The sequence below is a fragment of the Telopea speciosissima genome, chromosome 11, assembly GCF_018873765.1.
Source record: "Telopea speciosissima isolate NSW1024214 ecotype Mountain lineage chromosome 11, Tspe_v1, whole genome shotgun sequence".
Lineage (NCBI taxonomy): Eukaryota > Viridiplantae > Streptophyta > Magnoliopsida > Proteales > Proteaceae > Telopea > Telopea speciosissima.
Genome location: NC_057926.1, coordinates 5,770,982 through 5,915,160, shown reverse-complemented (window position 1 = coordinate 5,915,160; position 144,179 = coordinate 5,770,982). Strand labels below are relative to the sequence as shown.

General features: G+C 38.6%; 4 protein-coding genes, 1 long non-coding RNA gene, 6 other non-coding genes and 1 pseudogene across 12 annotated transcripts; 5 read left to right on the top strand and 7 right to left on the bottom strand.

Moving 5' to 3' along the window:
- Positions 1–44,109: 44,109 nt before the first annotated feature.
- LOC122646459 (40S ribosomal protein S3-3) lies at positions 44,110–51,242 on the bottom strand. Of its 2 annotated transcripts, XM_043840021.1 has the most exons (7): positions 51,197–51,242; positions 51,086–51,161; positions 50,851–50,998; positions 50,500–50,671; positions 44,933–44,987; positions 44,687–44,818; positions 44,110–44,477 (listed from the first exon to the last, which is right to left on the bottom strand). In XM_043840021.1, exons 2-7 carry the CDS (start codon positions 51,113–51,115, stop codon positions 44,310–44,312), a joined length of 705 nt encoding a protein of 234 aa, XP_043695956.1. In that variant the 5' UTR covers positions 51,116–51,161; positions 51,197–51,242; the 3' UTR covers positions 44,110–44,309. The 2 variants fall into 2 exon arrangements, with proteins under 2 accessions (XP_043695956.1, XP_043695955.1); XM_043840020.1 differs by lacking the exon at positions 51,197–51,242 and having other exon boundaries at positions 51,086–51,187.
- On the bottom strand, positions 45,522–45,680 carry LOC122646922. Its single transcript, XR_006330724.1, has one exon. It is a non-coding gene; the product is annotated as a small nucleolar RNA snoR143 (small nucleolar RNA).
- LOC122646923 lies at positions 47,004–47,157 on the bottom strand. The gene has a single exon (XR_006330725.1). It is a non-coding gene; the product is annotated as a small nucleolar RNA snoR143 (small nucleolar RNA).
- Positions 47,346–47,508, bottom strand: LOC122646917. The gene has a single exon (XR_006330720.1). It is a non-coding gene; the product is annotated as a small nucleolar RNA snoR143 (small nucleolar RNA).
- LOC122646921 lies at positions 47,704–47,863 on the bottom strand. Its single transcript, XR_006330723.1, has one exon. It is a non-coding gene; the product is annotated as a small nucleolar RNA snoR143 (small nucleolar RNA).
- On the bottom strand, positions 47,944–48,104 carry LOC122646918. Its single transcript, XR_006330721.1, has one exon. It is a non-coding gene; the product is annotated as a small nucleolar RNA snoR143 (small nucleolar RNA).
- LOC122646920 lies at positions 48,297–48,457 on the bottom strand. Its single transcript, XR_006330722.1, has one exon. It is a non-coding gene; the product is annotated as a small nucleolar RNA snoR143 (small nucleolar RNA).
- Positions 51,243–51,906: 664 nt separating the features above from the next.
- Positions 51,907–52,662, top strand: LOC122645559. Its single transcript, XR_006330479.1, has 3 exons — positions 51,907–52,035; positions 52,174–52,242; positions 52,603–52,662. It is a non-coding gene; the product is annotated as an uncharacterized LOC122645559 (long non-coding RNA).
- A 23,626-nt stretch (positions 52,663–76,288) lies between these two features.
- Positions 76,289–79,087, top strand: LOC122644709 (annotated as a pseudogene).
- Positions 79,088–86,034: 6,947 nt separating this feature from the next.
- LOC122646618 (proteasome subunit alpha type-5) lies at positions 86,035–106,656 on the top strand. Its single transcript, XM_043840204.1, has 9 exons — positions 86,035–86,204; positions 86,310–86,391; positions 86,476–86,556; positions 92,606–92,719; positions 92,798–92,899; positions 93,841–93,899; positions 101,786–101,888; positions 106,182–106,247; positions 106,349–106,656. The coding sequence occupies exons 1-9, from the start codon at positions 86,191–86,193 to the stop codon at positions 106,439–106,441; spliced, it is 714 nt and encodes a 237-aa protein (XP_043696139.1). The 5' UTR covers positions 86,035–86,190; the 3' UTR covers positions 106,442–106,656.
- Positions 106,657–121,558: 14,902 nt separating this feature from the next.
- LOC122645668 (wax ester synthase/diacylglycerol acyltransferase 11-like) lies at positions 121,559–129,404 on the top strand. Its single transcript, XM_043838984.1, has 4 exons — positions 121,559–122,399; positions 127,551–127,889; positions 128,821–128,958; positions 129,051–129,404. Exons 1-4 carry the CDS (start codon positions 121,614–121,616, stop codon positions 129,225–129,227), a joined length of 1,440 nt encoding a protein of 479 aa, XP_043694919.1. The 5' UTR covers positions 121,559–121,613; the 3' UTR covers positions 129,228–129,404.
- A 4,757-nt stretch (positions 129,405–134,161) lies between these two features.
- LOC122644568 (transcription factor DYT1) lies at positions 134,162–135,657 on the top strand. The gene is made up of 3 exons (XM_043837947.1): positions 134,162–134,616; positions 134,737–134,913; positions 135,586–135,657. The coding sequence occupies exons 1-3, from the start codon at positions 134,359–134,361 to the stop codon at positions 135,655–135,657; spliced, it is 507 nt and encodes a 168-aa protein (XP_043693882.1). The 5' UTR covers positions 134,162–134,358.
- Positions 135,658–144,179: the final 8,522 nt, after the last annotated feature.

The window sequence follows — 144,179 nt, the reverse complement described above, 5'->3', positions numbered from 1 at the left end:
TAACTGATGATGTGGACAGGTCTAATTTATCTAAAACCCCAAATTACCCTTAAGTTATTTTAATTCCAATTTTACCCCTCCAATCCCAAAATCCCTTTTTTTTAAAATCGTTTTTCCCTCAAAATAAAATCCCATTTTCTTCTTTTTTCTATTTTTCTTCTTCTTTGTTCACAGGTTTCTTCTTCGTTGCAGGGAGTGCTTCAGGTTTCTCCGACTTCTTCTTCTTCTTCGTTCACAAGTTTCTCTATCTGGGTTTCTTTTTGGAAGATCCGGATCTGGGTTTCCGTTTATCTTGGAACGAAACCCAACCAAAACCTAAAGAGCCATGGAGAGGAGAATGTGTGAAAAGCATCGTGTATGCGGGCCTCGACGCCATTGTCACCTGCTTCACCCTAATCTCTTTCATCGACGCCATTGTCACCTGTTTCGCCCTCATCTCTTCTATCCCACAACCATTGCACCCGAAAAATAAAAGACAAAAAAACAAACTTCAAAGAGGGCGTCTCTTTCTAGTTTCTACACCTCCACTTATTCTAGATCTTAGTTGGGAAGTTGGGACCTCAGCCTTCCTCAGCCCACGTTGATTCCATCCCAAACCCATATGCCTTCCATTTTTCTAATCCAATCTATTATTTAGATTTCTAGATTTTCAAACGGAAAAAAATTGCAAACTTATATTAAATAATACACAACTTCGTCACCCGAGCCAAGCACATCAGATTTCAACTAGCAACACCAGGCAGTTGCAGCACCTTCAAAGTTCAAACCTCCGACTTTTTCAGAGGAATCTCTCCTTCTTTCTCTCACTTCCTCTTGAAATTTGACAGATCCATCACGCCCAGTAGATTGGAAGGCCAAACAAAAGAAGAGAAACAAAACCAGGAATCCAAATCTTACGAAACGATTTGAGGGAAAGGATGTAATTAAAGAGACGAAAACCAAATTAATTAACCTCCTAGTTGTAGTCACCAACCATAAACAAAAGAAAAGCAAAAAAAAGATCGAATGGATTGGAGTTCGATCATTCAACAATCCGGCGAAAGAAAATTTTTTTTTTTTTTTTTGTTTGTAGAAGTAAAAGGGTAATATAGTCTTTTCATTAGCAAGGGAGAAAGACATATGCTTTCAATAGATACTAAAAAGGATAATTTTGTCTTTACACAGGTTTTTTTTAACACCGTACGGTTACGATTGATATAATCTTTATAAAGTAGGGGAGGGGGTAGATATTTTTCAAAACTTAGGTACTGGATTGATATTAGGCAAACTTAGAGGGGGGGATGATATATGTAGGAATTAGAACTCCCCGGCCATGATCTGAGTAAATGGCCTGTCCCTATTTTCAACTATTACAGCCCTCTGCCTTACTCCCACTAACCCGTAACTGGAAGAAATGAGAAAGAAAATTCAAAAGAGGAACTTTATTTGAAATCCAAGATTCTCACACTAGCTATTACTCCTCCTGTCTTCCCATCTAATCCATACCAAGCTTCTTTCTCATTTGAAGAGCGAAATCATAGATCTTGAGTGAATCGGGAAGGGGCTTAATTACCCACACAATGAACCAAGTTTCCGGTTGTAGTGGGTGAGAGACAACGAGGTCTATGCACACCATGACATTAAACTCATGAAAGATGCAGTTCGAGGAGAAGAAATTTGATAGTAATAGATCCACTGTGTTAATATTCCATGGTGCCTAGATTAATCAGATTCATCAAAAATTAAGGTGTAAAAGCATATTTTGTATATGGGGAAGGAAATCTTCTTAATTATCTGCAACATTAGGTTATTAAGCAAAAAGGGACATGAGGAAAATATGTCACTGCAGTTAGGGATGTAAATGGATCGAATTCGGTCGGATAGTGGCATTATCATATTCGTGTCCGATTATATTCGGACGGATTCGGATAATATCCTATCGATTTTTGGACGGATTCGGATAATTTTTTGATAATGATTTTTTGAATACAGGTTCTCCTAAATGGATATGAATACAGATCGAATACGATTTTTCGACTATCCGTTAACATATTTACCGTTTCTATGATGAGGGTTAGGGAGACTTGAGAGTTCTTTTTTTTTTTTTTTTTTGGTAAGAAGGGAGACTTGAGAGTTCAATAACTGCCCTTTCTTCTACTCTTTAGTCTTTTATTCTCTTACATTTTTACTTTTGATTTTTTAATAAATATGTAATTCCATGTATCACATTGCATAAAACAATATATATAAACCAATAGCAAATCTAGAAAAAGAATCACATTATCTTAACTTATAAATTTATAAAAATAAAATAACAAAATCCAATAAGGTAACTTAAAAGGATAGACAAACACAGAGTTATATTTCAGATATTTTATTACCGTCGGACTGCTAAACGAATCGGATAATAATCGGTCGGATAGGGGGATTATCATATTCGTATCCGATTAGTTTCGGACGGATTCGAATTCTCCTAAACGGATACGAATGCAGATCGAATACGGACTCGAGACCTTCCACTTGAGGGGGCGTATTGGCCAAATATTGGATTTTCTCCTAAACTTGGGAACCCAATATTTGGTTCTATCTTCCACCTCAGCTGATTAACAAGAATCCATTGTATCCATTATGTCTAATGTACATACCAAACATAGATCAAGTTATCTTTGTAAACCATTCATCTATATATTATGTAATCATCCATACAATCAATCAAGGAAAATTCATTCAATCAAATTATATTCTTTTAGGTGTTAGGCCTTGATTTATTCATATGTATCTTCTAGAGCCCTACACCACAAATATATAGACATATCTTATCTTGCTTGGTGTTAGATTTTCCCAAGAAAGTTTATATGTCTCTTTAATGGAAGGAAAACTCTTCAATTTGGAATTTGGAATAGGTGGACATTATGGTTTGGGAACCTTGACTTATATTTTGAAGCTTAGAAGAGGAATTTGAAGAGCTTTGGTTACAATCCATGCCTTCATCATGGCTTGACTTGTCCATAATTTTTTTTTTTTTTGATTTGTCATACTTGAGGTCTTATGTCTGGCTGAGTTGAAATATTTCAATTCATGTGCTAATAATGGGATTCTAGGTTCGAAAACAGCAAACTACAGAATCCACCCACAATGTAGAACCGTAGGGTATCTTTGAGCAGAACCAGAATTGGAAAGTAGTGTTTATATATGATGTTATCTCTCAAACCAGAACTTAGATGGCCGGGGTTGAAATCAAGGTTGAGTTTATGGGTGTTTTGCTTCCTCTCTTGGCTGCATTTTCCTTGGGTTGAAGATGCAGACTCCTAACGTAGAATGAGGAAGAACCTGTGAATCTATTTTTGGAATTCCTGTACAGGGAATCTCATAAGCAGAGAGTGAGTTTTTATATATTTCCAGTACTATACGTAAAGGATCAATTAGTTGATATGGGAAGCAAATTAATTATTTGCCAAAGGAATGAGGAGGCAAATTGGTAAAAGGTTTCTTAGTCTTCCGACATACAATCTATTCTTGTTCAACTTTAAGAGTCTCAATGGCAGAAGAGTTGGAAACTAAAGGTTGTAAGAGAACAAGAGAAGGGAGAAGGGAGAAGGGAATAGACTTCTCCCATATGTTGATTAATCACTTAGCCATTATAAGAGAAATTACATACTTAACCCCCATGCTAACATAAGATAGCGAAGGGAGGTATATATAAAGGTTAAAAACGTAAAAACACAATAATATATACAACATAATATCCCAGTAGTACCCAAAGTACTCTTATTACATGAAATCTAACAAGAAGAACAGAGAAAATGCAAAGGAATTTCTTATAGACAAAGGGTGAGAGAATTTATTTAATTGCCTAATTGTGGTGCTGGAATTCATCATATTAATGGCTGGCTACAATGGTTCTGAAGGATTGTTCCCTGAATTGTGCGCTGACTGGAAATTAAAGACCATATCCTTCCTTGCGCGCGGTTCAGTTTTCTTATGATGTTTTTGCTGAGGCTGTCGAGCCTTTCGATCTGGGAATCTTTCCATAAACAGAGGCCAAGTTTTGACAGTTAAAAATACCCACCATCCAGGGACCCTTCTGTGACCTTGATTATATAACTCCCAATCTAACCATCTGTTGGATGAGATATTTGGAGGGTTGTCTCCATTACTTGAGTCCTATATCTGTCCCAAATCTAGTGGTGATCTGACCTACGGTTGGGCTGTTTCTGGTGGTTACTAATTCTGAGGTACTGTTGCTATTTTTGCTCCTGTTGAACAGAAACCTTATTAGTGATAGAAATTTGTTTAAGGTGGGATAGAGTTGTTTTTATCTTCCTGTTTCTGAGTTTTTTTAAACGTTTATCTACTGATCTCTGTTTCTGGGCAGTACTTGCAGGTCAGAAGTGTACACTCAATCAAATCCAATTCAAATTGGCAAAATTTGAATTAAAAATGGTATTCGATCATGAAGAGGAATTCATGAAGAAGAACTATGATTCTTTGAATAGGAATCCAGTTGAGGAACACATATGATTGAACTTTTGCCATGAGACAACAACCATTGTAGGTCCAAGGTAATCATCAGACAGGTGTTGAAGGGCATTTTCTAGTGGGTCTTGGTTTGTTCTAAAGGCCCAAGGTATTGAATTGACCCATGGAAGTTGGAAGGAAGGAAGAGGATCTCTTGGGATTTGACTTTCAGATTCACTGTTGTTACAAGGAATGAAGATAAGAGCAGACAAAGAGACAGAGATCATAAAAAATAAGGGGAACCCAGTTGAGAGAGATGAGAGATGAGGAGAGACCCAAAATTTTAATTTTCATAGATCTCATGCCAGTGTGCAGAGTCTTAACCCAAAACAATTCAAAATTTACGGAACACCTGTTCTACAATCTGGCTATTTAAAATTCTTACAATCATAGAGTTTTGAAGGCCCAAAATGTTACTTTTCTCAAGATATAAATCATTATGTTCTTCCTGGATGTTGATCCTTCAAAAGTTCTGGAGTTCTTCTCCATCCATAAATCAAGGCAAGGGCAAAGATTCCACAAGTTTCTCCCGACACAAAGCTTCTCCATAAAAGGGATCAACTTCAGGTCTACGAGGGTTGCCCACATTTTGTTGAATCAGCACACCACCTTCCTCTAAATGACCCAAAACATAGCAAGCTGGACAACTGGAATTTGACAGTAGCCATAATGATGCCAAATCTTAACAGTCATGAATATTGACAACTTTAAGAATACTAAGATAGTTTCTTACATTTCATTGGGTCCTCCGACCAATGCAAGTATATCAAACTCTGGTGTTCCACCGGGCTGCCCCTGCAGCCCTTGCCATCCTCTTTAGGGCAGGTAGATGCTTTTCAAACTCTTCAAGAAAGTCTGTCATCTGTCGCAATTAGGAAATAAATTTATTCAAACAAGTAGATCGATGCTTTCAAATAAATGTTACAGGTAGATGCTTTCAAAAAAATATATGTTGGAATGTGAGTCTATTACCTCACTACCTGGATCCCTATTCTTTTCCACATCTATACGTTTTGTTATTTTTTTATCATCCCAACATGCCAAAATGCAACCGCCATCACTAAGAGGCGATGATACCTCGAGCCTGACTCTATCAAAATAAAATATCTGTGAAAAGAAATAAAGTAAGGACTTATGTTACACCTATTGACAAAATTACAAAATATTAAACCAAATAAATTAAAGGAAGGTCTTCCGTTGCACGTACCATCAAAAATACCAAGCACCCGCCCATCCCACTCCTCTTGCCCTTATTCTTCTTCGCCTCTTTGTTATATCTCTTCCCCTCGTCTACCAACCATTGTAAGACAAATTTAGCCCAATTATAGTGGCTAGCATTGGAAGCAACAGAAATGGCTGGTAGGAGGCAAACACTACACTCATCCTTTGTCGTAGGACAAAGGAAGGCAGCCAACAAGAAGAGCAAAAAGGTCTTCTTAAATGCTTCATCATCCTCTTCAGTAATAACAGCATTGGACAACAATTTCAAACTCTTCCTATAGAAGACTTTCTGAATATCATCAAACTCCTTGGGTGGGATACTAGTTGGCACATCATCTCCAACTGCAGAGATCCCAAGAACTCTCCCAACATCTTCAGCAGTAATAGGAATAGGAACAAATTCATCCATATAGATCACACAATTGTTGAGGTCAAACCTTTGGAGCAATCCTAAAACATAGTCCCTTCTTTGTAGAGTACACTTCAAAGATAGTAGCGAACCGAATCCCATTTGTTGGATGATGTTTATCTTGGAATCCGCAGAGCTGATTCTTTTCAATGTTTTGACCACCATGGCTGGGGAGCATTTTGTCCGGAAGGTTGGCTGTAATTATTTTTTTAGCAACACAAACAAACAAACAAACAAACAAATAAATCTTTTTTAAGAAAACAAAATAAATATACAAAACACATATATAATGTTAAATAGATATATATTATACCGGTGCTGTCTTCCGCCTTTTTGGCTCGGGTTGTTTTTCCATTTTCTGCTGTCTCCTTTCTTTGGCCCGTTGGTTGAAGGCGTCTTTTTCCTCTTTATTGAGGTCTTTCCACATTCGGGAGGCAGACTTGGAGGCCTAGCTAGGATTCAAACACATAAAATATAGATGATGAATTTAGAGATAATAATAATGTAAACTAAAAATAAATGAACCAAGTAAATTATAAGTCTGCATATTAATGTTTATACACACCTCTGTCATCTTGAACTTGGGATTCTCATTTCGAAGCCGATGTAGATATTCTAAACTGATCGAGGATCACAAATAATCAAATCATATTTAAGTAATAAAAATAAATACTCCACTTACTAGAATATCTTCCAGCCACTAATCTTTGTATTTGCATGTACTTCTCCTTCTGGTATGTGCACTTCCAGAGCTCCTAATTCGTCCTTGTCAATCCTAGAGCTGCTTGAGGGTTGTTGATTTGTAGAATAATAGTCACTATTGATTGGTATTGCTGACCAATCGTCGTTCATTTTTTTATTTGCACGTCCTCTGATCCTCACCATTGGTACATGCAGCAAATCACTACACGTACAACATCGATCACAAGCAATAGTCACTTCATCATGACATATCCATGAAAATAACAAGTGACCAAAATCAAACACTTCATCTACTACTACAATGCATTAATTATACTACCCAATTTCCACACACAAAAAAATAAATAAATAAATAAATAAATAAAAATATCAAAGATGTTCTATATATAACATATTGAATTACAAATATAAATGATTAAAAGTACTAGCACATATAGAAAACTGGACTCGCACCAATATATATTTAACTAGCACCGATGTGTAATGCACAGAGTGTAGGGCACAGTTTTTTCATACCAGGCATGTGCTATTAGTATTGTTGTGAAAGCAACAACTGTATGTATGAGGCTTAAATGGACTGCTTGCCAGAAGATTATGCCTCTCTGATTAAACAGAGGATAGGTAGAGGCAATAATAACATATTTTGGAGATGGTTGATGATGGGTATGTAGTAGTACGTGTCAGTTATGATGTAAAAGACTGGGCACCAATTACATGCAGAAGAAGAACTAACTAGCATATATACGGAAAAAGCTCCTGTCCTGCAGTGGCGGGAGCTGGAGCGTCCAGCCCAGCAAAACCACAGCAAAAACAAGGGTAGGGTAGTTATTTCACAGGTGGGTTCTACCTGGGCCCCACATGTGAAATGACCACCCCACCCCCTGTTTTTGTGAGGTTTTGCTGGGCTGGACGTTCCAGCTCCCGCCACTGCAGGACAGGAGCCAAATCCCATATATACTGGACTAGCTAGCTAGCACCATATATATACATACAAATAAGCCTTCTTCATCTTTAATTAATAAAATCAAACACTTCATCTACAATGTAATAAAACTTGTAACTGTTGTTGTTGTATCAGAGAACGCTAGCTAGCTGGTTGTGATTCCAATAGATGGAGGAGCACTTTGTGGAGGGCAGACAGACCTCTATATATGGATGAAAGTCCAATTAAGTGTTGTTGGTGAGGATTCTGTACTTGGAGAGGGGCATGCCTATCATCTACTCATCAAGTGATGGAGAAACGGTAGTCTGGAAAGGAAAGTATTAATGTGTTTCAAATTAACCATGTCAATTAACTCAAGCTTAATGCTCTGAGCGAGGTTATGTTATGTTTTACCTAATAGCATGTCGCTTATCATTATTAGCATTTGATTCTTTTCTTAACAAGTATATATATATATGGGTCAGTGATAGCATCTGATTTTTCCCTTCTTAATTATCTTTAATTAAAAAAAAAATAAAAAAAAAAAAGGAAATTTTAATCAAGGAAAGAAATAGTAGTGGAATATATTGTAGAAACTATGGGAAATAAGCTCAACTCAAGGGGACCAAGAGAATACAACCCATATATATATATATATAAGCCAATTTGAATGGGATTAGATGGAAGGAAAAATTTAAAGAAATATTAAACCAGCTAGCATTTTCAGTAACTTAGATATAGCAGATGGATATAGGTGAAAAACAAGAGAAACAAGGACCATCAATGACTTGCAGAACTCGCCACAATTTAGCAGTCATAAAGAAAAAATAAATGTGTAACAGAGCAGATCAGACCCCACGTACGTACAATATTAATTTTAAGTAGAGGATATATAGCAAAGAGTTGATCTAGATCGTGATTCTGACTGAGCTCACACTGCATGCGGCTTCTAGAATGGCTTCTTGAATAGCTTCTCTTCCTCTTCCTCTTCCTCTTCCTCTTCCTCTTCCTAGGTGATGCACGCACTACGGGAGACACTCTTCCTTGATCGAGCTCTTAGGAGGAGCAGGGGATACACTACGAGAGTAGCTTCTATTCTCCTAGAGCTCATGGGCCTTGCTGGTGAGGCACAGCGTCAGTAGCTTGGATTCAGATCCTCTACAACCAAGGGGGTGGCTGCCATCGCGCTGCCAAGGGCGGACAGCGCCCCCATGTGTATATAAATTCATTCAACGGTTGGTTTTTAAAATATTCAAATGAGTTTGGAACAAACCGTTTTTTTGGATTAAACCCAATCCAATCTAATTTCGATCCAACCCAAAACCGGTTTGCTTTTCTAATACTAAACCTCACCTGAGCATTTCATATAATATCGCAAAATCCGCAGTCTTCTTCTCCGTCGAGCTCTTCTTCTTCCGTCGCTCTCTGCCATCTCTTCCTACAAAGGGGCTTCTTCTTCGTCGGGCTCTGCAACCATCTTTTCCCATCTTGGTTGCTATTACGAAAACAAAATCAAAGCCACCAGAGAAGCATAGTTGCTTCAACTATACAAAACTCACAGAAACTTATACTTGACTGAATAAGTCCAAGGTGTAGGCCAAATCCATTTTTTGGTTCCAACTTTAGTTCAGAACCATTTGAAATGGTGAGAGCTCGACGGTGAATAGGACTGGGGATTTCGGAGCGGTCGCGATGGTTGCGTCGGAGGAAGAAGACTGGGATTTGTTAGGGTTTTAGTTCAAATCGATTTTGAATCTAACCATTTTAGGTTTTATGTCTGAAAACCAAACAGTTTTGGGTTGCAGAACGACGATGGAACGAGGTCTTTGAGTTACAGAGAGGGATTTGGGTTGCAAGTCGACGATGGATTTGAGTTGGAAAGAAGAGGAGAGGAAGAAAACGATGAGCTCGGTTTCAAAATGCATCACACGACTTAGGGTTTTGTTTTGGGTTCAAGATCGGTTCGGTCCGGTCCGGTCGATTTGGTTGAAGAGGAGAACCCAGGCTCCTAAAGGCACATTTGAACTTTTTTATTTATGACCGTTAGATAATGGAATCTCCACGTGTCACTCCCAGGGGGCATGGCAGTGCGATGGCAGCCACCCCGAAGCCGTAGAGGATCTGAATCCCAGTAGCTTGTCCTCTTCAGCCAGATTGGGTGACACACTACTTCGGGAATAGCTTCTCCTTCAGCTCCTCCTCCTCCCTGGTCCGGCGACTCCGGCCCCAGATAGATAGAGATATATATTGGAGCTGCCGAACAGGTTTCGGTTTCACACCTTGTAGTTGTAGTTGGTTAAGTCTCCTACTTCCCTGCATGCACATTGCACCACCTGGCCTGACAGGGATCCAAGGTCTGGGATTTAAAAAATTCAAAAAAATTCAAAATGGTTTTCAAAAAATCTGATGAGACCTTTGAACAAGGTTTAAACCCTTAAACCACCCAACCCGACTGGCTCGAACTCACTCAAACCAAATCCCAAACCTGTTCAGAGGTCGGGGAACACTTCGAACTAAACTACCGCTAAACTAGAGCAGTTCCACACTTCCACCCAAGAAGCAGCTAGTCCAGCAAATCTAAGAATAAACACATATGCTTAGGATATTTCGATTAGGAAACTTGAAATGTTTGATGGGACACACACGGTGAGGTGGAGTCGCAAATTTCAACTATTCAATGAGGATTGATTGATTCCCTTTGAGATGATTACCCTCTTCCCTCTTTGAGCCTTTGTTGATGATGGAAGTCTGGTTTTTGGTCGGCAATGGTCCAATCCAATGGCACAAGGTCTAGCTACGTACTCTTCATGTCAATCTGTCACGTAGGGGCCCAGCACAGGGTGCAGAGACTATATACTAAGCCCTGGTCAAGTCACACTAGCGCCACACTTTGGCCACACCAGCAAATGGAATTTAAGTAGCAGGATTGATGGCAATTGAAAAGGCCCAGGGCCACTGCAATTTGGATCCTCTATTGTCGAGCTGCCCGGCAAGACCGTGCTACTCAGATACGGTGTTGCATATAATGTTCGCCTTACTCTTGCCCAAACCCTTTGTCCGAGTGGGGGTAAGGCAGTCTTTGTACGCAGCATCGTGTCTGGGCAGCATGGTCTTGCCTGGCAGCTCGGCAATAGAGGATCTGGATCCGGAGTACTGGCAATTAATTAAGTGGCATATATGGAAAATTATCGCCCCCAGTACTACAAGGGATGCTATGCGCATCGTGCAGCACAACACCGCCCATGTGTGCATGGTGGGACCCGGCCACTGCGCACACATGGGGGGTGGCATATATGGAAAATTATCGCCCCCAGTACTACAAGGGATGCTGTGCGCATCGTGCAGCACAACACCGCCCATGTGTGCATGGTGGGACCCGGCCACTGCGCACACATGGGGGGTGTTGCACCGCACGATGCGCACAGCACCCCCGATAATACTGGGGGCGATAAAGGTCCGGCATATATGGGAGAATGGAAAGTGCATGGAAATGATTTGTTACTTCAATTTCATCGGCCTTTTAAGAACCACATGAATATCTTCTTCTTCTTCACTTGTGAATTTGTCGTTGAAAATTATCATTAATAAACCACTGAATCTGAAACTTTAATCCTTCCTTGGGACACCAATCTTAAACTAATCATGAGTCCTTAATTTGGCTTGAAACAACTGCCTAATGAATGAAAGAATGTTGAACAATTCAAAAAGCTATAACTTGCAAAAATAAAAAATGGTTGAACACTTGAAACCCACCCCAGGCACAGACACAGGCAGAGATAGATAGTGTGTTACGGGAGGGAAGGACCTAGCGAGATCTATATTGAGGAACATATATGAAAGGTTTAAACATACGTTCAAAAGAGGAGGAATATATGAATTTTTCTCCTCTCAGGTTCCCTGTCCGGTCAGGTTTGTAGGTTCCTTTCATAAGGAGGGCGGAAATAACAACCTCACCCCACCCGGACAGTGTGTTCGAGCAGGGGGTGAGATCGTGATTTCAAACCCCATATGAGAGGAACCTATGAACCTGACCGGGTAGGAACCTGAGAGGAGTTAGATTCGGAATATATAACGGAAATTAAACACAAATTTGACTCCATAGCTAGTGAAAGTCCGTTAGAGCTATTTATTTAATTATGAGAGGGTTAAATGAGTTCGATCTTGTCAAATTCCATGAATTCATAAACCCCTTCTAATTGCATTACGATTTTACTAATTTTTTTTATTGGGCAAGAGAATGAATGCTACATGGTCTTCATGCTGTCTCCAGAACGGTGGCCAATGAGTGTGCGCACAATTAAGCATCTCATGGGATGAGATTTCCACCTTTCCATGGGGTGGGGCAGTCATTTCGTGCACCCTTTCTCTAGACGTAGAGGTCATATCACATGGCCAGTTTTTTTTGGTTCTTACAGAGACTTTACCTAATCTTCCTAACTTTTATGTGTTCTTTACCTAGAAAAAACATTGAGTCTTAATAACCATAAAACAATAACAACAAAAAACTCAGTCTTATCCCAGCTTAATGGGGTTGGCTATACGGATCCAACAAAACAAAGTACGAAAAACTAAAGTCTAAACAAGAAAATAACAGTAACATGAGATGAAGAATGAAAAATAACAGAAAGATAAAAGTACATGAAAGTACATGAAAGTAAGAACAGCATTTCAAGGAATTGGCATCAAAACAAAAGATAAATTCACAGTTCTTTTGGTTTTTAGTCATGTTTTATCATGAAAAGATTCATAGAATTTTAGATTTAAAAAACACCCTAATATTAGAAAGTTGAAAATTCTTAAAAGATAAGGGTTATATCAAAACAAATGATTACTTTGCAACCTTTTTGGTTTGTAATGATGTTCTATTATGATAAGATTTATGGAAATGGATAAAAATTCCCAGCGCGAGTGGGAAAGTAAGATAAACGCACCGTTAAAATTCAACGGTTAAATCTTAACCATTGAGATTTAACCAATGAATCTTAACTGTTTACATTGTAACCTGCAACCGGCTCTCGCACATCTTCTTCTCCAGCTATCGACCTGCAACCCAAAACCCATCTACAAGAAACCTGCAACTCAAAAACCCAAATTCACGAGGACCGCAGCATTATTCTGAATCGAAGAACAAAAAACGTAAAACAAAATCCAAACAAAGAAAACAAGACAAGATGTTAACACTAATAAAAAACAATCAAGCGGAACATTCATGGAGATCAATGAGCATACACATAAATTATGGAGGTGCGAATGGCGTACCTGGATCCATGGCTGAAGCATAAAACTTGCTTTACGATCCCTGTCGCACACGAACGTTGGTCTGGTCTCCCCTCTTCCACTTGGCTTTAGATTTTCTCTAAGACGTCACTTAATGGGCCAGTGACAACTATTTATAGTGGTGAGGGTAGGGACCAACCCTGCATAGAAACTAGGGTTTTCTTCCCATTAAGGAAACAATACTTTAGGTCCACATATGGTAACTGGACTCATACCATTAAGGCAGCTCCCATCAACACAACTAAATCGATTTTAAGAAAATAAAGTGGGACTATGCCAGTCCACCTTATGGAAATCTTACAATCTCCCACTTGGACTGCATATGTCACAAATTTTGTTTTGAAACCCATTTTAAAATGACTCTCCGGTTTAGACAAACTGATTGTGGCCACAAAAGACAGTGTTGAATGGAGTACACCTTAAACCTGATGCCTTGGTCCGAATGAAACTACAAACACCCAACAGTGCAGATCATCACATCTAAAAAGACATGGGACCTAACACGTCAAAGTGCTTATTGCCTCACCGACTTGGGCTGTACAGTATGAGAGTGTGGTATGAAAAATACATGAGACCGTGATCAGCATGCCAATTTTCCAAATTGGTCCAGGCTCGGAAACCAAATGAGCCACATGAGACAAAACTGAAGGTCTCATCAACCGCAAGCGTCACTCAAAACGCTTATGCTTCGCCTAAGGAAGCTCATTGGGACTGAATCCGGATGTCCCAAAACACTAGCACCATTTCTCAATCCAAGTGAGACTTTTGCTAGTAACTGGATGTGCGTGTATTGACTGGAACCTCAAATACCGAAATGAGGTAAATACACCACATATAGCCTCAATTTATTCTGTAGGAGGCAGTTATTCAAGTGTATACACATAAACAAATGGCCATAAAACAATGCATGTATTCTCGAGAATAGTAATAATAAGATGGGATAACTGAAAATCAAAAGTAATTAAATACATAAGTAAAACTCCCACTAATAAAATGCATCAAAAGAGTAAACTAATCCCATTTTAGTAACATGCTCCTGGAAAACTTTTGGAGTCAAACCCTTAGTGAGAGGATCAACAATCATAATATTTGTAGTGATGTGCTCCACTGTGATCTGTGACTCTCGAATTTTCTCTCGACGAGAAAATACTTAATGTCAATGTGTTTGGAACCGAAGTGCTTCTCAGCTTATGAGCAAAACGACCAACATGAGTTGTCACAGAACATCCTTAATGGCTTAGATATAGAATCAATAATATATAGCCCTGAAATGAAATTCTTCAACCATAATGCTCAACAAAGGGCCTCATAACACGCCACATACTCGCCGCATAGTAGAGGATGCGATGAAGTGTCCGCTTGACACTCTTCCAAGATATAGCCCCACCAGTCATGAGGAAAACATATCCAGATGTAGACTTGAGATCATCTGGACATCCTGCAAAATCTGCATCAGTGTAACCAACCACATCAAGAGAATCAGATCTTCTATAAGTAAGCATGAAATCTTTGGTGCCCTGTAGATATCTCATGACTTTCTTGGCAGCTCCCCAATGCGCTTCACCAGGATTGCTCAAGTATCTACCAAGTACACTAATGACATAGGCAATGTCAGGCCGTGTACAAACTTGAGTATACATCAAACTACCAACAACAAATGCATAAGGAACATTCTTCATCTGATTACGTTCCAATTCAGTCTGTGGACACTGAGACTTAACAAATTTATCTCCCTTCACAATAGGTGCCTTACTGGGTGAACAAGCTAGTATGTTAAATCTTTTCAGTATCCTCTCAATGTAGCCTTTCTGAGACAAACCAAGAATGCCACGAGACCTGTTACGATGAATCTCAATACCTAAGACATAAGAGGCTTCACCAAGATCCTTCATATCAAAGTGACTAGATAACAACTGTTTTGTCTCATGCAAAAGACCAACATCATTACTGGCAAGGAGAATGTCATCAACATAAAGCACAAGGAAAATGTACTTACTCCCACTGATCTTCAGATAAATACACTGATCCACCAGATTTTCCTTAAAACCATAAGATGTAACAACTTTATCAAACTTGAGGTACCACTGTCTGGATGCCTGTTTCAAACCATAAATAGATTTCTTAAGCTTACATACAAGACGCTCACTCCCAGTCTGTTCGAAACCAGGAGGTTGCATCATGTACACATTTTCTTCTAGATTTTCGTTAAGGAAAGCCGTTTTGACATCCATCTGATGAAGCTCCAAATTAAAATGCGCTACTAAAGCCATAATGATTCTAAAAGAATCCTTGGTCGAGACCGGTGAAAAAGTTTCCTTATAATCTATGCCCTCTCTCTGATTGAATCCTTTTGCTACAAGTCTGGCTTTGTAACGTTTCAATCTTGCCTTTGGAGTCCCGCTTGGTCTTGAAAACCCATTTACAACCAATTGGTTTACTTTCTCCTGGCAATTTCACCAAATCCCAAACATCATTGATTGACATGGAATCCAATTCCTCCTGCATAGCAACCATCCATTTTGAAGAATTTGGACCACTAACAGCTTGGTCAAAAGTAATTGGATCAGTATCCATGCCAACATCATACTCATGCTCTTGCAAATAAACAACATAATCATCAAATATTGCAGACTTACGAGCTCTTTCAGATCTCCTTAAGGGAACATCAACTACAGGCTGGTCCTGAATGTCATCAACTACAGGTGGTACAGCTTCAACTACTACAGGCTCCATAGGTTCTTGAGTGGGAATATTATCTTGTACAGTCTGAGGCTGTACCACTGTAAGCGGATGTGTCAAGGGCACAGGCGCAAGGACACGCTCCTCCTCAAAAACCAAGTTACGTGGTTGAGCAGTCTGAATTTCCATATTATCTTCAAGAAAAATTGCCCGATCAGATTCCACAACTCTGGTAGAATGTGTAGGACAGTAAAATCTGTAACCCCTTGATCTTTCTGAATAACCAATAAAATGACCACTGATAGTTTTAGGATCAAGTTTCCTTATCTGATGATTAAAAGGTCTAACCTCTGCTGCACAACCCCAAACATGTAGGTGAGACAAATTTGGTTTCTTGCCAGTCCACAACTCATAGGGAGTTTTGAGAACAGACTTACTAGGCACTTTGTTCAAAATATATACTGCTGTTTTTAATGCATCACCCCACAAGAAATCCGGTAAAGATGAATTACTTATCATGCTTCTGACCATATCCATAAGGGTACGATTTCGCCTTTCAGCCATCCCATTCTGCTCAGGGGATCCTGGCATAGTGTATTGAGCGTCAAAACCACATTCTTGTAAGAATATGGCAAACGGTCCAGGGTTACGCCCAGTTTCATCATATTTGCCATAATATTCTCCACCACGATCAGACCTCACACTCTTTATCTTCTTTTCCCTTTTAAGTTCTACCGCAGACTTAAAAATTTTGAAAACATCCAAGGAATCTGATTTTTCTTGAATAAGGTAAATATAGCCAAAACGGGAAAAGTCATCGATAAAGGTAATAAAATATCTGTAGCCACCCATGGCAGCAAGAGTGAATGGACCACAGATGTCTGTATGAACCAACTCTAGTACCTCAGCTTTCCTGGTTGCACCCTTCCTTTTAGCTCTAGTGTGTTTCCCCTTAATGCAATCAACACAAGTTCCAAAATCTGAGAAATCCAACTGAGGAAGAGTACCATCCTTAATCAACCGTTCTATCCTCTGTTGGGAGATGTGTCCTAAACGTCTATGCCATAACATAGAACAATTCTCATCCAGCCTACCACGTTTAGAACTAGAAGCTATATTTGCAACAGCATAATTAACAAGATTGGGAGAGGTAGTGTCCAAATCAACTTCATAAAAGCCATCACACAATAATGCAGATCCAACTAAAAAGGAACCAGAATAGAGAGAAAGTTTTCCACTACCAATATTAAAAGTGTAACCACAATCATCAAGTTTAGAAACTGAAATCAACTTCCGCCTAAATGACGGTACATAAACCACATTGTTCAAATCCAAAACAAAACCAGTAGAAAAATATAATCTAACTACTCCTATGTATTCAACTTGGGCCTTCTCTCCATTCCCCATGTAGACCACCATCTCTCCTTCACTTGGTTTCCTCCTGCTTCTTAGTTCCTGCAAACAATTAGTGATGTGAATAGTTGCTCCAGTATCAATCCACCACGAATCAGGGGAAACACTTACTAAATTTGATTCAAGACACACTAGAGCTAAAGGTGTACCTTTCTTCTCAAGCCATTTCTTGTATCCAAAACAATCTGTCTTCCTGTGCCCATCCTTCTTGCAGAAATAACACTTTCCCTTGAAAGCTTCACTCTTTGGTTTCAAACTCTGATCAGTTTTCTCAAATTTTGCCTGCTGGTTACCTGACTTCTTGCCTTTCCAATTTTTCTTGAATTTCTTCTTCTTACCCCCATTATTGAAAACAAAATGGGCTGAATTGGCTTTCTCCTTTTTCTTTCTTTCTTCTTCCTACACCAATATAGTAGTCATCTCCTCAAGACTCCACTCCGCCTGATTAGCACCATAGGAGCTCTTGAGACTTTCAAACTGTGATGGAAGTGACTTCATAATCTGCCACACAAGAAAAGAATCTGATATGGTCACTTCCATCTCTCCCAACTTGTTGGCATAGTTGGTCATCTTCAGGATATGGTTGCGTACACCGCTTGTACCATCATACTCGGTGTTTGTAAACCATTCCATGTAAGTACCCTTTTCAGCCTTATCATGTTTGGTGAATTTCTTGCTGACAGCTACAAGAAAATCCTTAGCCTTTTTAGTTGCTGGCACACTCTTCTTTATCATCTTGTCCATGGTGTGCTGCATAATCAATAAGCACAATCTATTTGACTCCTCCCATTTTTCATAGAGAGCCTTTGCTGCAGTGTCACTATCAGCTGTGGGCTTGGTGGGCTCATCAAATCTCAGGGCAAAATCAAGTCGCATAATCCCAAGAGTAATAATAAGAGAATCTTTCCATTCCTCAAAATTTGAACCATTCAGAACTTTGATGGAAGATAATTGGGAAGTCATAATTGGCAAACATAATTACAAATACTTACCAAAACTTACAATATGCAAAAACTGGAAGCATATCAACATCCCAAGAATATAATCAAAACTGATTAATTTGGGCTCATTAATCAGATTTATCCCAATTTTATTTTCAATAACTATAAGAAAACATAAACTAGGGAAAGATCCGGCGTCATCGGAGTCACACCTGTGGTGGCAAGATCGCCCAACACGCAGTGGAATCTCTCACATGCAAGGCGAGACGCTTGAAACAACACCACTCTGAAGATTCCGTCACCTGTGGTGGCAAGACAAAAACCTCCAAAGCTGTGAAGCCCAAAACGTCACCCTTACACTGTCAAGCGAAACCGACCAAACGAAGACTCACCTGTGGTGGCAATAGCACATCGTTCGTCATATGGTTTCCTTGACTGCAATCCATCTGGATGGTCAATAGCGATTTCGCAACCTCAACAATCAGCCCACTAAGTGGAAGCATAATTATTAAAATTACGGAACCCTCAAAATTTTATGAGTGTTAGTAGCTATGTGTTCCCTATTGTGACAGATCAGAATAGCACAAGGTAAAATAGAACCAGAATGGAAACCAAAACTTCATTGTTTATTTCTATTTATAAATGAAAGGAGAAATAAACCAGAAATAAACTATAAATAAAAACCAAAACAACTTCATTTCTGTTTCTGTTTTCCGTTTTCTGTTTTCCGTTTCCGTTTCTGTTTTTGTTTTCTGTTTTCTGTTTTCAGTTTCTGTTTTCTGGTTCTGTTTTTTTGTTTCTGCTTTCTGGTCAACGGTCAAAGTTTGACCGGTCAACGGGGCAGTTAACCTGAGGCGGGTCAAAATCCGGGTCATACACCCGGGTCACCGGATCGACCCGACCCAGTTGCACGTTAGCGAAACCCCCAAAGGTGCAAGTTAGCAAACCCTTATTACTTTTTGACTTGTTTGACTTTCCTTTTTTTTTTTTAAATAAAACAAGTGGGAATCAGACGGGGGAATATTCCCCCATCTTCTTCCCTAAAATAATCAAACTGAAAAACCGATAAGTTTTTTTAGGTTTTTAAGAAACCCATCACCGCCGACTGTCTCCGGTGGCCAAAACAAGGGCCGTCGGTCAAGGAAAAACCCCGACAAAAGTCTACCGTACTCCGACGACCATAAACCATAAATTTGATTCCGGTACAAAAAAAAAAACCCTCAAACCGCAACAGATTTAAAAAAAAAAAGAAAACAACAAAAAACGAAAATTGGGGTTTCCCTTCGTGGTGGTCGGACCAGCTGCACGGCAGCCACAGATGACCCGGGCGAGGGATCCTGTCCCTTCGGCGACCTTCATGCCGAGGTCAAATACAAGGAAACCCTCTTTTTTTTTTTTTTGAAACCACCACAGCAAAAAAAAAATCAAAAAAAAAAAACTACGGCCATAAGCCATGGCTGTAGCAGGGTTTTATTTATTTATTTATTTATTTTTAATTCAATTCCTTGTTTCTGACTGCAAAAAAAAAACAGAGATCATGCCGACAGACTTGTTTGTTCACACGTCCATGGTTTCGGCCAGGACGATGTAGATTTTTTTTTTGGATCTATTGGACGTTTTCACATACAACCAAAAAAAATAATAATAATAAAATTGCAACTCATTGATCACCCATGATCGACTCTGATATCATTGATAAAAAACAATCAGGTGGAACATTCATGGAGATCAATGAGTATACACATAAATTATGGAGGTGCGAATGGCGTACCTGGATCCATGGCTGAAGCATAAAACTTGCTTTATGATCCCTGTCGCACACGAACATTGGTCTGGTCTCCCCTCTTCCACTTGGCTTTAGATTTTCTCTAAGACGTCACTTAATGGGCCAGTGATAACTATTTATAGTGGTGAGGGTAGGGACCAACCCTGCATAGAAACTAGGATTTCCTTCCCATTAAGGAAACAATACTTTAGGTCCAGACATGGTCACTGGACTCATACCATTAAGGCAGCTCCCATCAACACAACTAAACCGATTTTAAGAAAATAAAGTGGGACTATGCCAGCCCACCTTATGGAAATCTTACAAACACCTCAGAGCAGAAACACAAAGCAGAAACAGAAAACCAGGTCTGCAACCTAGATCTACAGATGGGAAGCAGCGGAGAACGGAAACTTCTTAATTTGTTCGTTTGAAATCTGCAACCTAGATCTACACGGGTAATGTTTACCCTTTTTTCCTTCTTTTTTTTTTTAGGTTCTCTCATTTTCTTCTTCGTCTCCCTCGCACACCCAAACCTCCTGCAACGTTGCCCCTCTCCTTCTTCTCTTTGGCAAAGAACAAAGAAAACCCAAATAAAAAATGAAGCAAGTCCATCAAATTTAACGTTGAATGAAACCCAGAAAATTGAAGATCATCTACTCCTTGCCTCAGTTTGAAGTTCAAACTGATTTAGAGAAAGAAAAGAAGAAATTGATGAAGGAAAATTGAAGATCATCTACTACTTGCCTCACTCCCTTGAACCAAGTAGGGTTCTATGTCGCCTGAAGCACTCCCCTGCAACGAAGAACAAGAGGAAAAAGAAGAAACCTGTTGTCACAGTTAGCAGGTTACAAACTTTTTTTATTCAACGGCTACGATTAAAAGGTCAAAAAATAAATGACTCAGATTAACCTGTTGCGTTAACGTTAAGTTTAAGAAATATACCCTTAGCGCTATGATTACTCACTTTACAGAAATTTTAGATTTGAAAAAAACCTAGCATTTGAAAATTAAAATTTTCATCTACTAAAAATTAGTTTTTGTTCTTCAATGGGGGATTGACTTTTTATCTTTTTGGAATTTGATTTTTTAACCATTTTTATTAGATTCAAATGAGGGTTTCTTCTCCATGCACCTCTTGGCCCATTCAATCAACTTTGGGCACTCCACCTCTACGTTGAAATTGGCAAAGGCCTCCATGGCATAAAACCAGGTGTAGAAGGGAATAAAACTCAAATCCACAAACCCAAAATTGTCACCTCCTAAGTTCTTCTTCCAAGACCTTCAATTCTTCTATGAATTCCTTCTTAGCCTTCTCTTGTTCTTCTCCCTTTGAGCTCCACAATATTCCCCTTATGCTGCTGAAAACCTGCAATTTCACACAACGATGGATGAAGAAGACACATTATATCAATGAAAACTTAAGAAAGAAAAGATGATTATGCAATCATAGATTAAAGTAGGACTGCAACAGCGTCGGGTTGGGTTGGCCTTTTTAAAACCCTAGCCCCATCCTTGAGTCTCTTAGTTGAGCCTAGGCCCAACCTAACCCTAACTCAGGGCCTAAAAATTCCAATCTTGAACCACCCTCATGGTCAGCTTGAGCCGAGCCAGGCTGATCTGATTGGCTTTGACCATGGGGAGAGGAAAGGGCGATGCAAAGGCTGGGCTAGGCCAAGGTAAAGAAGAAAACAAGGTCGGGCTCAGCCCGAGGCCTCAGTTTTGGCCAGGCCCGATCCTAACTCAAGGGCAGAACTTCCCAACCCTAACCCACCGTCAAGGTTAGGGTTTCTCAGCCCAAGCCCTGTTCGAACTCAGGACAGCTTCGGTCGACATGACCAAACTTGCATCCCTAGATCTAAGTAAGAGATGTACCTTATTGTCGATGTAGTCAACCCAGAATCTGGCCTGGGCACATTGGTAAGGATCAGAAGGCAACAATGGAGGAGCTTTGTCGTGCTTCCACGTCTCGTCAATGTACTGAACAATGAGAAGAGATTCATAGATGGGTTTACTATTGGACAAGTGTGTGTCCATCAAACCCGGTTCGGTCCGATTCAACCCAGTTCACCTTTGTATTGAACTTTTATACTTTTTAGTTTAATATTGTCACATGCGATATAAACTTTTTGAGCATTATGTATTCGTAAGTTTTACTTAAAATGGTAGTCACGACTAGGATTTCGGCTGGGCACCCTTATCATATAGTCGTCGCATTGGGTATGCCTAGACATGTGATGTTAGGGTACGAATGCGAGTGCTCACATGTTTGATGTGTGCATTGGCGAAGAATCTACTTTTTCAATTCCCTCATGTATTACTGCCAGATGTAGGAAGGGATAGACATGTGTCACCGACACCCTTTGCCTGAGGGAACCCTGTCGCTGCAAAGTGTGATCGCATTCTTTGGTTCATCAATGACTGAGACTCAAGCAATTCAAAGCCAGTGTTCTGGGAATGCGTGAATACTTTGTGAGTGAACGAGTTATCCAACATGGTCACCACTGCCCGATTGGGGAACACCAAGATTGAGACTGTCTGTGTATGGTCGGATCAGAATCTAGATCCAGTGCTGTTTTGAAAATGGTTTTGCAAAAATCTATTTTACATAAAATGATAGAATGTATATATAATTATTTGAACAAAGTGTTTTATTGAGTTTTGAGGGACCCGATCAGATACACAGACGCTCTTATATGGACATGTACATGCCCTAGATTCCATAATGATGGTGTTGATTAGTGGGGGGGTTGTATATGATAATTTGTTATCAAGGGAGTTATTTGGAATTTACTAATTTAATTGGTTCTTTATTTAATTAATGGATTTGGTGCTAATTATAATTATCCATAAATATTAAATAAAGTAACTATTTAATACTTTCCCTATCAGATTCTGCTTCTTTCCCTTTTAGAAGCACTTTGGGTTTAAACAGAACTGCCAAACAAAGAGAGAGCGAGACAGACAGACTCTCACTGGGATTAATTCTAAACCATTCAGGGTTTTTAGAAAACCCTGGCTCTATTTATAGGGGACCAAAAATGCAGAGAGGGGTACTGGTCTGCGTTTTCAGCCTGGCCTCCTCTCCTGCGTTTTGGTCACTCTCTCTCCCTCTTGTGATCTCTCTCCTTCTTCTTCTAGTTTCTCTCATCTGTGTTTGAGAGTTAGGGTTTTAGAAACCCAGATCTATGTTGAAGAATTTGAGAGCATCTGGGATTGGCTTGAAGAACCTTGGTAGCGCCATTGGAGGTTTAGATCTGTTTACTTGGAGCGCTCACTGGAGGAAGAACCATTGTCTATTGGAGGAGCAATACTTGAGGCTCACCAGGTTAGCAATTCTTGATTAATTCATTCAGTTATTAATTATTAATATTTATGGGATGCGAAAGAAACTCGAATCGATTTATTTCCGTCGCGCATTCGAGTATGGGATGGATCCCTCTTTCCATGTGATGGATTGGAGATGATTTTCTCCGTCCCTATTGCGTTCTATAATTGCATGGGACACAACAGAGAATGAGAAACTCTAACAGGGATGCACCAGGGTTCCCATGGGCAACCATGGGAAACCCTAAAAATTAAATGGGACACCCATGGGACACCATGGGATAACCCAGGGTGTGCAAAATCTTAATTTTTCAGTATATTGGTTTGCCATGGTGAACCATATTGATCCCATGGACCATAGTTTTGCCTACATTTAACCATTATGGATCGATCAAAACAAGATCTTCTTATGAATTGGGTTCATCTGCAGGAAAAGAGGACTTTTGTCTTAGAGCTTCTCCTCCCTATATTGGTAGGTCAAAAGAGTGGTGCACAAGGTATCGATAGTGTTTTCTCTTTTATATGATTATTATATTAAATGGGAGAAAGAAAGCCACCCTGGCGTGTCTAGGGCACGTAAAATGATCATCAGACTCATCAGGGGTGCGGTGGTAATTTCGCACACCAGTCTATACTATCAAGGTGGAGAGCAACGTGCGCTGCTTAACTGCGTGGCATGCAGTTCCCCTATTGGCCAGCAGCTTTCTGTGGAACCCAAGTTAGCTTTCTGTGGAACCCAAGTTCATCAGACTCTACAAATCGGATCCAGATCTTCTACAGCGAGCTGCCCATAGTGGCCTGAGCAGTGCAGACACATGGGTGCGTGCATTGATCGCCTTGCCCCTACCCTAGCGCCTTGCCTGAGTAGGGGTAAGGTGGTCATTGCATGCTCCCATGTGTCTGCACCACTCAAGCTGCTACTGGCAACGCGGCATAGAGGATCTGAATTGCTACGAACCTGGGCAACTGAATCGAATGCTGGTGCTGGAAAAGAAAAGTGCAGAATGAATAAAAAGAATTGTAAAGGTGGGGCAGCATCGGTTGTCTGGATGGATTGACTTATACATGGTTGGTTTATGTTTATGTCCTTTGTTTGGTAGCAGTATAATAAGTTCCTTTGAAGCTTGAATGGACTTTTCTTCTTTTTATTTTTATTTTTTCTTCTGGCTTGGGTAATGATCCAAGGTTGTTGGTTTATCACTTTTGGGCTTTATATTTCAGCCTAGTACAATAATAAAACCCCAAAATAAAGGCCCAAACTAAACCTATTTTAAATTCTGGCCCAAATTTAAACCGGATCTGAACTAATGTTGATGGTCATAATTAAAATCAATTGGTACCGTCTGATTTCAACCTTTAAAAAAGGGGTTCCCCTTTTTCATCTGTTGTTGTTGTGTTCATATGCTCAGAAATCAATATGTATTGATCAAGACACTCAGAAAGAAATTTCTAATTATTTCAAAAGGTTGAACATTGATTGGCCAGGGGATTGAACCATACACACACTTATGAACTGGTTATGGTTTGGTTGATCTTGGTTCAATTATGATTGACCGACCTCCGACAAGTAAAAGAATCTGATCGAGGTGAGGGCTAAGCTTAATTAGATGGTTTTCGTTAATTTTGGTTCTTGTCTTCTTAGGAAAAGACTCATTCAAACTGTATCCAAAACCTCAAACCATTTACCCAAAGAACCATGCCGGTTTACTCTAGTGAACTGGATGAACCGGTGCACTCTTTAACTAATACTAACGTGGACAGACCGAAGAGTCTCTCTTGTCAAATTCTTTAATGGATTATCAATCTCTATTGTCCACTTTGTTTGGCTGTCAGGATTACAAGCAAACATAATAGGAGAAAAGATGGTCAATTCCCTCCCTTTCTTAGAAGTTGGAACTAAAAGTGCTGGGCCTGGGTTGACCTGGTCTATTTGATGGGTGGACCATGGGTTCCTCGTTATAAGAAAAAGTGTTTACAATGACCCGATCAAGTTATTTTTTTTGGAATTGGAGAGCTTTCATAGGGGGGATAGGGGATGGGGATAGGGATAGGCCCCAAGGTGGTTTGAACTCATGAACTCATGAACCTGTCAAGTAATTTCTTTTTTAGCGGTTGCTCTTCAGTCTTCCCTAGGATGGCACATGTCAAATTTTGAGTCTCATTCTACCATATGAAGCATCATGCCAAAAAATTTCTCAATTTGTTTTATACTTGGACTGGAATCAAACAGGAAAGAGTTTTTTTTTTTGGAGGGGGGGGGTAAAGGAAAGGGTTTATGAACTTGAAAAAAACTTATCGAGTTTTGTGCGGTTCCATGGGGGCAGGCCACGCCTAGACAAAGTGCAGGATGAAATGATCACCTCTAATAAAAGGCAAAAATCCCGCCCCCCGAGATGCCAGCATGCATGCTCTCATTTGCTGCCACCTCTTCACTTCCCCCCATAAAGAACTACGCAGCACATGGCAGGACGGGCAGGCGGCTGTAAAGGATATGGATCCGTCTCCACTATTGACAGTTAAAGCCCTTACCACTACCAAGAGTGGTATAATAGATGGAGGAAACACTACAAATTTACACAAAAATATAAAATAAAAAACAATCATGCCACATAAAGAAATATTGTCATCAAAATTTTAATGTGAAAATCCCCTCTAATTGAAGGGAAAAACCTTGAAAAAAAAATTCATAAAGAGGGATCTCAATGCCATTGTTCTAGCTTGTGGAAACAAACATCATACTTGAAGAACATTAATTGCAAAACAAAGCTTCTTCCCTCCACCATTTTGCGAAGCTCTGTAGGACCAGATTTGGACGGTATCACCCTCATGTAAATGTTTGTTCACCACCAACTTGCCCCAGTTTTTTATTAATATGTAGATGATGCTTCTGTTCATCACCCATTTTTTTAAGTTCAAGTTCCAAAACTCAGGCTTTTCGGCTCCCATTAACAAAACCAACACATCTACAGGTATCTCCTCCTTGTTTGATGCTTGCCTTATCTCTGTTTCATTTAAGAACTCTTCCAACTTTACTTGGTTTTCTGGTATGGATAGACGGTTATGACCCCCACTCACATCAATAGCTGTTAGTGTCTTCTCAATCACCCACACCATATTGTCACCTCCATATTCATTGATTATTGCATTCAGAAGCTCTCTAGGCATTGTTGCTGCTACTGCAAGTGCATGCCTGGGTGCAACTAATGGGAAAATCACAAGCATTGTATACCCATTCAACAAGCAACAACGAAACGGAAACAATTTTCCTTCTTTGGGTGAACCTAATAGGAAACAATCAAGTATATATGTAAAGAGCAATATATCAAATACAATGAGGGCAATAATCCAACTTCCAAACCAGCAACTGAATGCATCATAATCACACACTCATAACACAAGCAATTTTAACGTGAAAAACCTCCCCAATACGAGGAGTAAAAACCACGGGACCGTAGTCCACCCAAATTTTACTATCTCCAAATAATAGGAATACACAAGGGTCTTCTCTAATCAAAATTAGAGGCATACAATAATTCCAAACGTCAAGAATAACAAATCCTTGGCATACATCATCAATAAGATGAACTCCAAAAGAAAGAAGAGCAAAAACTGAAGAGATCTCACCAAAACAGGAGCAACAAAGATGGTTCTGGAAACCTGTGTTAGAGAGCTTCAGTTGATAATCACATCGTATTGAATGAATCTCTGTGTTGCAAACCTGCTATCCAAAAACCAGCTCAATCGGACCATGAATAACCATCTGATGAAGCTCTCACAGATTGCTACGCAGTACCTCAAAACCCAGAATTTTCTTGGTGGTTTTGCTTTGTGCGGCTACAACTCCCCCCTTTCTTTTCTGTATCTTCTTCTTTCCCTAAAACCTTTTTAAAAAATTTTAAAAAGTCTTTCTTTTACATGGGTTAAGTAAAAACCCTAGTCAAAGTGTGGGCCCCACCTTTTATTACTTTCAACAAAAGAAACCAAAAAGTCATCCTCCACATGGGAGGGAAACTTAGCCCAACAAATCTTCCCCTCCCAACTATGTGGAAGGATTCGCCATGCCAGCGATCAAACGACAAGCCTCAAACGTCTCCCTTGGTAAAGCTTTCGTCAACATATCGGAGCCATTGTGATCAGTATGGATTTTCTTAATCTCTAGTAACTTGGAATTCAAGGCATCTCTTATCCAATGATATCTCACATCAATATGCTTTGATCTAGAGTGAAAAGTAGAATTCTTACCAAGGTAAATAGCACTCTGGCTATCACAGAACAACACATACTGTTCTTGCTTAAAGCCAAGCTCCTGCACAAACTTCTTCATCCATAGCAACTCTTTACATGCTTCTGTTGCTGCAATAAATTCTGTCTCAGTGGTAGAGAGAGAAACACATTTCTGCAACCTTAATTGCCAAGCTACTGCTCCACCAGAGAAAATGACCAAATAACCCGAAGTAGACTTACGAGAATCAACATCCCCAGCCATATTTGCATCTATATAGCCAACCAACAAAGGTTTCTCACTTCCAAAACATAATCTCAAATTAGACGGGCCTCAAAGATACCTCATAATCCACTTAACTGCATTCCAATGCTCTCTTCCTGGATTTGAGATAAAACAACTAACTGTGCTAACTGCATGAGCTATGTTTGGCCTTATGCAAACCATCGAGTACATCAGACTTCCCACTACTGAGGTATATGGAACTCTTTCCATATCTTTCTTCTCTTCAATAGTAGAAGGACTTTGCTTGGTGCTTTAATCTAAAGTGAGTAGCAAGAGGAAAACTAACCACTTTAGTTTTTTCCATCTTGAATCTTTGAAGCACATTTTCAATGTACTTCTCTTGTGATAACCACAACTTCTTAGCATTCCTATCCCGATTGATTCTTATGCCAAGAATTTATTTTGCTGGCCCCAAGTCTTTCATGGCAAAAGACTTGCTCAACTGTTTCTTCAAACTACCAATTCTTAAAATATTCATGCCAACTATCAACATGTCATCTACATATAATAAAAGAATAATAAAGTCATCATCAGAGAATTTTTGAACAAAAGCACAATGGTCAGAAGTAGTTTTCTTGTAGATTTGTTCCCCCATAATTAACTCAAACTTATACCATTGTCTTGGTGTCTATTTTAAGCTATATAGACTTTTCTTCAATCTACATACATAATCCTCTTTTCCTTTCACCTTGAAACCTTCTGGTTGCTCCATGTAAATCTCTTCCTCCAAATCATCATGAAGGAAAGTAATCTTCACATCCATCTGCTCAACCTCTAAGTCAAGACTAGCTGCTAAACCAAGAACCACACGGATAGATGACATCTTTACAACTGGAGAGAATATCTCATCAAAATCAATGCATTTCCTTTGGTTGAATCCCTTAACAACCAATCTAGCTTTGTATCATGTAAGGCGTGTTCTTCTTGTTTCTCCCTATACACCCACCTATTCTTCAAAGCTCTTTTGTCCTTAGGCAACTTCACCAACTTAAAGGTGTGATTTTCATGCAATGACTTCATCTCATCTTGCATGGCTTCAACCTACTTATTCTTGTGTTCATCTTCCATTGCTTCTTCAAAACACTCTGGTTCTCCCCCATCAGTTAGTAATACGTATTCATCAGTAGAATACCGTGTGGAAGGTTGTCTATCTCTAATAGACTTTCTGATTGGAACAAGTGGTGGAACTTCTGATACTAGCAACTGCTCAAGAGAATCATCATTTGTCTCATCCTGTGTGGAAACCTCGTCATCACCTGTACCTTGCTGATCATTCTGAACTTCATCTCCAACATGTTCTGGCACCGATGTTGGAGGGACTGGATCCAAGTCAATCAAATCATCAATATGTTGGGGCATTGTCTTCTCTGCCTTATCAATATCTTGTATGGTTTGATCTTCCATAAACCTCTCGGCTTCTAATAATTTTCTTTCCAATTAGATCATAAAATTTGTAGCCAAATTCATCCAGACCATACCCCACCAAACACACACCATCGTGTCTTGTCATGAAGTTTATACCTCTCATCTTTGTGAATGTGCACACTATTTGGTATATCAAGTTGTAATGGAACACATGGTGATAAATTCAATAAATATACAACTATACTCAATACCTCACCCCAGTCTTGGTAGTCCTGCCTGTAAGAGTAAACATCTCACTTTCTCCACCAATGTTCTATTCATTCTCTTAGCTAGACCATTCAACTAAGGAGTCTTTGGAGGGGTCTTTTGATGTCGAATACCTTGTTCTCTACAATAATCATCAAATGGTCCTATGTACTCTCCCCCATTATTTGTGCGGATACATTTCAACTTCTTTCCAATTTATCTCTCAACTAGAGCTTGAAATTGCTTGAATACATCTAGTACCTGATCCTTTGTCTTCAAGGTGTAAACCCATAGCTTCCTAGAGTGATCATCAATGAAGGTCACAAAATAAAGAGAACCACCAACTATCTTTATCTTCATAGGACCGCGCATATCAGAGTGCACCAAATCAAGTACATCTGATTTTCTTGAAGAATGTGAACTCTTAAAGGAGACTATTTTGTTTTCCTGCCTAACAATGAGCATACTTTTTCAAATATGCATCCTTCATTCCAGATAGAAGTTTCTTCTTAGACAACAACATCATTCCTTTTTAACACATATGACCCAGTCTCTTATGCCACAACTCAGTTATGCCTTCATTTTCTACTGCATTTATAGTACCCTTGGAGAACTTTGCCTACAATAACTACAATGTTGAACACTTTCTTCCTCTTACCACAACCATAGCACCCTTGGTGAGCTTCCATTTTCCATCATTGAAGGTATTGCAAAAACCTTCATCATCAAGTTTTCCTGTAGAAATTAAATTCAAACGAATGTCAGGAACATGCTTCACATCCTTAAGAACCAACCTTATGCCAATATTGGTTTCCAAGCAAACATCTCCAATGCCTACAGCTTTGGACAAACCATCATTGTCCATCCTTACAGCCCCAAAGCCACCAGGCGTGTAAGATGTAAAATAGTCTCTTCAAGATGTAGCATGAATCGAAGCACCATTGTCAATCAACCAACTTATCTCATGACAAGCAAGGTTAACAACATCACCATCGTAGACAATGAGAAAATCCTCAAAAGTGGCGGCATCTCGATCATCATTGCCTTCACCATCTTTCTTCTTTTCTTTGCACTTTTTCTTTTTAATTTATCTCTTCAACTTCCTACAAAACTTCTTTGTATTGCCCTTTAGGCCACAATGATAACACTCAACATTTGCAAACATGTTGGACTTACCTTTACTCTTGTCTCTATTCTTCAGACCTCGGCTCTTACTCCTCCCCCTATTCTCAGTGACCAAAACATCTAATTGTGAAGAGGAGTTCTGTGACTTTCTTCTCATCTCTTCATTTAGGACACTACTCTTAGCCAAATCCATCGAGATTGTACCATCTGGAGCTAAGTTTGACAATGACGTTCTAAATGTCTCTCACGAGTCCAGTAAGGTGCCAAGAAGCCATAACCTTTGTATTTCCTCATTAAACTTGATACCCATCGAGGACAACTGATTTATGATTCCTTGAAATGAGTTCAAATGATCTGTCATCGGAGTTCCATCTTTGTATCTCAAAGCCATCATTTGTTTGATCAAAAATAATTTATTGTTCCCTGTCTTCCGAGCATACAATTGCTCAAGCTTAGTCCATAGAGTGCATGCATGTGTCTCTCCACTAATATGGTTCAACACATTATCATCCACCCACTGTTTAATGTACCCAAAACAAATACTCCAAATAACAACCAAGCTCTGATACCACTTTAATGAAAAAATCACAAGCGTTGTATACCCGTTCAATAAGCAACAACGAAACCAAAATAATTTTCCTTCTTTGGATGAACCTAATAGGAAACAATCAAGTATATATGTATGAAATAATATATCAAACACAATGCGGGCATTAATCAAACTCCCACAGCAGCAACTGAATGCATAAAAAATACACACTCATAACACAAGTAATTTTAACGTGAAAAATCTCCCCAATACAATAAGTAAAAATCACGGGACCGTAGTCCACCCAAATTTTACTATCTCCAAATAATAGGAATACACAAGGGTCTTCTCTAATCAAAATTAGAAATCATTCCAAACATCAAGAATAACATATCCTTGGCATACATCATCAATAAGATGAACTCCAAAAGAAAGAAAAGCAAAAACTGAAGAGATCTCACCAAAATAGGGGCAACAAAAACGGTTCTGGAAACCTATGTTAGAGACCTTCAGTTGAGAATCACACCATACAGAATGAAGCTCTATGTGTTGCAAACCTACTGTCCAAAAACCATCTCAATCGGACCATGAACGACAATCTGATGAAGCTCTCACAGATTGCTGCACAGTACCTCGAAACCCATATTTTTTTTGTGGTTTTGCTTTGTGCGGCTGCAACTCTCCCCTTTCTTTTGTCTCTTCTTCTTTCCCTAAAACCTTTTTCAAAAACTTAAAAAAGTCTTTCTTTTATTAGTTACTGGTTTCATCTTCATTAATATTATTTTTTTTCCTTTCTTTCTTCCACAAGATCAGTTCTACAATGATCTTTTCTAGCTAGCGGTCTATGCACAAGAAAATCTTTTGGCTTTTCAATGTGATTCCTCCATTTATTCTTCTAGCTGAAACTAAAATGGGTTAATTTACTTTTAATAGGTTATTCCAAGAAAGATTGTCTCCAAGTTTAGAGAACATCTTGTAAAAAAAACTGCAACTCTTAAGAACATAATGAGTGGTAAATCATGGAGCATTGGACTTGAAGAAAGAGGTGAAGACTTGGTTTTTCAGAAGGGCTGGAGAGATTTTGTTAGTTTTCACTCTCTGAAGACAGGACATTCTTACTTTTCAGTATGGAGGGGATTCCACTTTCATCGTTTCTAATTTTGATGGTGAGAGTGGTTATGAGAAGCTAGTAGCCTCCCACCAAACTTGCAAACAAGTAGGGTGACTGAGGACAGGGGACATTCTTACTTTTCAGTATGGAGGGGATTCTACTTTCACCATTTCTAATTTTAATGGTGAGAGTGGTTATGAGAAGGTATTAGGCCTCCCACTGAACTTTCTTTTCTCTTCTTTCCTTCCTGGGTGTTAGGAACTTGGGTCTCATCCTCAATAGTTTGCCGTTAAGGAGAGGATGCCCAAGTACCTATTAATCCACCCACATCCCCTTTCATATCCGATGTGGGACCATTCATTTTGCCATATGCATGGATATCCCAATAATCTGTCCCTCCACGCGAATGACAAACACGTGGAGCCTGAGATCCCGATCTCTCCCTCCACACGGGAGTTGACGTAGAGCCTGAGATCAAATCTGTCAAACGGAAATTTTCACACCCCGGCTATGATACCAATTGTTAGGAACTTAGGTCACATCCTCAAAAGCTAGTTGTTAAGGAGAGAGTGCACAAGTACGTATTAAACCACCCACCTCCCCTTTCATATCTGATGTGGGACTGTTCTTTTTGCCTTATGCGTGGATATCCCAATAATCTGCCCCTCCATGCGGATGGCAAATACGTGGAGCCTGAGATCCTGATCTCCCCCTCCACGAGGGAACTGACGTGGAGCCTGAGGACAAACCTCGAGAACCATCGACCAAACGGAAATTTTCACGCCCCGGCTCTGATACCACTTGTTAGGAACTTGGTGTAAGGGTATTTATGTAATATCCCTTCATATGTTCTAATATAATCCTACTTGTATTAATGCCCAGGCTGTGAGGGGCAATCTAGTAATTAGCCCATTTGACCTAAACCCTAGTTTCCTATAAATATTAGCTGGAGGCAGCAGTCTGGGTATTCCAAACTAGATACTCAGGGTGTAATGCTTTAAGCAACCTTGTCCTTAAACCCTAACCCTAACAATCTTAAAGCATTAGATTAATTTTCTAGTAGATCGGCTTCGATGTTCGTTGGTTTTTGGAATCAACGTTCGGCTTCGGTGTTCGTCGGATTTTAGAATCAACGTTCGGCTTCTGATTTTGTTGATCAATTCTGCGATCGGCTTTGGCTTTGATTCATAAGCTTTTCTTGCGATCGACTTTGTGAAGAGAGAACGTTCATCATAAATTTTTTATTTGATCGAAAGGAAAAAGGAAGTTTTTTAAAGCTTTGATTTGATCCAAAGACAGGTTTGCAGAACACTATTTCCAAAGCTCTTATTTAACTCCTTTTGATTTGATTAGTTTTGTTTTGAAAAAAAAAAAAAAAACAAAACAAAAGCAAAAGCAAAAAGACGAAACAGAGTACTTGATTGCTTTTTCCCATTTTCCTTTTTTTGTAAAGAATTGGTTCATTATTTGATTTGAGAAGAAGACAAAATCAAAACTCTTATCAAATTTTGAAAAGCTTCTGTACTTTAGTTTGATTTGACAGAAAGCTTTATTAAAAAATAAATAAATAAATAAAAGAAGAACATTTGCACGGATTTTCTCCTTTTGGTTTCAGTTGTACATAATCGAATCGGATCAGCACCAGCACCGACATCGTCGCACCAGCGTCGACATCATCGCACCAGCGTCGACATCGTCGCATTATCGCGATCCTTTTCTTCGCTGCTCAAATCCAGTGTTCTTCATCTCAGGTGTGATTGTTCCTTGGAGCTTTTATTTTTATTTGAATTTCTTCTTGGGCATATAAACAAATCACATCATAATGGATAAACATGTTGTTCCAATTGAGATGATCAAATTGGAAAGCTTTAGTGGCTCTGAGTTCAGTTCTTGGAAAAGGAAGACTCAGTTTGGACTGAAGTACCTCAATATTTTCTACACTGTGGTAAATACCTTTTCTGATTACACGGACTTAACTGAAGCCCAATGGATTAGTGATGAGGACTTTTGTAAAGACTACCTATTGAACTGCCTGTCAGATAGACTGACAGAGACCTATAGCAAATATGAGACTACAAAAGAGATTTGGAAAAACCTTGAAGCCCAATTCAAAAAAGAGGAGGACCTATCAAAGACCCATTTGGTTTATAAGTTCATGGATTTCAAGTTTCAAGAAGAAAAGAAAATCACTCCCCAAGTTGCAAACCTTGAAAACTTGAGAACAAAACTGAACCAAGAAAATATCCCTGTTGTTGATGCATTCTTAGTAGGTGCAATTATTTTTAAGTTACTCCTACCTGGCATTCCTTTAAAACTGAGATGCATAGAAAGAAAATACAAGTGGGGCTGGATGATCTCAAACGGTTCATTAGAATAAAAAATGAGAACAAAACCAGGAATAACTTGGAGATGGTGAAACAACAACAGGCATCTGTCAATTTTGTTTCACAACCCAAGAAATATCCTAGGCAGTCCAAGCCACCTAAGAAAGAACCCTAATAGTTGGAGGTCAAAAAGACTAACTTTAAAAAGAATGGCAAGTGCCGCAACTGTGAAAAGTGGGACCACTATGCATCTGAGTGTAGGAGTCCTAAGAAAAGGAACACTGACACACCACAGAAGGAAGTTCACATGTTGGTGGACAAGACTGAGCCTACTAACTTTATTGCCATGGTTGGTAAGGGTAAAGGATTGGCAAGTACATCTTCAGATTGGTGGTTAGACTCTGGGACGACTTATCATGTTTACAATAACAATGACCTGCTAACTGATATTGTTCAAGTAGCAGAGACTGTCACTGTTGCAAATGGAGACGCCGTGGAAGTGATACAACAAGGGACAACAAACTTGGTTCTTTCATCAGGTAAATTACTTACTTTGAACAATATTAAAATCTTTCCTGGTTTTGAAAAGAATTTATTTTCAATTGAAATTTTGCTTAATGCTGGCATGTCTGTTATTTTTAATAGTGGTAGAGTAACATTGTCTGTTAACTCTTTTTATTTTGGATGTGCTTACAATTTAAATAGTATGTTTAAGCTGAGTTTAGCTAATGAGACAATAAATCAGGTTAACCATAATTCACTTGATCCCAAAATACTACACTGTAGGTTAGGACATGTGAACTATAAGAAAATACTTAAACTAGCTAAAACTCATAATTTACCACTAGGCACTTCAATTAGATTTAACAGATGTGAAGTGTGTGTTCAAACCAAAATAACTAAAAAATCTTTCAGACCGATTTCTAAGAGCACTCAACTTCTTGAACTTATACATTCTGACATTTGTGACTTTAAAAACTACACAACTAGAGGAGGTCGGAAGTATTTGATAACATTTATAGACATTTTTTCAAGATATTGTCATTTATACTTGTTAAAATTTAAAGATGAAGCATTTGTAAATTTTAAAATTTTTAAAAATAGGGTAGAAAATCAGTTGAACTTGAAAATTAAAAGATTTAGAAGTGATAGGAGAGGAGAATACAAATTGACAGAGTTCAAGGAATTCTGTGCCTCTGCGGGCATAATCCTTGAAACTACTGCTCCTTACTCACCTCAATCAAATGGCATAGCTAGAAGAAAAAAATAGGACGTTAACAGAGATGTTAAACTCCATGTTATTGACAGCTGGCATGCCCTCTTACTATTAGGGAGAAGCAGTGTTGACTGCAAATCACATTCTAAATAAACTACCACATTCAAAATTGACTTCTACACCTTATGAACTATGGCATAGCCATCCCTGTAGATATGACACTCTTAAAGTTTAGGGTTGTATAGCTTATGTTAGGATACAAGATCCTAAGAGACCTAAAGTGGGACCTAGAATAAACACTTATGTGTATCTATGTTGTGCAGAAAATAGTGCTGCAGATCGATTTTTAGATCTATCAACCAATGTGGTGATAGAATCTAGGGATGTCATTTTGAAGATAAATTCCTCAGAGATAAAGGTCTGACCTTGCTTGGTTTGACTGAAATGGTTACAAAATCACCTTTGGAATCTGAACCAATTGTTTCTGACACTACTCCCACAATGCTCCCTCAATTAGAACCTAGAAGAGTATCTACTAGAGATAGAGTACCCAAAGATTTTGGTGAGGATTTTGTGACCTACCATTTAGAGGCTGATCCATCCACCTATAAGAAAGCGATGAGATTTAGGGACTCATTGCTATGGAAAGAAGCCATTGATGAGGAAATGAGCTCTTTAATGCTGAATGAGACCTGGCACCTTTGTTGATCTGCCTAGAGCGGCCAAGACAATAGGGTGCAAGTGGGTACTGAAGAAGAAACTTAATCAAGATGGGTCTATAGTCAGGTATAAAGCACGGTTAGTAGCTAAGGGTTATAAACAAGTGAGAGGGATAGATTATTTTGACATCTATTCTCCGGTCTGCCATTTGACAACGATAAGGATTCTTCTTGCCATAGCATCTATTGAGCACTATGTTGCGCATCAAATGAATGTAAAAATGGTTTTCCTTAATGGAGACTTAACAGAAAAAATCTACATGAACCAACCTGAAGGGTTTGTCATGGAAGGTTCTGAAAAAAGAGTTTGTAAATTAAACAAATCTCTCTATGGTCTTAAACAAGCACCTAAATTATGGCATGAGAATGACAAGACAGTAAAGAGCCTTGATTTTCAAACCAGTAACTCGAATAAGTGCCTTTATTTTTTGTCTGAGTCGAACAAGATCGTGATTATTTACTTGTATGTAGACGACATGTTGATTCTAGGTTCTGATCTCTCTGGAGTGAGTGACATTAAAGAAACCTTGTCCAAAGAATTCGACATGAAAGATCTTAGTGTGGTAGACACCATTCTTGGAATGAGAGTAAGCTTCAGTGAGCAAGGGATCACCCTTAGTCAGACTCATTACATTGAGAAACTACTTTCTAGTTGGGGATACAGTGATTGTAAACCGATTGAGACACCCTATGACTATAACAAATGGTTGAAACCTAACGCAGGTAACACCGTGAATCAGTTAGATTATTCTAAACTGATTGGTGTCTCATGTATGCAATGAGTTGCATTAGGCCAGATATAGCCTTTACGGTAGGCATGCTGAGTCATTTCACTAGTAATCCTAAAAAAGAGCATTGGGATGCCCTATCGAGGTTGATGAGATACCTTAAGGGTACTCAAGGTTATGCTCTATGTTATACTGGACATCCTCCAACTTTGAAAGGATATTCTGATGCATCTTGGTGCTCAGATTTGGGAGACAGTAGATCCACCAGTATTTACACTACGAGGAGCAGCTGTAGCATGGAAATCCAAGAGACAGACTAGTATTGCTCTGTCATCTATGGAATCGAAACTTTATGCTCTAGCTTCTGTGGGAGATGAAGTAGAGTGGATAAAGGATCTGATCATGGATATTCCATTGAGGAGTTTTAAGTTAAACTCTATATCTATATTCTGTGATAATCAAGCAACAAAAAATGATTGTGAATAACTCACTCTTTAATGGTAAGAGAAGACACATCAGGCTAAAATAGGTCATGCTGAATTATAAAACAGAACAAGGGATTATCACTTTGATTGATGTGAGATCGAAGGATAATACGATAGATGCCCTTACAAAGGGATTGAACAAAAATCGAACATTCAAAACTACGGGAGAGATGGGGTTAAAGACCATTTAGTCAAGTCTTAACCTAACCCAGTATTATTTTAAATTATTTGAATCTCATCTAGCCTTGGTAAGCATTCGGGACAGTTTACATGTTTCAGATAACTTAGTTAGGTTACTAAGTATGGGGGTTTGTGAAACCATTCCAAACTTGATGGTGTAGCAAACTTTCATGTGAAGTCTCCTTACTTTGTTATTCCACAAAGGAATATGAAAAATATCTGATATGTTTCAATGATATTGTGCTAGTCTTTATGTCATTCCAAATTTGATGACATGTCTTTCATAGTATGGTGTACCATTCCAAATTTGATGATACAACATAAATCTATGACTGCTATGACGAACACAGTATTCCAAATGGAAACATGGTATGGTCCTTATGATAGAGACTATATAGGATCAAGTTCTTGTAAAGAAACTTGATGATGATGCTTATTATTTTTTGATTTACCTTCAGAAAAAGGGGGGGGGGGGGGGGGGGGGGGGGGGGGGGGGGGGGGGGGGGGGGGGGGGGGGGGGGGGGGGGGGGACCACCATAGTCACCATCATCCTCTACCCTTGGGTCACAAATACCCTGAATTTCCTCCCCTTTTCCTAAATTGTAGTGACATCTATATATTGCAACGATTCATTCTGCAAATTTTTTATTTGGTGTAAAGTTTTGCAGATTTTCTATCATAAATCCTGATTTGAAGAAAATATGGTACACATGAAGGAAAGATTAGGCTTTGTGGTAGGTTTTAGGAAATTCAAAGAGAGTGACGGAGAAGGGATTATATATTGAGAATGATGGCAACTTTCGTAGGAATATGGATGAGTGATCTTGCAGAGCTTGGAGAAAAAAGGAGACAAAAAAATGTCATGGAGACCGCTATCTAAATCAGGTAGCATTGGATTTGGATTTTGTGTGTATTCTCTTAGGATTTGTTTCTTCTTTCTTATTAATTTTTAGTAGAACTGTGTATTGAAGTGGCGAAGTTAATTCTAGCGTTTCCTCCAAGGTTTTTGTTTTTTCTTTAGAAAGACATTTTTGTCATTCACCCTTTGTTTTTAACACAGTTAGACCTAAACCAACGGAATCCGGGTATGTGTTAACTTTTATGAACCTCAGGGGAAGCACACTGAATTTTCCAAAACAGAGGAATATTTTTATAATTAAGGCAAACCTCAGGGAAGGTACGTGAAAAAAATCTTATTTTTTAAGAAGTAGAGCGCTAGGCATCTTGGAGAAAATGACAGACAAGAAATCACCCTAATCAGTGAATCAAGAAGCAGTAGATGCAACAATGCTAACTAGATGCTAACCAGATAGTTTTATTCTATATCCAATTCAACGTTGAAAAGTTGAACTACATTGGGGCTCTTTTCGTTTCTTCACATTAACAAGTACTGGTACACTAGATGACGTCTGATTTCAATTTACAGGACCAATAGGAAGATGAGAACGAGGAAGACAATGAAGGAGAACTGGAGAAGAAAGAACCAGCAACAAATCCTTGCAGAAACAAACATTGGTTGCAAGTTTGGGACAGGAATACAGAAAATGAGGGACATCGGCCGGTAGAGAGGTGGGGGGGACGAGAGGATTGTATTTCTCATGATCTCTTGTATTGGGAACAAACCCATTAAAAATTAAAACCCCTTTCAAAATTCCTTGCAACAGAGCAACACATTTTAAAACACACGTCTAGAAATCTCTATTAAAGAGTCCAAATTGATTTTTCCCTTATATTTAAAGAATCAATTTAATGCCTCTTTCTTGCTACATCAGACATACCGTTTTTAGTTTCCCATGGATACACCAACTGATATGAGGGGGGGGGGGGGGGGGGGGGGGGGGGGGGGGGGGGGGGGGGGGGGGGCTACTGCCCGGGGGGGGGGGGAGAATATGGGGGGGGGGGGGGGCCTCCACAACCCTCCTCTCATCTCTGTCGTTTTTAGGGTGGTGCTAGTTCACAAGAGAATGAGGGACCTATGTGTGAGGACAGTGACATAGCGGGGGGACACTGAACAATGATGACACCATACCTAAAACCGTTCTTCCCCCCTTTTACTTAGGAAGGTGGATCACCCATGATGCTTGTGTAAACCCCATTGTGTTGAAAAAATTAAAAAAAATGATAAGCCATGGGACTGTATAGGACTGAGTTTCTCATCACCCACCGTGATAGAATTTTCTTTTACCTCAGGGCTGAGGGTGCTCGGATGGGACCCAAGAGGCTTTTTGGACCTCATACTACAGGGGCTTAAGACCATAGTTAGTAAATACGTATATAATATGTGTATTATTTGCGTATCCAAATGTTTGAATGAAAAAGACACATATTTACATATTAAAAATCAGATACGATAAAAAAGCGCAATTTTTATAAGTTAGAGTATTAAACATGTATTATACGCCCTACATTATTTGCTTTGGGGAAGGAAAAAAACGAAAGAATTGTAACAATGAGATGAAGATGAGACATATATTCCCTTAACTCTATTCATAGTTGCTGAAATCAAGTGGCTCAGGTCACCAAAGCTTGGAGTGACGAGCTTCAGGGTTTTGAAATTCTGGAATCAATCCATCTAATATGTAGGAGTGAGATAGGTGATTCAAGAATGGAGGTCACCCATGATTTTCAGGATTGGGGAATTGATCTTCAAAGGAGAGACCGAGGCTTGCACAAATTGAGAAGGGCTACGGCTACGTTGGGTTAGAAAGAAAGATATAGGGAAAAAAGAGGGTTGAAAATAAAAACCCTATTCTTGCATAAAAAATAATAGAAAAGAAAACATTGATCAACTAATGTTAATCCATTAAATTAACTAATGTGAATTAAAGAGAGCCTAACTAATGGATTAAAGAAAACTAATTTAATAATCTAGTTACTTGAACTAATTAAAAAATGTAGCTATTTGAACTAATTAAAGAAAACTAATTAAATAATCAAGCTACTTGGATCCATTTGGGGTCCTCTCCCATATTTGATCATTGAGAAATATTTTTTGTGTTGTATTATTTACCTTAAGATTAAATTATCAAATTAACTTCTTTAAAGCCTTCTTTTGACTTGAAATACCAATTATACATATATTGCATGTAAATATATAGCCGTATTTTTTATTTAGAGAAACCATATTAAACATGTATTAAACGAGTACCGTATCATTGTTGTATGTGTTTTATTTTGTCATATATTTGAAAAGTATTATTGTTGTCTAGTCCGTTTAATTGTCATACGTATCCGTACCCTTTCAATTGTCGTTCCTAAACTTACTAACTATGGTTAAGACCCTATGATGGTGGGTGAACCCTCCAACGCCAGTGGAGGAAAACTTTCCAAACATTATGTATAGTTTTTAAAAATTAGATGAATTAATTAGTTTCTTTTCCATATTGACTATAATTAAATTTGTCGCAAAATAAATGTGCATATAACTAATCAATATTCATTCTACCTACATGAAATTCAATCTTCATTCTATCCACATGAAATTTATAGTACAAATACAAAGAAAATAAACTTGAGATTTCAATGAGTTGTATGGATCTTTTTCGGTAGCGTTGTATGGATATGGATTGTAACAATTTTGAGAGATTGGAGGAAACCAACAAACATGTAACTACATTTATTGAATATAAGATATGATTTAATTAGGAATCCCAAACTTGCTTCCTTCTATGCTTGACAAGGTCTCCATACACATGGATCAAGAAGAAAGTAGACGCATTCGGCATTTTTATTTCAGCATCAAACAGTCTCTCATCCGAGTACAAAATATTCAATTGGATGGTGTCCTTCCAAAGTAAAACTAGCCCATCTGAAGCGCTCTGAAGTTCAATAGTAGCACTATCCAAAAACCTACCATATCTACTTATTTTGTCAATGGCAGGGTTTTTGCTCTTAGTCTTCATTAGATTCATAATATTAGGTTTCTCAGTCTTGAGGAGATGATCAACGGAACGTAAATTCACGGAATTCCCCATCCCTTGATAGCTCCACCCTAAAAGTCTAATTTCTTCCCGTGGTGCGGCTCCACGCAAGCCACCATGAGGTTCTCCCCTAAAAAAATGGAAGGAGAGGCAGAAGAATCAGTACACACCATAATCATATCCTCGGGGACAGAACCAACCTCCTCCTCAGTTCGAGGTCGTTTAGGGGGTTGGAGAGGGAGATGATAGCTTTGATGGGTCGAGTCGGAGGTAGGAAATGGGTTGAAGGTTTGATGGTTACTACCATTTGGTTCATGCAGTGGTTATTGGGTTAGGGAAACACCCAAAAGGTGAGGTAAAAGTGCTGAAAAAGCATTAACTACTTCAAGTGTTTGAGGGAGATGATTTAGGCAGTGGATAAAAGGATTGGTTTGATGGTCAGACGAAGAGGGTGGAACGTGGATTGGTAACAGCTGAGAAAGAGGTTGAGTGGAAATAGAATTATGTGGGATGGGGTACGTGGCCAAGGGGTTAACTACCTAAGGTTCAAGCTCACGTGGATGAGTGGTGTGATGTGGTAGACGGTTATGCATGGAATAAGGTAGGTGTTGTGGTAAGATGGAAGTAGTTGGTGATGAGGGTGGTGCAACTGATGTCGGCTGTGTAGAGCCAAGCTGGGGAGATGGTCGATGGCGGTTAGAGGCAGTTGTGGTGTTCACTGTGGGAGGAGCAGTCGTCAGAGAAGGTGTTGGCAGAACCACAGTGGCTTGTTCCAGGAGTCCATTATCCGGTCTGTGGCACCGAAGAGAAGGATCAAAATGCCAAGATAAAAAATGAGTGTAGGGCACTTCCATTGAACAACCATGTGAAGATTGGTGAGCTCTGGCGTTTCTCGAACAAGACCTGGCAACGTTGCTCATCGTGGCCTAATAGACCACAATAATAACAAAACATAGGCAAATGCTCATATCTTATAGCAACCGAATACTGAACTCCACTTCTTTTTCGAAGTTGCATTGAAGACTTCAATGGTTTAGTAATAAGAATTCTAATACGAGCTTTGTAGAAACTTATGCGTTGTCCGACACGAACCCCCGAAACGTGCATTAGTTTGAAAACTTCACCGAGCTTTTAGACAAAACGAGAAATCAAATGGGGCTCCTGCAGTTCCTCTGGGATGTCATGAAATTGCATCCAAACCTCAACAGAGTCAAATGCCCATTGCACCGAAAGGTTCCAACGTTCCAGAATAATCAGATTCCCAGCAACAGACCATGGTGCTTCATTGAGGACATTCTGAACATCCATCAGATGTTGGAAACGAAAGGTATAAGTGTATTCTCTGAAGAAATAAGTACTTACAGGGGTGGCTCGTGTTCCAAGCTGAGGGCAAAGCTTTTGTAACAGCTTGCTTTCTATATGGCTTACCAGCCAAAATATAACCTGCTGGAGCGAGTGATTCAGAGTGTGAGAGATGTTCATCAATATCATCATCAATCTCAAATACATGGGATCTAACGATGGTGGTTCAGGAGGGGGTGGAGGTAAAGGTAGCAAGCGAGGAGTCATAGTGGAGAATCAAGGTAAGGGAGGAGACAAAGGGCACTCGTACAAACCAGAGCCAGTGGAGATTTGCTTAATTCTCTGAAGTGCTAAAAGATTCAGGCCATTCATCGTTTCTCTAGTAGTAAAATTTGTCAATAATGTGTACCCACAAGTTTCTTAGGACGCTCTTGGCCGCCCCTCTTATAGATTTACATAGCCTCTTGGGCTAAGTTTTGATTTGGGGCTCAGCTTTCTTAATGAAAACCTGGGCCATGTTGCTTTGAAGTTTCAAGGTTCCTTTTGTACTTTTCTTTACTATCTAATATACACATTGCTGTTCTTTAGCTAAAAAAATGTACCCACTAGTTTCATTCCCTTTTTCTTCTGATATGTTTTTTCACTAATTAAACCCTACATATACCTAGTGATTTTCTTGTCAACAAAGTTTAAAACACGGTCAGTACAGGGCTCATCTGAAGCTCAATACTGCACAACTTGGAATAAACATCTCAACCTTGATCCAGCCCGGTCAACAATCAGAACGAGATTGATAACAGCCACTAATATGTTCCATTACCAGTCGAGTCTGCTTTAGAGTTTAGACAACATTGGACAGATTTAACCCAGATTTTTAATAATAAAAAAAACTCAGCACAAGTGGGTCGGTATTAGATCAACCAAGAAACATGTGGGCTGAGAGACCTGGTCCACAGGCTACCAAAAATATAATCAGGCCCTAAAATTTCCAGGCAGGCTTTGGATGGAGACATTCAAGATCGACTAGGATCACGGCACACACATACATTTGGATTCCTTTTTTTATTTCTGTTTTTTGGTTGAATTGCCGTAAATTATATTAAAAATAACTCTATAAAAAACCCAGGCGACAGAATGAACAAAATAACTGTATAAAAAAAACAGGTGACAGAATGAACAAAAATGCCCAAGGCCTCACCTCAACAAAAGGATCTCTCTAATGACAAAATTTTAGATTTTACGTTACATAGTCCTCCACTGCTTTCCTTACTAATAACCCAAAAGAAAAGGTTAAACTTTAGATATCAACTAAAAATGGGGGTGGGGGAATACTCCACCTTTAAACTGCACTAATTATAACCATCAGAAATAAGCGTGTCGACACCAGACAGCTTTTACTTCACTGAACCACCTCAATTTCCCTGGCTACTACAGTTACAGGCCTTAGGAGTTCATCTTCCTCTTTAGGGGGGTGTATGGTGACAAGATCTGGTAATGGAGTTGTTGGGCCTTGCTTCCCCTTGGGATCCCAATCCAACATGATCTTGACCTTGATCCCAAGAACACCCTGCATTGATCACCAATGTAGGTTAGAGCAACTTCGAACAATTTATCCAATAAAATGAATATAGTGAACATAATTTAACAGGTGCACAAAAATTTTTTGGATGGAACATGAAACTGAAGATAGGATTCAACTAGAGATAAGACAAGCCGGAGTCAAAGGTTTTTTCATGCACACACAAAAAAATTCAAGTATACAGTAAACCAACTAACCTGTCTGAGCAAAACATGTCTAACTGCCGAGTCTATGTATTCATTAACTGGCTGACCAGAAGAGATCATGTAACCATCTTTGAACTTCATTGATTTGGCACGTTGGGCCCTGAGCTTCCCACTCACAATGACCTGCAAAAGACAACATATTACCCTTCAACACCGGGGGCAACTGAGTAACAATTCAAACCACATCAATTGATTAAACTTGACGAGATATGGTCCCATGATGATCAAGACAATCACCTCGCACCCCTTAGCACCACTTTCCATGATGAAGCGAAGTACACCATAACATGCCCTAAAATGAATAAATGAGCTGGAAGTCAGAAACCACAAACCGGAATGCTACAGCGGACAAGCCAAACAGACAGTAATAACAAGGCAGCAACACTAACAATAAGGGCAACCAATGGGAGAAGAACATACAAGGATTCAGTCACTAAACATTGAAATAAGCCACTTACACGACACTATATATACCCAACATCATCATGAATCCATGAAGTCATCATTCTCTCCGGATTTAGGTACATCACAAATTACTTTGCTTGCAATAAAATGTCAACAAATGCCAAGCACTACTGAAATACCCAGCAATAACAAGGCATCAACACTATTTGCAAATTAATATAGCCATCTCCTATGACTTACACTCCCACAGTTAACTGCTCAGAATCAAGTAAAAAAACCTCTGAAGCAACCATAACAGACAAGACGGGGATCCCTCACCCAGTGGTATAAACAGAAAGTAGTCAATCAAATGTCAGGCATCTTTTGTTCCACATACTTTCATTTTGTAGATTTTTAATATTTAACTGAAATTAGGACAGTGAAATGTGAGATGAAATCAGTAGATGAACAGCAAATTAAGCCATTCACCAGTGGATTCATCTCTGCGGTTGTCTGGCCGCTTCTGCAAGAACAGATTCTCTCTATGCGCCTAGCTCAAGACCCACTACACAAATAAGTGGGCCCTATGATATAGGTGCAAAAAAGCTGTAAATAGCTGTTGGCATGCATGCATGCATGCATGACAAAGTAAATCTTGTATGCAACAATTACTAGGGAACAAAGGCATCAGTTCCAAGAGAATTCTCTAGAATAGACAAGTTCTACTAAAAAGCTTAAGATATGATGCTACTAACATTTAGCAGTCAATCATTCAATTCCAAGTGATACAGAAAAAAAAAAAAAAAAAAAAAAACTGAATGAAAAAAATTATCATTAAACTGGGTTGAGAATATGAAAGGGAAGAGCGAGAAAGATCCCGGATAATCACGTTAGGCAGAAAAATACCATTGTATTGTATGAGATAAATTACCGCACTTCTTCAAGCTCTAGTGAAACCATCAACAGCAATTACAGAACTATGATAAAGAACCGCTTATAATTTCTCAGCTTTTGGATGAAAATGAAATGCACATCAAGTCATGTAAATTATCCAAAAGCATAAACCTCAAACCACTTATTTTGGTAGAAAAGGCCAAAATCTCACGAATTATTTCAGTTTCAACATGAGTCGAAATGAAACATGTCGACTTACTGGGTATGCAAACAGCGCTAAAAAAAGCATTATTTCAACTGAAACGACGGTTTTCGACAGTAGGGGAAAGTCCAAATTACCACTAATTTGCTAATTTATTAGCCAAATTACCTATTTTCGCACCAAGGTTTTTGGGGGAGTTGGGGGCTGGTTTTTCTTCATTCCTAATGCATAATTTAGTTGTTTTGATTGAACTGGGTGATCTAGTACTATTTGTATGATAGACTATATTAGAGAAATTAGAAATCACTGTACAGTGTAAGTACACTAGCAACCAAAAGTCTGTAACCAAAATGCTATTTAGGTCATGTTTCTTTAGAGATCATTAATTAGGGTTTCCCTAAAGTTTCAGGCCAAAATATGGTCATTTGACCACTGACTCTCAAATGAAATATGTGGCGGAAAAGCACAATATTTCAACAGAAATCTGGCAAAAATCCAAAATATTTTGAATTTGATCAAGTTCGAAAGAGAAATCTTGAACTATGATAACATGAAACAGGAGTTTTATGACAATGGAGGCTCTCGTGTTGAGCAATCAAGAGTGCTATTTTTCTTTCCCACGGTAATGACTGAATGTAAAATGTGGACACATAACATGAACTTGTGCCCTACTAAAAGTATAAGAGATACGAGATGAAATTGTTTCCTAACATAAAAGTATTAAGTAAAAGGCATACACATAACATGAACCTGTGCTCTATGAAAAAGTATAAGAGATGTAAAAAGTAGACACAAAACACTTAACTTGTGCTCTATGAAAAGTATAAGAGATGTGAGATGAAATCAGTAGACAAGTAACATTTTCAACCACTCATCTGTGGATTCATCTCTATGGTTGTCTGGCCACTGCTGGTAAACAGCTTTTACTTTGCACCTTAGCTCAAGGCCACACTACTGGAATTAGAAAGACCTAAGAAAACAGAATTTGAGTGCATGCAACATAAATAGAACATGAAATCCTTAATCTTGAACTATGACACCATGAAACAGGAGTGATATGATAATGGAGGCTCCCGTGTTGAGCTACCAACAGTGCTCTTTTTCTTTCCCACAGTAATGATTGAATGCAAGTACACACAGAACATTACCTTGTGCCATATGAAAAGTAAGAGATGTGAGATGAAATCAGTAGGCAAGTGACATTTTCAATCACTTATCTGTGGATTCATCTCTATGGTTGTCTGGCCACTGCTGATAAAAACAGCTTTTCCTCTATGCACCCTAGCTCAAGGCCACACTATTGGAATTAGAGAGGCACACAAAACTAGTGCAAAATAGACTGAGTGCATGTGACATAAATAGAACATGAAACCCTTAATCTTGAAATATGATACCATGAAACAAGAGTGAAATGATTATGGAGGCTCCCATGTTGGGCTATCAAGAGTGCTCTTTCTCTTTCCAACAGTAATTCCTGGAAAGTAACAGGTAGACACAGAAAAAGAACTTGTACTCTATGAAAAGTAAGAGATGTGAGATGAAATCAGTAGGCAAGTGGCATTTGCAATCACTCATCCGTGGATTCATCCCTATGGTTGTCTGGCCACTGCTGATCAACAGCTTTTACTCTATGCACCCTAGCTCATGGCCAAACTACAAAATTAGAGAAGCCTACAAAACTAGTGCAAAATAGACCGAGTGCATGACTCTGAGACTAATGTAAAAACATAGACACAGAACATGAACTTGTACCCTATGAAAAAGTAAGAAATGTGAGATGAAATCAGTAGACAAGTGGCATTTGCAATCACTCATCTGTGGATTCATCCCTATGGTTGTCTGGCCACTGCTGATCAACAGCTTTTCCTCTATGCACCCTAGCTCAAGACCACACTAATGGAATTAGAGAGGCACACAAAACTAGTGCAAAATAGACTTTGGGTGCATGCGACATAAATAGAACAGGAAACCCTTAATCTTGAACTAAAATACAAACAGAGTGATATGATAATGGAGGCTCCCGTGTTGAGCTATCAAGAGAGCTCTTTTTCATTCCAACATTATTGACTGGAATGTAGAAGGTAGATACAGACATTGAACTCGTGCCCTATGAAAAGTAAGAGATGTGAGATGAAATCAGTAGGCAAGTGGTGTTTGCAATCACTCATCTGTGGATTCATCCCTATGGTTGTCTGGCCACTGCTGATAAACAGCTTTTACTTTATGCACCCTAGCTCAAGACCACACTACTGGAATTAGAGAGGCCTACAGAACAAGTGCAAATTAGACTTCAAGTGCATGCGACATAAGCAGAACATGAAACCCTTAAACCCTTGCACTGACACTAAAAATTGAAGGAAGCGTATTGACACTTCCCTTCAAAATGATACTGTATGGACAAAAGGAATTGGATGTCATCAAAAATAAGTCACTATTTTTCTGCATTCAATATTTCATCGCATTCTTAACCAAGCAATGCACACAAAATAAAGTTGTATCAGGGTTAGGTCCTTAATTGTTGCCAAGATTCAAGGGGGTGTTTTATATTTAACATAAAATTACTACATTGCCCATCAAATTAACCATGTGCTCATTAAACAGAAAAAATGAAATCAATTTCAAAATTCAAACAGTTCAGCAGCTATTTCAGAATTTTTATTTTATTTGATTTCTATTTCACTGAAATAAGGTGAAAAAATCAAACCAAACAATTTCCAAAATAGAAATCACTCCACGAAATTTTTATATAAACCATACCAAATCAGGCCTCAGAACCCCCGCTGTCCTCGCTGAACATGTAGAAACAGTCCAATGGAAGAACTAAAACAACTTAATCATTTGCTGGTTCTGTTCTCCATCAATTATCCATTTGGTATCATCCAGGACCGATCCTTACCAGTTTGAAGCTTGAATTCAAGAAAAAAAACCAGGGATTTAGTTCAAGGTATTACGGCTATGGCAAAACCGATACCAATAAGGATGATACTGAATCAATACACCTTTTTTTCATCAAAAAACCCAAACCAGTACCATATCACCGTATCTGTATCAGTCATGGACGATCCTATACCGATTCCTAAAACCCTGAACACCACCCCATTGGGGTACAATAATGTTCCAGATCAAATTCCCGTAATTTATTAGCAAGAGATAATTTTAAAGTTCCATCTATATTGTTTAGGGTTTGGAAAAATGTTGGGTTGCTTAACAAGTTAAATGTAAGAATACGGGAAAACCCCTTAATTTAATAAACTATAAAATTATATCTTGCATATAAATATGGTCCAAAAATCCAAATTTGCAAATTAAACTACTAAAGAGAAAAGTCAAAGATATGTAAAACCAGATAACCAAACAAAACAGCCTATAGTTCTCTATAACTGTAATCAGGCATAACAAACACTTTTAACATCAAAGAAACAACTAAGACACCACTCTATGGACACTTGAACCATAATTCTTAACAGATTTTAAATAAATATGAATCCCCATATTATACTCCAACCATTTTAATTTCAATTGCCTGTAATGAGAAATATCAAGGCTTGCTAAGCTGTTTATTACTTGTTGAAAGGGAGATTACCAATGTGAGATGAAAGATAACCGATCTGAGATGAAATAAATGAGACAATCGGCATCTTCAACAATTCACCTGTGGAATCATCTCTATAGTTGTCTGTCTGCTGCTGATAAATAGCTTTTATTATATGCAACCCTCAAAAAGGGCGAGACCATAGAATTAGAAAGGCATACAAGTTAAAAGTACACTGAATTCAAGCTAAACATAAATGGCCAGATAACACATATTATACACATAACTCAATTTGGAGCAGATGGCATGCTTAACAAGTCTGGATGATACTACACAGAAATTCAAAATACCAAAACAAGTTACTGCTTTGTTGAAATTCAAATTTCATTACATTATTATTATTAACAAAAGAATGCACACACCATAAACATGCATTGAGATTAGATTCCCAGCAGTTACCAAAATTATTTCATTTGTGGACGTTAATGGCAGGCAAAATGCAGCCAACAGAGTTTAATGAATGTGTGAAAAGGCCAACGAATTTTACTCACATGTAAAGCAAAAGTTAAATCAGCGGAGAGCCGGATCAATAGATACAGCAGATATCAATAAATGGCAAGAAACATGCAAATAGGCAAAAATACGATTCCCAAATCATATCACACGACACACCAACGTTAAATTTTTAATTATCGAATAGAGTATGGAAAGAATCCGAGACTCTCTAATAAAACTTAAACAAAGTTAAAATATTCCAGCAAAGAGGCAAAGTGTTAGCACAGATCTGAATACCTTCTAACAGCGAGACCACCAAGTAGCTTGTACCGTAGAGACTCTGCTTGAGCAATGGCGCAAAGCCCTCTGTTATTCACCTTCTCGGCATAGAGCTCCACACTATTCTCTGGGAACTTGAACCTCTTCTGTACAACAGATGTCAATTCCCTGATTCTCCTACCCTTCTCACCTGCATAAAATAATAGAACACGTAAAAAATAAGATATTATTTCACGCAAAGAACCAGTAACAGAAAACCTAACTCGCTTAAAAATTTTATAAACTAACAGAATGAACCGAACAACCCTAGATCTGAATATATCTCCCCTTCAATCTCATTCCACCAAGAAATTTAAAAAAAGATAGTACCAAGAACGTTCTGGGTCCTAGTAGCTCGGATAATAATCTCAGTTCGCATCGGGGTAACGCGAACTTCAACACCCGAGTATCCATCCTCAGCAAGTTCTCTAGTAAGAACCTCGTTGAGTTCAGCGAAGAAGACTCCGTCTGCAACGAACTAAAATACAAACACGTTATAAATTGAGATCAGAAGGAAATTAAGCAGACAGGGCTTTCTGAATCTACTGCTAGGGTTTATGCAAACCTTTCGTTTCTTGCTCATTTGAGTAGCCATTGTTGGATACGATCAAGATGTTGTGGACCGGTGGTAGCTATGATTAGCTTCGAGCGGCGCTGTAGACCGACGGTAACTATGATTGGGTTCGAGCGGCGTTGGTGAGAACTTCCCAAGAAACCCTAGACAGTCTCAGTCATCTGAAACTTTATATAGAAAGAGATGTGTAGTACCTCTGATATTGGTAGACTCTACGGATGGTTTAGTATCAACATATATGGTCATAGGCCTCTATGGGATTGGCTAGATCCCTATACTCCAGAAGATTTTTCTTTTTGGTTAAGAGAACGTTACTTGGTTTTTCTTTTGGGTAAAGTACACGTACCCCTATAATGCATCCAATATTCCTTTTAATCCCCTAAGTTTCTGATAAGTACACATGCCATCTCTCTATATTCCATGTACCACCTCTGTTTTATCCCCTAATGTCATTTAAATCCACACCAAGTGTTAAATGTTAAAAAATGATCAAATTACTCTTTCTTTTATCTTTTTTAAAATTTGAAAAGACCTAATTGCCCTGACCTATTTGCTAAAATTTGATAATACCAAAATACCCTCATCTTCTCCAAATCATTATCTTTTTTTTACATACCCAATACCACCACCACCACCACCCACAATTAACACCATCACCATCGTGAAGCCCCACCTCCAACACCACCTCCATTGCAGAAATTCTAGGATTCGCCAGTTCCGTTGGATTGTGATGTCGACGGTGTCAGAACCCATGGAAAGGTTGTGATATTTTCTTCTTCACAAATTCCATAATCCATACTTTCTCTTTTGCTGGATTAATGCCGATGTCACTTCAAAACTCTTTAATCGTTTAGATTTTGTTTTCATCATCTCTGAAGTCTGAGTCGGCTCTTTAAAGCTTTTTATCCTGCTGTCAATCAAAACCCCAGTTTAATGTCCAAGTAAGTTCATGAGGAAGAGCTCTCGGCACTTAATAAATCGATTGATTGGTTAATTTTTTGATTCTCTTTCTTTCTCTTGGTTTGTTTCTCAGAAATCCATTTGGAAGCTTAACAAACTATAGAAGTTCTGTATTGCAGAAAATGTGGAGCTGCAGAGATACCTTTCAGTTGCTGCTCTCTCTTTGTTCCAATGAAAAGCTCTATAAGGTAACCTGTTGGTAATTTAGTTCTGAGAATTAATTTCCTTCCAAATGTTCAGACTCTTTGATAAGGTCACAAAGATTTTTAATGCATGGTGAAAATTTCGAAATAAGTTTAAAACAAGACTCATTCTTATGAGCAATTGTTAACACTTGAGCTTGAAGTGGTTTGAACAAGTTAGGTTACATAATTGAGCTGACCCAGTTTCTATAAGCACTATTAGTGCATTTTATGAATTGGGCCTTGTTTGGGGAAGATGTTGGACATTTGGACTTAATTCTTGTCCTCCTTCCCAGTCCCCTATTTTGGGAGTGCAGAAAGAGAAAGGCTTTTTTATCATACTAATCTTCAGCTTGTTGTTTGCAGGAAAGTGAATATTTCCATGGGAGCATGAAGTCACAATTTCAGTCACCCCCCAAATCACCATCATTATCAGAGAGTTTCCGGCATTTAGCTAGCTCTCTCAGAATCCTATCACTGAGACTGTTCCTAGAAACATCTAGAATACAAAGTTGTAAGATTTTACTGATCTCAATCGGAATCCGACCTTCGAGGATGTTTCCGTCAAGCAGAAGAGACCTCAAATTGGAGCAGTTCCCAATCTCTGGTGGAATCTTATCCACCAAATGATTACCAGAAAGCTTTAAATGGCTAATAGACTCGTATCCACTAGAAGGATCGATCTTGATTGCACCGGTGAGCTGATTATAAGACAAATCAATAGCTCTGAGCCGGGAGGAACCGATCAATTTCTCCAAAATAGGTCCAGAAAAGGAGTTAAAAGACAAATTAAGAAGTCAAAGAGAAGAGAGATATCTCATCTGGTCAAGAATCCGTTCGAATAATGGATTCATGGGTTCCGACACCGTCGACGTCATAATCCAACGGAACTGGGGGATCCCAGAATTTCTACAATGGTGGTGGTGCTGGAGGTGGGGCTTCACAATGGTTGGTGGTATTAATGGTGGTGGGTGGCCATGGTGCTAGAGGTGGGGCTTCACGATGGTGATGGTGTTAATTGTGGGTGGTGGTGGTGGTGGTATTGGGTATGGAAAAAAAGATAATGATTTGGGGAAGATGAGGGCATTTTGGTATTTTCAAATTTTAGCAAATAGGTCAGAGCAATTAGGTCTTTTCAAATTTTAGAAGAGATAAAAGAAAGAGTAGTTTGGTCATTTTTTAGCATTTAACACTTGGTGTCACGCCCCCATCCCGTTAAGAAATAAACTAATAATAAAGAGGTGACTAGGACGACACGTGTCATCCCATAAGACTACCAGAATCACGATTGCAGTGTCCCAACGCACAGTCTTAGTCTAATATGAACATACCATAAAAATTCAGAGTACAAAAGGTAAGGAATATTCCATTTCCAACGATCATAAAATAAGCAGAAGCATTTACAGTAGTTACCTCATGTTCATACGGCTAAGTGATACATAAATAGTTTGGATGGATATCCCGAATGACCATAGCATAACTACCCCAAAACAAGTATAACAATAAATGTTTATACAAGGCACGCGGCCCCAAAAAAAAATAAAAGAAGGGAACAAGTCCCAAGTATCAATACGGCCCGTAGGCGCAGTCGTCACAAGGACACCCATCACCGTGCTCCTCGGTCACGGCCTCAGGGTCCTCTGTACCGATATCATCGTACTCCGAGGCCTGAACCTCGAGTCCTGCAAAATAAGCATCTCCTGCAGCCTCATCTAAAAAGGTGTGCACAATAGGGGTTAGCTCGACCGAGCCAGTGAGGGGGAGGGAAAATGCATAAACACACAATACAAAGCAACAGTCTATGGTGCATGTGATTATTAACATATTTCCACCTAGCACACAATTCTAAGTCAAGGGTATATGCTACTCAATAACTCGGGAGACACTGTGGATCCTTCCATTCTCACCACAAGGCAACCTCAATTATTACTATGGAGCCCGCGCCGGTCGTAGTCATCACCACCCGAGGCGACCCGATAACCATTACTACCCCTGGCCTGGCCTCTCTAACTCTCCACAGGCAACAAGTGCTCTGGCTACCCAACACTTAAACCCCTGTTGGTAAGGGTCGTAGCATAGGGAACTGAGCCTAACCACAGATATACTACATGAATCCTATCGTGTTGAGAGGTACATCCGGGTGTGTCAACGTCCCATTCCATCTAACACCCGGGTACTAGCACAATATGGCGCATACAGGCAAGAATGAGATGCAATATACAATTCCACGTGTCCAGGGGTTCCAGGTGCGATTTCCAAAGACCGTAACCCAACACAAAATCCATTACATCCTAACCATCTTCATCATCATCGAATAAAAATAAATGCAAATATGCAATTATGCTTGAATGATAATGTAACAATATAATCCATAAATGCACGAATAAGCAATGGTAAACGAGCCCAAACAGTCATCCAAACCCACTCACCTATTACTTGAATTAGGAATTTGATTAAGTGTAACGATTCCTGCACGAGATCACCCCCTAGCACAAGTGTTGGAGCCTACGGAAGTGAATAAGAGTGTGAGAGAGTGTAGGAGAGGCCTCAATGAAAAGCCCCAGTTTGCATAAGTTATAGGCCTTGAAAATCATGTCGGAGGCAACGTCGAACTCGGCAGGCTTGCCTCCGACCTTGAGTCCGACCTTTCCCGCAGGCTCGCACCACATCGGAGGTAACATCGAACTCACACGGACTTGCCTCCAACCTTGAGTCCGACCTTCCCGCAGCTCGACCACATCGGAGGCAACATCGGACTCACACGACTTGCCTCCAACCTTGAGTCCGACCTTCCTGCAGGCTCAGACCACATCGGAGGCAACATCGGACTCACACAGACTTGCCTCCGACCTTGAGTCCGACCTTCCTGCAGGCTCATACCACATCGGAGGCAACATCGGACTCACACAGACTTGCCTTCGATGCAACCCAAGTGCGATTTCAAGGTCTTAAAAGCCCAGGGTTGTCCCATTTGGTTCTCTAAGCCTCAAGGGACTAGGGAGGGGGTGTCTTTGAGTCTATTTGGGTCTTAGAAACACCCAACATCCAAAGATTTAAGGGGGTTTAAAGGAGCCAACTACTCCAAGTCCAGATTTGGGGTTCCTAGGTGGTTGGAACCTTAGGTCAAGAGACCCAATTGGAGATCTCAAGGGATGTAGGGAAAATAGGACAGCATCCTATAAGGGGAAACCAAACATGGTTCAAGCTAACCCTTTGGGTTTCAAAAAGGAAAACCCCATCTTGGGGCTGCAACCAACGAACCACCCAAGCTCAAACGAGCAAGGGGGAAGAGAGAAAAAGGGGGAAAAGGGCACTTGGCTTACTTGGTTTGAGGTACACACGATGTGCCCTCTTTAAAGCTCCAAACCCAGCAGCCGTTTCCTTCTTCTTCTTCCCTTCCTTCTCCTTGCTAACCCTCTCTCCTCAGAACTCCCTTCTCAAGCACGATTAGGTTAGGTAGAAATGAGCCAAGACTAATGAATAGTCCTACCCACCTGTCTCTTATAGAAAATCACTTTTAATGGTCTGTTTGGATACGGCCTCATAAGTGTAACCTAGGGTCTATTTGGGTAGGGTCAAACATGGCAGGGCGCCAATAGCACCTTAGCCACAGGGTCTCACCCACAAGGGTCCTTGTCAGCAGCATTGGATGCAAGGTCGGAGGCAGCCAGTAACCTTGCATCCGATGCGAGTAGGAAGGTGGTTCCCACCATAAGAGGTCAGGGCCTTTGGACCACACTTCGAGGGCTTTGAGAGGGCAGTAAGCACACAACAAAATTTGGTCAACTACTTACCCTTGACACGTCAAGGTGCAACCTCTGTGATCCCGAAGAGTTTTCCCACCGCGACGCTAAGTTCGTCACCAAGTGAAGTGTTTAAGTAGGGCGATACGGGGTGTGCTGTCCGATACTCCTCACTCTTGGGACTGGTACTTGGAGGGTAGTCGATGAAGTCGCCGTCGACGAATTTCCCCCACTCCCGATTGAGGAATCTTTCCTCGACTGGCAAACCCGTGTCGAAGTCAACAATCTTGTAGCTTGGTTTGACCACCATTGTGAACAGCTCACCGGCATACATGGCAGCACCCTCTACACGTCACAAGGATAAAAGAAAGAAAAATATTAGGGTACCGGGTGCGGGTATAACACTTGGTGTGGACTTAAATGGCATTAGGGGGTAAAGCAGGGGTGGTACGTGGACTTATCAGAAGCTTAGGGGGTACGAGGAATATTGGGTGCATTACAGGGGGTATGTGTATTTAACCTTTTTTTCTTTTTGTAATGAATGCTACTTGGTTGAGCTTGGCCCAGGCGCAGCTCAGACACGTGGCTATGTAAAATGACCGTTGTGTTCCTAGGGATTTTCTCCTTTTCATGGGGACGTGGCAGTTATTTTGCGTTTGCATTGCACGCAACCAAGTGGTGTTCTTTCTCCCTTCTTTTAGAATGAAAGATTACCAGTACCTGAAATTTATCATTAAACCATCCATTTACATGTAGTCAAATGCATTAAATGCTACATGCAAAATTAATGTTGTCATTCAACCATTGGATATCTAGCGAATAGTCGAGACAGGTTGTGTGTTAAATCTAATATTTATATTTATCGTAGACCCTCCCATATATGTCTATCTATCTTCTTATTCTCAAGCCTTATCACATGGGCATTTTCACTTAACCTGATACTTGACATGCATAGTTGCTTACAAAGAAGAAAAAAAACACATGCATATTTTAAGAACTCGGTGAGATCTCCCTAAAAACTTGATGTTTTCATTTATCAAGTTGAGATGGGAGGTGAAATTAAAAAATGCACAAACTCTCGAGATTTGGACCAAACCTTTGTTTAAAAGATGCACATTTCGACTGAGGCAATCGAGATCCAGCCAAAACTCAACTGACTCGATCGAGATCTCAATTCGAGATTTTGGTTTGACCAAGATTTAGACCAAACCTTTGTTTAAAAGATGCACAGCTCGACCAAGACAGTTAAGATCTCACCAAAACTCAATTGTCTCAGTGAACTCAATAAGGAAAGGGGCTGGTGAGCTGATTTATGAGGTTTTTTCACCTTGTTTCGACGGAAAAACTTACCGAAGACGTCAATTAACATCCAACTTGCATCAAACTTGCAAGATTTATTACAAATCATCTCAAATTTGAAGAAATTTTGAAGAAATACTTTTTTCCCAAAAAATTATTCAAATCTTGGTGAAATCATGTCAATTTAATATATGTTACATAACTTTGGCTGATCTATGACTTGATGGAGTCCAAAAAAAAATTTATGTTATTATTATTTTTTCAAAATCTTTGCAAAAAAATATAATTTTTTGAAATAAAAATTGGAAAAATAAGATCAATAGTGATTGTTTGGAAGTATAGAGATATATCATATATGTTAAGATTGATGTAAAATACTTTATTTTACATTTCTAATGCTTATTTAAGTTGTTTTACATTAATTGAATGCTTTGATTGCTTTTATGTGTAGAGTATAGTATTTTAGTGCGTCGTCACCTACCAACCTAAGGTCTGAAGTGAAATTCCTATTTTTACTTTGTTTTTGCAAAATTTGATAGTAACGTTATATTTAAATGACAAAAATAAACTGAATACTAAGTTTCATGCCCAAACTAGGTTTAAAACCCATCAAAACTAGCCTTCAAATTATTAAAAAAAAAATACCAACTTGCTGAGATCTTAGACCAAGTTGGTTTTTTTGTTGCGCGAAACCAGTACCGAAATCAAGTTCATAAACTTTGTTGACATGTAAGTAGGGGATTGTAGGGTGTATCTATACACAAAATTTCAACGTTATCTGATTTTATCATGTGACAAAAAATAGGTGTAACTTCTACAGATTTTTCCCTGACTTGCCAAACCAATAATCCCAGCCCCCCCCACTTGGTAACAAGTCTTCACCATGCTTCTATTGTCATTGTTTACATCACTCTACCACTTTCTAGCCACTTGCATTGAAGACTTGGCAAGATGAATATCATATGCGTTTTGGATCCTTTGATAAACCAACTACCAAATTTGGTGGCATGTCTCATACATATGACCTGCCATTCATGGGCTTTCCTCTTTACCTATGTTTAGTTTGTTGGGGGGAATGGTGAATCGTGTAGGATTTGTAGGCAATCTAAGAGATGTGTGAATTGGGTACAGTGGAATATGAATGACAATTAAAACTTTAACTACCCAAAGCAAGCAATGAATTTAATGTTGTAAGGACTACAAAAATAAATGTGTGAAGAAGGGAAAAAGTCAATGATTAAGACAATGAAATTTAAAATAGTTCGTTTAACAAAAAAGAGATTTAGAGTGGTTCAGCAACCTTGCTTGCATCCACTACCAAGTGATAATTCTATACTTAGACTTTCCGGCTACTATAATGATCACACAATCACCCTTACAATTGTTTTTCTGAGTTCAACAAAAATCAAGTGTTTTGGTTCACACTCAAACCTAGTGGTTCCCAAGGATCGATACTAACAACCCTTACAATAATGGAGATTACTCAATCTCCAACAACAACACACACTCTTGAAAAGTGTTTATAAAAGCTCAAAAGCCAAATACATAAATTTAAGCTTAAAGATAGAACCTCTAAAAATAATGATATGCAAGATGAATGTTCAATACTGATTCTCAATAAAATTATTAACCCAATACTGAAAATGATATGCCAACGCGTGTAAGAATCTTAGAGATTAGATAACCTCTGGATTACACACTAAATAGCATGTTGCAACAATCTAAGATCCAATCAAGATTCATAGCTGTTCACCAATAGGGACGGGACTGGACATCCTGTCCGGCATGGTAGTCACACTGTGTGTACTTAGGAAGGTTACTTTTCCAAGACATATGTGTGAGTGTACATACGGTGTATACATTGGACTGGATCACTTGAGAATTTCACATGTAGTGTACTGTCAGTTTATAAAGAAAATGAGATTCTCTTAAGTAGTTCTCGATTGGTCCCTTGACCTAAGGGGTCATTATCATTGTATTCAGATGTTGTGTGTTTTGGTGAACCAACGGTTGATGTCTCTCTGACTATATATCGGTGCACTGGATTCACAGTGCCCGACTGTATTCGAAAGAGATGCCCAACATGGAATCCACAACCCATATATTAGGAATATGTTGAGGAAAGTATTCTATACAGGATTGGACACAAATTCGGACCCGGTAATATTTTCAAAATATTTTTGAAATATTTTTAGATATATATTTACAAACCATTATCTACTTTCTTGAACATTTTGTTTGAAATGTTTTTTCTCGGTCCAATTAAGATAATTGAATCTCTCGATCAGCGTATCAGTTCATTGAGGATTGACAGTCTCGAACACATGCCTTATATTGAACCATGCAACATTATTTTATGGGAGACTAATGCGTGTCTTAACTACTTATCTTAGGTGTTGATTGTTACACTCTGCTTGGCATCTTTGGTAATTGAACATTTTAGAAGTTGAGTAGAATCCCATTGCGATCCTACCCATTTCCTTTCGGTTCCATTCATTTATATAGCCTGATTGATCATGATGTCCTTTTCGTGATCCTCTTGTAAGATTGGATCTTAATAGTAGGATGGAGGAGATTGTAAGAAAAGGAAAGATGTTGGGTCAATATTGGATATTGGACCCAATATTGGATTCCTCTAGCAATAGGGAGCTTTCCTTGGTGGGAGAGATTGGATGGATTGGTGATTGAGTCCCAATAGGAAACTCAACATTCCTTACCCACGTGTGCTACCAATTTGGGAGTGAGGGCAAATCACATATATTCATGAGATTGCCAAAATTCAAGAGCACTCTCTCATCCTTGGAAAATTGGTGGAGCACTCCCCTTCCTAGAACTGTTCTCTCTTCCTCTCCCTCTCTTGGTGTTTGATCTTGGAGAAAGCTTGGATTTTTGAGAACCCTTGTGTGTGGAGGAGTTGGCTTGATCGTGTGGGAACGCAAAGCTTTGGCTATCATCGGTTGGAGGTTTTGCATCTTTGGAACTCTAGGTAACGATCGATTCTCCTGTTGTTCTAGATAATTTAATGGCATTTTTCATTGATAGAACCGATCCTACCATGCTTCCGATCGCCTTCAATAGCATCAACACTAATTTATTAAAATACTCTCTCTCTCTCTCTCTCTCTCTCTCTCTCTCTCTCTCTCTCTTATGTTTACAATCACGTTAACATAATCGAGCAAAAGTGACTGGACATCTAAAAGGCAACTTTTGATTCAGTCTTTGGCATTGTTGAAAGCATTAAGATGGAAAATTAGACTTTGCTTCAATCATCAGCACTGTTGATTTTACGATAAATGAGTTTTTAAGTTATTAGTGAATTGATGTAAAAGCACTTCAACAAATGAAATTTTATTAAAATGACGAGATTTCAAATATACAAAAAAACTGTAAACTGGATTGTGGTCTTTTATTCAAGTAAGTGAGATCTCTATATCCTTGTTCTTCTTTAAGGTTTATATTGAACTTACATCTTGATTTATCCATCAGTCTTTCAACTTTTGTAATGAATAAAATTAATCGTTCAACTGTCACCCCTCCTAAGAGTAAGAAGTTAAGTGTTGATGTGCCAAAATGGGAGTTGTCAACTAAAAAGGGTCTAGGGTAGCTTCCCCTGGGGAGAAAACTATAACTCACTATGAATAAGGGAACTAGAGTGCAACCAAAGACAAAAGGGAATTAGACTTAATACGTTTTGCATCCCCTCTTTTCTTCCAGCCTGTTATGTATCTGCTTGTGTTAATTTGACGTTAACTAATAATGCAGATACTTGAATATGATCTATTTCTAAAAATGGTAGTTTTACAACTCAGTTAGCAGACAGTTTTATTCATTCTTCCTTAAGACCTTTTGTACACGATAGGAACTCATTTTAGTGGCGCTTTCTCTGAAAGCTTCCTATTCATCTAAAATTTAAACTACTTTTTTGGCGTGTTTTACATACAGGGATCGCTGTTAAAGCGACCATTTTGAAATAGACCCAGATCGATTCTTGTTGTGTATTTTGTGGATTTAGTGTTGAATCCATATGGCATCTCTTTCTTTTATGTGATTGGTCTAAGCATAGTTGGGTGGCAAGGCTCCTGGGATTTAGAACGAAGGATCACTCCCACTCATCTTTGCTACAATTTTATGTTTCTTTTATCTTTGATAAGCATAATGACGAGGCTCTCTTTAAACGGTTCTTCTCGGTTTTTATTGTAACATGTTAATTTATTTGGCACCTTAGAATAAGGTGATACATAACTCTGTTAAGCCTTATCCGATGTGGGTCATCAATAATATTCGAACTTGGTCATATGACTTGAATATTTTTTTCCCTCCCACTTTATCGAATGAGATGTCTAATCCGGACAAATAGAATACTTGTTATTATCATCTTTGGATTCATTGCCTATATTACACTATCCTATTCTGATCTGCATAGGGACAGTCTCCTATCATTTAAAGAGATCATGGTGGATGTATTTCATTTTGTTGGAAGTACAACTTATTTTGACAGTTGCAGGTTTTTTGGGAACTAACAATTTTTTTGGAGAGAATTTTTTGGTCTAGCTCAAGGCTTAGATTATTCCTCTTATCTAGGTTATATAATCAAGAAAATTGGATGTTGCAATAAGAATATCCCTGCCATGATACTATATCCAACCACTAGGGTGTGAGCTTGGTGTCTAATTCCTTTATTGATGAAAGTGTCTTAAGGGTCATCATCCATTTTTGTTATTACTACCAACAATAGCTATATTTTGAACCTCTTTAACCTTTTACCTACATATGTAACTGTTAACCAATAGTCTTGAGTTTTAAAGGATAACATTGTACAAACTCTTTTATCCTTAATTTAATATATATTTTTTTATTATCATAAAAAAAGACACATATGGTATGTGTCAAGTTACAAACTGGAAAGGTGTGAGGCACCCAGTTTGCCCGGTCATGATGCTGGTCTCCTATTTATTGACCAATACTGAAGCTTGTTGCTTATTTACAAAACCCTAGATCTAAGTCAAAGAAATCTTAGGCTAGATAACTAAGTATCAAAATGCAACCCTAAGCCACGTGTCTAAATTATCTTAAGCTAAGTGATGCAAATCTAATATCATGATGCATTAGGCTAAATAAACTAATTTAAGAATAAAATGGACAAATTCATGAAAAATAAACTAAATTATGATTGTAGTACCCTAAGTGTTATACTTGTGCCCAAAAATCAGGGCTAATTTGAATTTTCTTAAGTGGTGTTGCGCACTGGCAAGTGTTGATCACGGTGACTTTGAGCCGTAGCAGCTAAGGAAAGGAATCCCGCCTTGATGGGTGGTGTGGCCCCACTTGGTGAACCTCTAAGGCCTAATTATATGTGCACTTTATTTCCCTTCGAAGCCCCTTGGGTGTGAACCAAACTTGAGAAGTGTTGGACTTCAAAAAACATTCTCTTCAGCAGGGCCAGTTGATCATATGGTTGCACCTGCTGATGCAACCGCCTCTGCAACCGCCCATGTTATTAAGTTCCAAATGAAGTGGAACTCATGGGCCCCACTTGCCCTGTGATCTTGGGCGGTGTTTTGATGTCTCAGACATTGTCAACCATGACCCTAACCCTCTGTACCCCGTAAATGCCAGGTAGTGAGCCCACATAGCCCTACTTAACCTTTAAATGGTTTTGGGCTTAAAGGTGGTCAACCAAACGGATGCCTAAGGACCATTTCAAGTTATAAGGGTCCTTAGCCTTCAACTCTTTTCATTTCTTTTCTCCTCCAAGTAAAAATCGTGGAAGAGAGGAGAGAAAGAGGAAAAGGAGAGAAGGGAAAGGGAAAAGGGAGAAAACTTGTTGTCCCCACCTCTGTACACCAGTCTCCCCCCCCCCTCTTGAAGGTCAGACAAGGAAGAAAGTTATGGAAGGGAAAGGAAGAAGAAGAAGAAGGAGAAGGAAAGAGCTTAAAGGGGGCTCACCTAGCATTTGTTTTTGTTCCCTCCATTGGTGGTTAGTGCTCTTCTCATCTCTCCCTCTCCATTTCTTTATTTTCTTTGTTTTGAGTTTTAGGGAAAGCCTTTTGGGATTGAGAAAAGCTTTGGGTTCCACTTAGGACCTAATGTTCTTGTGCTGGGACTTTATTATAGTCCCTTGGGGTGCCATTGCACAGCCTTGTACCTCCTTTTGAAGTTCTATTTGACCAAATCATGAAAAACTAGTGTTTCACACCCAAAACCCAAGTTTGAGGTGGATCAACAGGATGAGACCATAGATTTTTGATTCTTTATGCCATTCGGGTTAATAGGACCCCAATGAACCTTAGCGACCTTTTCTACAAGCCCTTTGAGCCATTAATGGCCTTGGGAATCAATTTGGCTAAATTTTGGGCTGAAAACCCATGTTCTAGGTGCAGGTGATTGCAAGGCCGGTTGCAACTGCTGTTAAAATCGCCCCTGCAACCGCACCCTCCCAGAACTGTTAAGCACTCGACCTTTGTCTACTATTTTAGCCATAACTTTGTCTATAAATATCATATCGATGTGAATCAAAATGCATTGTAAACTAGACTTAAAAGGATACATTTCATATGAAGAAACCTTTGACCAACTTAGAATGTAAGATCCTATAAAGTGAGTCTAAACCTTATTAATGTGATCTCGCTTACTTCGAGGATGTTTATGTAGGTTTTAATGAGGGGTTGCCTACAACCGTTGATGTCTTCTAAACATGCTAATTAGGTTATCCAATGTAGTGCTAAGGGCTACCCCTTGATGCCCCATTAATCTCCCTCTAACCTTATTTGAAGAACTTAGGGTTTGATATATCAAAACCCTAGAATTGAGTCAAAGGATGAACCAACCCTCTAATCCCTTGAAACCTTGGGTTAATAAGGTTGATAAAACCCCTAAAGACTGCCTACCCCTTAAGCCCTTGAGTCCTTGAAACCCAAGGAATGATTGGGGACACCTAAGTAAACCCTTTGAGAGGTCAATGTCATTCCCCTAATGCCCCATTGGCATCCTTCTAATCCTATTTATGAAACCTAGGTTTTCAAGCTCTAAAAACCCTAATTTCGATTATGGATAGATTAACCCTTAATTTTCCCAAGCCCTTGGATTGAATAGGTTGTTATAACCATTAGAGACCCTAGGACATCTTCCCCCAAGCCATTGGGGGCACTGAAATCCAAGTGGAATGGATTAGGGAAGTGAAGACCTTGAATTCTTGGATTTGTACTCGGGCTGTCGCACGATCGATTGCAAGCTTGATGCAACCACCCATGCAACCGCATGGATCCTTGAACCCAAGTGCCTATGTATTGGACGGCCGCATGACCGGTTGTAACCATTAAGCTCTATAGGTTGGCAGTCGCAGGGCCGGTTGCAAGCAAATATGTAACTGATGAGCACATTTATGTGTGAAATTTTAGGGCATAAATTATACATTTTACCACATTGGACAGAGTTACTCGGTGCTTTCTTGTGCTTTTCAGGGTTTAGGTGAATTCTTGTTAAAATGAAGGAGATGATGCTAAGGAGATGTTTTAAAGCTTTTAGAAGTGTAAATGGATGCATAGCCCATCGAGTCAGCTTGCAATGGTTCAAACGGCACTTAATTCCGAGTTGAAGCGAAGAAGTTATGGCCGTTTAAGTAACGACGCGTGAAAATGGTCTACAGGGGTTTATTTATAATTATTGACAGTCGGATGGGGACAAAGTGAAACGGAAGTTCGGATTTTAGGAGTCTTAATGAAATTATCAGAAGTTACTTTACTGTACCAAAAGATTCCATTTGGAAGGCTCCGGACAGTCCAACTTCAACTTGAGATATCTTGGGCTCCCCAACTCTGAATTGGATGAAATTTGGGTCTATTTTGTGTGATTTTTCGCAAGGAACACAATGGTGAGACCTATATAAGCACCCCATGCTCCACGTTTTTTGAAGGACAGAATGGATATTTTATTTATTCTTGAAGGAATCCTAGTCATCACCCTTACTCTCTCTCTCCTCCAACTTCTCAAGGGCACTTCAAATTCTACTTGGGATAGATTTATATTTTCTCATCTATGGAATGTTGAAAAATCAAAGATGCTTTGATTTTATTGCTTGGAGAAGATATCTACAAAGAAAAGGAAGCACTTGTTAAAATTGGAAGTTTATTTTTCTAGAAATAGAAGGTATATGTAAACAATCTTCTCTTCTTCTTTTTCTATTTTTTTCTTTTTCTTAGGATTCAAGGCATTGTAAAAGAGGAAAGATAAGAGAATATTCTCTTTTCTTAGGGAATATTTCTCCTACACTTCCATCTTCTCTCTTCTCCTCTCTTCCACCTATAAATACCCCTACCTCTCTTGTAAAATTTGCTCACTCACTTAGTGAAATTTCTTCTCTTCTCCTTCTAATTTGTGATTTTTGGCTTTTCTAAGTTCTAGTTTGCTTTTATAATTTTTAGTTAATGGTTATAATAGGTTTAGTTTATGCTTTAATTTCAATTTAAGTCTTCAATTGGGTTGTAATTTCTTAATTCTAGTTTAGGTTTTAAGCCTTCTAGTCTAAGTTCTTAAGTTGATGACAAAACTTGAAGATTTAGAAGAGGAGGCCATGGTAAGTTTATGCAAGTATTCAAGCTTTTCATTTACATTCATGCAAGCACATCCAGGTTTTACTATCTAAACTCTCAATCTCATTCTCCATCTCCTCTATCTCTCTCTATCTTCTTCTTCTTCCCCTCTATTTCTTTTATTTTAATTTTATATGGTTGTGGTTTATGGATGCATTTTTATTCCCTTATTTCTTTTTATGTGGTTAGTATGTGTGGCGCATTTTTATTCCTTTCAATTCGCTTTAGTTTGATAGGTTAGATGCTCATGTATTAGGGCGCCGATTTAATCCCTTAATTTTGTTAGATGCTTATGAGTTAGGATGCATTGATTTTCGTTAGTTTAATTAGTTTAATTTAACACTTTAATTTGGTTCATTTTGCATTACTTTTAAGTTAGTTAAATAGAGTGGCGTATATCTCCTCGTGTTCGACCCGTAGCTACGATTGACACTGTACGCTTGCGATTTTATTTTAACTCAAACCGCTTTTGGCGCCGTTGCGGAGATTATTGTCCATTTTATTTATCCGATTCTTAAGTAGTTCAAAGTGTTTTAGGTTATTATTTTCTCTTCTTTTTTTTTGAAAAAAAAAAAAAATCAGTTTTTGAAAACCTCTTCTTGTTTCTCTTCTGTTTCAAATAGTGTGCGCCCAATCTAAAGTCCTTCATATGCTTCAACCCTCCATCTTTTGGTGTCCCTCATAGGATTAAGTTACCTATGACGCTACATCTTGACTTGGTTGGGTGGATTGACATGTGACTTATCTTTGGAGGTGACCACTCTTAATAACAGAAAGCGACATAGTGAGAGTGTTGGAAACATAAACGTATAGTAGACCTCCATTCTACATCGGAATCCATATTGGAGTCGCACGTAAGTGGCTATAGAAGACTATACGGGTTCCTTCTTGTCAACCTATATGGCATCCTTACTGACTTTTGAACCATTGTTTCGATTTTTGAGGGATAGAGATGCACTATCTACCTTGGGGTCCCTCTTATTTCTAGTTTTTTTTTTTTTTTTTTTTTTTTTTTTTTAAGTGTTTTATTTTTCTTTAATTTTTCTAAAGGAGACCTCATATCTATTTAGGTGGCTAAGGTGTGGACTCGTGATTCAAGTAATCGTCTTATTAGAAGACCACATTCTCTACCACCTTTGACCATGGGTGACCAACAACCCAAGACTCTTAAGGATAGGTTTTACCCCACCAGGGCTGCACAACCCTCATGCATTAGTCCCTTTGTTGTTACAGGGAATAACTATGAACTCAAGACCAACTTCATCGAAATGCTACCTCATTTTCATGGGATGGCTAATGAGGATGCATATCTCTTCCTTAGGGAATTTGAGGAGGTCTGTGTTCTAATTAAGGTCCGAATTTGACTGATGATGCGGTTAGGCTTAGGTTTATACCCTTTGCCCTGAAAGACCGTGCCAAGAAGTGGCTCTATGGACTGCCAACAAACTCCATTAATACATGGGATGAGTTCACCATTGTCTTTTTGAGAAAATTCTTCCCTCTTCACAAGACCAATAAGCTTAAAAGTGACATCCTCCAGTTCAGGCAGAAACCACATGAGTCCTTTTCTAAATTCATGGAAAGATTCAAGGACCTCCTCTTAGAATGCCCTCACTATGGTTTTGACTTGTGGCAGCTATGCCAAATTATTTATGAGGGTATTGATTATCAGACCAAGCAACTTATAGAGTCGATGTATCCAGCAGACTTTACTTCTTTTTCTGAGGAGAATGATACATGGACATTCTTAACCAACTTGGCTGATAAGACTAGGGAATGGGAATCTTTCCAAGAGGCTGAAAGGACCATTAAGGGGTATCTCATTGAGGGTATGCCAGCCAAGGAGGCCAAACTTGATAGCCTCATAAAATGGTTGGAGTCCATAGTTCTTAAAGAGTCTATACCAGTTAATCCGGTCAACCAAATCAACCATGTATCGGTATGCAGTTGGTGCCAAACCCCTGGACACCTTTCTGAGGAATGCCCCAACACCTTGGTGGGCAATTCCAGCACTAAGAATGTAAGTGCTCTCTACCAAAATAACCCATATAGCAATACTTACAATCCAGGATGGAGAAATCACCCCAATTTCTCATGGAATCAAGGGAACCAAGCAGCCCATCCAACTTTAACCATCAAGGCCAGGTTGGTGCCCAAAGGACCAACTATGCACCACAAAGCCAAGGAATGTCTCCTAACCCCTTTCCCCTCGTCCTCATCCAGGACCTTCTATTAATTCGCTAGGCCTCCTCTCCTTGCACCTTATCGGTAACCCCGGGGTTTACCAATATAGGAGAGGCAACAAGACTCGAATGAGATGGACAACAAGATAGCTCTTCTCATGATAAGCCACAATAACATGGAAAAACAACTCACCCACTTGTCACAATCCTGCATGAGAGGGAAACAGGGAAGTTACCTAGCCACTGAGCCAAATCCTAGGCATCGGTTCATATTCAAAGAAGGTACCCAAGCTCCTCCAACCAATGTTGCACAAGGCCAACAACACCAAGGGCCCTCTAGACAGGTAAATGTTGTTTATGCTTTAAGGAGTGGCCATGAGTATCAACAGGCTAGTGCACCTCGGTCTTTATCATCTCATACTCCCGTTGACTCTCCCCTTCGAAGAGGCCATTGAAGTGCCTATAGTTTCAGTTCGTGCGATGAACCTAAAGATATACCAGAGATGATTTGGTTGAGGAAACCAAAGAGGATTCTGTTGAGGAAGTTAAAAAGACTAACCCTGAAAGAATTTATACCCCACTTGCCCCTTTCCCAAATAGGTTGGTTAGCAAGAAGTCTCCTTCTATGGAGAAGATATTGGATGTGTTCAAACAGGTTCAGGTGAATATCCCCTTGTTGGATGCTATTGCCCGGATCCCGCTTATGCTAAAGTCCTCAAAGACTTATGCACCCAAAAGCGGACCACCAATGTGCCCAAAAGGCATTCTTGGTCGCTAACATTAGTTCTCTAATCTCACAGAGAGGCAGCCAAGCATAAGGATCCGGAAGCCCCACCATCTCTTACACTATAGGCCATACTACTATTGATCATGCCTTATTGGACCTTGGTGCAAGTGTGAACCTCTTACCCTTTCATGTCTACCAACAAGCGGGGATTGGGAGAATTGAAACCGACCAAAATTACTCTTCAACTTGCGGATCGGTCGGTTAAAGTTTCTAAGGGAATGATTGAGGATGTCCTGTTGAAGGTTGGGGAATTTATTTTTCTTGTAAATTTTATTGTTTTAGATACCCAACCCACTACCAACTTCAAGGACCAAATCCCAATCATATTGGGTAGACCATTCCTAGCTACCAGTAATGCTTTAATCAATTGTAGGAATGGTCTCATGAAATTATCTTTTGGCAATACTTCTGTTGACTTCAATGTGTTTAGGTTGGGCAAGTAGCCTGACATGGATGAAGAGGTGCATATGCTTCAAGGATTTTCCGATGATATTGATACGTTCTTTGAGATTGATTTTGATTTGGGATTTCAAGAATGTATGCAAGAATTGGAGGGTGTTGATGATACTCCCTTATCTGAGGTCTGGAGCATCCAACTACCTTTGGAGCCCCTTGGACCCCTATCCACTTCCATTCCCAAATCCTCTATTATTGAGCCCCCCACATTAGAGTTGAAGGCATTGCCCTCCAACTTCAAGTATATCTTCTTAGGACATGATCATACTCTTCCTGTTATTATTGCTTCTGATTTAACTTCTATTCAGGAAGAAGAGTTGATTAAGCTTCTAAAGGACAATAAGGAAGCCATAGGTTGGACCATGTCTGACATCAAAGGTATTAACCCCTCTATTGTTCAACATCATATACATCTGATGGAGAGTTCCATACCTTCTAGGGAACCCCAAAGGAGGGCTAATCCTGTGATGAAAGAGGTAATCAAGAAAGAGATCCTAAAATGCTTGGATCATGGCATCATTTATCCTATTTTTGATAGCCAATGGGTGAGTCCTGTGCGAGGTTGTGCCTAAGAAAGGAGGAGTCACCGTAGTTGAGAATGCTAATAATGAGTTGATTCCAACCCGTATCCAAACAAGATGGAGAGTGTGCATTAACTATAGGAAATTGAATGCGGCAACTTGGAAGGACCACTTCCCTTACCTTTTATTGATCGGATGTTAGAGAGACTAGCGGCCATGAATATTATTGTTTTCTTGATGGTTATAGAGCTATAACCAAATTCCTATTGCTCTAGAGGACCAACACAAGACCACTTTCACATGCCCTTATGGAACCTTTGCTTACCGGCGTATGCCTTTTGGGCTTTGCAATGCCCCTGCTACATTCCAAAGGTGCATGATGAGTATCTTTTTCGATATGGTAGAGCACTTCCTAGAGGTGTTTATAGATGATTTTTCTATTCACGGCTCTACTTTTTCTAATTGCTTGCATCATCTCTCTTTGATTCTTAAAAGATGCATCGAAAAGAACTTGGTCCAATTGGGAGAAGTGCCACTTCATGGTAAAGCAAGGTATAGTTCTTGGTCACATTGTGTCCAAAAGAAGGGATCAAGGTTGATAGATCTAAGGTGGACCTTATAGCCAATTTACCACCACCCAAGAGTGTGAAGGACATTCGATCTTTTCTTGGCCATGCGAGTTTTTATAGAAGATTCATCAAGGACTTTAGCCGAGATAGCTAGACCTCTCACCTCTCTTTGGCAAAGGACTGCCCATTTGATTTCTCTTAAGTGTCATGATAGTTTTGAGCAATTGAAAAGAGCGTTGACTTCAGCCCCCATTATTCAAGCTCCAATTTGGACAGTTTCATTTGAACTTATGTGTGATGCCTCGATTTTGCTATAGGGGCTGTTCTTGGGCAAAGAATCAATAAATTGTTCCATGTGATTTATTATGCAAGTAGGACTCTTAATGATGCACGACTTAATTATACCACCACCGAGAAAGAATTTTTAGTCGTTGTGTTTGCTTTAGAGAAGTTTAGGCCCTACTTGGTTGGATCACATGTGATTGTTTATACGACCATGCGACTATCAAATATCTTGTGCGAAGAAAGATGCCAAGGCTCGTCTCATTAGGTGGGTCCTTTTGTTACAAGAATTTGATCTTGAAATTAGTGATACAAAAAAGGGTGTGAAAATTTGGTTGCGAGACCATCTATCCCTTGCCTAATTCCTTGTTGTTGATTCTCCAGTCAACGAGAATTTTTCCGATGAGTATCGATGGCGGTGTCTAGTGAACCTTGGTTTCTTGACATTGTTAATTATCTAGTTCTGGTGTGACACTGCACATTGGTCCACCAAGATAAGAATCGTTTCTTTTCACAAGTTAAGTATTTCTTTTGGGATGATCCTTATCTTTTTAAGACCGCCGGATCAAGTAATCGGAGATGTGTCCTGATCATGAGCAACAATCTGTCTTATCTTTTTCCATGATCAGGCTTGTGGAAGCCATTTTGGGCCTAATAAGGCTGCGCCAAAGTTTTACGATGTGGATTTTATTGGCCTAGTCTGTTTAAAGACGCTTTTACTTATTGCGGGGCATGTTCTTCATGCCAATCCTTAGGGCGTCTTACTAAGAGAAATATGATGCCCCTCAACCCATTGGTGGTTGAGGTGTTTGATGTATGGGGTATTGATTTCATGGGGCCTTTCCCTAACTCTTTTGGTAACACTGTACATATTACTTGCTGTGGACTATGTGTCCAAATGGATTGAGGCGATTGCTTGTAAGACCAATGACCATAAGGTGGTTGTGAAATTTCGAAGGAGAACATCTTCTCCCGTTTTGGTACTCCCCTGGCTCTCATTAGTGATCGGGCAAGCATTTTTGTAATCGGCCTTTTGAGGCCCTCATGAAAAAAGTATGGTGTCGTCCATAAGTTGGCCACACCCTACCATCCCGAGACAGTGGCCAGGTTGAGGTTTCAAATAGGCGGATCAAGCAAATTCTTGAGAAAACCATCAACCCGAACCGCAAGGATTGGTCTAACCGATTGGTAGATGCGTTGTGGGCCCATAGGACAGCCTTCAAGACCGATCTTGGTCAATCTCCGTACCGTCCGGTGTATGGAAAGGCATGTCACTTACCTGTAGAGATTGAGCGCAAGGCCTTTTGGGCTATCAAGAAGCTTAACTTTGACCTCGCATGCTGCAGTGCCCATAGGAAACTCCAACTATCCGAGTTGGAAGAGCTTAGGAATGAGGCATATGAGAATGCCCGAATTTACAAAGAAAAAACCAAGGCTTTCCATGATAGGCACATTTTGAGAAAATCTTTTGAGTAGGCCGAATGTTTTGTTGTACAATTCTCATTTGCATATCTTTCCGGGTAAGTGCGTTCTAGATGGGATGGGCCCTATATTGTTCAAAAAGTTTATCCTCATGGGGCTGTTGAAGTCCTCAATCTAAGTACAGGAGCTACTTTCAAGGTCAATGGCCAAAGATTGAAGCCGTACATAGAGATGCTTACTCCAGTTGACAAAGAGGTCATGAATCTCCATGAGCCTCTTTACCTTGACCCCGATATCCTGGTATGTATCCCCTCCCTTGTCCTTATTCTTTCTTTTCTGCATGCATTGAGGACACTTTGCATGAATTAAGTGTGGGGGTGTTGGACTTTAATTGTGAATTTTGTGAATTTTGAATTTTGTGAATTTTGATTGTGGCGATAGTTTTTGGTATGTGCATAAGTCTCTTCGATTTGCAAAGCGAGAGTGAGAGGGAATTAGGTGCCCTCCTAGCATGCGAAATAATAAAAAATCCCTTTTCAAGGATGGTAGTTGATTTGTATCCGGTGATGGGGATTGAGTTTGAAAATATGAGTGCTACTTCATGTGATGGTTAGATTCCTCTATGTATTTATGGACCCCTTTGATCTTTTGGCTAGTAGTTGAGACCAATTTGTTTGTGGCAAGGCAAGGCATGAAAGTGGAAGTGAATGAAAAAAAAAAAAAAAAAAAAAAAAACAAGGAACGAGAAAAGAAAGTGGAATTCCTTAGGACTAGACAGGCCTTGCCTCATGAAGCAGGGGTGACTTGATCGAAATTCCTTGGAAGGAAACTCAAAAAAAAAAACTCTTGCTTCAATGTCTCAATGTCTTATGGATATATGCAAAAGCTACCAAGTATTTGGGTGTACGGTGTATGCTCCACCATGTCATTTAGAGAACGTAGTGGAGTAGAAATAGAGTTTGTGGTTGAGAAAGAAAAAAACTTTTGCCTTAATGCCTGGAAAAAAAAAAAGTATGGTCAACAATACTCAATGCCTAAGTCTTTGGTTCCATCGATGCTATGGGGGGTTTACTTGAAGATGAGTAGTGTTCAGAAAATATGAGGAGATCCCTTGAACTTGATGCATGCTTGTTACATGAATTGATATGGGGTGATAAAATTCAAGCGTGGGGGAACCTTTGGCTCCTTGATCATTAGTTAAACACTTTTTGGGATTATGTGCACTGTCCTACTTATGCCATGATTAAAATTTGCAGCATTTATTTATAATTAAATTTTGGGTGTATATTCACTGCAAATACCCATGAGACACAACTCGTCCACTAGGGGTAACCTAGGGGTTTAAAGGCTTGTTGCACATGCTAAGTGCAACCGTGATTCCTACGAAAGTGAGTTAGGATTTTCGCATTCTAGGTTAGTTTTTGTTTTTGCTTTACTTGAGGACAAGTAACGTTCAAGTGTGGGGAATCTGATGAGCACATTTATGTGTGAAATTTTAGGGCATAAATTATACATTTTACCACATTGGACGAGTTACTCGGTGCTTTCTTGTGCTTTTCAGGGTTTAGTTGAATTCTTGTTAAAATGAAGGAGATGATGCTAAGGAGATGTTATAAAGCTTTTTAGAAGTGTAAATGGATGCATAGCCCATCGAGTCAGCTTCGTAATGGTTCAAACGACACTTAATTCCGAGTTGAAGCGAAGAAGTTATGGCCGTTTCCGTAACGACGCGTGAAAATGGTCTACAGGGGTTTATTTATAATTATTGACAGTCAGATGGGGACAAAGTGAAACGGAAGTTCGGATTTTAGGGGCCTTAATGAAATTATCAGAAGTTACTTTACTGTACCCGAAAGATTCCATTTGGAAGGCTCGGACAGTCCAACTTCAACTTGAGATATCTTGGGCTCCCAACTCCGATTGGATGAAATTTGGGTCTATTTTGTGTGATTTTTCGCAAGAACACAATGGTGAGACCTATATAAGCACCCCATGCTCCACGTTTTCTGAAGGACAGAATGGATATTTTATTTATTCTTGAAGGAATCCTAGTCATCACCCTTACTCTCTCTCTCCTCCAACTTCTCAAGGGCATTCGAAATTCTACTTGGGATAGATTTATATTTTCTCATCTATGGAATATTGAAAAATCAAAGATGCTTTGATTTTATTGCTTGGAGAAGATATCTACAAAGAAAAGGAAGACTTGTTAAAATTGGAAGTTTATTTTTCTGAAATAGAAGGTCTATGTAAACAATCTTATTCTTCTTTTTCTTTTATTTTCTTTTTCTTAGGATTCAAGGCATTGTAAAGAGGAAAGATAAGAGAATATTCTCTTTTCTTAGGGAATATTTCTCCTCCACTTCCATCTTCTCTTTTCTCCTCTCTTCCACCTATAAATACCCCCTACCTCTCTTGTAAAAATTTGCCCATTCACTTAGTGAAATTGCTTCTCTTCTTCTCCTTCTAATTTGTGATTTTTGGCTTTTCTAAGTTCTAGTTTGCTTTTATAATTTTTAGTTAATGGTTATAATAGGTTTAGTTTATGCTTTAATTTCAATTTAAGTCTTCAATTGGGTTGTAATTTCTTAATTCTAGTTTAGGTTTTAAGCCTTCTAGTCTAAGTTCTTAAGTTGATGACAAGACTTGAAGATTTATAAGAGGAGGCCATGGTAAGTTTATGCAAGTATTCAAACTTTTCATTTACATTCATGCAAGCACATCCAGGTTTTACTATCTAAACTCTCAATCTCATTCTCCATCTCCTCTATCTCTCTCTATCTTCTTCTTCTTCCCCTTCTATTTCTTTTATTTTAATTTTATATGGTTGTGGTTTATGGATGCATTTTTATTCCCTTATTTTTTTTTATGTGGTTAGTATTTGTGGCTGCATTTTTATTCCTTTCAATTCGCTTTAGTTTGATAGGTTAGATGCTCATGTGTTAGGACGCCGATTTAATCCCTTAATTTTGTTAGATGCTTATGAGTTAGGATGCATTGATTTTCGTTAGTTTAATTAGTTTAATTTAACACTTTAATTTGGTTCATTTTGCATTACTTTTAAGTTAGTTAAATAGAGTAGCGTATATCTCCTCGTGTTCGACCCGTAGCTACGATTAACCCGTACGCTTGCGGTTTTATTTTAACTCAAACAGTAACCACCTCTACAATCACTACTTACCCGAGGGTATTATACTTGAGCAGTCGCAGTTATTGATGCAATTGCCCTTGTAATCGCTCCTGGTCTAAAATGCCCTATTTTTAGGCAAGTTAATGGGGACCTCTTGGGACCTCTCCTACTCCTTATAACACCCTCTTGTACACCTCTTAGGTAACATTGTTACGCATGGTGAGGCGTGTTGAGTTCCATATGGGCGACGAACCCTAACTTCGATTCGCGAACTATTAGGTGAGTGGGCCTGAGTGTGAGTTATTTTGGGAATGTTTTTTAATTATAATATGTTATGCATACCATGTATCATGCTTCATACTTGTATAATTATAACTATGAATGTGATTGATGCGAATATTGGTTCATGTTATATGCGATGCGAATGTATTTGGTGATGTGTGGAATGGGATACAGTGATCGGGATATGCCGACATTGGGATCATGTGAGTTGTGAATATTGTTATCGTGTATTGTAATTGGCTTGTCATGTTCCATGTCCTGATAGTACTTGGTACTAGATGGTGATCGGGGTATGTCGACATCGGGATCATGTGAGTTGTGAATATTGTTATCATGTATTTTAACTGGCTTGCCATGTTCAATGTCGTGATATTACCTAGGTACTAGATGGTATGAGACATTGATGCACCCGGAATACCTCTCGACACGATAAAATCATGTAGTATTCTTGCGGCTAGGGTTATATTTCCCTTGCTACGACCCTTTCCAACAAGGGTTTAGGTGTTGGGTAACCAATGCCCTATGTGCCTGAGGAGGTGAGAGAGGCCATGTCAAGGATGATCATTGGTTATCAGGGTCTCCACTGGGTGGCATGTGACTTCTCTCGGCGTGGGGCCCAAAACAATAATTGAAGTTGCATCGTGGCGATGACTAGAAGTGACTCGATATGCTTCCCGAATTGTTGCAGTTGCATTGACCTAATGACTTAGACATGTTTGTTAGGTGGCTAATCTTGTTAATTAATGCATGTGTTATTGCTTGTGTGTTCCCCGTTCCCTCACTGGGATCAATGGAGCTTCCCCTCCTCCCTTTGCGCAACTTTTTAGATGTGTTTGCAGGTGATGTTTTGGTGGTGAGCCTTGGGGCTCCTTCTTTTGGGTACGATTTATTCGGTGCTGGTGACCTAGAGTCGGTGACTGAGGTTCACAATGTTGGGTGTTCGTGTGATGATTGTGCTTATGACTCATACCTTTTGTTTCTTTTAAGTGTTACCTTTTGTATGTATAAGCTAGTAAATATTTTTGTGGATCTTTTGAGATAAATTGTATTATATTAAATTATTTATCATTTAGTTGAATGAACACCTTTTATTATTGTAAACGCTTTTGCACCCTCTTTGGTTTACATTATTGCTGATGTAATGTCTTTTCTTTTCATATTTTGATATATTTGTGATATTTATGATGAGTTGAGTGTGAATTGGTCACTGCATCGAGATCTTGGTGGTGGTTTAGGATGATGGTAATCATCCTAGTTACATCAAAACCCTAAGGTGGGGTTGGAGTGTGACACTAAGGATGTATTGAAATTTAATTCGATTGTATCAGTCATATACAAGTCAAATGATATAATTAAAGCATGCCAATCTTATTAAGTACTACACTAAACACATGACAATTTTCACATTATTCTAAATAACATAGCAAATAGGTCCACTTTAATCCATTAAACATATGGCAAAACATCTAGCTAAATAATATTGGAACTGATTAAATCAGCTATCTTATGTTGAAATTGATCATGGAATGAATTTATTGGTTGATGTCCATCACACACTAGATTGGAACCAGTCCCACCCAAAATTGGTTGAATTGCTTGTTGAGAACAATTAAACTGAAATGGGTTGCATTTGAAATGGAGTATTGGAAGCCCGATCGATATAAACCGAAGCACGTCCTCGAGTTCCTAATCAAACCGGATTTGTGCACTCATAACCCAAGCGTGGGTCAAATCCTCCCCACACACGTTGAATTCCAATATGATCGAATAACTGAATCCAATTCCAAACCCTCTTGAACTTGAAACCCCAAAACTAAACACTTAAAATCGATAAGTTGTTGAATTAACGGGCTGAAACTCACTTCCAAGTTTAAAAACTTCATTTTTGACATTTTAAAACCATTAACCTGTAACCTACGACCAAAGCCAAATGAAACCAAATAATCTGAATCCATGTCATCTATGGGTCGATGATCAACCAAACCCAAATCAGTTTTAACTGAAAAAAAAGGGAAATTATCAGCACCACCCACTGAGTCACCCCCTTATTTTAATGCAACCCCACTAAGTACACAAATATCAAATTTGACAAAAAAATTAACGGGATTAATTGAATATAACGCAAATAACTAAACTATCTTTTACACTAAAACATAAAAATCCTTTCTCATTGTTGGAGTTCAAACCTGTGAAGGAAATAGGGTACCCGAGTACATAATCAAAATTCTATCTTCTCTCTATTCCATCTACTTCTTTTTCTCCTGCTATCTCCTCCTCTTTCTTCTGCTGTCTCATCATCATGGGGTGAGATGATGAGCTCTATAAACTGTGACTCCACTAAAAAATACAATGACAAGAGTGGCTTGACAAATTAACCTTGTCAATAGGAAATGTTGATTTGACAGTTGCATTTCTCATTTTTGTTGTGTTATTGGTACATTATTTCACTGCGAGTACATAAGATGATTATAGTAATCAAAGGTTCAATGGTAGCAAGACAAAGATCAATGACATATTGAATGTTGTTGTTCATATTATTGCCGATGTCATCACCATCATGGTGGTGGCGATTCCAAAAGGATTGTCGCTGACTATCACACTCACTCTTGCTTATTCCATGAAAAGAATGATGGCGGATCAAGTAATGGTCAGAAACCTCATGGCCTACGAGACTATGAGTTTGGCCACCACCATCTGTACTGATAAAATGGGCACTCTCACCATGAATCAAATGAAGATGACCGAGTTTTGGCTCGGTTAAGATTCTATAAAAGATTATGCTCCCCCAACAATTTATTCTGTTATTCTTGACTTCCTCCACTAAGATGTTGGTTTGAACTCCATTGGAGCCGTTTATAAATCCCATGCACAAGCAATGCCCAAGTTCTCTGGGAGACCAACTGAGAAAGCCATCCTATCTTGGTCTGCCTTAGAATTGAAGATGGACATTGAGGCGTTGAAGAAGACTTGTACCGTTCTTCAGGTAAAAGCCTTCAATTCAGAAAAGAAACGCAGCAGTCTATTGATGAAGAAGAATGGTGAGAAAATGATCCATATACATTGGAAAGGAGCGGTTGAGATGATACTAGCAATGTGTTCTAGCTACTATAACAGAAAAGGAAGCTTGAAATTCATTGGTGAAAATGAAAGGAAGAAATTCAAACAAATAATTGAAAGTATGGCAGCTAATAACTTCCAATGCATTACGTTTGCTCACAAAGAATTCATTGAAGAAGAGTTGGAGTACAAAGAACATGGAAAGATTTACGAAAAGTTAAGTGAGGGTTTAACCTTGTTAGGGTTAGTGGGTCTAAAGGACCCATGTCGACCAGGGGTAAGAAAGGTTGTGGAAGCTTGCAAAGATGTTGGGGTGCACATCAAAATGATCACTGGAGATAGCATTTTCACAGTGAGGGCAATAGCCATTGAATGTGGGATACTTGATCCAAATTAAGTCTTTGGTAATTGAGAGGTTATGGAGGGTGTGAAATTTCGAAATTACACACTGAAAGAAAGGATGGAGAAGCTTGATAGAATCCATATGATGGAAAGATCATCCCCATTTAACAAGCTTTTGATGGTACAATGAGTGTGTACAAGGGGGCAAAGGTGAGAGACGGGCAACGAAGATCAGTTGCAGAGATGGGAAGTCTTTTTGAGGAAGACGATGACTTGGTTCAATTGTCTTAAGAGGAAGGGCAAAGTTATCTTTAAAAAAAAAACTAACCTGTTGACATCACTAATTAACAGTTAAAAGGCTAACCTCGTTAGTTTTTGGGCCAGATTTGATATTTGGGTACTTAGTGGGGTTGTATTAAAATAAGGGGGTAACTTAAGGGATGACGTTGATAATTTCCCAAAAAATAAACAGAACCTAAACCAAAATCTTACTCAAAACCCAAAATACAGTCCCGAGACCAAACCGATTAAAATGCTCATAATTAAAGCCATATGAAGTTAATTAAATTAATCTGATCAATCTGATCCACTGAGATTCATACGAGACTTTCAATTCCCAAATAGTATGAAAATTAGAACTTAAGATGTAAGGACAAAATCTGTCCAACACACATTAGTCAGATCAAACAAAACCAACCCGACCATTGAATCAAAGGTCAAGTTACTTAACGTTCCAGGGGTTCTGATCAAGGCCGAACCCAAAAATTCATGGGTGAATTTAGCGCATATTAACCCTCAATTCTTAAATTTAGATCAAATTAAGCAAACCCATCCAGTCATTGAACCATAGGGCCATATCACTAAAGATTTGGAAGTTTAGGGAATCACCACCACCTAGCCATCTCTATGGAGAAGAAACCAAAAATAAATAGAGGAAGAAAACATTATAGATTCACATAGGAAGAAAACATATGTAGCATAGAGAATGATTCTATTGGCAACACCACAGGAGGTATATGACAACAAGAAGATAAACACAATGGAGAATGGGGAAGGGGATCAGGCATAGCAAGAATCAATAATAAAATATAACCAAATAAATGAAACTAACAAAAAGAAAGAGAGGTTTTAATGGGATTACCTGAGAGACGGTCGGAGTCCTATACTTGCAGTGACACGAATTCACGGCCATGGCCAATCACGAACCAAAAAGAAAAAGATAAAATGGGAGATGGAGATTTATTACAGACCAGAGTAATAAACCAAACAAAAATGAAATAAAATGGGGAAGGAAAATTTCGCCAGAAACGTAGCAACACTGACTGCATCATTTGAACCCATGAACAATTGTAACAAACAGCCATAACGATTTGTTCTATTTTCATCTTCACGAACATAGCAAATAACACTTTGCAACCATAGTAATAGCAGACGACCAAGCTCGGTGGGGTTCGTTAATGTTTGAGTTCAATAAAGATTTTGGGTGAAAAAAAAAATAAAAAGGGACATGATGGGGATCGATTATTGGTTTATAGGATTCGGTCATGATGGATGAGGACTTTTTAATGAAAATGATAAAAAAAAAAAAATTAAAAAGAATAGAGATGAAAGGAGAAATAAGGGTTAGTGGAGATAAAAATAAGAAATGATCGATTCCAAATTATTTATTTATTTTTTTTTGTTTATATTAGAAAAGGAACCTAAGTGGTTGGGTGCCACATGGCACCCTCCCATTGCTTTAAATACAATTGAAATTCTGCCAAAATTAGGGACGTGCCAAAGGTCATAATTTTCAAACAACCGGTCAGAAATCGATATGCAATGTGTCATCAGAAAGCTCATATCAAGCATTTTTCAATAATGCGAGACACAATTGCAACCTTAGCTGGAAACATTGCCGAAAAATGCATCAAAGTAGGCGCATTGGCCATACAACATAAAGGGGAATTGGGAGCCAATTTGCACCACTCTCGCACCAAAGCATAGTGTCTGATCCGAGGAACAGACAACACTAATCCGCAAAATCAAAATCTATTTTTTAAAGACATTTTCCTTTAAATTTTATGGGGACAATTGTCATTTTTAAACTAAATCTAGGGTTTTCAAAAGCCTGAAACATCAAGTGACGAATCTCCTTGTGTCGTCATCACCAGTGATAACAAAAATTAGGTGTCTACATTATCTAACAATTCTTTTGTTCCTTGACAAATAGAAATCAAAGCACCAAACATTTATGTATAGTGACATATATCCAACCTTGATTATTACTTACTGACATTGTTTTTCTCAAGATTGAGACTAGGAATATCTATGATTTGAAAAAACTAGCATTGTGTAAAAATAGTAATTTTGATAAGTACTAATTTAATCAATTTACTTAAATATAATACAATAATAAAACTCTAATATTTTTTTTTGTCCAAACTCCATAAGAAAAACTAAGCACAATAAAAAACTCTTGATCTTGTTGCACAATTGCAGCATGTTGTAATCGTCTAGTTGACTAACACTTCAAATATTAGTTGAAAAAAAAAAGGTGGTTTCATAGTCTACCAAATTAATCTATTACGGCAAATATTATAGAGTTTCAGTTTGAGAATGGAGAATTATGAGCAATAGCCTTGCCGAATTCAAGAAAATCGAGCACAAACAAGCAATAACCCTAAAACTGGAAAAAGGATAATGAGAAAGAGGATATGACTCGGGACATAAACTGGATCTCTGATACTGGTCTTCAAAATTTTTGAAACTGAACTTGCAAGTAAAAATAGGTTGTCAAATGTTCCCTTGGATCTGGAACATTTGAGGAACATTTGAGGAATATATTTAGGCTCACCGTTAAACTAAAATATGAATCTTGGATTTGGCTCCGTCCTCACATTTAAGTGGAAGGGAGCAGAGGAACCCTAACATAAAATCCTGGTGATGCAAACTTGCAAGGTGATACATTGTTCTTTATCTGAATGGTTCCATCTAAGATAGAGCAACAGACTGAGGGATTCCTCCCGTCTCACAACAATCCTCTCTTTTGTAAACTGTCTGCACAATGTTGAGATCATGGTAGAGAAGTGACATGAACATTGAAGCTTTAACTTCTGAACTCTCAACTGCAACAATCGAAATGATCGTTATTCGAAGGATATTACGTATTGTGATTTTCAAAAAATATCGTATGGAACTATATTTCATATTACCTCAAAAAATTGTCAAAATAAAGATAAAAATCTATCCAATGATTTGAATTAAATCTAAAATACCCTATGGCTAATATCATGTTAGCATACCTTATTCCAAGGTAACCCGCTAGCTGCCATTATATTTATCGTGCTTTTGTCTTTTCTTTATCTTTTATTTAATTAGTATTTGTTCTGATTTAGTCCTTAGTCATTCTTTTTACTTCTTGTTTTGTTTTATATGTACCCATGCTAGTACTTAGTATTATTTTTATTTTTCTTGTGTGTTAGATATCTTCTTAGGATTTCTCTATCTCTATATTCATTCTATTTCTTATTTCTCTTCCTACATATTTTTAATTAAGTATTCTTTATAGTTGGTTGACCGATCTAGTTAATCAGTTAACTAAGTCATCCTAATGTTTAAATCCTAAGGACATGATGAATTGTATTTTTCATTTTCTTTCATTCGTTTCATCCTTCTTCCTCGATGAAATATATTCTCTTTGATAATCCTCTCTTATTCCCACCACTCCTTCCTCTATGATATAGATCTCTTGTTGATTTTCTTTGTGATATTCTTAGTTTTATTTTTTTTTTTCTTTTTATCTTTGTATTTTTTTCTTGGCTTCTTTCATTATTTGATTTAGTCATTCTTAATTCTTTTTCCTTATTGACTTGAAGTGGATGTTAATGAAATTTGTATCTTATGGTTTATACCTTTTTTGATTTTGTTTTTTCATGGGTGAGGAATCAATGATTTCCTGTCTTGTTGAAATATCTTGTGTTTAATGTCATTTCTCCTTTTTGTTGATGATAAAAAAGGAGAAATATGTTGAAAAAGAGCAAAAGAGTTATTTATATTGGATATGATTGTTTTGCATGCCTTGAGTTATATGGGGGGATATAATGTGGGGGAGCATATAAACTTTTTTCATAAACTAATTTGTCATCACCAAAAATGGAAAGAAAAGTTATAACATCATCATGTATGTTTTTTGGTGATTCCTACTCATTTTTTAATAGAATTGTTATCCGTTGCTATGCCATCGTGTGGCATAGCAGCAGCCATGTGTGCACAGCAGGCCCCATTATGCACACATGACCGTTGCTGCGCCGCACGATGGCACATCAGCGGATAAAGGTTCGTCTTAATATGAAAAATTCTACTACACTCCAGGGATATGAAAAAGTCAGGGACAACGCCTATAATAAGTACTTCTTCAACATAAGGGGAATCCAGATCTCGTTCACTCCTACAAAAATCATTCTATACAAATGGATTGCCCCTAACAATGGTTTTCTTGCAATCAACTACGATGGGTCTATTTGTGATGATCTAGGTGGTCACGACTCTATCAATACACTACCTAATGGTTCAGTTGGTTTTGCCAGAGCAAGTGCCCTCTCTTCCATCAATATTTATCTTACTGAGCTCTAGGCTGTCCTATGTGGTCTCCGCACAGCTAAAGACCTAGGCTTCCTAAATGTGGTCATCCACTCGGACTCAAATCTACGATTGATGGAATCAATTATGGTGCTACCTCTACCCACCGACATGTTTAAGACATTGTCCATCAGATCAAAACTATTGCTTACACCCTTAGAGAGTCTTCCTTTATTTTTTGGCTATAAAGAAGGAAATCATTGTGCAGATTGGCTGGCTAACTTTGTACAGTCTCCCATTGAGACTGACTTTTGTATAGATTCCCTACCTCAACCCCTACAACATCTTATTTATAAAGATGTTGCAGGACATTTTTACCATAGGATGTAAATTCCTCTTCTATAATTAATTCTTATCTTTCTCCTTCAAAAAAAATCCTACTATTCTTGGTTTATCTAACCCCACTCTTTAAGTTTCATAGTGTGCAAGATGATTTGTGTGCTTTGGATCCTTGGATGGTCAAGTCATAGTGACTTTCCTATACTTGGTAGCTAGTGATAACCTGGTGGTGATCATAAGCATAGTGTAAGCCTACCCCTTAACACGAAGAGTATATATCTTTAATAAGACCATTTTCGACATCAAGAGACATTTTTGCACTACTTTCTTTAGTCACAATATTCTTAGCAAACAATTACTAATTTGGTTATTCTTTGTATGTTATTATTTCTTGTTGTGTTATTTGGGATACATGAAACAAGGTTTTATTCGGAAAAGCTATGACCGATCATTTGAAAACTATATTTTAATTAATCGTTGGATTTCTGATGTTAAAATTTCACCATTTGTATTATCTCAAGATTCCAATCTATGTTCTGGTTATATGATTCGATTTCAGTTTGAGGTTAACAATTTACCTCACACTCATTATCCTATATTATTATGTGCAAGAATCTTTGAACCAACTGTAGACTCATTAGCCTAGGTTTTGCTTATTCAAACAAGGTCATGTAATTTTGGCAGCTGCAGGATATAATTACACACCATGTTTTGGAGCCAGATGTGACAACTATTATCGAAGGTATTGAGCAAACAACAACAATGGATCTACATCCGAAGGAAATTCGGGTCTCAAACAAAGTCTTGCGCGATTTTGTTCCTAAACCTCTCAAGGATGTTTGGTCGTGGATCATTCTCCCCTTATGTCTTCAACTTAATACCCTTATACAAGATGACATTAATTTATTGTTTAACGAGGATAATTCTGTAATTTTTTTGGTTAACCGGTATTGTTCATTAGACAATTATCGATCATAAGTATATCTAGTACCCGAAGGACAGTGTATATTTCTATTCCCTTTAGTATAATTTCTTCTTTTTTCATTAAAAAAAAAAAATGCACCATCATAAGCCTTGAGTAAGCCCACATGTGGCATGATGAAGTAAAGCTGAAAAGGATATGATCAAGCTTTTGTGAGTAAGACCAATTGTGAAGATCATCAAGGTAACATCTAATGTTGGATCAAGAGCGGGTCAAGAGCATTAGAGGAATCACCCTTCAATTGGACCTCATCAAATGGCGACGTCTCCTTATGTCTCCCTATTTGCAGATCCACGGATCCTTGGGTGCGATTTTTGGCCCCCAAGGCCCCCTTACCCCTCATTTGGGTTATCTGTAAATAGTGGACCTCCCACGATCCAAAAAATCCAAGAATTCGACCTACAAGTGTATGCATGATCCAACCATTGCCGTGAAATGCATTTTCCCAAGGTGAAGCATTATTGCTCCTCGAAGCTCTTGGGTTTTCGAGTTCTCATCCTTCTCACGGGCAGGCCTTCGATAGTCCCTTGATGCCTTACACCTTGGAGAAAGTCTGAAATCCAAGGAAATCTCGAAATAGCCAGTGAGCGAGGAAATTCCTTAGGGCATTAGACAATCCTCAGAGTGAGAGAGAGAGACTGTTTCTCACCCAGCTCTACAGACAACGGTGACTGTTTCTTACCCTCAAACTCTTGTTCAAATTTTTAGTAAAATTACAAAAAATGCTTATCAACTAGAAACGAATAAAAAATACAAAATGTCATCTTTTGTAATTTAGCTACTTCATTTACTCATTTCTCATTTAAATTGTACCAATGAGATGCTTGCCTGACCCTCTATCACATGGACTAACCCATGTACTGCCATGTGAAAACCAATGAAGCTTTATTCCATTAGGCATAGTGACGCAAAGAAAAAAAAAAGAGTTTATTAAAGGACTGAGTTTCCCTCCACCCATAAAGGACAGGTTCACCCACTATCCTAGAATTTATGTACATTCCAAAATACCCTCCTGATACCTTTTCTCGCCTTCTCATTCACCCTGGGTGGAGAGAAACTCGGTCATTTATTAAATGTTCGGTAGCTAAAGGTGTTAAAAAAAAAAGAAAAAAAAAAAAAAACAAGAAAAGAAAAATAAGAGACAAGGTAGAGAGAGATTTTTGTTAACCGGTCGAACCGGCTACGAGCATTTCTTGCTCGGAAAGAAAACACACACAGTTCTTTAAAGTAAAAAAACTCTGGACTCCCTCCCATTGACGCTTGCCGTAAACCCTACAAAAACTTTCTTCTGAACCACTCGGACATTTGCTATTCAATTTGGATCTGTGAGGTTCAGGCATCGTGTGTCTGTGATATTCTGTTTCTACGTCTGTTTGTTTGCGCATATTTTTTGGATTTCAACCGAACTCAAGATGTTTCTGACCAGGTGAGAAAACCACTTTGAGTACCAAATCTAGGGTTTCGCTTACTGAATTTGAAGATGTTTTGTTGATATGGTTCATCTGGATTTTCATTCTTTTGTTGATTGAAGGACCGAGTACGACAGAGGCGTTAACACTTTCTCTCCTGAAGGGCGACTATTTCAGGTTGAATACGCCATCGAGGCAATCAAGGTAATCCGATTTACTCCATCTTTTACTCTGGTTGTTTTGTACTGTAAAATTGGGTTTATTGAAACACGAATGAATTTATTGCAGTTGGGTTCGACTGCTATTGGGTTGAAGACAAAGGAAGGCGTTGTGCTTGCTGTCGAGAAGCGAATAACTTCACCTTTGCTGGTATAGCCATTTATGAAGCCAACTCAGTTTATTTGGTTTTCTTCGTGTGTTTTGGTTGTTGTCAGTGTTACTAGTTTGACCAATGTAGCTGGTTTATGAAATGTTGACTTTGAAGTGAACCCGCTAAGTACATTTCAATTCAGAAATTTCTTCTATAAACCACTATATAACAGATTTTCCAATGATAGATTAGAGAGATGGGTATATATATATACAAATTTCTTCATCTGTAAGTTCAGCAGCATTCCCTGCATAGATGTGATCCACCCAAGAAAAAAAAAAATTTAAATGGATGGTTTTTTATTTTTACATTTAGATATGCAGGTGTTCAGTGAGATTTTGGAGGTGATTGATGGAGAAAAAAATTATGAAAAAGATGACTGGATTTGGGTACTGTATGTATGTATGGGACAGTATGTTAGTAAATAAACTGAAATTTAAGAGGAAAAAAGGAATTGGAGAGAGATAAGTAGAAAAGGTACAACACAGCTATGGTCTAGTGCAAGCACCAGCTAGCACTAAAGCTCAAGGGGACATATTACAAGAAAAGCATAGTTTTGCCTCAACTTAACTTTAATAAATAAAAACTTCTTTAAGTAGCCTAGATGGGCCCAGTGCCAGCCTACGAAGGATTGGAAAATTGAAAACCTTCAACTTACTAATTGGCTCATGCATGTTGACTCTTCCCTTCTGAACAAAGTAAAATCCTTCTGGAATCTGGATCTTTAGACTCTATTAGTAAAGAACCAAACTCAGGACCCCTTCCTAATTCTTTATTCTTAGCACTTATTCTTTGACTTTCCGTGTCTCATGATCTCGAACTTACTAGTTCCCAAACTAGAAACTAACTTCTGATAAATCACCAAAAAGATCTTTGAATTTACTTAGTACAAAATACTCCCAGTGACCAGAAAAATTATCTTAACCTTTGACTTTAAAATGACCAAAATGCCTTTGATGCTGAAAACTTAATATCTGGCTCTTCATTCTTCCATGGTGCAATTGCAATCATTCTATGGACAGATATGACCGTGATCCATCATACCATTTGCTTGTAATTCTCTTATGTGGAGGAATATAATTAGATCTCCCATGAGAAGAAGGAAATTTTCTATTGGTCATTTGGGTCCCATGGGACCTCCGGCGTCATGCAGAACTCAAAAATCCAGATGGTGCGTGCCATGTGCAGCGCTATAATTCTCTTTTATGTTTCCATATTATATATTACTAGGAAGGGTCCATGTATGTCACACATGCTACTGATGGACAATTCAGGGCGTGTTATTATATTTTTTGGTACTGGCATTGAACTTTGTGGGTTATAGTATAGCTTAACTAAGGGTTAGGATTCATGATTCCTCTGAATGGATGGTTTACATAAATAAGCTTTTATCAGTATTTATCACTTTCTTCCATATTTCTTATAAACAGGGGATGGTTCAAAATGCTGGTTTTAGGATGATGTTTTGGTTGGAAATATTCCTCTTGATGTGTCTTTTCCAAGACCTCATAATCTGTTCTTGGATAAGAATGCTTTTTCAAACTATATTTGGAAATGTTAACAAGAATTCTGTTGTTTAGAAGATATTGGCAACTCAAGGAAATTGAGGATGTTGAAAATCTTTCCAAATTATCTTGAATTTTTCATTGGCCATTTCATAGTAGTCAAGGCTTCACCTAGGCGTCCGGGCGCCTTCTTGGGTCCATTTCATTTTTGACTGTCTCCACTTCTTGTCCTGACACCCCAAGGAACAGGCTTATTGTTGTATCCTGGGCTCCCTCTTCTTCCTCCTCCTTCTGGTTGAGGATTGTGTTTTTTGTATATTTGTGTGTTTTTTATTCTCCCTCCTTTGGGGGCTTTTGTAGTCCTTTTCTCTTTTGTGATGAATTTTTTATTCACCCAAAAAAAAAAAAAACACGACCCTTGGACGCATAGGCGTTGCCTTGTGACAGCGCACCTTATATTTATTGCTTTGTTTTTTGATGAATATGCTTATATTATATTCTATGCTTTTTTTTTTATTATGTTGGTTTTCTCTTATTAGGTGATTTCTAGCATAATTATATCATATTGCATTGATATGGATTATATGTTGCATATAAGCATCATTATATAATTATCATCACTATAGTACATGTACTGCACACCTAGGGCGCCTTGTCTCCCCTCCAACTCCTTTGGTTGCCTACTACAAATATGTCAATATTTGGCAAAAGGCTACAATCTGTTTGGGGTATAATATAAGTCCAGAAGGATATTAGCTGCCAATATAGGCGTGCTGTCACGATGCCTTGGGTGGCTTTATATTCTATTTTATGGCAGGATTTGGAAAAATGGGTTTTGGGGTATGTTACCTGTTGAGCTTACTATGAATCGTTATGTGATGCTGGCTGTGTTCATAGTGGTAGGGCAATTATTTGGAAGTTTAAGGTTCCTCTGGGGGTGTCTGTGTTTGCCAAAGCAGTATCTTTGCTTAAAGTTAACGTTTGAAAGTTCTTCAGTCCAGGTGATTCAAATTTGCAGCGGATGTCATTATATAAGTATAATATGGAGATGAAAAACTATAGTTTTAGTCATTTTTTCCCCTTTCAATAAAGAATTATGGATGGGAGGGGAAGAAGAAAACATGCCTAACCCAACAAAATCCAGATCAGTGTAAAACAAAAGGAAGACTAAATGTAACAAGGATTAAGTTGTGATTTATTTTTCCTGATAAATCACTAAAGCTGTGATTTTACAGCTTTAATCTGGAAGTATTAAGTTAATCTGTTTGAAATCAAGTGTTTCCCACTTTCCCTTCCTTTGGAGCTGCAGATGGCCTTCCTTGAAGCTTAATCTTAAAAGCATTTATTTTATGGAAGAAGTTTTTTGGTATGACTTGGGTCATTATGAAGGGAAAAATAGAAGCATATTCAATGATAAAGTTTGAAACTGGCCTTGTATGACTGCAGCTGTTGGGAATTTATATCATGAGGGTCTTTGGTTATGAAGGGGTTCCAAGATGTTGGGACCTTCCAAAGAAGGAAATTACAGTTAATATGGGTATATTGTAATTTTGAAAGTTGATATGTCAAGACACAAGTAAAATGTATATCAGATTGTCAGATGAGTGGAAACTTAAGAATTGAGAACAATTGCTTTTGAGAGATTTTTTATTTTGTTTATTTTTTTTGGGGGGGGGGGGGAGAGCAGCAAAACTACAAATATGTCAATATTTGGCAAAAGAACCTGATGAAATGAATTGGCAATATCATTTTTTCCCCTTTTTTTGGTTTTGCTCAGTGGAATGTTTTATGCTTTTCCTTTTTTATTTTTCATTTTTATGTTTTCTCTTTCATCCCTTTTCCTCTCTCTTTTCTCATTGACTTTGTTCCCTTTTGGTGTATATCTCTCACAGTTTCATATTCTCTCAAAGGTAATAAAGCATATTTTCCTGGTACCAATCAAAAACATAAAAAAGGTGGTGGTTGAGCTTGGGATCTGATGTAATTGCATTAGACATTTATCTTGTATGGAGGCCTGTATCCAAGCTTAGGAGGCCCACAAGGGGCTGTTGTAGTCCAATGGGCTGAAATTGGCCTTGGGGTAGTTATATGATAGGTTGAACCTTTTATATTTTTGGGTTCCATTGTAATTGGCCTAATTTATAAGCCCATAAAGTGGGGGCAAAATTAGTTCATGGGATTAGTAGTTAAATTATGTATTCGGGTTAGATTAGGATACTTAATAGCTGGATGGAGTTATATTTTCAGTCTATTTACTTTATTCAGGTTAGGAGTTAATGTAGTCCTAGATTGGTAGAAGACCAACTAGGAGCCAGTAAACCAGGATCTGTTATGAACAGGTGAATTGGCTAGGTCAAAAATAGGTTTTTGGTGAAATTAGGGTTTGATGTATGGGTTATGTCAAGTTAAGGTAGGGGAGTATATTAGTGAAGGTCCTGAGATGTTTTGATGGAGCTAGGTATGTAAACTTGAATGGGCAGCTAGGTTAGGGTTAGGGTTTCGGGTTTTTGAACAGAGAAAAAGATGGATTTTTAGGGTTTATGATGGTCAGATGAGGGAGCAACTTGGATCGAGTTTTTCTTATGGTGAGAGGAGAGTTTGATCCAAAAAAGGAGAGATTTTGCTGGCTGGTTTGATCTGAGTAGAATTTAGGTATTGGGAAAAGTTAAAACAAAAAGGGGGAATGTTAGGGTTTGGTGGTTTAGAGGATTAGAAGAAGAAAGGTTAGGGTTGGGATGAAGCAAACTCATTGTTGTTGTAGAATTTCCTTGGCAGCAGCTTGTTTGATTGAGAAACTTGAATGAAAATGGAATCTTTAACTAGAACTTGCAGGAGATCTTCAAAGAACTTGAGGGAGAGCTTCAAAAGAATCACCCGGGCTTCCTACCACAAGGTGTCAATCGAATCAAACACCGATCCCACCAGCCTTGATCAAACACAAGAAAAAAAATCTTCAATGGAGAAGAATAGCAGCAAAAGCTTGTCATTAATATCAAAATTCGTGTTCCAGACTTGCCTCTCTTCCAACCTTATATAAAAGACTCAAAAATAGACTCCCACACTAAAAAGGCAAGGCCTAATCCAATCCTTAACCTATTAGGTAACTAAAATTGACCAGGAAATTGAAATAGACTCAAAACAGAGTCCTAATCCCGATTCACTAAACACTTCAACAAAACTATTAAAATCATTTAAATTGAACCCATTGGTTGAACCGGTTCAATTTTTGAACAAAAACACCAAAATAAAGCTAAGTATGGAACTAAAATAACTAATCCCGAATACAACCTAATTACCCATATTTTAGGCCCATAAAAGTGGCCTATTACATAGAAAACCGAGGAGACCAATTTGGTGATAAATCTGCATCAGGAGTCCTTTATGAGTCAATTTAGGAAATTTGGGAGGTCTTTATATATGGTATAAATCCCCATCAATTGGATATGCTTGAGTAGAGAATATGTTTTTTTATAAAGAGTTTTGGAGTTGTTGAGCTTGGCATATGGGATTAGTATCCCAGACCTGATTTATTCCCTACTCTTTTATTATCTTTTCCTCTCTTCTTTTCCATTGATTACAAGGTTACTTTTTGAAATATTGCTTTATTCTTATTCTGTTTGTTATTCTGAATTCTTGTTTAAGTTCTAGTTACAGTTCTGGTTTCAAAATCTGATCTGTCCAATAGAATTCGGAAATCCTAAGGCAGCTAAACTACTTCAAGTCCCACATTTCTGAACCTGTTTACTGATTCTGATTTCTTTACTGAATCGGTGCTTAACTACTTTAACTGAATTCTGTTTAGATCCTTAATATGTCGATCAATTCTGCAGCTACTAGTTTTCTTACTTCCAGTAGGTTTTCATGGTAACTCTAAATCTGACGGATCTGCCCGTCAGATTTAGATCATCTTTTGCAAACCGTTATGCTGACTGAGTAGAGCAATCTACATGAGTTTTATGCATATCAAATTTGTTTTGGTTGAGTTACTCAATATTCTTTTAATCTGGTTCTTATTTCTTTACCTGTGGTCCTGTCGCAAGCTAATCTCCCACTGGAATTCCCTGGTTTAGGATTAGCACTGCATTAGGATCTAAAAGATTGTTCTGCTTCTTATAATTGATTGATTAGAAATTTGAACAGAATTTTCTTCTCGAAATTCTGTCAGGATGCTGGTATTTGTATTTTCTGTTTCTTTCCTCTTACTTTCATCTTTCTGTTTACTCTTTTATCTCTCATTTGTCATTTTTCTTTTTTTCATTTCTCATCTATTTTCCCATCCCTCTTTTCCCCACCTGTCATTTGTATTTTCTGTTTCTTTTTTTCATTTCTCATCTATTTTCCCATCCCTCAGACCCCATTAAGTTGGGATAAGGCTGAGTTTGTTGTTGTTTCTGGAAGGGGGTCTTTTTCTGGATGAATGACAATGTCTGGCCTTTGGGTGGGCTTTGGTATTCTTGTCTGTCTTTTACTCTTGCTGTCTATGGCAATGCTATTTGCTTGCAACTTCCGTCATTGCATGCATTTATTCGTTATTCTGTCTCAGGAGCCTAGCAGCGTGGAGAAAATTATGGAAATTGATGAGCACATAGGATGTGCAATGAGTGGATTGATTGCTGATGCTCGTACACTTGTTGAACATGCACGTGTTGAAACTCAGGTGATGTCCTTATTTACCTTTTTACTTCTTAAGTACTGTGGAATTTACTGAATACTGATTTCTGAATTTCTTTACCAGAATCACAGGTTTTCATATGGCGAACCGATGACTGTTGAGTCTACCACGCAAGCTCTATGTGATCTTGCCCTACGTTTTGGTGAAGGTGACGAAGAGTCCATGGTAATTAACTAATAATTGCTTCACTTTCTTGTTTTTTGTTTCATTATTCCTGGAACACTTCGTGAGGGAAAAAAGAAAAATCAAAGCTATTTTTTTGGTGCTATTATTAACCTTTCAGGTTGATTTTCGTCAAGGGCTTTGTTCGTTAATTTGTGATTTGAATAGTGTGGTTTAAGCTTAGTAAGGCTCAAGAATCTGTGGCTTCCTAGAAGCCCTTGGCTTGATCTTGGAGGGCTTTTCTGCCATTCAAAGAGTAGAACAGTTCAACACTTTAACTCAATGTCTGAAACGTTTTTTGTGTTTTTCAGAGTCTCCCCCCTACACCGTTTTCTTTAATCTTGCAGTTTTTTCTTGACAAGTTTAGCTTCTGCCTTGAAGAATTGGAACCTCGTCTATGTGAAAAGAGCTTATAATATAAGATTTTGTGGTACTTTTGGTTCAAATCTCTCTCTATGTTGAATTGTACGATAAATGTTTAAATTTTTGACAAAGAACTCAAATGAAGATTGTAGTGCACTGTTATGTGAGATGTCACCCATTTATCATAGTTGAAGTCTCAAGTGCTTCAATTGTTATTAAAAATAACAGCTAGTGGCCTGATGGTCCATTGGCAGTCCGACCATCGGAACTGGACAGTCTGCTGACTTACAAAAATTGTTTGAGTGCTTGGCAGCTTGAGAAGCCTCCAATCTGATCTTCCAATTATGGTCAGACTGTTTGATATAATGACCTTGCAAAACATTGCTTTGCTATTCCTTGTCCTTAAATGTAAAGAAGACACACTATATGAGTGGATGTGGAGTTGCTTTTGTAAATCAAGCTATATGGGCATTGTTTTTTGAATATCCTTTCTGGCTTTTAGAATCTGCTAAAGAATGCTGGATGTTGTTGCTCTTTGTTCTTAATGCTAATGTCTGAATGATTATCATTCCTTCTTACAGTCTCGACCTTTTGGTGTATCTCTTCTTATTGCTGGTCATGATGAGAATGGGCCTAGCTTGTAAGTACATTTTATTGAAATTCCTGAACTTTATATCAAAACTAGCTATTGATTTTGTTGGCCACAATTAATCATTTGACTATTAAGGTTGTTTTGATGCTTATGTTCTTCATTGTAATTTATTTGGATGAATCTCTGAAAAATTTATAGTCTTTCTTCTTTTCAGGTCTAATAATAATCTACAGCTAGCAAATGTTTATTTTGTTTTTTAAATTTATAATTTTTTCTATTTAATCGTTTAGTTTGGCTCTCCTGATCAAGTAAAGTCCTTCCCTTGTTAAGTCGTATGAGTATGCTTCAGATGTTTTTGACTCATACATGGGCAACTGTATTCAGCATTAATTACTAATAAGCTACCAGATTGCCAACTTGATAATGGGTTATTCTAACCACCTAAGAGTTAGGGTTAGAAACCCTGAAGAAACCAGAATCGCAGGGACTAGGAATGACCAGAGGTAAGAGAAAACTTATAACAGAAATAAGATAAGTCTGGGCCAAGGGTCTGATATTAAGGTAGAATAGTCCTGCAAAGTCTAGGAAAAATCCGATGGTCAGATTCTCAACAATGAAACCATTCTAGTGAGATTAGGAAAGCTAGAAAATTGTAGATTTGGTCGTCAGGGTTTCAGATATCAGACAGTTTAAAAGGCAGATTTCAGAATTAATTTAGAAAATATTTAAGTCAATAACAGAAACCAGAACCAGCTATTCAAAGCAGAATTGATTAAGCAGAAATCCTAGTCTAATCAGGAAGCCAGAACTAGAACAAAAGATAGAATTTGATGTTGGAAATTGATATTCAGAAACTGAAATCAAATACTTGACTAATATCTGAATTATAACCAGAACAGTGATGTGAGATCAGATTTTGAAAATCAGAACAGAGAACAATGTTTTTGAAGAAAAGTTGATGCAGTTACATGTGGATAGTTTGGGATTTTTCTTTTTTTCTTTTTCAAAAATTGGGGGTTAGTTTTGTCATTTTTATTTTTATTGTTTTTTGTTCAGTTAAGCATCATTGTGTTGAGTCTAGGAGTGGAGTTTGGTTCAAACTCTATATCCAAAATATAGAGTATCAATAGGTATGGGTTAATTTCTTTTTATATGCTTGTAATCGATCAAATAGAGAGAAGACTGGAATGAATTTGTGATTTATTTCTCTTTGATTGTGATCTATCTTCTCTTCCTTTGTGCTCTTTCAGCTATCCTCTCATCTATGCTACTTGCTGTTCATTCTTTTTCTTCTTATTCTTCTGTCTTTTCCTCCATATTTATGATTTAGAATTTAACTGTTTGTTACCCTGCTGCTGGCGGTAATAGCAGGCCACTAAATTGGTTCGATTCCCTTTGTACTTCAATCTTTCAACTGGAGATTCTGTAGAGTATTCATAAATAAGGGTGCGATCTAATACTGGAGTTTGGGTTGGGAGCAGTTTCTGTGAGGAGAACTAAGCCTTCGATCAGAGCAGGGTCATTCTCTTCTGTTAGGTGTTGTTTCAGAAAATTTTATACAACTTCCAAGGTGTTGACATTTTTTTTTTTTGTTGGTCGGACTCTAGGGTTTTTAGTTATGAACCTAAGGTTGGTGTTTCAACTTGGTAGGGTTCCATATGAGTTAGAATATGCAACTGAAATCAGGAGGGGGTTGAAGATGAATATTTTCCTAAATTACACAAGAATAGAATTGTCCTCCATTATTCAAAAGCCCTTTGACTTTATTTTACCCTTTTTCTCAATTGAATTTCTGGATTCATCCTTATCCCATAATTTAATTTACTGCTTTGTCCCAATCCCTATTTATCTCGTTCAAAGGGTGGGTCCTAAACTGTTCTGAGTATCACCACTACTCATTCAATTTGAATTATTATAGCGTCTCAAACTTGGTGTTATTGAACCCAGGATCGCATCAATTGGTATCAGAGCTGAATTTCTTGTAGTTTCCAACCATGACAAAAACTTTACGGATTGGGGATACGGCTTTGAGACAACAACCCGAGCCAATTAGTCTCCAGGATCTCATGCAACGGTTTTCAACATAGACTATGAATCAAGGACGATGTTCCAGAGTTTGATGGCGAGAAGGGACCCGATAATTTTCTTGATTGGTTGACTGAAGTCGAGGATTTTCGCCTAGAAGTCTTTCCTAGATGACAAAAAGTGCGACTGTATCCTCACCAAATTCAATGGTTACGCTTGTTCGTGGTGGGATGATATTTTGCAGTTGAGAATTATCAAACGAGTTGTACCGGTCACCAAATGGGAGGCTATGAAATAGATACTGAACGAAAAATTTGTTCCTCCTAAATTTGAGAAGGTTCTCTTTCACAAGGTCAACTTACACCAAGGCAATAAAAATGTAGATACCTACACCATGGGATTCCCCAAATTGTCCTTCAGATGCAGATTTTAGGAAATGGATCTACAATGGGTATTGAGTTACATAAGTGGGCTGAACACAAAGATCCGGTTAGAGCTTGCTGGCGAGGACTTAAATTAGTCGATGTGGCAGCTTAATGTAGTCTTAGATTGGTAGAAGATCAACTAGGAGCCAGTAAACCAGGAACTGTTATGAACAGGTGAATCGGCTAGGTCAAAAATAGGGTTTTTGGTGAAATTAGGGTTAGGGTTTGATGTATGGGTTATGTCAAGTTAAGGTAGGGGAGTCTATCAGTGAAGATCATGAGATGTTTTGAAAGGATCCATGTAGCCGACCCCATTTAGTTGGGATAAGGCCGTGTTGTTGTTGTTGTTGTAGGTATATAAACTTGAATGGGCGGCAAGGTTAGGGTTAGGGTTTTGGAAAAGAGGAAAAGAGGGGAATCTAGGGTTTAAGATGGGAATTTGGGGCTAGGGTTTGGATTGAGTATTCCTAGTGTAGGGAATGAAATTCGATTAAGGTATGGTGTGTTTCTGATGGTTGGATTGGTCTGTGAAGAATTTGGGAGATGGGATGATATCCAGAGATGGGATGGGATGTTTAGGGTTTGGGTGGTAGAAGATTAGAAGAAGAAAGGCTAGGGTTTGGAGCTTCAAAATTACTTTGGAGATGATGACCATGGAAAATGAAACACCAAAGAACTTGATATCAGATTGCTTGACTGTAGAACAGTAATGGAGAAAACAAAGTAACCAAAACGAACCACCCGAGCTTCCTACCTCAAGGTGTCAATCGGATCAAACACCGATTCCTTCAACGAACCACCTAGGCTTCCCACTGCAAGGTGTCAATCGGATCAAACACTGATCCCACCAGCCTTGATCAAACACAAGACAAAAATCTTCAATGGAGAAGAAGAGCAGCAAAAGCTTTTCATTAATATCAAAATTTGTGTTTAATACTTGCCCCCATTACAACCATATATAAAAGACCAAAAAATAGACTCCTAGTTTCCTACACTAAAAAGGAAAGGCCTAACCCAATCCTTAACCTATTAGGTAACTTAGACTGACTAGGAAAATGAAATAGAGTCCTAATCCAGCCCCACTAAACACTTAAAAGAAAAACTACTAAAATCACTTAAATTGAACCATTGGTTGAACCGGTTCAATTTATGAATAAAAACACCAAAATAAAGTGTGGAACTTAAACAACTAATCTCGTATGCAACCTAATTACCCATGTTTTAGGCCAGAAAAAAGTGGCCTATTACATAGAAAACCCATGGGATCAAAGGCCCAACACGTATATAACCCAACCCTAGACTTATTCTTAATAAAACAAGCTTATTTTGGTATGAATCTGCATCACTGCTACATAAGCAAAGACCATTGAAGAAATGTACAATTATTTGAAGGACATGCACAAGACTTCAACCTATAACCCTACACCTGAGATTGAGAAAGGAAAGTTGAGCCCCATAAGGTTGACGAAAAGAAGCCAGAGGCCTCCAAGGGTAGTGAGTGGCTAAAGAATATTTCGTGCTGAAATTGTGGTGAGAAAGGTCACTTTGGTAACAAGTGTACCAACAAGACCTATCCTCTAACTATGGTTGAGCAGCTATAGGAAAATAATGACATGATGGTCTACCAGGGTTTTCCTTCTGATCGGAATGATACGGATCTTAGTCATGATGTTGAGGTTGAAGCCACTTCAGCTAGTCTGACTTCTTCTAATGAACTGATAAGGGTACTTTACTGTATGATGAAGATTCAACGACAGTCCACATTGTTGTCGACACAGGAGTGGAAGCTAACCTCATCTCTGCAAATTCAGTTCGAGCATTTAACCTCCCTCAAAAGCAGTTTTTCAAGAAAATTAATGTGCGAGGTTTTGGGTCTAATGTAGAGAGGAGGCCGTTATAATTGTATGTGTTAATCTACAGTTTTGGCCACTTCACTATCAGGTGTCTTGCCTAGTTAGCCCCTTAGCGCATTGTGACTTTCTCTTTGGGTGACCATGGTAACGTAAGGTTGGTATACTATATGATGGTGCAAGAGGGCGTACGTTTCTGATGTCATCTCACATGTTTGTGGATATGTACGAAGACGACAGTTCTCTCCTTTAGTTATGGGTCAATCTCTCCTTCCCATTCAAAAGAGTTTCAGTTCAATCGTCTTCCCCGAGATATGTACGACCTCAGCCTCAAGATCACTACAATGTTATCTTGGGTCCACACATTTTTATTTTTATTGTTTTTTGTTCGATTAAGCAACGTTGGGTTGAGTCAAGGAGTTGAGTTTGATTCGAATTCTATCTCCAAAATAGAGTATCAATAGGTTTAATTTTCATTCAGAGTTGATTAACAACATTCTCACGCAACAAATAAGGTTTGACCGGTACATAACTTCTTCAATATAAATCAGATTTAAGTAGTCTTGGATTGATTTTCCAACTATTTTTATTGGATTCAAATGGGGGGGGGGGGTATTTGCTAATTTATGAATAATATCTTAAGTAAACGACTTAAATGATTTTTGGCATAAATAAGGGGATGATTCTGGTTCGATACCTACAGTATCAAACTTGGGTGAAAACCACAACTACCATTTTGAGTGGTCTTTATGCGAAACTAATGCATGGTTTGGGTTCAAAATGTAAAAAATTACCAGCACAACAAAAATCAGGGCCAAAAAAAAATAAAAATTAATAAAACTTATGGGTCTTGAAACCAAGGTTTCGAGTTGGCCTGGAGAAAGTACCAGGCAACCTACATATGGTTGAAACTTGGCATATCTCGGTTTCGAGGCTGGCTGAAACTGGCCTCTAAGCCGAGATTTAGAACCTTGATCCCATGGTACACAACACTCCCCTTCACAGCACACTTTATCAATAGCCTATCGAGTCCTCTATAGCATAAAGATATCTTTTTTCAATAAATATCTTGATGTGAAAAAAACAATAAGCACAATGGGTGCCTGAAATCAAATCCCTAAGATGGTAAGGGGGCAAGAATTACAATTAAGATATATTGATGGGGATTTTTGTGTTGGAACATTATTGGGAGGAACCCATAGGCCAGTGAAGGAAATATGGTGTGAGATGGAAAAGTGCAGAAGCTGATAAAATTCTAGGGTTGTCCTAAAATTCATTATAGGCTGTCAATTAGACAAGGGTTAGAGAAATATGGTGGGTTCATTAAGTAGGGTAAAATATAAGGGGGAAGTAAATCAGGGTTTCAGCTGCGTGTCTTTATGGAGGAATTAATTGACAAATATTGGGAAATGGGGTCTGAAAAGAGAGCTATAAGATTGGAAAAAAACCCAGAATGAGTTCGGATTTATGATTGGGCTTTTGGGTTTGAAAATTCTGGATTATGGTTAATGCAACGACTTTTGAAATGGTTAGATATCTTTAAATTAAAATCAATGTGGTTGTGGATTTCTCCTGTGCGAACAGATTCTTGAATGGCAGTTCAATTTCCAAAACCAATTCACAACCCCCCAAAAAAAAAAAACTGAACAACAGAGAAGGCATGTAGAACCCCCATAAAGAAAGCAAAGCGTTTAGGGAAATTCATGCATGGATTGTCTCAACAAAATAATTGCTGCCTTATTTGTATGTTACGTAGGATGTCATGCTTTAATAGTCCAATTTGTGTTCTTTCATAGGGGAAGCGTTCTACATACAAACTATCTAGGATACTAGCCCAACTAAATGTCTGTTAAAAAAATGGGAAGGTTCACAAAGAAGAACTTTCAACAACATTAGGTCAGCAAATAGCAGAACTCCAATGGAAACTACTAGATAGTATTACACTCTAAAGTTGGAAAAAAATGGTTTAAGGACAATCTGTTGGATGTCTACGGAATCATGTGGATTGGGGCCATGTGTAACATTTCAGACCGAGATTCAATATACATCTCATGTACAGGCATACACTCCCGTTTATGAACCACTAATCCCAGTGGAATCCCGTGCACCCAGCACCCTCTTGGTAGTCCCAGATTTGTCAATAGTCAATACCTTGTTTTACCACTTTGCAAACTCAGATTGGGCTGAAACTTGGAATATGAGCAGAGAACCTTGGGTAAAATTTTAGCTCAATTGGAACTGCCATGTGGCAGTTATTAAGAGCATGCTGGTCTCCTTAATGGGTCTGGGTGTGCTGAGCCCTCTGTCCCATTAGATAATTTATATATAACCCGATTGTTAAAAACTGTGCATGATTTCCTGCAAAAGTAATCTAGAAAATTCAATTGGATTTGGTTCAGCTGCACAAATATGGATAATCTTATGGTTTATCTGCACAGAACTGGAAGCCTTGTGTGGTTCTAATACCATTGAACAAAACTGGCCTAAATGAGTTTCTAAATTGATCAGAGTGGCTAAACTAATTGACCAAAACAGGGAGAAACCCAACTTGATTTCAAGTGCTGATGGAGCAGCCTAAACAAATTCAGAAAATTGTAGAAAAGAAATTAAAATCATTTGAGGGAATTGATCCATTTACCTTTTAAGTAAAATTGGAAAATAACTTACCTGTGAACCTTAGTTGAAGAGTATTAGATAGGCCAAAAAATGTAGTTGATGGCCTTAGAAGCTAACCATTAAACCATAGAGGAGAAATCCTTTCTTTTCAATTAACTACAACTATACCGTAAACATTTAAAAAAGGCCTGTTTACATATATTTACAGGCCACAGCTGGAAGCTATGAAGTCAATTTCAATCCAGCATGTAATGATAATAGAACTTCACCCACTTGATAAAATTACTAAAAAGAGAATCCAACTCAAATCAGGACTGCAACAAACACTTAACTTTTTATTTAAACCCAATAAAGACCGACTCAACCTACCAATTAATAAAATAAAAGAAATATTAGAAGATGGCCCATGCTGGGATCACTAGCCCTAGGGCTAGGATGGAGCTTCTCTGGTCTGCATCAGTTGCTTTGAGTATACCACACCGTCTGAGGACCCCTAAGGAGACTCTTGTGATGCTCGCCTGTGGTTCAGGTTGATTCTTCTTGGTTCTATGACTAAGAACCTTGATGGGCTTAGCTGATTTGTTTTCATCAAGAATGCTAGGCCCATGAGCCATATAATTCTTGAGGTTTACAAGCTTTAACTAACATAACCCACTGGTTGTTTGGGTAAAAATGCTTTCTTTTTTTTTTCTTCTGGTACTCAAACAAACAGTTCAGTGATCTTTCTAGCTTTAGAGCATTTAGTGTTATGGGATGTGGTTGGCATTCCATATTTTTGGTCTGCGAGCTGGTGATCAAACCCCATGGTGCAGCCGTGGGCATGGTGCAAACGATATATTATTGACTTTGTTTCAGGTATTTTGACGTTTCACAGTTACATAATGCCTCAATGGATGCTCAAGTGTGAAAAATAGTTTGTTCTGCTGGAGAGTTCTTGATAAAATATCCCTGCAACTATAATGGTAACTTTGGTAGTTTGGAGATAGCATCTTTATAGGGGCTACATCGTAATATGCAGGTACTACACAGATCCATCTGGAACATTCTGGCAGTGCAATGCGAAAGCTATTGGTTCAGGTTCTGAAGGAGCAGACAGCTCTTTGCAGGAGCAATATAACAAGGTACCTGTTCCTTTTTCTTCCTCCAGTGGATATTAATATTTTACATTTCTTTGATGTACGAGGAACGAATCTGCTTATCAATCTTTAGATTCCTTATTTTCTGAATGGGTTGATGTGAGAACCGTGAGCAGCAAAAGCTCTATTCCTTGGAAATGCTGATCAAATATGAATGTGGTGTTGCGCTTATGCAATCGGCCTTACCCTGTTTCGAGGCTGGGCCCATTGAAAAGTGTCTTCTCAGAGCATTTAGTTGCTATGGGGATGTGGAGAGCATTTAATGTAGTTCAAAATAGGAGAAAAATCCTATTAGAGGCCAAGCAGCAGGATCTCGAAGGGGACTGCTGGTTCGAATGGACAGAATTAGGGTTTTTAGGCCAATGTCTAGGGTTAGGCTTGGGGGAATGGGGTAATTCTTATTTGGTTTTAATAGGCAGGTTTTAGGGAGTCTAATAATGTAGGTTTGGATGATGTTTAACTAAAAAATTGAATTTCAGAAAATTAGGGTTAGGGTTTCGGGTTTTGGGTTTTAGAATTTAGGTCAAAATCAGGGTTTTTAATGGGAGTTTAGGGCTAGGGTTGGAATCGAATTTTCCAGGTAGGGAGGGGAAGGTTCGATCCAAATACGGGAGGTTTTTATTGGCTGGAAGTACTAATTCTGGATTTAGGGTTTTTTTTGGGTTTCACAGAGACAAGGCAAACTAGGGTTGGAGTGGGAGGATGGGGCTGCAAGTTGGATCGAATGGAGGGGATGTAGTATGGAGGCTGTGGTTTGAATTTGAAGAAATTCTGATGGTCAAATATGGCTGGGCAGCAAGATCTAGGGTTTAATGGAATTCAAACATAAAAATAAAGGGGATCGATTGGGGGGGTGGGAATTAGTGGATTAAAGAAGAAATTGGTGAACAAGTTGCATCAGAAATCCACTGCCAACAACTTGAACATGGTTGAAGGATAGAACCACCTTCAGAGAAGAACCTCCTAGCCGTCACGACATAAAGAGTCACAGGAGATCCACCTGCCCTTCTTCCTTGATAGAACCACAAGGCAAACACTCCAAAGAGCAGTAGCAGAAACAATCGGCAGCCAACAATTCTGTTTTTTTCAAATATTCAACTGTGGGAGCCTCCCACGATTTAATCTTTTATAATAAAAGGCCATAGGCCAAATCCTAAACTATTACAACTCTTCACTCTTCATAAATTGTGGAGAGGTATAATTAAACTACTTGAAACAATTTAAAACACTTAAACTAAGAAGATTCCTAAGTAACCAATAGGATATAAGACCCTATCAGCCAATAGGAACATTTCACTTAAATTGGACCAGTGGTTCAACCGGTTCAATTTAAAACATGAAAAATAAATTAAGTTAATGCAACCTATGTATCCCTAGTTTAGGCTCATTAAAGTGGCCTATTACATAGAAAACCCTTGGGAACAAAGGCCCAACATATATATATCCCAACCCTAGACTCATTTCTTAAGAAATAAGCCCATTTCGATGATGAATCTGCATCAGCATTCCCTCTGTCCCATGGCGGTGGATGTGTCCTGAGTTAAATTTTGCTAACTTAGCCCTGCAAAAATGGTTTGTGGATGACAACAGAAAATAAGTAAATGGATTGACAAATATTGAAAACTAAAGGTTGGAATAAGCACCATTGAGAGATGCATAGTCAGCTAAAAAATATAGGTGGGCCAGTTTTTTTTTTGGGGGGTTGGTGGGGGGGGTGGGGGTCGGGTTGGGGAGAAATGCCAAGAGCAGTTCAGTTCTTTAATGCTCCCCTGGTGGCCCTGTGAGCGTGAAGTACTCAAAATCATTTAGAATTTACTAAATGAAATGCAGATTCATAAACTAAGTTTAAATCACAAATTTTCATGCGCAAATGCTTAGATGGCATAAGTGGCCAACCTTAGCCAATGTCTTATTTTTATTGTTATAATAATAGGATTAGGATGCAGCATGATGGGGAGTGAAGTGGTTTGCTTTACTATGACTTTTTTGCCCAGACATTTCCGTTAATGTTGTTCAATATGTTGAGGGCAGATAAGAATTCACAAATTAAAGTACTGTACCTAACCTCTACTACTCCCCTCTCCCCCTTGGCTCTAGCTCTGGCTCCAGCACTCCCTAGCCAATGGCAGCACCTCCCCTCGCCTGCATCCCCCATAGCCCTCCTCACTCTCTCTCTGTCTTCCACCGCGAACCGCACAGCACCACCTCACCACCACCTGCTACGCCCTAACCCGTCCCCATCCCTGCCATCACATCCACTTCCCTGTTCTCTCTCTCTCTCTCTCTCAACTGCCAGCCCTAGAGTACCCTCCCCCGCTGTCTCCCCCACTCCCCTGCCCCTCCCCCACCCTTAGCCTCGCCTCCAGCTCTCCAGGGTTTCTGATTTGTAAAGGCATCTTTCTCGTCTCTGATTGTTCCTTCTTTCCAATTCCTTCTCTATAGAAAAGAAGATGAACTCGCAGATTTTGATTTCGGTGTCTCATTAGGTTTCTGTTTCAAGTTGGTGGAGGTGGGGCCTTCTGCATTATCTTCAATCTTCATATGGATATCCCGATATCATCAGTAGTTGTCCATTATGAAATCATCCTGAAAATTCCCTATTTGGTGGGTTGCTTCTTCAATATGCTGGCTGGACTTTGTTTCGGCTTCACATGTCGCATCCCTATTATCAGAGTTGCCACCTGTGCTATTTCTTGGTGCTCACAGAAGCATAGTACTATATCTCGCGATATATCGGTATCTTGGGCCTACCGAGATATCCGAAATATCTGAAATTTGGCGAAATTTCGCCGAAATATTTCATTGTTTCTGCAATATTTCGGGAGTCCATCTCGGTGGGTATTTGGCCATATCTAGGCCTGATACTTTATGGACACCCTTATTTAAGCTAAATAAACACGTTAAAACCTTCATATTGCAAAAAAATGAACTCAATGTGGTGTTTTGGGTTTGCACCCTTGATTGACTGTATACGGTCAGACCCTGTTGTATAAAATAGTTAAATACATATTGTTTAAGTACTAAAAGACATAATAAGAAATTTAAACAAAGTAATGAAACAAAAATAAAGTCAAATGTAGCCTTTAGTTTAAACTCGTAAAGTCATAAGTGCATAAGTCATAACTCATAAACTTCATAATAGTCAATAGTTCAATACTCAATACATAAAGTATTTCTACGAAATTTACCGAAATATTCCGAAATGTACCGAAATTTACTGCTCAATACACAGTATTTCTACGAAATATATCGAAATATATCGAGATATACCGAAATTTTGCCGAAATTTGAACTTTTTTCATTTCGGAAGCCCATCTTGTATCGGTAGTGTCGAAATTACCGAAATTTACCGAAATTTCGGCAATATTTCGCGAAATTTTGTACCATGCACAGAAGAGGGGGAAGGGTTGAGGTGGGGGCAGGGGGTGCTGTGGGGTTTTAGCAAGGTAGGGTATCCTTCGGGATTAACAGCGTAGGAGGTGAGGGGGAGTTGAAGAGAGAGGGAGAGCCAGAGGGGGAGGAGATGCAGGAGCAAGATTCTATTAGAGGTGAATTTACAAATTCTACCCCTCAATTTCAATTCACCAAAACAATTTAAGAGGGTAAGTAAAGTGATAGTGAACTGCTTCACTCTTCTTAGTGACACATAGAAGAACCCTTAACAATGATTGGCCGAAGTCCATTTCGGTAGGGGTGAAATTTCCGCTTCTGAATCTCAGTTAATTGAATCTCCCGCCCCAGGTATTATTTTGAGACGTTCCGTATATGAACCTCTTCAAACGGGGCTTATTGCTATTGATTCGATGATTCCTATAGGACGCGGTCAGCGAGAATTAATTATTGGGCACAGACAGACGGGTAAAACGGCAGTAGCCACAGATACTATTCTCAATCAAAAAGGGCAAAATGTAATGTGTTCATGTAGCTATTGGTCAAAATAACATCTTCTATGGCTCAGGTAGTGACTACTTTCCAAGAAAGGGGGGCGATGGAATATACTATTGTGTATGTCGATAGCTCTAGTAAACTAAAGTCATCATTTAATAGCTATTTGGCTTCAATCTCCTCTCTACAAACCCAAAAATGGAAGATTTAGTTACGATTAGAAATACACTTTTGTATCGTTATCTATGGATCTTTTACTCATTCAATTGGAAGTCTTGATCCAACTCAAAAAAAATTTCACATCCAACTTTTGGTTGTCCATTTCTGTACTTGTATCTATGGTGATGATAATTGGAGGAACAATGGTAATTGTGGTTGGTTGTTGATGTGCAGGACTTGACTCTTCAGGAAGCTGAAACAGTAGCACTTTCGATCTTGAAGCAAGTAATGGAAGAAAAGGTAAGGATTTCCAATTGATAGTCATTTTAGTTAAATCCCTGTTCGTAAATCCGCTCGTATGCTTGTACCAATCTGTACAAATATTTTATATTTGGTTTCAGGTCACTCCAAATAATGTTGATATTGCGAAGGTTGCTCTTACTTATCATCTTTATTCTCCATCTGAGGTTGAGGCTGTCATTAGTCGTCTATAAAGAGAATAACCTCATCATCCATGTACTCTCTGCATTTTGGTTTTCATCCTAAGCAATTCCATCCATTTGTGCGTTGCTGTCTTTGTTTCTTTTGGAGAAAGATTGACATTCATGTATGTGTTGGGGATTCTACCCAGGAAACCTATGTTTGTGTTCTTAACTGATTCATTAGTCGGTCATTAATCACTCCATATGTTTTGAGACATTCTGAAGTCGTTTTTAGGATCCGGTTTGGTACAGAAGGCAACTAAAAGCAACCCTTAGCTCTGCTGTAAGGTTGCTTTGCTTCAAATCAAAGCAGGTCCTTGGAGGACCTCCTAAGTGGACATGTTATAAAATTTTATGGACCCGGTTTTTGTACATGGTAGCTAACATCTTGGCATGTGATAGGTCAAATCAGGCCTAAACTTCATGGACGGTGGTCCTCTCCACACATGTCAAGTGGCAAAATAAAACATTTAAAAATCAGAAAAGATCCAGTAGTGGTTGGAGTACCATTATGTGGAAGACTGGAAGGGTATGACATTAGATGGGACAGTATAGGAAATGCAGTTTTGAGGCGCTTAGGCAATGGAGGCACAATCCTATGCTTTAATTCCAATTAGCAATTATAGAACATCTGCAAATGCGATAACCTGGCAAGTATCTGTAACTTGACAAAAGTGAGAATAGCCTCGCATGGCAAGGCAAGGCAATATAGGTTGGGTGCCTAAAAGTGAAGTTCTAGGAGAAATTAGGATTAGTACCTGAAATCGTTTTTGCTACTTTACGGAATGAGAATAATTATGTTATGGGATTGAAGTTTTTGTTCGGTCTCAATGCGCATGTTAACCAAGGTTTCATAATACGGAATCGGGAATTGAATCAGTCAGTGCTGATTCCAATTCAAGTTAGCTGGAATCAGTTGAAAACAGAGTAGACCCGACGGGAATCAGATGAATTCGAATCAAATCAGACGATTTCCATTTGATTCATCGTTTTCATTTCCCGATTCTTAGAACCGTGATGTAGACTAGAAAGTAGTCATCCTAAGTTGCAAGGCTCAGAACATATTATGAACACATTTATGTAAAGAGACATCCATTCAAACTGGTGGGTTCCTAGAACCCAAATTGAAATCTTTTAATCCTATCCGTTGGAACCAATGGATACACCCATACGTTGGGATGCTTTGAAGGGACTCATTCTCCTTTATAAACAGGGGAAGTGAGACCCTTCAAAGATTGAAAAAATTGTGTTCACCTCTCTCTCTCTCTTTCTACATATTGATATACTTCACCACTGTTCTATCATCTATTTGTCGATTATTTTATTGTATTGCATTGCATCTTGTGACCTGAGCGCAACCCCGACATAATCAAAGGGGCGCAACGAACGAGTGCATACTTGCTGCTGGAAGCCAGAGGCTGTTGTGTCTTAAAGCCAGTTTTACAAACAACCCGGTTACATAAAAAAAGGGCAAAAAGCTGACTTTAGGGGAGTGTCAAGTGGCTCCTCTCAACCTTCCATCACCATCTTGGAACAACAACTCAAGTTTGATACACTCTCTTACTGCATTAATACAAACAGATATGTGCCTCCCATATATATAGTCCTAGTCTTATTTTACTATAATCACTGTATTAACTTTCTACAAAACAAGAAAGATACGATGTAGCCTAAAGATGCTTGCTAAAACTGAGGTTGAAACCAACGTTATCGTATCCCGAATCGATCTGTACCATTTCTGATTCGATCCGATCCCAATCTGGATTGTACGGAATAGGATGTAATCGGCTGTTTCCAATACAATGAACATGAAAATAGGATCGGGAAAAAAAGGAGAGAGAAATCATGAGAAAAAAAATTAGCTCTCCCTCTCCCTTTCCCTCTCCCCTCTTCCACTTGATCTCCAACTCTCCCTGTTTTCTCTTGTTTTGCCCCGGCTGATCAATCATTTCTAGGATTGAACATTCCCCCGGTTCATGTTGTGCCCATGGTAAAGGGCACCATGCTAATGAAGATGCCAGCTCGCTAGGGTTATATTGGTATGATTTTTATTTTAAAATTAAATTGATCTATTGAAAAAAAAAAAGGGTCAACAAAAAGATTTTTGGTCATCAAGAAATTGAAATTGTTTGGTTGCAAACATTGAAAAATTTCATGAATAGGAAATAGTTTTGAAAGGGAAAGAGTTCTCTATAGAGGAGTGTGGCCACTATACATGCACATTGGCATCAACAAGGTAATCATTACCGTCTTTCATGAGGATAGGGCAATCATATCGTCCCTATATGTCTGGGTGCATGATGCACACTCCCCACTAGAAAAATTCTTGAGAGAGAGAGAGAGAGAGAGAGAGGGTCCGCCGCTGCTTTTTCTTCTTCAGTAGAAAAAGAATAGATATAGAGGTAGTTGTAATATTAGAGTTAAATGACGTGTTTGCCCCTATTGCTAATATGTACTCATTATTTTTATGACCAATGGCATTGCAATGAAGACTTAAGAGCACACTTGGAAAATTGGAAAAGAATCACAGAACATTGAAGATGTCTTCCCTCTACTAGGTGGATGTAGTTGGAAATTCTAGTGGTCTATATTTAATGTGGAACCAAAAGGTCCAAGCACATGTTCGCCATGATGATAGCTGTATTATTGATGATAGCTGTATTATTAGTTGTGGCACTTTCGGATTTGATAGAAGAAGCTGTTGTCGCAATTGAATCAGAAGGAATTGCACATTCACAATGCAAGAACAAGACATTTCAAGAATGGGTTGTTCTCAGAGATGCTACATTGCATGCGATGGTTTCTTTTCATAATGACCCATCCTTTTTCCTCTCATCTATCTATGATGACCCATATAAATCTCTTTGGCAACAGGTTTAGAATGGACTCGTTACTTTGGGGAAAAATATCACCTCAATTTGTCTACCCGTCAATTTCCCCAATTCCCTCTAATAGAGTGAGGTGGATCCCACTCTAGGCAGTGTGTTCGGGCAGGGGATAGGATGGTCATTTTTGCCCTTCTATTAGATGGAATTGAGGAAATTGAGAGGCAGGTAAATTGAGGGGATAAAGATCCGTCTGGTGGTCTATATTTAATGTGGAACTAAAATGTCCAAGTAGATGTTCGCCATGATAATAGCTGTATTATTGATGCGATGGCTTCCTTTCTACTCTCATATATCTATAGTGACCCATATAAGTCTCTTTGGCAACATGTTTGGGATAGACTCATTACTTTGGGAAGGGGAAAAATTGATAATTGGCTTTGTTTTTGTGATTTTAATTGTAACAATTCCGATCTGAGGACCAGGTGGGGTCCATGACACCAGAATCTAGTTGAGACCGCATAGGAAAACATTCGATCTTAATATATAATCTATAAATATAAATAAGTCAAAGTGCATAAAATTTAAAACAACCAAAATAAGTGGAAGACAAACAATCTAAAACTTAAAACATAGTATTGATGGCTCTACTGTCTTCATATCTTTACTCTCTGAAGAGAGGAACAAAACTTTAAAGTGATTACAATTATTCGGGTCTTATGATCAAGCTAGGTTGTCCCTAATAACCATTTGAGGGGAATTTTAAACTTCTTCACTGATGTTGAGGAACTTCAACAGTTGAAAACGTGAGAGAGAGAGAGAGAGAGAGAGAGAGAGAGAGTGAGGTGAGAGAAGCCCTAGATTCTGCTAGCCGTCGTGAGGGGGTGGTGGCTCCCCTCCGTGGTCAATGTTCGATCACGGATTTTTTCAAACGTGTGGTGTCTTAGGGGGGGTGCAAGATGGGGTGTTGCATGTTGAAGCTGGTATTAAGGGGTTGGAGAGGCCAAGGAAAACTTATGCGGCGACTGTGGGAAGGGTGGTGTTACCGGCGATTGGAAACCTCCCATCGGCTATTAAGGAGGGTAATATTACTCGCATCAAGATCCCACATGAAGCCTATCAGGCACAGGTGGATTTGCATCGGTTCTCTCTGCTTGGCCGTATCAATTTCAAGTACACCACCATGAACAAACTGCGTGAGTATGTGGCTGTGTCGTGGGCGCTGAAACAGAAGGTGGTCCTTAAGTCTTTGGGGAAGGGTTTTGTGCTTTTCGCTTTGCTTGTGAGGAGGATATGGCTTATATCTGGAAGCGTGGCCCGATTAGACTGGATGGACAATGGCTGCGATTCCAACCCTGGCGACGTGATTTTAATGTTAATGAGCACTCCATCGCCCAGAGACTCACATGGATCAGGTTCCCTGATCTTCCGCTAGAGTATTGGCATGAGGAGATTCTACTCTCCATGGCGAATGCTATTGGTAGACCGGTGGCGATTGACAGGAAAACCAGGTTCTCTACGTTCGGTCACTTTGCGAGGATTTGTGTTGATGTGGACGAGGCTATTCCCAGGGTGGAGGAACTGTTTGTGGAACGTGAACAGGAGGGGTCATTGGATTCGTTTGTGTTTAAGCAGTAAGTTGTCTTTGAGGATCCCCCTTCCCGGTGCGCTATCTGTCGAAGGTTCGGGCATCGAGCTGAAGGATGTGTGGTGCAGTTGTCGGAGAAGGAGGTGGAGCCAGTGATTCTAGGGGCTAATTATGTGCAGGACCATCAGCCAGGGAATCGGCGACAGCAAGGGAGGGGTCACCGTTTCAGGTGAGATCAGGCGACTGAGGTTGTGTCGTTGGAGAGGGGACTGGGTGCACAGGGTGATGACGTGGATAGGAGTCCTAGTGGGCTACGGGGTGGTTCTCAGAGGGATGGTGTTGGAGTAGAGGTGGAGTTGCATGGGGACTCTTCACGTGGAGAGGGCTGTGGTGAGATATCTCCTATTTCACAGGGAGATATGGTTTCGTCCAATGGAAAGGGTGTGGTGGAAGTGACTCAGTCAGAGTCCCAACAGGAGATGTCTAAAGCTAATGCCTTGTTTTTAGGAAGGGAGGTGGGGGTTGGAGAGAGGACGGTTGGAGCAGTTGCCTCGGTTTCTTTGGTGGGGGATACGGCTGGGTCAGGGGGCAGTCTGTTGAACCAGTGGTTGGGGGGAATGGTTTGGGGGGCCTGCTCGTGTCTCAAGGAGGTGGAGGGGGGGGGGGGTAGCCTTAAAGTGGTTTTACCTGTGGATGCTATTGTGTGTTTGACGCAGGTGCCCTGGCAGGGACAGGTTTGTGAGCGGCATGGTTCGGAGGATAATGTGGTGTTGATTGATGATGGCACTGGACATAGTGATAAGCAAGGACCGGGGTGGAGGAGGGATGTCCTCTAAGTTGTGGACCCGAAGTAAGAGATTGAAGGGTAAGGAACTGGCCAAGGTGGATGAGACTGTTGTTCAAAATCAGGGGGCTGGGGTGACATCTCGTCGCCTCACTAGAAGCAATCAATCCAATAGGATTTGATGAAGTGTATGTTCTGGAATATTAGGGGTATTACGAATAAGCGTGCACGTGCTTGTCATCGCATGGTTATTCGGGAGAATGATCCCCTGTTCTTGTGTTTTGCACGTGCTTGTCGTCGCACAATTATTCGGGAGAATGATCCCCTGTTCTTGTGTTTAGCGGAGCCCAAAGTGGAGCCTGGTAAATGTCCTGTGAAGTTATTTGAAATGATGGGGTTTTGTTTGCAGTTTTTGTATAATCACAGAGTGGAGGGGGACCAAACTTGTGGTTTTTTTGGAAGGCTTCCTTGGATACTCCAACGATCATTGTTGAGTCGGATCAGTATATCACGTGCTCGGTTAGAGTTGGAGGGATGGAGGGAATGGTAACGATGGTCCATGCAAACTATAGGAGGAGTGTGCGGCATCAGCTATGGTACGACCTGGTCTCTTTTGCAGGAGTCAGCTGTCCTTGGTTAGTGTTGGGGGACTTCAACTCTTATATTTTTGCGCATGAAAAAGAGGGCCGGGTAGATTTTGCATTAGAGCAACTGAAGAATTTTCGGCCATGGTGGACTCTGCCATGTTGGTGCCTATTCCATTGGTGGGGTGTACATTCACATGGTCAAATAATAGGCGTGTGGGCAATGTGTGTGTTGTTCTGGACCGTAGTTTTGGGAATGAGGGGTGGATGGACAGATTTGAGGGGTGCATGCAGCGGGTCCTTCCAAGGGGGTACTCAGATCGTTCACCTATTATTGTGTTGGCTGTTAATGTACCTCGCCCTGCTAATGTTTCTTTTCATATGATGCGATTTTGGGCGGAGCATGAGGAGTTCAGGAAGGTGGTTAAGGAGTCGTGGGACCTGCCGGTTAGAGGTACACCAATTTATGTGGTGGCCCAGAAGTTGAAGCGCCTCAAAGGCCCGATGAGAGCATGGGCTAGGGATGCTTTTCCACAAGTGGAGATTGAGGTGACTCTGACTAAGGGGAGGGTGGAGGATATTCAGTTGAGAATGGAGAGAGAAAGCTTTAGTGAGGAGTTATTTGACATTGAATCTCAGGCCAAAGGGGATTATGGGAAGGCATTGTTGCTGCAAGAGAAACTCTGGGCTGAGCAATCAAGGAAGAAGTGGTTAAGGTTTGGGGATAGGTGTTCTAAATACTTTCACCTATCTACAAAGCTTCGGCGGGCGAGAAACTTTATTCGACAGGTGCAGAAGGAATGTGGAGAGGTGATTGATCATCCAGTAGCCATAGGTGTACACTTTGCTACCCATTTTGAAGAGTTCTACTGGGGTGGTGTCTTGGATGCTCGAAGAGAGTTGCTTGAGAATGTTCCAGCTCTCATATCGGATGAGGAGAACGAGATGTTGGTGGCAATACCTGATGCGGAGGAGGTGAGAGCAGCAGTCTTTGATCTGGACCCTGCTAGTGCCCTTGGGTCAGATGGTTTTCCAGGTACTTTATACAAAGTTTGTTGGGACATTATTGGGCCGGAGGTATGTTGTGCAACTTCAAATTTTTTCAAAGAGGGGGTCATGACTAAGGGGGTTAATAATAACTTTATTTTGTTGATCCCTAAGGTGGAGAATGCTAGGCGGGTTGGTCAATTTCGACCGATCTGTCTGGGGAATTTTTTCTTTAAATTAATTCCTAAAATTATGGCTACCCAGCTTGCTAGGCTGCTTCCTAAATTAATTTCTGAAGAACAGGGGGCTTTCCAACAAGGGAAAGTAATTTTCTCAAACATAGGGGTGGCTTCTGAATTGACCAACATGATGGCATCCAAATGTCGAGGGGGAACTTTTAGGGATGAAGCTGGATGTTCAGAAGGCATATGACACACTGGAATGGGAATTGTTGTTTGATGTGATGAGTAAATTCGGGTTCTCCCAATGCTGGATAGGTTGGTTCAAGGAGATGATGCGATCAACTAAAATGTCGATCCTAATTAATGGCGGACCGATAGGGTATCTTGGGGGTGGAGAGAGGACTTAAGCAAGGTGACCCTTTGTCCCCTCTACTTTTTATTTTGGCAGAGGAGGTGCTGTGTCGTGGGTTAACTGATTTGAGAAGGAAGGGGTTAGTGAAGGGGATTCCTGGTCCTAGGAATACTTTCACTCCGTCTCACTTGCTTTATGCAGATGATTTGTTCATTTTCATGAATACTGAAATTAAATGTGTTCGCAAGGTGAAGAAATTTTTGGACAACTATCAAGCTTACTCGGGACAGAAAATAAATCTAGAGAAAAACAAAATTTTTGTAGGGGCAATGTCAGGGCTTAGAAAGCATAGAGTTAAGGAGTTGCTGCAAATAATTGAGTGTGTTTTCTCCACTCGATACCTTCGGGTGGAGCTGTTCAAGGGGAGAGTTAAAAATGATGTCATACTTCCTCTTGTGGATAAATTCAAGGTACGATTGGCAGGGTGGAAGGGTAGGCTGTTGTCTATGGCGGGAAGGGTTAAATTGGTGAGGTCTGTGATGTGCAACATTTCGGTACATAACTTCTCGGTGTACCTGTGGCCAGCTTCGGCAGTGAGCATGATGGAAAGGTGGATTAGGAATTTTATTTGGTGTGGGGATGCGACTACGTCGAAAGCTATCACGGTTAGGTGGAACAAGCTTTGTAAACCTATAAGTGAGGGTGGTTTGGGTGTGAGAAGGCTTAAGGAGGTTAATCTTGCTTTATTGGCAAAATTGGCTTGGTTTATTAAGAGTGATGAGTCCAGCTTTGCGGCATTCTTGAGGGGGAGATTGGTTGCTACCGATGGATCTCTAAAGAGGGGTGTACGGTCCTCTATACTGTCGGGCCTTAGAAAGGTGTGGGAGATGGAGGGGGAAAATGAGAGATGGATTGTAGGTAATGGGGTAGACATTAATTTCTGGTTTGATCGGTGGGTTAATGGGCAGAGGATATTTGATGTTATTACACCATTTGTCGCACAACCTAGACTGCTAAAGGACAAGGTGGCTGATTATATAGATGAGGGAGAGTGGTGCTTACTGGTGCTCAGATTGCAAGAATTGCAGGAGATGAGCAATCAGATCAAGCAAATTAAATTGCCAGTAAATGGGTATGATAACAAAAGGGTTTGGACGTTCACAAAGTCAGGGCTGTTCTCTATCAAGTTTGCATGGGAGGAGTTGAGATCCACTGCTTTGAAGCAAGGTTGGGCGAGATTGGTGTGGCAAAAGGGGTTGGCGCCAAGGGCATCGGTGTTTGGCTGGAGACTAATGCATAGGAGCCTTCCTATGGATGAAAATGTTGCTAAACGTGCTGTGCCTGGGGCGTCTCGATGTGAGTTATGCCGAAGAAGCATGGAGTCAAGTCAGCATATTTTTATAGAGTGTGAGTTTACAGCCAGTGTGTGGGCTGAGATCCTATCATTTTTTGAATTGTGTTGGACTGGTTTTCCCTCCATAGAAGAACTGTTCTCATGGTGGAAGAGGAAATAGGCGACTGTGGTGCTCTAAAAAATATGGTCAGCATTGATCATACTTGTGCCATATCATATTTGGATGGAATAGGAGAAGGTTCGAGAATGAGCATCGTAGTCAAGTTGTGGTGGTAAAAGGCGTTTGTAAATACCTAATTGATGTGTCAACCCTAGAGCTGGTGCAAGTTTCCTTGGGGTCAGAGTTGATGCTTGCAAGGATGCTCAGTCTCATGGTAAGTAGGCAGCCTAGGAGGCAGATTATGGAAGCATTTCGGAAGGCCCCGGATCAGGGATGGCTCAAGCTGAATATAGATGGGTGCTCGATAGGGAACCCAGGACAGTCAGGGGCTGAGGGTATTTTCAGAGACCACGATGGGAGGGCCAAGTGCTGCTTTGCAGTCGATTTATTTGGGGGTGGGAACAAATTTCAGGGTAGAAATGGAGGGTCTCCTCAATGGCCTGCACCATGCCAAGATTTTGCAGGTGGATAAACTGTGGATTGAAAGTGATTCGGCTGCTTTGGTTAGTTGCATGGAAAATAACTTGCTTCCTTGGAGTTTCCAACAAAGATGGCGGTTCTACAGTGGATATCTAGAAAGTATTGATTGGAGGATCAGTCATTGCTTCAGAGAAGTTAATGTGGTGGCAGATATGTTAGTGAAGAAGGCGGCTTCTACAAGAATGTCGGATAGCTGGGAGGCAGCTTCGAACTACATCGGTGATGAGCTGAGATGGGACGCAACCTCAGTGCCTAGATACAGATTTCCTAGGTGAGATGGGGGTTAATGTGGTGATTTTTTTCCCTATTGAAGGTCATGCCGGAGGTGGGGAGAGAAGTCCAATGAATTTGATGTGACTCTCATTCTGTACTTGTTCATTATACTCATTTAATACAATTCTTTGCTAATCTTTAGCCAAAAAAAGGAGACCCACCTCAAAATAAAACTTTACTTTTCTTAAGTCCTATGGAAAAATATTGGGTATAAAATCCCAAAATAACATAAAGCTTCAGTCCATAATCCTTCCATCAAAGGCAACTCCTTTGACCTTGACATCTTCAGTCACATCTGTAAAAGTTAATGAATTGAGGAATGAGCTAATGCCCAGTAAAAAATAATATTGTTAATCATGCTCACAATATAACAGTAACATAAGAATTCAATCTCTATTTGCAAGCATGTTTACATTATCATATTGTTTGAGTTAAAATAATACCGCAAGCATACGGGTTAATCGTAGCTACGGGTCGAACACGAGGAGATATACACCACCCTTTTTTACTCACTTTAAAGTAATGCAAAGTGAACCAAATTAAAGTGTTAAATTAAACTAATTAAACTAACAAATTAACACATCCTAACTCACAAGCATTTAACGAATTAAATTGGTGTCCTAACACATATCCATCTAATATATCAAACTAACGCGGATAGGAAGGGATAAATTGCAGCCACACACCACAACCACATAAAAAATATAAAAGAAATAGAGGGAGAGGAAGAAGAAGAATGAGATGGAAGAAGAGAGAATGAGATAGAAGAGAGGGAGAATGAGTTTAAGAGTTTAGAGAGTAAAAGCCTGGATACTTGAACAAACTTTGCATGGCTTCCTCTTCTAAATCTCCAAGTCTTGTCATCAACTTGGGAACTTAGACTAGAAAACTTGAAACTAAACTAGAATTATTACAACCATATTGAAGACATAAAATTAAAGTATGAATCAAAAGCATTACAACCATGGAATTGAAAACATGAAATCAAACTAGAACTTTGAAAGCCAAAAACTACAAGAAGAGAAGAAGAAATTTCACTAATTATTTGAACTAAAAACTGAATTAAAATTAAACTAATACTAACTTAAAAACTGAACTAGAACTAACTTCTTACAACCCAAAGGGCAATGGGTATTTATAGGGGGAAGGAGAGGAGAAGAGATAAGAAGGAAGAGGGAAGAGGTAGGAGAAAGATTCCCTTCTCCTTCCTTTACAATAAAACTTGAACCCCAAGAAAAAAGAAAAAAAAATAGAAAGAGGGAGAGAAAAGAATCCTAGATACATAAACCTTCTATTTATTAAAAAATAACTTTCTAATTTTAACTTGTGCTTCCTTTTCTTTGTAGGTGTCTTCTTCAAGCAATGAGATGAAGGTATCTTTGACTTTTCAACCTTCCATAGATGAGAGAATATCTTTCAAAAGAAATCTATCCCAAGTAGAACTCCAAAAATGCCCTTGAAAAGTTGGAGGAGAGAGAGAGCAAGGGTGATGACTAGGATTCCACTCACAATTAATGAAATATCAAATCTGTCCTTTAAAAAACGTGGAGCATGGGATGCTTATATGGGCCTCACTATTGTATTCTTTGCAAAAAATCACCCAAAATAGACCTAAATTTTGTCCAATTTGGAATTCGGGAGCCCAAGATATCTCAAGTTGAAGTTGGATTGCTCCAGAGCCTTCCAAATGGAATCTTTCGGCTGACAGAAAGATAACTTCTGATAATTATGCTAAGGCCCCTAGAATCCGAACTTCTACTTTACTTTGTCCCCAGCTAATTATCAATAATTACAAATAAACCCCTACCCACGGAAACGGCCGTAACTTCTTCGTTTCAACTCGGAATCAAGTGCCGTTTGAACCGTTGTGAAGCTGACTCGACGGGCTATGCATCCATACTATCAATACCTCAAAATTATGCTAAGGGGCCTACTGTAATCACATTCAAATTTGATTGATTGGCATGATTCTTTCAGTGTTCAATCCAAACTTGATTTTCTTGACTCCTGGGCGCTTCCGGCTATTCTTAGCATCTTTTGCTCCATTTTCACAAGAATTCACCTAAAACCTGAAAAGCACAAGAAAGCACCAAATAACTCTGTCCAATGTGGTAAAATGTATGCTTTATGCCCTAACATTTCACACATAAATGTGCTCATCACATATCATTTGAATCATAAAACGGTTTATCAATCAGAAATCTTCAATCAATAATTCATTTATAATTGAGTCACATTTCATTTCATTTATTCCCATCCTTTTATAGATATAATCTTGGCAACCTTTTTTCTTTTTCTAATCCTATAAGATATCCATCTCATTCATAGGCATGATTGTAATCCATCTAAACTTTAATTCTTTCCTTAATCTATCATTTATCATCTCATTCGTTTCGTTCCTTCACTCTTCTACGTCAGTCATCATTTCAGTTCTATCCTTAACCGTAGCATTCCTTATATTTGGTTTAGTTTCAATTAATACCACCGAAGTGACTTTTGTCAACACCACCATAGTGGCTTGAGTTCATACTTTGAATAATAATTAGTTAATCAATCGTTTGCCATAAATCGTTCAATCATTTGTCAATAAGTAGCGTTTCATTCATTCTATCATTTCTCATTTTATTTCAGTCCTTATTCTTAGCATTCCTTATGTTTGGGTTACTTTCAATCAATACTACCAAAGTGGCTTCCGTTGATCCCACCAAAGTGGCTTCAATCCATAGTATGAATCCTAATTAGTCAATCAGTCGATTACTATAAATCATTCAATCATTCGTCAGTTAGTAGCATTTCATTTGTTTTAACATTTCTCATTTCATTTCAGTCCTTAGCCTTAACATTCCTTATATTTGGTTTACTTTCAGTCAATACCACCGAAGTGGCTTCTGTCGATGCCACCAAAGTGGCTTCTGTCCATACTTTGAATCATAATATCAATCAATCAATCTATAAATTGTTCAATTACTTGTCAATCGATTGCATTTCATTCATTCTATCATTACTCATTTTATTTCAGTCTTTTGTTTATGTTTTTCATACATTTAGCGTGCTTTTAGTCATACCACCAAAGTGGCTCCAGTTAAACCATTGGAGTGGTCCAGTTCCATTGGAGTGGTTTCAATCATACCACCGAAGTGGCTGCAGTCAAACCACTGGAGTGGTTTCAATCATACCACCGAAGTGGCTCTAGTTGCAAACCACTAGAGTAGGTTCAGTCATACCACCAAAGTGGCTCTAGTTATAAACCACTAGAATGAGTTCAGTCATACCGCCGAAGTGGCTTTAGTTACAAACCACTAGAATGGGTTCAGTCATACCACCAAAGTGGCTCTAGTTACAAACCACTAGAATGGGTTCAGTTATACCATTCATTGTACATTATCCATGTTGATTAGTCATCAATTATTACGTCCGTTCATGCGTCATTTCATCTACCTTGATAGGTTATTAATTGCCAAGTTTGACCATTCACAACCGTTCATCGTTTAAACATATAGAAACACCATAATAATAATATCAGAGGTTTTTATATCGTTTAACATCATCTACATGTTTATTCACCATTGCATATTCATTTATGAATCAAGCATAGTAACACATTAGCATAGAATTCATAGGTTCTATACTATTTATCATAATCAATCAATCATATACATTTACGTATATGTTTTAAGTGATAACCATCAATTAACAATACTTCCTTACCAACACTTTTACGTTTCGATCGTCCAATTAAAGTCGATCTTCCAAGAATCCTACAAGAGAATTGGGACTGCATTTAAATCCATTTTTTGTATGCAAGGACTGACCAATGGAGGCAATAAAACCATGCATTTCAAATCTTAAAAATCCCAAAATTTTTCTGTCGGTAGATGCTGTCGGTCTACAGATACAAAAGGTTATCGATCGATCGTCAATCTACCAACACTCCAACCTATATGTCACACCCCTATCCTGATAAGGGATAAAATATTATGAAAGGGTATGACTAGGACAATACCTGTCATCCTAAACCACTACCAGGATCTCGATGCAGTGGCCAACTCATAGTCTTAAACCAATATTAAATTACAGTAATATCAGAGTGCGAAAAGTAAAAGAATATTACATACCAAAAGATTAGAAATAAACTGAAGTGTTTACAATATCAAAAGGGTCAAGTCTAAATGATAAATAATTTAATATATTACACTTCAACCCAAGGGTTAACTAAAAACTAAAACAACAGTAGTATTACCAAATTTATACAACGTAAATGATAGATAAATAATAAAAGATAAAGTTGTGCCCCAAAAGCACAATCCTTAAATGTACGCCCAGCTTCAGAGTCGTAGGTCACCGACTCCGAACTAGGATGAATTACAATTATCATTGTGTGGTTTCATTAGGCTTATAGTTGTAATGAACCGAAGTGTGCACCACTGATTAATTAATAAAGATCAATGTGGATTCGAAATCTGAAGATAGTCTTCTCTCATCGTTTTCTTCTTCTTCATCGATTTTTATTTGTTCATTAGTTCATAGTTTATTTTTTATTGCATTCTAGATAATTATTTTCGAAATCACTTTACATCATCTTAAGTAACTTAGCTTTCCAGTTCCCTGTGGATTCGATCCCTTCTTACCACTATTCTAGTAGTAATTTAGGGTTTATTTTTTATCTCTTAACGACACGATCAATTTTTATATTTTAGAAAAATCCCAGCATTAGAAAATTGAAAAGTGCACCTATCGTCGAAAATCCAGTTTTGTTCTTGAATTTGGGGGGTTGACTTTTTATCTTTTTGAAATTTGATTTTTTAACTATTTTTATTGGATTCAAATATGGGGTATTTACTTACATGATATTAGGCATAAATAAGTGTCTGTTATGATTTCTGGTATAAGTAAGTGTCTGTCCTGGTTGTCCATTAAGTGAAACTCCTATTTGGACTTTATTTTTTACAAAATCTGATAATGTCATTGTGTTTAAATGGCTTAAAATAGACTGAGTACCAAGTTTCAAACCTAAACTAGGTCTAAAATCCACCGAAACCAACATTCGGATTGAAAAAAAAAATATACCAACTCGACCGAGATCTCGCGAAATCTCGAGTTAACTTGGTTTTTCCTAAGGTTGAAATCTGATCGAGTTCCAAGTTTTAGTTCTATGATTCTTAGGGCAAAAAACATTAAGATTGCAACTATTTTTTTTTCCACCAACTTTAGTTACAAACAAGATTTTCTTAATTTTGAATTACTCATTAAAATCTGAAAATTCAATTAGAGTTCTATCATAAATGACCAATATGACATACCAACAATATAAGGCAACAGTCTTTTTTGATTTCTTGGAAGGACTAGTCACTAGACTAGTCACTAGTAGGTCCCTTGAAAGATTATTCCAAGGACTAACTGGTGACTCATCACCCTTCAACAATGTCAGTCTGTGAACCCACAGCCTACCCTTTCTTGTCTAAGACTCTAGAAAGGTGTTCTAGGCATTGAAAAGTTTGTTCAAGTCTTAAATGTTACTCCCACCCAACCATGTTTTAAAAAGGCTACTGTGGTGTGAAGATAAACACATTTCAAGGAGTTTGTAAGATTCATTCATCTCAAGAAAGCAATCTTCAATGGCTTCTAACCAAAGGGTTGAGGTAGAAGATTTCCAAGCTTTCCCACCACTAAGCCCAGTTTCACAGATCATCAATAGCCCTATATTATCCCTATCTGTTATTGCAGTTCTTGAGCTTGAAGATCCATTTGACAAGTCTCAAACAATAGAGCTACTTAGAGACGTACTGGTTCCAACCAATCATAGGTTCTCTTCTATCATTGTCACAGACAAGAAGGGTGTGCAAAGATGGAAAAAAGTTGATGAGCTTAAGATTGAAGAACACATAATCATTCCAACTTTCCCATTAGGGTTATTATCAGTGGATGATTACAATGTTCATTTCAACAACTACTTGTCTGAGATAGCCATGGATCCACTGCCAGTCACTAGGCCTCCATGGGAAGTTCATGTTATTATATACCCAACAAGAAATGGTTCTGGTGGGTCTATTGTGTTCAAGCTGAGCCATGCACTAGGAGATGGTTATGCTTTGATGGGTACAGTTATGTCTTGCCTTAAAAGGGCTGATGATCCTTCAAAGCCTATTTCTCTACCTATGCCATCAGCAAGAGTGGCTGCAGGAGAGATGAGGAGCAAATGGTCAAGAATGGCAAGGTTTGTGTTTATGTGCTGTAACACTGTTTCTGATTTCACTAGAGGGATGTTGCAGGGCTCGGTTTTGGAAGACGATAAGACGGTAATCCGGTCCGCGTTGCCGCGAATGGAGTCTGTGCCGATAGAGATATCATCAGTTAGCTTCTCTGTGGATCAGATACGTTCCATTAAGGCCGAAGTTGGAGCAGTAAGTTCTCAAACTCTTCTTCTTTTGTTTCGGTGCATGTGTGTTTGTGTCGGAAAATTATCTCCTCCAGTTTTCCGCCCGGCTCAGTTATCCAATGCCTCTAATAGGGCGGGGGGGTTTGGATCCCACTCGGGCAGAGTGTTTGGACAGGGGTAGGGTGGTCAATGTGCCCCCCTTGTTAGAGGCACTTGGGGAATTGGGCCGGACAAGGAACTGGAGGGGATAAAGATCCCATGTAAGGGTTGTCAAAACCCAACTTGAATCGACTAAACCCTATACGAGTTTATTGGATCATGTTTCGGATTAGGTTTTTGTGACATGGAAACCAAACCAGATCGCACCAAAACCGATAAGACATCAAACTAACTTAAGAAACTGAGCCAAAACCAAATAAGCTCAAAATTTATAAATACACAAGGGAGGGATTTCGTATATGATCGTGCATGGCGCTCGATTGTGCTTTCAATCGTTGGATGAGCATGATTGTGTGCTATACACGATCTCTTATTTCCATCCAACGGTTTTAGGCATGATCGTTCACCATTCACAGCTGTGCAAGAAACCTTTTGCCAAAACACACAAATTTTCATACGTTTGAATATATATATTTACAGGGCAACCCAAAATCAAACCGATACTAACCCGATAAGAGAAACCGAATCGAAACCGATGGACCATATATTAATCATGTTTTGGACTGCTATTCTCACATCAAAATTCCGTGAAACCAGATCAGAACCGGCCCACCCCTATTTGTGTGTGTGGTTTTGACTTGGGTCATGAATAGAAAGAAACTTCAATAGCAAGTACTTGCCATTTAAAGAGAAACGTGGGTACTTGAATAGAAAATCAGAGGTAAGGTACTCTACATTTAATTTTAGTGAAATCATGGTAAGGGTTTTAAAAAAAACAGAAACCTCACTTTGGTCGTCCTTTAGAAAAATAGAATGTAGTTTCTATAAAATTAGTTCTTGGAAGAAGCTGGACATAAAATATAAATTAAATTAAATATCTATTATTTAAGGATGATTAGAACACAAAAATCGTGAAATTTGGGGGAAGGGGATTTTCCAACATATTTTTATGTTCTACAAATATTGAAAACATTTTCAGCAAATAGAATTTTACTCACAAATTTTTTTGTTTTAGAAAACAAATGGAGCTGAAGAGCAAAACAATTTTTATTTATGGAGAAAGTTTTCTTTCACCATACGGTGAAGGTTCACTACACTGTCTTAGGGTTGGCAAACAAACCCCTATACAGTTTTAACTTTTAATATGTTCCCCAAAAAATACCTTCCCAATACCTCCTTGTGCAAATCTAAAATCACCATGGTGAATGCGTTTCCATTCACTGTAGCTGAAGGAAAAATCTGTACGTTTTTTATATTTGTTATATAAAGAATTATCTTATGCATCTTTCAGTTACAATCTCTTCAAAAGAAAAAAATATTATGAAAAAGAACTAGCGTAATTTACGATCAATTCATTCAATATTTTCTTTTTTAGATGATAAATTATCACATTTAAATTATGTGTCAGATATACTAATACCCCACCCCATTCATCCGGAAATCTTATTGCAAGCCCTTCACATTTGGGTACAAGATACTCCTTCTTTGCATTTATTGTGATTTTTTCTATACGAGTATCGTAATTGGAATAGTCTTATTACTCCAACGAAATGAAAAAAAAAATATTATTATTATTTTTTATATACTTCTTGTAAGACCGAGTTTCTCTTTAGCCATGGTGAATGAGAATCCATTCACCGAGTTGGATTCAGATATGAGCAGGAGGTATCAGAGGGTATTTTGAAAATAAAAAATTAAAACCTAGGAGGGGTTGGCCAACCCTAAGACTATGGAAAAAACTTTAGTCCTTAGTTGTATATAGACTTATCGTATGCATCTTTCAATTCCATAGGCCCAGACTCAAAATAAAATAAAATAAATTTCTAACTTTTTATAAAAGTTGCAACCAGGTCCGGTGGTTTAGGATCTTTTGTAACTCATGTAATATTTCTTTCATATAAACAGAAAGAATGCATAAATTTCTGTGCCTTGTAACTGATGTTATATTTCTTTCCTTAATAACTTGAATATGTTGAACTTGCTGTAAACAAAGACTCTTTCATTGTCTTTATTATTTGTGGTCCTCTTCTCTAGGGCCCACAAATTTTTTTGCTCTTCTTACATATTTGTATAAGGACAATAGATATGCTTCTACCTAAAGTGACAAAAAGGTGATACTATCCATATCAATATGAAAAAGAAAAATCCATCTAGTTCTGTTTCCACCCAAATTTTGGAAGTGTCAATGAGGCACTATAACACAACAATCCATAATCTGTCGATTCAGGGCTTGCCCTGATGGTTCGCTACTCCCTTGGGAGAATTGCATTAGGAGCTTGATCGGTGGTTCGAGTTTCCTCAATGACACCAAGTCCATATTTATTTGCTTTCCAAGAAGTGGAGCCCATCTGGGTACCATATTGATCCTTTGTGGGGCCCTGATGGCCAATAGCCTCTGAATGTTACTTTCCTTTCTATTCTCACAAATTTTCTCCTCTTTCTTCTCTCTTATTAAATATACAACCCCTTTCTCTGTTCTCATTAAATATATTGTTTTCTACCCACTGTTGCCCTAGCATGTAAGATGTCAATATAAATACGACAATAACTCGGAATCAGGCATTGAATTGGTCTTTATTAATTCTGATTCAATTTTGATTAAATCAGTCAGAGATTGTTGAAGACTTTATTAGACATGGTCTAGGTCTAACTCAATCATAATACATTTTTAAGAGATAGGTCAATTAGGACTGTGGTTAATCTCCAATTGGAAATGTTTATTTCTATAAATTTAAATTCAAAATTTAAAGGGGTTTTCTTACTTAAAACTTGTTAGATGTCAAATAATTTGTACCTTTTTCCTCTCTTATTATATAATACATATTTTTTTTTTCAACGAGAGTAACTGTTGTCCGTTTATATTTGTATTCAAAAGATGTGCAAAGACAATGATAGCTTTTGATAATGATATAATGATATAATGATAAGCCACTTTTAATTCCAATTATTTTTTGAAAATTATACATTAGGCAATTAGAAGAAGGTTCAACATTTTTTTATGGACCGAGTGTACCTCCACGATCTCATTCACCAAGGGACGAGAGTGGGTGGGAATGAGTATCAAGAGGGTATTTTAGACTATACTAAATCACTAGGAAGGGTTTGTGAAGCCTATGATGGTGGGTGAACCGTTCTCTATGGGTGGAGGAAAATTTTGTTCTGCTTTTATAATACATGTCTGACAAGATAGTTTCCTCCAAAACTAGAATTTCCAATCATTCTCTTTTGATAAAAGTTTTTGGCAAAATTTTTCTTTCAGATATCAAGATTTAGAAAGAGCCATGCCATCAGAAATTCTGAGCATATATATAAATAAATAAATAAATATTTATTTATATATATATAGTTTTGGTAGAGAAAATAATAATATGTTCATATGAGGCAGTTTAAGTGGTTTTCATAGTCTGCATTTTTTTTAAAGCTTTTTGTTTCTTATGTTGAGACACTGGCAAGATGGAGATGTATTTAGTGTGGTTTAAGCAAGTGGGGCTTGTGAAAGTGATTTTAAGTCTGTCACCACCTACTGTGCAAACTAGAACACAAATGTACGGATTTCCCTACTCGCTATGGTACAGTAGGCTCCACTCTCATAAACATGAGGAATAAATAAGAGTGGTACTTCACTGTAGTTTCTACAAGTGAAGAAGTACACCAATAGTCGTTTTGTCAGTCTGCAACTAGGGGCATAAATGTTACTCAGTAAGGACTATTGTAGGGCCAAAATAAATTAGTCGAAAAAAGGAATCTGTGTGAGAGCATGGCTCCTGTCCCAAGATACATGATGGGGGCGAAATGACTATCCCATGAGAGGTGGAAATCTCATCTTTGTAATGGGTTTTTTGGTATGTTTCTATTAGGGATGTAAACGGATTAGATTTGGTTTGAATAGTCCTATATCCGTATCTGCATCCGATTAATTTTTGGATGGATTCGGATAGTGTTAAACGGATACGGACACAGACATGGATCGGATATTTTATCCGTTTACATGTAAATATAATTTTTCAAATAGCTATAGTCTATCCGTATCCGTATCCGTTTAATTTTCAGACGGATTCGGATAGTGCTAAACGGATACGAACACGGATATAGAAACGAATTTTGACTATTCATTTACATCCTTAGTTTCCATTGACTCTCATGTTGACGTAGGGACTATACTCTCAGACAGAAAACTCTTCTCCCAAATTATTATAGTGGAATGGTAACCCTAATGCTCTTTAATGTTGAGAAGGTTTAGGGTTTTAAAAATTAGATCGGAAGTGATGGAAGCAGCAAAATTAACTTTATGGTCAGTGCCGATCTTGATTAATTCTGATTCTTTCACTTACTAACTCTAACCAAGTTAGGCCTAATCTGATCAAGTCTGACCAATTCCCCAATCATTCCATTGGATTTCAAATGATTTCGATTGAAATTGAATAAGAATGAATGGTGACCAATCTGTACAAAATTTCGAAACCTTGTGCCATTGTTTCAAGGACTAAGTTTTTGTTCAATAATGGTCAATGTGGCATCCATTGACCAAGGCCTTCAATTGGTGTTCATAGGGGGAGGGGGAGGGGGAGGGGGGGGGGGTGGGGGTTGACCATTCATAAAAAGGGGCAGACTTTTATGGCCATTGATCCTTCACCAATCCTTCTTTCACAACCTGGTGAAGGAAAACTTCTTCTTTGCTTCAGTATCAATATCGGTCTGTACTAGTTGTATCAGACGGTTTTGCCCTAAAAATATTGATATTTTATCGTATTTTGATAATTTTACCCTCTTTCAATGTTGTATCATCAATAAGAATGTCGGCCAATACCAATACCCAAAACCCTGCTCGGGAGACTAACCATCAGAGCGACTTGGGGGATGCCTAAAGGCCTCAAGATGAACCCAGCTCAGTTGAACATATATATATATATACACACACACGCACACAAATACATATCTTCTTTTCTTTATTGTTGTTTACTGAGAAAACTGCAACTTTACTTTGCAATACTAATTTGTTGTGGTTATTGATCAACAGACTGTGAATGATGTTGTAATGGGGTTGCTCTATTATGCAATCCAACTTTACATACAAAAGATGGGGCAAAATTCAAGTGGCAGTAGACGTGTGACTGCACTGTGTGTTCAAAACATGAGAAAGTTTAGAGGAGATGAAAGTATTGAAGACATGGTAAAAGGTAAAATATGGGGAAACCAGTTTGGCTTATCTATATTGTCACTTCCCTCAATTAGTGGTGATATAGCAAATATGGATCCCCTTGAATTCATCATCAAAGCAAAGCAGCAGACAAGTAGAAGCAAAAATTCATCAGCTGTTTATTTCGCTTCAAAAATGCTGAACCTAATGAGTTCCAAGGTTTGTTGCCACAACTATCCTTATCTAGCAACATATAAATTTAGGATTTTAGTTGGTATTTTCAACCCTTTTACTAGGGTAGTGGTGACATAGAAGGGTATATGATAAAAGGGTGTACCCAGTGCATGAGGCTCCTGCTACTAAGGGGTTTGGGGAAGGCCATAATGTACATAATTTTATCCCCATTTCGTGTAGAAGCTGTTTTTCAACTTGAACTCGCAACCACTAGGTTGCAATGGAACAACTTTACCGTTGCACACTTTGAGCTCGTCTATGATTGATGCGACCCTTAAAGATGAGTTGGTTGAGAAGAGTCCACCTTTTACCTTATTGGGTCGGGTAAAAAGCCTTTGGCCTTATCCTTAAAGGACTTCTCACCTATTTCATTAGTATAATTTTAATAGAAAATAAACATACTATATGAGCTAAAAAGTGTGTCCAAATTTCTACAAGCATGGTACGAACATTTATTTTGACATAGGGAAGTAGTTTTCTGTCCGGGAGTGTAGCTTGCGCTAGCACTGCCATGTGTTTTTCTCTCTCCTCCTCAAAACAAGAGGCAGAGGTATCTTTTCGATCAAATGGGGAGGAGAGATAGACTCATGGGAGTGCTGGCATAGGCCACACTCTCGGACAGAGAACTTAATCTTGTTAGGTTGGAAAACTTGAACCCTAATTTGACTTGGACTATATATTTTATATCAAGTTGAAATTTGACCAGTGAGATGGATGTGGGATCTTCTATAATATAAACCCATCCACGCCGACCATCTCTTGCCAGATGGCAACTGGTGAACTTTGTAAAGTTCACCAACCCTGATGTATGTTGGCTTTTCCTCTAAAATATTATGTTTATATACACATATATATTACTACTAAGATGGATAAGAATTCTATGACAAAGAAGCTAACTTTGTGATGGATGTTGCAGGGGGCAACTCAGTTCATCCATTCCACCCTTAAGAACACAAGTCTTGTGGTTTCCAATGTGCCTGGTCCAATGCAAAAGGTGGTACTTCTAGACCATGCGCTCAATAGCATATATTTTACTGTGGTTGGCACTCCTCAGGTATATATGTTGACAATCTATATATGATTTAATTGAATTATATATGTTATTTCTTTATACTTGTGTTCTTAATTACTATTTTTGAATGACAGAGTCTATTTTTTACTATAATGAGTTATAATGGAGAGCTTAAACTGGTGGCAAGAACTGAGAAGGGATTTATTGATAGTGAATTGCTACTTTCCTTTATTAAGGAAGCCTTTGAGAAGTTTTATGCCGCAACTCATGGAAAGGATGCAATGGTAGAAAATTCGAAGAATGGATTCTGAGACAGTTGAGAGGAATTAATTAATTGAAGAAACCTGGCCAAATATATTTTTGTAATTCTTCCTCTCTGTTTGTAACTCTAGCAAAACTTGTAGCTAAATTTGACATGTGGCCGCTTATCTGACCACTAATAAGTTTGGTGGTTGATAGGTGGGCTCCATAATTCCTTAATGCTTGTCAAATTCAAACTTAAATACAACTTCTTTTACTACTTTTTTTGGGGAAAAAATCTCTACTTGGTGGTGTTTCCTACGTCGACGTCTCTCCCTTGGGTAGATACCCAGGTGTGCTCACCCATTGGCCTAGACACTTGTGTAGAGGCTATGCGACCAAGTAGAGATCTCTTTTTTTTTTTTTTTTTGATGAAAGAGAGTAAATTTTGACCAAGTAGAGATCTCTTGCCCACTTTCTAATTGCCACATTAATTTTTTGAAGTATATTGTTGACAAAGTAAAGGTTGCTTCATTTTGATCAAGTGGTCATGGGTTCGAGTCTAGAAACAACCTCTCGACAAAAACAGGGATAAGGCTACATGCATTATGACTCTCCCCAGACCTTGTAGTGGCGAGAGCCTTGTACATTGGGTACGCTCTTATATTGCTGACAAAGTATAGTTAAGTGCAACAAACTCAAGTAAATTAGGCTCTCTTTAGTATTATGTATATTAGTTGTTTGTGTAACATATTTACAATTTTGCAGGTGTTTGGTATCATTTCTGCTCCCTATTTTTATTTAAATGAAATTAGAATAACACAGAAACCATTAATGGATCAAGATCCGTTTATGTGTCATCGTAAAAAGTCGTATTTTGTCATTTATGCGGACAACTTTAATGAACACGTGTTCTTATTTGTGAAAACCAGAGGTAATATATATGGGCTTTGAACCCATTTCTTTTTAAAAAAGCTAATTACAATGCTAAGTTTTCATGGTTTGGGCCCATTTCTTGAAAAATATTGTAAAAATTAATTTACACATGTAGTTACCAAATGGTTTCTCATTCTATACTCTATTATGTCTAGAATTACCAAATGGTTTTCAATTTTTATTAATTATTTTTTTAAATCGATCATAAAAAAACAATAAATGATACCAAGATAACCTTAATTAAGTTTTAGGCTAGTCTCACCGGTTGCGGGTCCTTCTAGGACCTGCATCTTGTGAATTATAAAATTAAGGAGAAATTTCCTAGATCCACTTGATAAAAAAGTTAATTACAAGAGTAGTAGCTTTAAAATATATTTACGGTTACTTAGTTTCAATTTTAAAAAGATTTACTCAATCCTTAAAGTTACTTTTTACTCATATTGCTCAAGATGAAAACAAAAGTAAACTTCCTTAAATACCCCAAACTCTTTTCAGCTTCTCTCTCCACATATTTTTTTATTTCTATTTTAAAATTTTTTTATTTAATTCTTTCATTTTTAATGCCATGTGGGATTCACTTCCTTCTCTTTCTCTGAAGAATGCTGCACCATCCCGTGCCTGCAAACCCCTTGGAAGCTCCACCTCTACCTGTAACACCCACTCCTTCTCCTGCTCTCACTCTCTCATTCCCTGCCTCCCTACCCTCCACATTGCTCTCATCAACCCTTGCCTCACCCCCTGCTTCCCTGCCCTTTCCCCTCCCCCATCTCCCGTCAACACTGGGAACTTTGTCAAACCACGGGACAGTAAATTTGAATGGCAAAGTTTTGATTCGCGCCTAACTGATAACAGCCCAATGAGATTCTAAAATGCTCCTTCACTATCTCGCCATGGCTGCTGCGTTCCTGCAGAAATCCCAAATCCCTTTGCACGCAGACCCAAAATCGAATCTTGAGTTTAGAAACAATGATTTCGGAGGAACCCATCTTAGGATCAGCTTTTCTCACAGAATCCACTTCAGAGATGGAATCTCCAGAAACCCAATTCTCAAATTGATATTTTGGTATGCTAAAACTACCTCACCCTTTTCGCAAATTCAGCGAGAGAAAGACGTTGATCAGGATAACATAATCGAAGATCTTTTGATCTTCCTCCACTAACTGATTTCGTCTCAATAATTCACTGTTAAAAAGGAAGTAGAGAGGGTAGACATTGGATACTTGACTTCTCAATTAACATTTTAATTAGAAATTCTTCAAGGGCTTGGAAATTGGAATGGACGCTTAATAGCAGAAAGATCTCTTATGGGTTTCTGGGTTTTGAGATTCAAGAGCCCAAAATGTCTTATTCTTTTATTGAAAATTGGGAGAAAGCTAACTTTTTTTTATCATCATCAAGGAGATGATCTAGTGGTAGTAGAGGAATCCGAAGTTGTGTGATTGTGCAACATTTTATGCTCCGTTACGCACCAGGAAAAAGGTAGTAGAGGAATCCAGTAAAAAACTCATTTCTTTGCTTGAACATCTTAAAAAGATTAATGCACCACACATAGGCAGAGAACAGGAAAGGCCGAAAATGGTGGGGGATGGGGAGGGTATTGTAGAAAGGAGGTCGGGGGGATAGGGAAGGGCAGGGAAGCGGGATGGGTGGGTTGCAGAGGAGGGGGAGTGAAAGCGGGAGGGAGAGATTGGGTGTTGTAGGTGGGGGTGGAGTTGCAGAGCAAGGTGAGGGTGTTGTAGCCTGTAGGGGTGGTTCCGCCTTGGTGGAGAAAGAAGAAGAAGATGAAGAAAAGGAGGAGATGGTGCTGGGTCCCGCAATTAATTAAAAATATGAAAAAAAAATAAAATAAAAGAAGATGAAGTGATTTCGGGGTATGAAAAGATGAAGGGATGTTGGGGTATTTTAGGAAGTTCAGTCTATTTATATCTTGGGTTAGCAATAACTAACTTTGGGAAATTAGGTAAATCTTTTCAAAATTGAAACTAATAGATGTAAAATATATTTTAAACCTACTTATCTTGTAATTGACTTTTTTATCTAGTAGATCTATGCAATTTTCCCTAAAATTAATAAAAAATTGTAGGTAGTTGCAGTCGCAGCCAGCTGACGAAGTAGGCTGGCAGAAATCGTGTCTCATAAACCAATTGCAGGTCCTTGTACTTCGGTTTTGATTCATGGGGAAGGATTGGGTGTTAGATAGATTATAATAAGGGGTTTTAAATCCATAAAGAAGAGAGATTGAGCGGTCATGACTATTGAAATTATCATAACTAATGGAATAGTCATGACTCATGACCATTCCAATGAATGGGTGCTAGATGGTTTATATAAACCAAGGCAATTCAGCCATTCTATATGTCACAATTTTTTTTTAATTCCCTCTCTCTCTTACAATCAGAATCTCTCTCGAATTCTAAGTTAAATTCTTCAATACTTTGTTGAATCCTGAAGATGAATTTGCTTCAACCGTGTGGGGGCAAATATCTCCTTTAAGACAGTGAGTATGCGTTCAAAGCAGTTTATAGTTTCCTTCTCTAAACGGAATTTTATATAACATTGGGAAGGAAGATGTGTGAAGGAGGAGTTTCTTCACACACTAGGGGTGTAATAGGGCCGGGTTGGGCTGAATTTTTTAAAACCCTAGCCCAACCCTGAGTCCTTTTAGCTCAACCCAAGCCCAACCCAGCCCTAGGTCGGGCTGAGATATCTCAGCCCAGGCCCCACCCCTGTCGGGCTCAGCCTAACCCAGCCCGGCCTTGATTGACCTTGATCGAGCCGGACTGGGTTGGGTTGGCCCCGATTGACCCTACTTTTTGCCAAGGGCTGGGTTGGACCTGACTTGCCCTGCTTTCTTTCCATTTACGTCATCTTATGCATTCAAAAAATGAGACACGTGTTTGGGTATTGGTTTGTTTCATACTCAATTGACTATTCTTTGAGACACATGTGCTTGGGTATTGGTTTGTTTCATACTCAATTGACTATTCGACTTTTCTTTGGGTTAACAATTTAGCCCAATCTTAAAATTGTGAATATTTTTCGTTCAAGTGTTCGATAGATAAATTAGCCTTTTTTTTTTTAGTAAACCAATAGATAATTAGATACTAAAAAAAATTACAATATGTAAACAATAAATTGTAAATCATAACCTAACACAGGTCTGACCCAGCCCGACCTTGACCCAGGGCTTGAAAATTTCAGCCTTAACCCGCCCTCAGGTTGAAAAATCCAGTCCAGGCCCAGGGCGGGCTCGGGCCGATAGAACCAAACTTACACCCCTATCACGCACCCTTTAAATATTATGGACTTTGGGCCCATTTTTTTTTAAAGAAAAGAGAGAGGCTGAGAGGCTAATTTCAATGCTAAATTTCCATGGTTTTGGCCTATTTCTTCAAAAAGTAATGTAAAAATTATTTACACATATATAGTTACCAAATGGTTTCTCATTCTATATATACTCTATTATGTCTAGAGTTATCAAACAATTTCAATTTTTGATAAAATAATATCTTTATTAATTATTTTTTAAATAGATCATAAACAAAAACATAAATGATACCAAATATAACCTTTATTAAGTGATGTGGAAAAATTTTACTTGTCTGGCACAACAATTGAATTACCTTAAAGAAATATGATAATAGTCTGATAAGGGCCCCATAAATTTTCTTTTGTACTACCCTACTACAGTACACTACCCCTTGGAAATTAAAAATATACCTTTTTCAGTTTTCTTGTTGTAAGTGGGTGGGACAGAGTCCCTGTAATAAGTTGCAATTTTCATTTTCAGTTATGAGGTTACCAACAACTCAAACGGCCCAAAATTAGAATATTAGAAACCTCATCTCCCAGACTCCCATGCTAAACTGAACTTCTCCACTCACAAGGAAGAAAACCCATGATCATTGTGGAATAGTACAGCACCCCAACAACTTAACCACATTTACTTACACAAATTCCTGTCCCCTCCTCACTTCCTCTTCCTCTCCTTCCCTATAAATATCCTCTTTTAAGACTCTACCCTCTCTCTCTCTCTCTCTGGTTGTCTTCGATCTCCAATAATGGAATTTGTGGGTTCAACCATGGACAATTTTGATGCAATTGAAGAAGTGAGCAACCAGTTGCAGGCAAGAACGGGGCGGGGCCGCCGGAAATATGACGAAAACACGGAGTTCAAGTCGAAGAACTTAGAAGCTGAGAGGAAGAGGAGGAAGAAGCTCAGTGAAAGGCTCATATCTCTACGTGGAGTAGTCCCAATTATCACAAATGCAATCACCTTACCTCTATAAAACTCTCTTTTATTTCTTTCTTTCTTTCTTTCTTTCTTTCTCAAGATATGAAAATTTTGTGGGATTTCAGATGAATAAAGCAACAATTCTCAGTGATGCTATTACTTACATTGAGGGGTTACAAGAAGAGGTGAAGGGTCTCAGTGAGAAGCTTCAAGAGATGGAAACAATGTCTGAAAAGAATATGGGAAGCATGGATGATACTGCACAAGTGACTGAGAAATGCAAGATAGAGGTTAATCAATTTCATCTTTCTAGCTCCAACTTATTAATAATACCCATTAAATGTTTCATTTAGGCTGTATTTTAATTGCAACTGCTAATTAATCTCAAAACTGTCATTAATGTTATACAGAAAGATGTTCAGGTGAGTGGTTTAGAAGGGAACAAGCTGTGGATTAAGATAATTTGTGAGCACAAGAAAGGGCTGTTCAATGCAGTCATGGAAGCAATGGATTCTATTGGTTTTGAAGTCATTGACACCAACCTTACCACCTCTAAAGGGGTAATTCTGATCTCATTTTCTGTTCAGGTAGGTGAGATAAGAGGAATCAATAACAAAAGAAACTGTTACTAAAAGGTACTTCATGCATGTATCTCTTAGTATGAGTAGTAGTATTCTGTAATATTGTACCCTCACATTGGTACAAAGGGGGACCATATTGGCACAATTATATATATATCACCATGGTATGGTGTATGTTCATGTACATTATACCGGCCCTTAATTATAGTTGTATTTTAAAATTTTAAAATAATAATTAGTATCATTTATTATTATTATTATTATTATTATTAAGGGAGAGGGTTTTGGTTTACTCCAACCCTAAATTAAATTGATTTGCATGCCTTGCACTAACTGCTATGTGGTAATTCAAGTGAGGCTGAAATTCTGTTTCCGGATTGACCTAAGGACCTCTAGTAGTACTCGAATGTCAAGTTTCAGTCCAATCCGAATTTGCCAAATGATAAAAGAAAGTATTGAAAAAATCAGAAACTACCATAGGGTGCATATATAGAAATGACAGGATATATTCAAACTTGATCTGAAATTCGATCAAAATGTTGTCGCATGTCATCATTTCTTAAATATCCAAGGGTTAGAATTACTACATCACTCTTTTATGCGACAAAAATGTAGTGCATTCTAAAATATTTTTATTGTTATTATTATTATTATATAAGTTTTATGTTTATTTTCCAGGGGACGCATGTTGATGGGTTTGTAATTGAGCAGATGAGGGAGTTTTTCATGGAGATGATTAGAGAATTCTAAATTCATTGGGTATATCTTTTTTTTTTTTTTTTTAATTAATCATTTTACTACCTCATTATCCTTATCTCTATACTAATGTTCTTAAATAGTTTTTTTTCTTGAAGGTGTTAATTAAGAAAGATGCATTTGCATGTAAAATTTAGCTGGTCTGGAAACAAATGATACTTGCCAAAATTGGTTCCAAAAAGATGCAGTAATTTCAGCTCAAATGGAGATTTCCTTATACATTTTACTTTTGGGTCTTAAGTTATCTTAGTTCAATAAATGTGGTAGACATTTAGGTCATGTTTGGTATGCATTCTCGGAATAGATTCTGGGTCTAGAACACATTTTAAAACCCGATTCTTCTCTATTTTCTTACTTCAGAATGTATTCCAAATATATTTAAATTAAAGCTGGAGCAATAATATATTTTCTTTCCTTAGTCAGTTAGATAAAAAAATAATATAAAATAAAAAAGCCAATTTATTGCAACATTTAACATAAACCATCAGTGGATGGTTATGAGAAATGTTGTCCAAATCATCAATTAATTTGGTAAGTTTTAGAGCAATCTGATTTTCCTGATGTGGGGATATAATATTTCCAAAAATTGGTCGAAATTTTAACTTTGGGACAGTCTTAATTAACTGTCAAAAGATTAAATATTTAATTCTTAATATGGTGAATCATACGGCGGAGATAGACCAGAAACTGATAGGTTGATGATCCAAGGAAAGGGCTGGATACTCAAAATTAAAAGTAGCTGATTCAAGATAGTACGTGGCTCAAAGAACTAGCAATTTTGCAATTTTCTCTGTTGCTATGTTTGGTTGGCCAGAAATGGATAGAAAAGAAAAGAAAAAATTCAAAACTTTTTTTTTTTGAATTTGAGGAGAGAAACAAACACATAGATCAATCATTGTGTCATCATGTTTTTTTTTTTTAATTTATTAATATTCCTATCCATTTCTTGCCAACCAAACATAGCCTAAGGTAAGCTATCTAAAAAGAAAATTTTTTCGTACAAATTGGGCAACAGTAACAACAGTAATTTTCTTGTTGCCCGTAATAGTCCCCTTTCTCTATGGATTCGAAAGTATCCCTAGGTTTTAGTATTTTCCACAATACCCCTTTTAATCGGAGTGGGATTCAATTTTGGCACCTGCAATTACGCGCAGCAGGAAAATTCCCATTTTCCGATTTGTAGAAAAATTTTGTCCATTGTTATAGTATCCTGTAAATATATATATATATTTTTTTATTTTCATTTTCACAATTTAAAAAATAAGGAAAATGGGTAAATGACTTTATCATGTATGTATATATGAATTGATAAAGGGTTTCCATTATTACAACTAAAATGTTCGAATACCAGAAGGGTAGTAACTGGTAAGTGTACCTTAAAATATATAGTAAAATACAGGCCAATTAATGCTTTAACACAATATACCTCCTCTGGTGGCAATTTCATTCCCTGCTACTTCCTTCACATATATATACTCGAAGCCCAAAAGAACAATAACAAACACTCTCAATCTGATTCATATGATGATTCTTCTTCATCTTCTGATTCTGTACTACTACCATCAGAATTTTGTTGCTGATTTCTGATTCCCCAAGGATCAATCCCAATTACTGGAACCGAAACCACATTACCAGTAATACTACCTGATGATGACACTTCCTCTCCTGACTCTGTATTATTACTACCCTGAGAGTTTTGTTGCGACTGAATTGATGTACTGGTTCCGATTCCTTCGAGTAAACGCCTGGCTTCTGCCAACCCTTGCTGTATAATATCTCCAAATATTTTAGCACAAACATTATTCATAATTCTAGTTAAACCAAGTACTGCTCTGTACCTATTTTCATAAAAGAATTGAAGAGAAATGTCTTGATTCATTAAACTTTTTGTTAATGGGATATCACCATTAGGATTAAGAGGTGGAGGTGGAGGAGCCGAAACGTTTTCGATGTGATATATGCAATTCACTGCTTCATCAAGAATCAAATTCAGCACTTGGTCTTCTTTTTGTAATATTTCCAAAATGATGTTTGGATATCCCATTTCTTCAACCCAAATCCATAATGCAATTGCCTTAAATACTTGTATGCTATCTCTTCTTAGATTGATTACCAGACGAATGAAGAGTTCACGATCAATGAAATGGTTCCACTTCAGTGAATCACTAACATGACTTGGAAGGTTGACCAAGAAATGGGCCAATACTACACGGTCCATTATTTGGTACCATTTGAGTACTGTCGGAGGATTTGGTTGTGAAGGCATTATTGGCGCCTGGGAAATCAATCTATTTATCAATCTGGTTCTTTTTCTGTTTTGGATAGACTAGCAGGGAAAGATGAAGAGAGATGGCTGGGTGAAGGCCGTTGGCTATGGCCTTTCACCTTTCCGAGAAAGTGAAAAAAAAATTTAAAAAACCGTTTGTTTCAGCAAAATTTGAACAGTTCTTATTCTGTGTTTAACGGTTGGTGTCGTTTGGTGAAAGGTGGCATTGGGGAAGAATCAAGAAAGTTTGGAGGGAGCCGAGCGACACTAATAATGGATAAGTCTTCTTGGTGAAATTACATTATTGACCTTAGAGGGTGATGATGATTCAGAAAATCTGGACGGGTGGTAGTATGATCAGGAGTTTGAGTTCGGTGGTAATTAATTTAGGCTGGGTCCAATGGAAAATCAAGTCCCTTTTTTTTTTTTTTTGGGGGGGGGGGGGGGGGGTAAATAACATAGTAAGGAAAGAAAGAACATGAATTTAGTTGGATCAATCTTTGTGAATATCGATATAGGGATGTAAATAGATAGTTGAAAATCCGTATCTGACCCGTGTCCGAATCCATTTAAAGGTTTTCGAATTCGGAATTTTGGTTTTTGAATAATATCTGAATCCGTTCGAAAGATAATTGGATTCGGATTCGGATAGTTTCATTTCGGATCGGATAATATCCAGTTAATTTTTTATCTGATTATAAATAGGATTATTTTAATATATAATAAAAACATATGATATAGTATTATATTACCCTTATTAAAAATTTTATAAACACTTTTTAAAAGGATACTTTGGTAATATCAATCTAATCCTAAGTTCTAACCCAAAGTCCCAATTCCCAAACCCTAACCTAATCAAATTCACTTTACCCTCACGGCCTTACGAAAGTTGAACTCATCCCTATTTCTAATTTTCAACTTCTTCTCCCAAATCCTAACCGAGTTCCACCGCTCTCTCCACTCTCTAGTCTCCAAGCCCACTGTCACAGTGTCATTGTGTTGCTCTTTTCCTCTTCCACATCGATTCATTCTGCCCCAGAGGACTTATCTGAGAAGTAAGAGATGGTTTTTTTTTTTTTTTTTTAAATTTCTGTGTGTTTGTGTTCCATTTCAATAGCGGAAAAGCTGAAACTCTCAGGAAACAAATGTAGAATGCCTAGAAGGAATTGTGCCTTGAATGGAATTGTCTTCATGGTTGATTGTTCGTTTGAGCCCCCGTTCTCTCTTGCATCCTTTTTTCTACTCTTCTTCTTCTTCTCTTATTTTTCTGTTTCCTTTTTTTATGCTCTGTTCTGGACGGTAGTAGCAGCCCCAGATATTCTGGTTCAATCTCCTCCCTCACCAATCTTTGTTCCTCAAGCTTTAGGGTTAAGATTCCCCACCTTAGGGCGACTCAAACCCCAAGTGCTTGTTCCGTAAGTCTTCTTCTGCTATGAGACTTGACCCCTTGAAAAACCCTGAAATTGTGATGTCGCTAGATGTGATTTCAGAGCTTCAAATCTCACTAGGGTGTTGATACTTGGTGATGCTAAGGCCTGTAATCGGTGGAAAATCGAGTCACTGCCCTTCACCTGAAATTTTGAGTTGATTGGGTTCCTAACAAAGGAGTTCTCTCCATCAAAGCTTGCAGGTGTTTCGGTTGTGGGTTCTGCTCTGAGTACTAATCCTGTCGAAGGTACCACTCTCTGTTCTGTGTATGTTATTCAGTTGCAGTTCTCGAAACTTTAATTGTTGCTAGTTTGAAGAGCATGGCATTTTCTTTCTTCTCTGTAACCTATATATCTGTGACTGTCTTAACTAGAATTTTAGCAATTTTTATTTAACCCAGCTTTCCTTTCTTTTTTTTTTCTTGCCCCACTATTATCTTTCAAGTTGAACAATTATAAACAATATTGCAAGATTCTTTATTTTGTTATTAGAATTTTCATTCCAGATCAGCTAAAGCAATAACAAGCAAAAGATAAAATAGCCAGTGAAGGAGCTAAACGGATAGTTTTTCGGATCGGATAATATCCGGATATCCGATAAGCAACTGGATTCGGATATGATATTAGATTTTAAATTTTTGTCGGATATCGGATTGGATTCTGATAGGTAATTTGGTAAACAGATTTGGATTTAGTTAGTAGTAAATCCAAGCCGAATCCGATCTATTTACATCCCTATATCAATACCGATACCAATTGATATGCATAAACAGTCCATCAATGGATGATTGACAAGTGGCAGAAGACCAAGTCAAAGTATAAGATTAGGGTTAAACTGTTGTGACCTATTAAATTCATGTCATGTGGATTTAAATCCATGTTATGTTGTTGTTCTTCCTAGCTATCTAGCTTGGTTATTGGACCTAGGGGTGTCATTTCCAGGCCCAGCCCGATAGACCTGACCGAGCCCGCCGGGCTAAAGCCCTGCCCAATCAAGCCAAACTTGTTTACTAAACATGTTGGGCAGTCCCGTTGTGGGGTCCTAGCCCGTCAAGCGCTCGACTGGACCGACTGATTCCAGGCCTGACCTAGCTCGCTCGGTTACTTCTCGACCTAGCCCGACCCTTTAACATGTAAACTTTCCCTCTCCCAGTCTCCCCTATGAGGTTGTGTCAATATGTACTTGTGTATGAAAATTAAGAGGAAATTATATGGAATACCAAGTTGGAGATACTTTATCTGAAATGTTGCACTAATTATAGTAGCGGATTTCTCACCAACTCCAATTGTACTCAGGAGAGCACAAAGAAAATAAGAAATTATAATTCAAAGTATTAAAAAAGGCATTCTAGTCTGGAGGCGAACAAAGTGATTGAAATGGTTGTCACTTGTTAGGATTTTGAAATTAGAACCTTACTTGGGTGGAATCACGAATCCCAGATTTGAAAAGAACGTAATCGGGCATCACATTAATCGGAAATAGCTGCACTGTTTAAAGCCCGTTTAAATTTAAACAGGGTCATATCCCTATTTTGCACCGTTTAAGGCCCGAGCCCGATTATATAAATGGGTAGTCACGGTACAGGCTTTAATCACCGTGAGGCCTGGTTAGGCCTGACTGAGCCTGACCGGTTGACAACCCTAATTGGGGCCAATGGATCCATCATATGAGATTAAAATTGCTGGGCCAAATCCATGAATAATATGTATAGAGATATCCATTGGAAAGGTATCCAAGTGACAACCATTATTAGTTTGAATCCTTAAATGTAGTTAAAAGACCAATCCAATGGCTAGAAAACATGAGACAATCTAAAGTGAATAATGGCAGTAGCGAATTTGTCCCAGATTTAGTTAGGGTAGGGAACTAGTAAGAGGTACTAGCATATAATGGCATTTCCCACACCAAACCAATACATGCATGGGAGGAGATGTCACAAAATTGGTATACAGGAGCCCACATGGTTAGGAAGGAAAGAACATGGATTTAGTTCATGGTATCAATCTTCACCGATATCGATATCGATACTGATACTAATTGATATGCATGAAATAGTCCACCAATGCATGATTGACATGTGGCAGAAGACTAAGTCAAAGTGTAAGATTAGAGTTAAAGTTGCTTTGACTTATTGGGATTTAAACTCTGTCTTCACGCGATCATCACAAAGAAAGAGACTCTCCACAAGGAAACTTTCTTTTCTTGTCCCCTACTAGGAATCAGATTTTTCCACTATCCATCCTATAAATAGAAAGGTAGGGTACAAGGTATAAAACATCCATTTACTCTCTCAAGCTCATGCTCTTTTAGTTTCCCAACTCATACTACTGCTGCTCAGATTTCTGACTTAAGCATCGAAGAGTCTCCTTCAGAGTCCGCTCCTATCCTCTCTGTTGCTCAGTTATTCATTCTTGGTGCGTATATCTCCTCCCAACACGATGATTCAAATTCTAGCGGGGCAAAAACATCTATGAACAAGATTTTAGCACCATGCTAAATGTGTCAGAATAAGAAAAGCAAATGAAGTATGTCCAAAAGTAAACCAACCCCTTAGACTGTTATTAAAAACACCATCGGATTTCAAAGTAGTACGATCTAATTCGCAAATTGAACCCAATTGAGCACGTATATAATCTTTTTTCACAGTAGTAGGATCGCTATAACTCATTCCATTGAGTTCGCCGCCATAGAACTCAACAGTTACACCTACTTGTTCAACACTAACAATAGATTGGCATCATCCTTGGGAAAGAAAGAACGAGCAATTGTGAAGGAGACCCACTATGACGTCTAGAAGCAAGATCGTAAGGAACGAAAGAGCTGCATGGCACATAGCTAGAAACACGGCCTCAACTTAGAATCTTGTGGATCCTATCCGGAATAGGGGCCTCAAAGAAATCCTCAAGAAGAAAATTAGGTCGTTGATGATCAGAATCGTGAAACTTAGTAGGCAACCAATAGTCAAAACAAGGCCGCTCGTGGTGTTGGGTGCCTGGATCCGCAAGCTCCAGTGAACTTTGCACAATTCGACACCTTGCAACAATAGATCCTACTTCTGACGCAAGCCGTCCGTGAAAAAATGGCCAAGTAAAACTCACAAAAAAAAAAAAATCACCAAAATTTTGATATTTCACTCCTTGGTGACCGAAATGGCATTACCAAAACGAGTTTCGAACTATGCTTCCAATGTCAAAAGTTAATGGTTCAGACTTTGCACATATTACACCGAGTCGAAGTATTAGACAAGGTGACCGTCTTAACTCCAACTCTATTCCTACTTATCATTGCAGCGGAAGGTTTATCGAAACCGGTTACTATTTATTGATAATCAAATCTGGCATAAAAACCAACAAAAATGCCCCTATTGGTCCCCATCTACTCTGTGTCGATGATGTCTTGATTTTCATCAAAACCATGCAATACAAGTTAAGGCTCTATAGATGATTCTTTGATGATTTGAGGACATATCATGTCTGAAAATTAATCTGCAAATTTTTTTTTTTATAGCAAAAATACAACTCAAAACATCTTTTTTTCCTTCGCTCCCTAGTTCTCATAGACATGGATGGGAAGAGATCGAAGACTCCACATGGAAGCGAGTTTGATCCTGTAAATCGCTCCCTAAAATCAAGACCTTCCTTTGGAAGGTAGGAGCGCAAGGATTGGCCACGGGGGATAATTTGGCGAAGAGGCACCTGGCCATTGACCCGAGCTGTAAACGGTATGAGAGTGAAGTCGAAACCATAGATCATATTCTCCTTGGATTGCCCTTTGTTAAGGCAGTCTGGTTTGGATCCAATTTGTCATACATAGTGCCTTCACATGATCCTCCTAGACTGATGTCTATCCTGCAGCAGTGGAATCAGCTCAACTTCCAGAACAAGGAGGGTAATCAGACTCTTAGCCTATTTTTGTTCATCTGTTGGCACATATGGCTGGCCCAAAATGATCTCACCTTTCAAAGGAAAAACTGGTCACCTATCGAGGTCATCTCTTGCGCACAAGCAACGTTTGAGGAGTTCTGGACATCTTCCTAGCTTGGTTTGAGGCAAGCCAGCTCCTCTCTCCCCTTAGTTCAGATCTAGATTTCCCCTCCTGTTGGGACTTGGAAACTGAATTGCGATGCTACAATTCCCTCTTCGTCCTCAACTGGTGGCATTAGTGTGATCCTTCGGGATCATTTGGGAGCAGCCCTATCTGGGGGTTTTCATAGCATCATCATCGAATCTGACAATGTTAACCTTGTAAACTTCGTTAAGGACCCTTTCTCCCCCCTCCCCTTTTTGCTGTAGGGATCATTGAGGACATCCGGTTGTTAAGTACTAGTTTCCCTTCTTGTATCTTTCATGCTATTTCTAGAGAAGCGAATCCAGTCGCTGACTGTCTAGATAGGAAAGCCTTGTCTTTGGCAAGCAAGACAGTTTGGCCCATATCCACTCCTTAGATCCTTGATGCTTGTAACCAGGATGCTTTGAGCTCCTCTTGCCCTTGTTTGTAATAAAATTTGAATTTACCAAAAAATAAAAAAAAAATCTTTTTTTCTTTGTGTAGGGCCTTATGGATTAAACATATGGACCTTTTAATGAAATATCTAGGCTATGTTTGGAAGCTAAAAAAAGAAAATAAAAAATATAATAGGACAAAAGACATGATGACACAATCATTGATTCATGTCTATCTCATTTTTTCTACTTGAATTCAAAAATCAATTCAAAATTTTTTGAATTTTTTCTTTCTTGAATCCAAACATAGCGTTAAAGAACTTTTTCTTTTCGCAGAAAAATAAAAAAGAAATAATTTCTGCATAATCATTGCGAGAGTG

Bases quoted from the DNA above. Each gene is read 5' to 3' on its own strand.
- LOC122646459 (XM_043840021.1), bottom strand. From the start codon at position 51,115: ATGGCTACTCAAATGAGCAAGAAACGAAAG. The intron at 44,819-44,932 runs GTGATTGTCTTG...TGTCTTTTGCAG, and splicing joins GTGGTGCTAAGGGGTGCGAG to GTCATTGTGAGTGGGAAGCT. The intron at 44,478-44,686 runs GTTAGTTGGTTT...TGATCAATGCAG, and splicing joins GACATGTTTTGCTCAGACAG to GGTGTTCTTGGGATCAAGGT.
- LOC122646618 (XM_043840204.1), top strand. The intron at 92,720-92,797 runs GTGATGTCCTTA...TTTCTTTACCAG, and splicing joins ATGCACGTGTTGAAACTCAG to AATCACAGGTTTTCATATGG. The intron at 93,900-101,785 runs GTAAGTACATTT...CGTAATATGCAG, and splicing joins GATGAGAATGGGCCTAGCTT to GTACTACACAGATCCATCTG.
- LOC122645668 (XM_043838984.1), top strand. From the start codon at position 121,614: ATGGCTTCTAACCAAAGGGTTGAGGTAGAAGATTTCCAAGCTTTCCCA. The intron at 127,890-128,820 runs GTTTGTTGCCAC...TGGATGTTGCAG, and splicing joins TGAACCTAATGAGTTCCAAG to GGGGCAACTCAGTTCATCCA. The intron at 128,959-129,050 runs GTATATATGTTG...TTTGAATGACAG, and splicing joins CTGTGGTTGGCACTCCTCAG to AGTCTATTTTTTACTATAAT.
- LOC122644568 (XM_043837947.1), top strand. From the start codon at position 134,359: ATGCAATCACCTTACCTCTATAAAACTCTCTTTTATTTCTTTCTTTCT. The intron at 134,617-134,736 runs GTTAATCAATTT...AATGTTATACAG, and splicing joins CTGAGAAATGCAAGATAGAG to AAAGATGTTCAGGTGAGTGG. The intron at 134,914-135,585 runs GTAGGTGAGATA...TTTATTTTCCAG, and splicing joins TGATCTCATTTTCTGTTCAG to GGGACGCATGTTGATGGGTT.